Source organism: Chelmon rostratus, chromosome 17 (genome assembly GCF_017976325.1).
Source record: "Chelmon rostratus isolate fCheRos1 chromosome 17, fCheRos1.pri, whole genome shotgun sequence".
NCBI lineage: Eukaryota > Metazoa > Chordata > Actinopteri > Chaetodontiformes > Chaetodontidae > Chelmon > Chelmon rostratus.
In genome coordinates, this window is record NC_055674.1 from 15339934 (window position 1) to 15448738 (window position 108805).

The 108805-nt window shown below is 44.2% G+C and overlaps 1 protein-coding gene across 1 annotated transcript; it reads left to right on the forward strand.

The window, feature by feature from the left end:
• Positions 1-2370: 2370 nt before the first annotated feature.
• On the forward strand, positions 2371-106591 carry cacna1ha (calcium channel, voltage-dependent, T type, alpha 1H subunit a). Its single transcript, XM_041957359.1, has 37 exons — positions 2371-2819; positions 52464-52575; positions 53364-53497; positions 54196-54293; positions 60787-60946; positions 64162-64486; positions 67338-67430; positions 68740-68978; positions 69491-70017; positions 72924-73090; positions 73311-73505; positions 79589-79740; positions 80318-80503; positions 80591-80708; positions 82980-83135; positions 84091-84178; positions 84310-84593; positions 85725-86084; positions 87717-87820; positions 88128-88251; positions 88776-88844; positions 88954-89138; positions 89337-89463; positions 89970-90095; positions 90538-90627; positions 91929-92142; positions 94938-95089; positions 95360-95469; positions 95766-95899; positions 96599-96669; positions 98071-98149; positions 100126-100247; positions 102034-102192; positions 102465-102605; positions 102765-102933; positions 104898-105055; positions 105152-106591. The coding sequence occupies exons 1-37, from the start codon at positions 2371-2373 to the stop codon at positions 106589-106591; spliced, it is 7617 nt and encodes a 2538-aa protein (XP_041813293.1).
• Positions 106592-108805: the final 2214 nt, after the last annotated feature.

A 108805-nucleotide genomic window follows, 5' to 3' on the forward strand; every position in this document is an offset into this window, starting at 1 on the left:
TTATCACAGCAAACGCGATTCATTAAATACGGTGTATGTATTTCTGATCGATCGCCCAGGTAGCACGGGAGTTCAAATTGATCGTCCAATCAAATTGTCCATAAAGACGTTGAGGCTGCGCAGAAGCAGCGGTTGCCTGATTGAAGGTATCGAGCCATAGCAGATATGCTGAACAAAATAGGAATGATGACGTTGATGAGTGGATGCATCAACAAAAAAGCTCAAGCTTTAATTTACATGGGAACAGTAACATGAAGGAGAAAAAAATGTTTTTCCCTCTGAACAGTGGGTGTGAACATCTGTACTGTATATGTAGACGTTGTGTGTGTGTGTGACTGAAATCACAGGGGATATAAACACTTACTTTAGCTCCTTTATACTGTAGTGTTTTTATAGTCTTTGTTATAAGCTACACTTTAAGGAATATCACCCAAAAACAGTAATAATAATAATAATAATAATATAATGATGATGATGATGGTTGCTCGTGTGTCTGTCGGTTTCTTCCACGGAAGGTATATAGGCTAATGTATGATTCATACCATTTCCATTATCTGCTGCTGACACGCAGTAGTGATGCATGAAACATCGCGGGGCGTGCGCGCCCAGCTTGGCTCTCTTTCTCACGCGCATGTGTGTGTGCGCGTGTGTCTCCCACTGCGCGCTACGTCCCTATAGCCGGGCATCACGTCACGTGTCAGGGCTCCCGGGTCCTTGGCCAAGTTTTTTCCGTGTCAGATCATCCACGGAGCTCGAAGCCCGGCGACCCACACGGTCCGAGCCTCCTGCGCGCGTCTCCGCTCCACGCTGCGCAACCAACACCTCGGCGAGGATGGACGGATGGATGCAGGCGTGGATGTGTATAGACGAAGAGCGCTTCAAGTGATTCTTTGATTACTTTCTCCCGGATTACCTGTGATCTGTGAAAAACAGAAGAAGTGAGGAGGGTTTTTTTTTTTCTGCTGAGGAGAGAGAAGAGAAGAAAGAAAGAAAAGGAGCGGAAAGGCTGGGTGCGCTAGGAACACGGAAAGTCGCGGATCATGCTTATGGGAACTTCCGATTCCGTCTCGATAAGGTATTGTGAAAGAAAATAATGTGTTGTGTGTGCCTGTATTGTTTTAGTATCTGTCGAGTCCAGGCTTGAGTCCACTTTTTAATGACGCTAAAACAAAAAACAACGCAGGTGATGGGCGCTCCACCCCCCCGGGCGGCTTTTATTTGCTCTGACACCGTTTGAAATGTAAGTAGTTTCTCAACAGCTACTGTAATGAGAGCGTGTTTCACATTTTTGCGTCCTTTTTACACAATCCCCTCAGGAGAGCCTACAACTGCCTCAACCGTGAGATGCGCTTTTCCCATAAAACGCCAAACGACGGGCAACAAAGCCCATTACAAAAGCCCTTTACAGAGAAAAGTCTGTTAGCTGGATTATGATGACTAGTGTTTTGCTCTCGATGTTATTCCACTTATTATAATAATCAGGATTAGTGAGGCAGTTATTGTGTGTGCGTGCGTGTGTGTTTTTTTTTTTTTTTCTTTTTTGCGCATTCCCTGCCCACCATTGCGTGGTGTGGGCTAAAAATCTCGAGTAGACCAGAGACAGAGCAGTCCATCTGTTCAATCACATAGCAACAGGAAGAGCGAGGGCACACACAGTAAAAAAAAAAAAAAAAAAAAGAAAAGAAAAAAATACCCAGTATTCCCGTAATATCACAGATTAATGCAGTGGCACATGTGGAGTTTATTATATTATTGTAATGGTCCCATCCATTTTTGTGCTTCTAACTATAGGGAGTCACTGAAACAGCAAAGAATAGTCCCTCTGTGGTGCTCAATAATGACTTTACTGTATTCATTCATCTCTTATACCATATCATGCAGTATTTATTTGATGCTCCAACAGAGACGTCTTAGTTTTGTGTGATCATTTTTAAATTGATCAGAGGAGTAGTTTGTTTTTCAGAGGACAGAGAGACACACAGAATGAGGAAGTGTCTGAACTGACAAAGAGCCCTGTGAAATAAATGCTCATGGAAAGCCTCAAGCGCTGCCAGGCCAGTAAGCGACTATTGAAAATCTGTGTCTAGATTGATTGGAAGCAAGTACTTTTGCAGCGGAGGGGTCGGAGGAGGAAACGGAGTGTTTATTTGGCTCGTTGTGCGATTTGCCTCCAGTTGCTCTTTGCTGAGTTGATCTGTCTCTTTCCCCCTCTTCCTCCCCTACCACTTGTTCTTTCCTCTTCCTCTTCCACTCCGTCTCTGCCTCTCTCACCACGCCATCGTCCATCTTTACACCCCTCCCACGTTCCACCTCCCTCTAACCTCTCTCCCTCTGACCTCCCTTCAGAGTGGCTCTGCCTGATGCTCTATCATGACTGATGGCGAGGGGAGAGCGCGCTTTCAGTACGCAGAGTGCCCGGAGGGGCAGGAGCAGGAGGAGGTGCGGGAGGAGGTGAGGCTCGCTATACCGACGGCCTGCAGGAAGGACGCCCCGGGTCATGATGCTGACCCTGGAGGAAGCTGTGACGAGGAGGAGGAGGTGGAGGAGGAGGTGGAGAGGAAGAGGAGGGGCAGTAGTGGTCGGGGCGAAGGAGGAGGATGGAGTCCTGAGGTTCAAGAGCATGAAGACCAGGAACCGGAGCTGGAAGTGGAGGTCGGGCCAACACTGGGCGTTCGCATCACGGCTCCCATTCGTGATCCAGACTGCGTCTCTGAGGAGGAGGAGCAGCAGCCGTACCCGGCCCTGGCCCCCGTGGCCTTCTTCTGCTTAAAACAAACAACGAGGCCTCGCAACTGGTGTCTTCGCGTCGTCTGTAACCCATATCCTTTCATATGCTGGAAACCTAACTCATTGTGACGCCGCTGTAACCACGTGTCCTCGCTCTCGTACACGTGAGTATCGCCAAGCATACGCACATGGCTTGATCTAAAGGTACGTGATTCATATGCTTTTCAGTCCAAAACACACGTCAAACAGAGCCTGTTGCATCTTCCTAAAACCTCCATGCTAGCCATGTGAATATAGCAACATGTGTGTTCCTTTCAGACTAAGCAAGCCCCAGTAGATGAGTGGTGAAACTCGACAGGTCACATGCTCATCCACCGGGGTTAAACCTTCTCAGAGTGTCATCATTTGGGCTTCTGAGATGATGAATGAAGAGCGTGGCTGTGTATGTAAGATAAACTGGTTTGAGCTCTCTCCTGCACTGCCCTGACATGGTTCATGTTTTCATCTTGTGTAATAGTCTAGGCTTATCTGCACAGCTGAAAGATTCGTCACCAGATCTAATGAGCTGGTCATTCAAACCAGGTTGGTGTGTCTGGGTTAAAGAGGCAGTGTGGCCCAAACAGAGCTGTTAGGCCTTCAAAAGTGCAATCACATCCACATTAGTGCAAAATTTGCTTTATTTGTGCACATTTGGACTCTTCTGTGTTTTTTCAGTGTCAAAAAATGGGTGAGAGCTCTTTGCCCATAGCGATGTTTTCAGAGTCTGTGGGGAGGAGCAACATCGGCAGTCATGTTGCTATGTGTTCACATGTGGTAACACCCTTCCACTGATCCTGTATGCATGTCAGATAGCTTAAATTTAGCTTTGCACTGTTTCTGGCTTTACTTTCACTCTTGTTTTGGTGCACTTGTTGATTGTTCATTTGGTGACTGCAGTTGCTTTTGGATCAGCTCAGAGTCGCCTGCCCCTGTATGTATGAGGATACACATCACCAACCACTTGTAGGCGTGCAGGTTAAATACTATCTTACAGTATCCCTCTGCTAACATTTTCTGGCAGCCATTTTGTGCTAAAAAATCATTCATTTTAATTCAATGCAAGGATGCCAAGTCGTCCAAATGAAATCAGTTTTTAGCCGCTCGTGTCTGTTTTAGTATCTATTATTACCCCTCAGCTGAACATCCTGCCTGGATAATTTTCATCTGTGGGATGTTTTAACACACTGGAGCACAGGCAAAAAAAACAACAACAACATAATGTGCATCCAAATCCAGGCACTATGAAAAGAACTTGAAGATGAACCACTGCAATGTTTTTTCATCCCTGATGCGGGGAGGTGGGTGGTGTAAAAAAAATCAGGACCAGTCGTATTTATTTGCTAAGTACATTCCTGTGTACCTGGAATCTAATCTGCAGGGTGTTGAGAGGATGAAAGTACAAGCAAAATGATAAAACGCTAACTTATTCTCTCCCCTCGTACCTTCCGTTTGTTGCCTGGTGTCGAGGGAAAGCTATAGCTGCTGCAGAAGCTAGATGACTGCTGTAGACTCCACAGATGATTCTGTAACAGCGCCGCTTGATGTTTTGGCGTCTTGGTGTGTGCGTTTGTACGGGCCCGCGGTGGCGGCAGCCAGGAGGTGGAGGTGTGTCTTTTTGGGGATCAGTCTTGACAAGTAGTCTTAAAGTCTGAGAGGAGCTAGGCAGTGCTGACAGGTAGATAAACACTCAGATATGCAGAGCTGTTTCCTCAGTACGTCGCTGCAAAGCTTCATGTATAGCTGTTTGCTTCACCGTCCTCACCAAAGCTTGTCAGCTCGAGGAAGAGGAGTTGATGATTCATACCTCATTTAGACAGACACAGTGAGGAGGGTCAAACCCACGTCGATGGGCTGTCTGAACGGGTCAGTGCCCGCCAGCTCTCCTGACTGACCCTCCTGGCGACATGGATTGAATATGGATCTGCTACCTGGTGAACTGCTGTTTCTATCAGGGATGGATACTGACTTAATGATGATGCATGAAACGAGTGATGATGCAATCCCCGATGCTATGCTGCTGCTGAATTGACTCAACCCACTGTGCTTTGTAACGTTTTGCAGATGTCCACCTAACTGCACAAAAGTTATCTGTAATAAGCTGATAGCTGCTGATTTATCGGTTTAGCTCCACTACAAATGCAACTTAGCAGCATCTTTCATTAGACCCCTCCTCTCTGCTTTATGCCCTCCAGTTTATGATGCTGGTTTTCTCTCCAGTGTAACTCACGGTAACCCTGATGACGTGAACAGAAAAGCTTCCTCCAGAGCCACAGGAGACACTATATGTGTTTTCACAGGCTGAATAAAACTCTCCAGGATGAGTAAACTGATCTTTATCTTCAGAACAGGTTTGTGTATTTTAAGGTTTGAGAAGTGGGCTGTTGAGGTGACTGTCGCATTGGCGTCCTGAAGGAAAGGCCTATAGGTCCAGAGACTGTCTTAAAACTGGTGGACCTGGACGCATCCGCCTACTCCATCAAGTGTCCCAGAGCTTCGTCTCCTCTCTTCCAGCTCCAAGGTTTCTGCTTTCAAAAGAGAATTTCCCTTTGGGGATTAATATCACAGCGATGTATCTGTGCTGCTGAGTGTAGGCGCTGGAGAACACAGCCATGGAAATGAAAGGCTCTCACAGAACAGAGGTACCGGGTGAAATTAAAATATTGCACAATTCAGGGAGGCTGCCCCTGCAGTATGAGCAGTGGCATTCAAGTTAGTTAGAAAATAATTTAAAGGGGATTGAATTGGCAGACCTGTGCAGGCATTTTGGAAATCATACAAATGCACTTTCTTTGTTGGCGGTTTTTAAATGAATGTGCCATGAAGTGGCAGGGATTCTGGCCAAGTCTGTTTCTTTTTATGCCGCTTCCATGCGAGAACTGAGGGTGTGTTTAGATAATTCGAAGTTTGGACGCAGAATTCTTGAATTGCCTTTTTGAACCTGTTTCACACGTTTTGTTTTATTGGAGGTGGAGAAAGTGCTGATTACACCCCGTTTTAAACATTATATGTTCTCTACATGCATGCAAGTCCACCAAGAACAGCAATGTAAGGATTTTATTTTGAATAAGAGCAAACTTGAGCCTGCAGATGAGGACAGAGGTAAAGAGGAGGAAAGTCCAAAAATGAACATGGAGACTTAAACAGGTAGGACATATGGCTTGACAGCCTGCTGTTTGGCAGATGTTACCGTTGCATTACATTATGTCTGTTTTGTTCACAGCGCTGGAGCAGGGATAACACTGCAGTGGCTGCTGAGGTATACTAAGAAGCAGATGCTCCTATGGGCAGCGCATGTGCTTTTTCCTGCTTGTCCTGATCTGATTCCAGTTGAGCGCTGATGGTTTAAGATGTGTTAATGTTTGGCAGCGGCGAGGACTGTTTGTACCAAGAAAGCATGTCTAATGAATAAGGCACACTCTATCACATGCTTGGCATTGCATTGTAACAGCTTGTTTAAGACAGGGACCAGGTTATGTCACAAGAGCTGATCTCTCTGGACAGCTCCCCGTGTTTTATTCCTCAGTGTCTGAGAGCGTGTGGGTGTGTGCACAGGTCCCACTGTGTAAGCATTGCAGAGTTGGTGGTCCACGGTGGGCTATGTAAATATTATTTGCAGCATAAATGCTCTGCCACTCAACCACACAAAGGCATGCACACACTGGATAAAGTGTGAGCCTGGAGAGCAGCGACAAAGAGATAAAGAAGGTTAATAGTTGCCTACCTTTTTTCATCTCTGGAAACACTGATTTTTTTTTTATTTTTTTTTTTACAGCCACACCTTTTGTCCGTTTATGCGCCGCAGATTTGGCAAACTGGAGATCAAACACAATGAATGAACAAATGAAAACCTTTATACTCCCCTAGAGGAATTTGCTCTGCCATACATGACAGCCCACAATAAACCAGAAAAACAATGTTGAGAGGTATGAAATCCTGATTCTTCTCAGTCCAGTTCTACATGCTGCAAAAGATCTAATCCACATACTAAATCGCACTTGAAAATAAAAAAAACAGTGTTTCTCATCGCACCATCTCATCTCACCATAATAAACAATGAAAAGACAGGACTGGTATGGATTTTTCTAGTTGCTTTCATTTTAAAAGAGACGCAAAAAGACCAACGCCTACCTTAATATTTCACTAAGCAAGCTTTTCTGGGTCTTTGTATTTGTGGGCCCATAACGAGATACTTTGCTATTGATGCGTTCAAGCTCTGAGTTTGTCGGCTGCTGAATAACAACCCTTCTTTAGTGCTTCAGATGTCTTTGCTCCCTGTTTGTCTCATACATCGTAGCTTATGAGTGCTTTTTTTTGCATTTCGCTGTTAGCAAAGCACAAACAATGGAGAACAAGTGACAGAAACATAGCATAGACAAGAAAAAAATAGAGCTGACTCATTGTTTACTGTGAGTTGTTACCCATCTCAAGCAAGTTAGTATTCTTCTGAAGTGGAGGGCTGAAGCAATTAGTTGATTGACTAGCTAATTAAATGACAGATTCCAGCCCCTCAAGATTTTTAACTTTTGTTTGTCTGATGTGATGTGCATTCTATGTCTTCGGGTTTTTAACTGTTGCTTGGACAAAACAAGCACTTTGAAGACATCAACGAGATCTCTAGAGACAATTTATGGACATTTTTGACTATTTTTCAACATTTTATAGATAAAATTGATTAAAAATTGATCCATCAATAGATAACGTACTCTGCAGATTCACTGATTCTGAAGTATTGTCGGTTTACATCAGAGGTCTGCTGAAATGAAGCGAGAACCAATGGCTGCTTTTGTGGCACTAATGTAAAGCAGTTGATAGTCCACAGCCTAGAATGTGCAAAACCAGCAATGTGCAATCCTTAAAGAAAGTCATGAGAAGGACTCTGTCCTGTAGATAATGCGATGCAGTCCATTATACCTGAATCGACTTTTTCTGTTCTAATAAATCCTGTGACGCCGCCACAAGACTGAATGCTTAGGAGTCGCTGGTTAGATGGTGCGCTACAATAACAAGCTGATTCATGCTGATTAAATCAGATTTGGGGGCCAGACGAGGTTAATCCATTACAGATGAGTGGATTCATCACGCTATCTGTCTCCATTAGTCTTCCTATACTCCGAACATGCTGAGAGGGCCTCTTGTACCTCCATCATAAATGAATACAGATGAAGCTGCGAGACGACACCCGAACACACACTCGCCCACAATCACACGGAACAGCAGTCGGTGTTGGCTCATTTGAAGAATCAGAGGCATTTTCTGGATCGTATTTAACCTTTATTTATTGTCTGGCTGCTTGAGGTTTTGGCAGGTTGGGCTGTTGACCAGTTCTATGAAAGTGACATGGATTTAATGTCAATTTAAGGGAGAATGTCGTTAAAATGTAGCCTGGGAACAGCGTTGACTTCAGGGTGATAAGGGCCTCATTGTTTGCTGGGGGTAGGGGGGTAAAATTACCCATAATAAGCTCTCTCTTCAGGGCAAGAAGTTTGAATTGTCCTCTTCCTCTTACTCCCACAGTGATGCCATTTCAAAGGTCTCTCTCTCTTACTGTGTGTTAGTGTCTTAAAATGACTTCATCGCTGCAGTGTGAGGGATAAAGAGAGTTGGCCTTGATGTCAGCAGGTTGTCCTTCTCCTGCTGCCACTCAGACAGGCATCCTGAGGTGTGTGTGTGTGTGTGTGTGTGTGTGTGTGTGTGTGTGTGTGTGTGTGTGTGTGTTTGTACAAGCACACAGACAGGCTTCTGTGCAGCTCTCTCTGCCAGTCTCAGTGCTCATCTCGCTGTATTTATATTGAGCTGTGTTGTGTGTGTTTGGTGACTCATCTCATTTGGCCCGTGCTCATGATAGCAGCAGATTGGGGGTCATGAGGTGTGTATCGCTCTAGAGACAGAGGGATCCTGTCTCTCTGACGTATGAAGTCCTGGCACACCCTGCAGAGTGTGTGTGTGTGTTTGTGTTTGTGTGTGTGTTCGTGCATGCATGTGTGCAGTATATGTGCAGTGAGTCTAACTCGCTGTTGTGTTCTGTAATGGAGGACCAGACTTCCAACGATGATTGCGAGGCACCAGGCACACTAATGTTATCACTTCTGTAAAATATTGCGCCATGCATAGACCCACATACCTGCTATTGCAGAGGATCAAACATTCACTGGCTCTTACACAAATGCTCTCTCTGCTAGTGTAACACCATGAATAGTCAGAAAATGCTCCATGCAAGCCAACATGGTGTCAACAGTACATCCAGGGCTATACACCAGCCCTGCTGCACACGTGCATGCAGATTTCTGCATAATAATACATACAGCTTCAGCTATCTTTACACTTGTTTTAAGTGTGAGCTGGAAGTAAATAAAGTGTACATGTGTAGTAATCGAAATGAAAATACACTTCACCTTGTAAAGTAAAACAAGTTGGTAGCATACTTTCCATTTAAATTAAAGAGAACAAAATTTTGAACATTTATATGAATCTATAATGGCCTGTTCATCATTTTGTCTAACCGTAGCAGAGATGTCATTGGGTGTGTGCTGAGGTTTGCACTAGTACAGTAAAAAGTGATCCTCAGCGACTGGATCATTGTTGTTGTTGTTGTTCAGAAACGCATTATGCAGCATCATGTAATAAGCAAACAATATGCATTTCTGTGTAATACTGTTTGCTGGGCCTCCAGATGTTTTTCTTTTAATGTTCATGTCTATATGTGTGTGTTTGTGGCTGGGTAGGTGCATGTGTCCACAGGGTGTTAAGTTGTGTGTGTCTTGGGATTACTTCCAGTACAGCAGGATCTTTGTTCATCTCCAGGCTCTCTGTTTACAGGGCGCTTCGTAAAATGATCTGGAACTAATAGCGCTGACTTGTTGTTGTGTGTGTGTAAAACGCTGGGTGTGCGCGCACGTGCGGGAGCGCATATGGATATACTCCGTGGTGTGTGTGTTCGTGTGCAGTCACGCACACCATGTATTTAGGCAGTGACCCTCTCCTGCCTCTGGCTCTGAACGTCTGACTCCACAAAGCACTTCACAGTGTGTGTGTGTGTGTGTCAGTGTTCATGTGTTTGTGCTGCTGGCAAGAAGAGCGCTGCTCTCTGTGAAATGATGGATGGCATCAGGATTATGGGCAGAAACACTAAGACTAAGAGTTACGTTATATTAATGCTTTGATGCTTTTAATTTGTTAATTTGATGCTTTTGTCCATAGTTACATAGAATAAATTGTGTTTCATCAGAGCCGAGTGATGAGTCTGATGTGTCAGAGGTTAAAGGTCAAGCTGAGTGAAGCTGGTGGCTGCTGGCGTGCAGAGTCACGGGGTTAATCTGTTAAGGAGTAGATTATTGAGTTCTTGAACATCCCTCTGCTGTCTAAGCACAGTAAAATAGGTCATTTCTGTCCTGGCGTTTTATTAGTGTTTGAATTTGTTGTGGAAATGAATGTCCGGATCTCCATGCACTGCAGTCCTTGTCAGTGCCGACTGCACATTCGGCCTGGGGAGAGCTGCAGACAGACGTGTGCTTGTCAGAGGTGACACATGGTGCTGCCAGACGCTTCTTTCCACCTGCCAATGACGGGCTTCACCGCGAGGACAAGTGTCCTGATACCATCAGACAATCCAAGAAGAGCTGGTTAGCCATTTCACAGTGTGTTACTGCTTTTATAAAGCATTTCTAGCCTTTGACTCTAGTCTGTGATGTTAGAGAGAAGGACAGAAAAGCAGTGAAGACAGACAGGAGCTGAGTAGAAGAGAATGAATGAGCGTTATGGCTCCTATAGAGGAGAAGATATAAACGGTGTCTCAGATCTGTCACTCAACTTCCCTGTAGTAGCAGTGCCGCACTGATTGGCCCTCCTTTACTGTGGGAGGGCTTTTTGGCAGCTGTTGCCATGGCTACGCATCATGTTGATGATGGTCTAGAAGTGTATTCTGTGTTTCCACGGAACAACCCACCACCCAAAAACCTGCTCTGTCACTCTCACCCTTGAAATACAGACAGCAAATGTGACGCAGTCGTCAAGACTCCCAGTCGACTGCGAATGGTGACGACGAGCGAGCGAGCGTGCGCGCGTGAGTGAGTGCAGCAGGTGGTATGTAGGTGTCAGGCAAAGCTGACACAAGGCTGAAAAGAGAGGACAGATGAGACGGAGAGTTTAGGAGAGGAGAAAGAGAGACAAGGATGGATGGATGGCACGAAAGGAAAACAAAAAGTCAAGAAATGGAGGAAAGGAGGAAGCAAATGAAGTCCGGGATAGAAAGCAGACGGGGGAGGTCAAAGAGAGAGGACAGGAGGCAGGAGAGCAGGATGTCGGAAAAAGGTGGGAGTTAAAAGTCCAGACAGGAACACGGACGGAAGGAGAGGATGAAAGGGATAAAGACGAACAGGAACACGGCGAGGAGTGAAAGGGACAGAATTTGCCCATTTAAATCTGCTCGGCGTGCCGTGTGCACTCCACCACGGCGCTCGTGTCTGACAATTGGACACGGCGCTCAGCCAATCGCAAGTGCGCGTGACGTGCCTCTCTGCCCTCTCCACCTCTGTTGTGCTTTCTATTGTCTTTATCTGCTAGTTGATGGCTGCTGCAGTGAAGATGCAGTGGCTTTCTCGTCCTCAAGACACTCTCTCAACCAACCCCTCCTCCCCCACCCTCGTCCTGCCTCTCTCCAAAAAAGCTGCAGCTGAATAATGTGTGCTCTTTCTTTGTTTCTCCTTCTCTCTCCTCTCATTCCTTTGTCTTTTCTTGCTGCCGAAACGTGCAGGAGTCCTGACTGCAAATGCACCAAAGCACTTGTAGATTAAAAAAAAAAAACTCTCTCTCGATATATATAGAAATATATTGTATGTTGCTCGGTTGGAGGCAGGGATCAGTTATGCATGTGTTTTCCGGTGTACTGCAGTTTGAAATATGTATTTGCATGCACATGCACACATGCCATGTAAAAGGATGTTTTTTCATAATGAGCACACAGTGTCATCATCCCTCTCAGGTTCCTCTCATTTGACATGGAATGAGTGACTCCCTGGCTGTATTGATTTATAGGTGTGTGGACTGTGTGTGTGTGTGCGCATGTGTGTCGGTGCGTGATGTTGGCCGGGGGGGTTGAGCTGGGGGAGAATAGAGTTCAGTAAAAGAGGATTTATACCTGTTATAAAAAAAAATAGGAGTTGGAAAGATGGCGAATCAGCAGGTATAATTGAAAACTGAGCCACCACAGATTCAGAGGGACCGCTCTACCTCATAGTGTATCTCCAAACAACACACTGACACACACACTCACTCGTACACACCCGGTAGGATCCTCAAGACGTGCGAAATAACCCGAAAAGGCGATAATGTATTTCCTTTCCTGGAGGAGGAGGTCACCACGGGGCTCCCCAGAGGCTGTGCATCGTGCCGGGTTTGCCACCGTCAGTGGACCCTCGCAGTCGGCTGGAGCTCCTTCATCCGTTCTTCAACAGGGTGCTTAGTATTCAGTTATGTTTTTAGGTCATATTGCCTTGTTGCGCTTGCTGTTTAGTGGCTGCGCTGCTGTTCCTAATGAGCTTTTTTTTGTTGTTGTTGTTGGTGGTGGTGGTGTGAGCGTGTGTGTTTTTTGCGCTGCATGTGTGTTCCCGCTGCTCCGAGCCGTTTCCCAACAGTCAAGCTCCACATGAATAACACAGCAGCCCTCACGCTGCTGCTGATCGCATTACTGTCTGAAAGATGGCTGGAATGACAGGAACGCGCACGCACGCAGGCAGGGAGACCGAGATGGACGCACCATTTGTAATGGCCTACTTTGTGTGGACGGCTTTTCATTTCCCACAGCAACGTTTCGGAGGAAAGGAGACATCGCTCACACCGATCTGCTTAAACACAAGCACACATTCTCTCCTGCAGACGGACACAGTGATGCAAACTCTGATCAAACCAGCTTAGAAATGAGGGCTTATGTGTGTTAAGAAGTCTGGTGGATGTGTACGCACGGATGTACACATGTGTAAGGGTGCACATCTGTTGGTGTGTGTGTGTGTGTGTGTGGTAGTATGAAAGAGTAATGCAGAGATGGATGAATAAATAAAAGATCTGGGAAACCCATCAGCATCTAGCACTAGGTTGTCATGGCAATGCGGACAGCACAGCACAGCGCGCGCGCGTGTGTGTGTGAGAGAGAGAGAGAGAGACTGAAAGAGATGGCGATCATATCACTGCAATGTTTCAGCTTGTATGTAACTTTGTCTCAGCCCAGGCCTCCTGTAATACTAACAAAAAACAGCCATGTTTCTGTCTCTGCTGCTCACAGCGTCGGCTGAATGGGCTTCAAAGCAGAGAGGGGGAATATCAAATAACACTTCTGCACACATGAGAAAACAAACAGAGTGGGGTGATTTGCTTGGCGTTGCAGGGGTTAATAATTGCATACTTAAGGCTCTTTTTATACACTCATGTTATTCAGGAAGTATTGAATGGTTTATGTTTTTTTTAAACGACTTAAAAAAACCTTTCTTGTCTTTTTTTGAAAGACAAGAAAGGTTTGTTTTATGCTTCTAATGCCAAATGTGTGGCTGTTGGTGCCCATCTTTATGCGTGTGTGTGTGTGTCTGTAAGTATAAGAGATGCTTTTACAGCAGTAGTGTATAATGGATATAGCCTGATACTTAACTGCATCTCCATAGGGACCTGAAAACTGCAGCCTCTTCTCTCCGGTTCTCTTCCTCTTCTCTCGGCTCTGCAGCACGTGTCTCTGCTTTGTCTACGAAAATGAGCCTGTATGCATGGGAGTGTGTGTGAGAGAGAGGTAGTGTGCAAAGGTGTGTAGATAAGTATAGTGTGCAGAAAAAGAGTTCCAGCAACCTAGTTTTACGGCAGAGTGGTGATTGAAGGTTGATGGTGAAGAAAAGTGCCGGGTGAATTTAAAGTGCATGTGCAGAGTTTAATGAAAGCAACTTCAAAACGGCAGTTACAGTGTGTGTGTGTGTGTGTGTGTGTGTGTGTGTGTGTGTGTGTGTGTGTGTGTGTGTGTGTGTGAGAGAGAGAGAGAGAGAGAGAGAGAGACGGAGAAGTCTAGGACAGTGGGATTCACTCGGAGAACAGGCTCTTACTAGAAACTCTACCTGGTTACTAGGCAACAGAATAGCACTGCTGCACATTGGAGCATCGGGAAGGGGGGGGGGCGTCGATCTACAGCATGTGTGTGAGTGTCCATATTTGAGTGCTGAGTCAATAACTGTATGGCTTTTGATCATTTTCCAGAACGAGTGTGCGTGTGGGGTGAGACAGAACGAGGTGGGGTGGGAAAGAAAGGGTAAATTAAGTCTGCGGGTGTATTTTAGTGTGTGTGTGTGTGTGTGACTCTCAGATGTATCATAAAGACTCTACGTGCCGGTGGTTTTAACTTCTGTGTCGTACAGTGAAGGTAACATTCAAAGAGATATTGGAACAGCTTTGGCAGTAGCTAAGAAGGCAGCGAGGTATTTACTGCACGGCAGAGGAGCTGTTGAATCTGCAGAGCTTTCAAAGCGTCTGGCCGGCTGGTTTTGAGCGGCTCAGGCTGAACTCTGCCTCACTTTGAAATAGTTGCAGTTGGAGATAGTGGTGGAGCGAAGCGGCACCCACCCGGCGTCATAAAACAAAGACAAGGGAGAGAGGGAGTGAGGAAAAACCAAAGACAGGCTAAGCTGACCTAGCGTTCCTGCTCTGTGCTGAATTGCTGCTCATATCTGCTGTTTTTGGGTGACTTCATATCCGTTGGAGGATGCAACCCACACCAAGCTGAACCGACAGTGAACTCGCAAAGAGACGCGCAGAGTAAGAGGCGACGTCGCGTCTGCTTGCTTTGTCACTTGATTTAATTTAGGCATGCCTTTGCAAACATTTTACACTGCACATTAGTTACAAAAAAGAAGAAAAGAATCAGGACACTTGGCGGCTGCAGTGTGACTCACCCGAGGAGGGAGTTCATGAGGGTGTGATATTAAAATCTGTCACTCTATATGTCCTTCAGTCACAGCTTCAATGTCAAAGTTCTGCACACTGACACTAATATTAATCAGACTGACAAAATGTCAAAAAAAGTACTGTTTTCATCACATCTAAATGCTATTTAGCTTCAATTAAATAACTGTTAATGTAGATGAACACAGATATTCAGCAGGGGACATGTCTCAGTTATTCTGCCACAGTCGGAACTCGTCTTTATCCGAATGGTGGATTTCTCATTGAGTCGTTTTACAAGAACGGTGATCTGTCGTGCAACGACCTTCCTATTAACATGATGTCAACACAGCACGCAGCTAACCTGCAGCGAAGTGAAAGAGTCGGACAGTTTTTAAAAGTCAACCCAAAAGAGCACAAAAAGAAGAATTCCATGCACGTGGAAAATTTATATGAAGATATCTTTATTATGATTTTTATTATTTATGATTTATTATCTCCTCAAGGGAAGCGAAGCTCAAGATGCCCTTTTTACTTTCCTAAATCCAGCACTTTGGATGCACATTTTTCAAAAGCTCTGTTTTCTGTATTTTATTTTGAAATGCAGCCTTTATTTTACTTGAAATGAGAAAAGAACGATTATTTATTGTTAGAGAACTTATTATTTCCCTCTGGTTCAGTGTGGAAACAATAAATGTTGAAATATCACAGACATACAGACGTTGATACAACTACAAGGCATCTGCTATACACACACATATATATATAAGATTCATAATTCACAACAGTTACACTTTATGAAGTTCCAGAGGAAATTTTCTTTAACTGGATCTCTGGATTGAAGGTGAAAGCACACACCTGGTGGAGATGTGCACTCTGCCTGTCGCACTCTTCTAGTTTTAAACTGACATCATTCACATATTTAGCGTCTGATGTCTCTAAACGATGCAGGTGGAAGCTTTCTCCTCTCTCCCTCGTTCATTCATTCACTTCCCCCTACATATTCCACTCAATGGTTCCATCAGTGGTGAGCAGTAGATTGAGATTTCAGACGCTTGCTAATCATCGTCATTGACACCTCTGAAATGCGCCTGTGAAATGCGGACCGGATGTGTTTAAAAGTACACATCTGCCCTGAGGCTAATGGGTGCCGTCGGTGTGTCAGTGAAGCGCTGAGGGGAACGAGGCGGGGGCTCAGGGACGCGGTGGTGTGAAAGTGGCATCTGCTGTAAACCAGGAACAAGACTTCTCCACGTCAGCGTGATTAAACTAAAGCCCGATGAACCGCCCTGCCTCGAAATGATCTATCGTCCTCTGGATCGATCCTGGCATTGTTTGTCTCAACTCATAGAGGTTACACACACACTCACACACACACACACACACACACGCTCACAGGCAGCGGGTCAATGTGGATGGATTAATCTTTCACAAAAGCTTCAGACGATCATTAATTGTCTCTTGGAGGAATGGCAGCATTATCAAAAGCATTTCTTATTTGCTGTGTGTGTGTGTGTGTCTGTCCTTCGGTGTGTGAGTGGGAGACGTCTGTTTAATGTCCATTAGGCTGTAATGAAGGAACGTCGCTCTTCCTGGTCCCCTGTCTGCTTCCTAATGGACCTCTATTATCACAATTCAAACACACATGGAAAGTGCACCACACATACTGCGTTTTCCTTGGCATGCACAGACGCACACACACACACACACACACACACACACACACACACTCCCTTTGTGTGTGATGAAAGGGCGTCATGAAGCAGCTGACCCAGCTGAAGTGCAGGCGGCCTGGTGTGTGTTAAACAGCCTGATTTTAGCTGAAGTGGCTATATAATGGCGCTGTTATATACTTGTCTGAAGAGGAAAGAGCCACGCGTCACAGAGCAAAAGGCTGTTACACTGAATGTAGAGCCAACAATCAGCCAGTGCTGCTTACTTTCAGCACAGTCGTGAAGTGCTGGAGTTGAGAAACAACGGCGCAGAGCAGTTTGAGCAAAAAGTTTGCTTTAAAAATCCCAAACGTGTGTATTTAAGTTTAATGGTGTGCCGCGGTGGTAAATATAAGTGCGGTTAAACTAAGCACTTCTTCTGCAGACAGAAATGTGTAATTGTGGGCTTGCCGGGCTCTTCATCTCTGTGCAGGAATTTACATACCGATCCGTGTTTGCACAGTTTGACTGCAGAATACCTGTTAATATAACTGTTACACTTGCTGACGCTTTGATTGTGCCGAGACAAAAATGTAACAAAGGAACGGTGGCTCTTAAATCAAATTCGAGATATCAGAGGTAGACTTGAGAGTCTGGGAGGATTCTTGGCAACACATCACTGAGAGCATACTACTCAAAACCTGCTTAGAGTTAGTGGATGGGAATTTTGTCTGCATCTGCACTCTGTACCAATATATGGAGTGCACACACCTCTCGCAGTGTAATCACTTTTTTATGCGCCGCTGCCTCTCTGTTCTGAGATAAATGTGCAGGTCAGAGGTCGCTGACATAAGATTGGGGAACACTGTCAGCTATAAAAACACAGTAGGAAGCCTATCGTAAATGAACTGCCATGATCTGAGACTCTGTTCTCACACGTTCAGCTCTCTTCCTGCTGCTGTAATGACCTGTAATGAACCCTGCAGGGGTTCAATAAAGTTATGCACACTGTATCATTTTCTGAACTCAGTGAGGTTTAAAATCTCATGCAAATATCAAGATTTGACTGTGAGCTCTTCTTTTATGCTCGATGCTCTCTGATGCTGGAGAAGAAATCGCTCTGACATTGAAGCGAGTGCATCCAGAAAGTGACTCACTCATGTACTATTTATTAATGCTTTCCTCTGCTCATTCATTCCTTTACCCATTAAAAGCTGGTGGCTATTAGGAAAGGCTGCTTTAGGCGTTTTGATTAAAGATTGTCTTTATCTCAACGCTGTAGAGCAGCGCGAGCTACAGCCCTGTGATAATTTGCCAGAATGTGATCATTTGCTAATCTTTTTTGATATATACTCAATGTTTTACCTCATCAGCTTCATTGATTTATGTAAATAAACACTTATTCTGAATTTGGTACAGCATCACATTTCAACCAAGTTGGGACAGGAGCAACAAAAGACTGGGAAAGTTGTGGAACGCTCCAAAAACACCTGTTTGGATCATCCCACAGGTAAACAGGTTGATTGGTAACAGGTGACTTTTTTGGAATCAAGGTTGCAAGAGAGAGAGTGAATGGAAGGACACGGTGCGAGTTGCGTTCTGCATCCATGAGGTTCATTTCCTCAGTACAAACACTCTGAGTGTGAAGGAGAAGGCAGAGACACTCGACCTCCAGCGGTAAATGTGGAAAGCTTGCACACAGCTAATCGGGGAACAGCATCATCTGTTTCCCACCAGCCGTTCAGAAGCGGGCTGAAAATGCCAAACTTTCTGGAACAACATTGTTCAGTCAATTTAACCTGCAATTAACCCAGCAAGGAGAGCAATCAGTGTTTCACCTTAAAAACACCAAATACAGATGTAATTAAGAGGCATCGGTCGTTCCTCTGTGGTGTGTGTGTGTGTGTGTGTGTGTGTGTGTGGTTGATGTGTATGCTATGTGCACGTGTAGTGTTCATACTGCAGCAGGAGGACAGTTGTGTGGTAGTTAGCATTTGTGTCTCCATGTGTGTCACTGTATGTCTAATAGCAGTCAGCTAGGAGTTCCAATTGTGTGTGCGTGCGTGTGTGTGTGTGTTTGTACATGCCACAGCGCACTGCAGGCAGAGGAGTGCTAACATGAGTGTGTGTGACAGACCTCCCACGCACTGAGCTCTGATCTGGTTTGTTCCGGTTGGCGGCCTTGTGTCGGCTGGACAGGCCCTCCTTTGGCTAGCTGAGCGCCAGGCGCAGATACTTAACGAGCCGCTGTGCTAACGAACAGATCAGAGATCAGAGTGGACTGAGTGGTGATGTGTGTGTGTGTTTGTGAGAGAGAGAGGGAGGATGCGTGCTGGTTTGTGTGTGTGTGTGTGTGTGTGTGTGTGTGTGTGTGTGTGTGTGTGTGTGATAGGAGCGTCATCTGTCAGCCCGGCTCATGACGGTGAAACCGGAGTCCATATTGGTCTGTTCTCCTCCACTACATCAGCTGCTGATGCAGAGAAAAGAAAATATCTTTAAAAGCTCAGTCTCTAATTGAGGAGAAAACAAAACGTAGATCCAACAAAATATCTCATCCCCAGTGTCCTGAAAACACTCCCACCTCTGTCAGAAAAAAGTTGGTGACACGCCTGCTATTGATGTTAGGGGCAGTGAAATCAGTTAGAGAAAATCAGTATTTGCAGCCTTGGGGGTGATCAGAGGAACACCATGTCAGAAATATGAAAAGGCACAATTTTTCATGCCGTATTGATCGCTCAAAGAGAGTTTTGTCTTCTCGCGATCAGCTACAGCTCAGCAGCCTGGCAGCTGACGGAGATTCAGGTCTCAAGTTTTCCAGTGGTGAACTAGTGTTCCAGCCCGGCAGTGTTTTTTTCCTCGTGTGGAATGAGATCTCCAGCCTGTCCTGGACTTAATCGCAGCGCTGGCTCGATTTTGGACAATAAATTTATCGTGCGTTAAACGGTGTGTATAATCTGTGTCAACAGTTTAGAGGCGTCTGTGACACGTCTGTTAAGTATTCCAGCACCACCCTGCTCTGCCTGCTGTGGCTCAGCATCATGGTCAGTATCAGTACTGATCACTTCTAGTTATTCTCTCATACATTCATCATTTTTACTGAACTGTGCTGAACTGCTTAGTCCTCTTGGCATGCTGATGCAACTGCTACCCCCTTCCATTTTGGATCCGGCAGAATGTCCACATTCGTTAAATCCAGATGCGAACAAACCTTATCGAGCCTTTTATCTCTGCGACCTCTTTTTAATTGGCGAGGAGAAATGCACAGACACGTAGCGGGTCTTTCATTTCGCTCGTAGCGATGACGAGCACAGATTCAACCTCGATCTGCTGCAGCTCGTGAACATCCATTCTGTCCAAATGAAACTTTTTTGGCAGTTGTCTGGCTAACATGCTCTCTGCAAGCTGCCGTCGCTCAGCCCAAGATCGTTCGTGAGTGAAAACACACATCGCACTCCGACGCCGCAGTGCAACTGTGAGCGAAGTGTGTTTTTGTCATTCAGCAAGAGCAGCAGAGTGGCAGCTCACGACCAATGTGATCCCGTCATGTCAATACAGCGGAATCTCCCTGTTACACTTTAATGTGTATTTACAGTTACAGCTTTCTAGCTAAACCTAATTAGACTTGATAAGCAGTTTTGAAACCACCATGTCCTCCCTCATTAATTTTTGCTACCCCCAGTAATATAGTTGAATCTTGGAAACAGTCATGTCTGATCCTATCATATTCACACACTATATCAGGCATGTCAAACTGATTCCATAAAGGGCCGTGTGGCTGCAGGTTTTTGTTCCAACCCAGGACGAGCACACCAGACCAACCAATCAACATCAAGGGATCACTTAGTTATAAGCTGAAGACTGAAATCAGCTGATTAATTGATTCCAGCCTGGTGTGCTCCTCCTTGGTTGGAGCGAAAACCTGCAGCCACACGGCCCTTTATAGAATCAGTTTGACATGCCTGCACTATATATATATATATATATATATATATATATATATATAATGATATTGCTGTATCAGTAATAATGCTTTCCATCCTCCCTACACAGCACAGAGCCACAATCTATCATGAAACTGGGAATTCAGAATGGAGTTGACTAATACATATAACAACAACTAAATATGTCTGGTTCACTGAAACCACCTGTGTGTCTGTGTGTGTGTGTGTGTGTGTATGCGTTTTCCCAACCGAGCAGAACATGGTGTTTGTGGGACCTTGCATATTATTTCCTAATTTGGTAATTCACATGAACTACGCTGTGTGTGTGTGTGTGTGTGAGAGAGAGAGAGAGAGAGAGCTCACAAGCATCTAATGTTTTTCTGAATGATTACTATGGGGTGGAGTCGACGCCGTGAACGCGTGTGTGCTAACACATTTGAGAGTGTTGTTGTTTCGAGGCAGTCCTGCTTCCTGTGTTACAGCAGAGAGGGAGAGGTGAGGCAACAAGAAAGCACCAAGACATTTGAGAGTGGGAGAAAAAATCGGCCGTAAAGATATCAGCAGGGAGGAGGTGAAAAAAAGAGAAACGAGTCCCACAATATGAATTTTACTTTTAAAATCGAGCTGCGTGCAATGAGCGGTGATATAACTTTAGTGTGCTGGGATTTTGCGCTCGTAGAAAATGACCTCCACCTCAAAATGTGTCTGCCTTTGTTGAAGCTTTTGATACTAACCCATTGAGATGGATAAAACAATGTTGGCCGTGGGAGGAGGGATGTGGCATTAACAGCCCAGCGTGGATAGCTGCTAATTTTACACTCATCCTAGCCCACCTAGCTTCGTGCTGCTCTGTGCTCGTTTGAAGTGCACACTTATCTGAAGAGGAAGCTGTCATCCAGGGCTCGGACTGGAAGAAAGGACGGATGGACTCAGGGACACATCGTACTTTTACACAAAAAACATCCAGGAAATCAGGCTTAGTCTATGTGGACACATGCAGAGCATATAATGTCCGCTGATGATCTGCTCATATAGGGAACAGAAGTACCTTAATATGCTATGTTGCTTATAGTTTAGATCATCCTTCACACTGTTGAGGTGAAGTTCAACCTCCATCCCAGTCCAACGGCCACCACTTTTGTCCAGATTGAGATGTGTCAGCAACTATTCAGTTGTTGTGAACTGTTGTGCAGACATTCGTGGTCCCCAGAGGAAGAATCCTACTGACCTTTCTGACTCCTCATGTTGCGCCACCAAGAGGTTGTGGTTTTGACTGAAATTCCTCCTCCACGATTGGCTGGATTGCCGTCAGATCTGCCGTCCGAACCTATTCATGTGTTGCTCAGGATGAATTGTGATAACTCTGGTGATCCGTTTACTTTTCCTCTCATGCAAACATCAGGTCAAAATTTAATTTTGGCCGACCTTTGGTTTATGACATTCCCATCAACCTTAACGTACTTTGTCTGTAGCGCTAATTAGCAAATGTTAGCATGCTGACTCAAATTTAGATGATGAAGATGGTAAATGTTTGATATGCTTAAAACCAGCATGCTAGCATTGTCATTGTGAGCATGTTAGCATGCCGATGATTTTAGCATTTAGCTCAAAGCAGCCTCACGGAGCCGCTGGCATCTTCGACTCTCAGTCTCGTTCTGTCCATTAAATGGAGCCATCTTTGATTTCAACATTTTCAGCATCACATTGTTCAGTGTCAGACATCACATGGTCCTGGAGGATGGATGAAGAACAGGAACAAGAGACGCAAAAGATGAGCTCAAGTCCGTCCTCCTGGTGCTAAATGAGTGCCATGACACGTACATTTGGACAAACGTTTGGGAATGATGAACCTGTTCTTAGTGCTAAGCCCCACCAATTTAATGCTGTCCTTTCAACTAAAGCAACAATTTTGTCTAAGTATACCACTCAGCTGAAGTTGAGCCACCTGCAGTGCTCTGTGTGATTCAGACCTTCCTGGAAGCCACAGATTATCCCCTTGGGAGGACTTTTGAAAGGACCATCAGTGGGAAAATGAGGTTGTAAATGATGCAACAGTAAAGGAGAGTCACATGCCCTCCCAAAGAAAGCTCTCCGACTTCACTCAAGTGGCCGACCACGTGATAAAAGATGTTAAGGAACGATTGTCGTCGATCAGACGGATCTGCACAGTTCATGAAAATAACCCCAATGGGTATTTAATTCTGACTGGTTAAATGAGGCGTTCTTGCTCTGGCTGGGCTGTAATTCTGTTTGTTAACACAGCTAATAAGAGCGCAGCAGAGGATGATGCACAGCTCAGTGAGAAGAGGAAAGAACTTCAAACACTGCAGGACTGTAGAGTAAACAGCACATACACAGACTGAGAAGACGGAGAAATAAAACAGAGGAGCGACTAAGAGAAAATAGAAGGAGGAAAGCAACACAAAAGCTGTAGCAAAAGATGGGATGAGAGGAGAGGACATGCAGAAGATGGAGACAGGGACCCAATGAAAGTGAAGTGGATGAAAAGAGGGAATAGGAAGAACAAAATGCAAAGAGTAAAGAGGAAGAGGGCAGGGGGAGGAGGGTAGGCGAGAGTTGTTTCCTGCAGTGGAGCACAAAGCCGAGAGATGTTTCACTCTGTGGCTTTAACTGCATGCAGCTATGAGATATATTAGATTTTAAAAATAGCTGTTTCTCTCCGTGTGTGTCTCAGCCGCGATGCTCCAACATACATTGAAACTCATACTTTTTTGCAGAAGGTGAGCGCCAGAGGGATTTTGTTTTGTCTGTGCCTATGGCTTCTTGTGTGTGTGTGTGTGTGTGTGTGTGTGTGTGTGTGTGTGTGTGTGTGTGTGTGTGTGTGTGTGTGTGTGTCGCTGAGGTGATTTGCAAAGCCTCTAGAAGTGAACAGCTTCTCCCGCTTGGTTTGATCAGCTGCTAATTGAATCTGAGAGAATAATGAGGGGGTCAGAGAGATTGTTCATTGTTTTAAGGCCATCTGGAGCCTTGCCTTGGGGGGCGCACACACACACACGCACACACGCACACACACACGCACACACACACACACACACACACACACACACACACACACACACACACACACACACACACATTTCTTATGCAGTTATGTGCTACAGACATACAGAAGCGCCCAGGCATGCAGAAACATAAAAATGCCAACAGCTAATGCAACACAGACGCACAAAATACACATGCAGGCAAAAACGGGGAGATTAGGGGACGGATAGAGGGAAAACTGAAAGCAGAGGAGGACATGAGAAACGATAAAAGACGGATAACTCCAGATGGATGGCTAATAGCCCCACGAAGCTCTTGCAGATAAAGACTGAGATCGCAGAGCAGAGCGTGCAGTTCGTGGGTCACACAGGAGAAGACGATGTACCGTAAAAGTTAAAAATAAGCCCCTGATTTTATCCCATCGGGCCTCGACTCAGGCCTCGTGTTGCCAGAGCGCAGCACTGCAGGACTGAAGCCATTTGTTATAATGACAAACACCATCTGTATTTTTATGTTTGGATATGTTTGTGTTTAAGGCACAAAGATGCAACTTGTGTTGCAGCAGATGCTCGGCAGGTTAAGCTGTTAATGCCTGTGTTCGCATCCTTTTTTGTCGACTCATGTGAGAGCTTTGAGTTTAAAATGTTTCGCTGCGGGCGGTTTCCTAACGGAGGACTGTTTCTGATTTCATCAAGTGGCTCTCTTAGGGTTAGGAATCGGTTCAAAACTGCCATCTGTGGGTTACACACAAAGGTGGAGGAAGAGCGAGTCATGCATGTCACTCCAAACATGACATGTCATGTGGCTGCGTTGGATTCTGGTCTCTTAAGGCTACTGTCAGTTCTTATCTGCTCCTTTGGCTGCGGGTTTCTGCACGTTGAATCATCAAGTGTCTTCACAGCTGTGAGTCAAGGAAGAAACCCTTTGCTGGTTTTGGAGAGCGTTCACATCTTAGCCCCCAATGATCCGCAGGTGGATCAGTCGCTGCAGACTCACGCTGCGCAGCCGAACCGTGTCCAAACCCATGGAACGTTTTCCAAGTTTCCAAATATATCAAATATGTCACAGAGAATTTTGGGAAAATGCGTATAAAATGGTGCATTTAGTCAGAACATTTTCATGTGATGGAGTGGTGCAGCTCTAAAAAGAAAAAAAACATGAACTGAGTTTGAATACTTCACTTGGTATATGCATCATATACCGTAGCTTCAGTGTGGAGCTGGAACAAGATGATACAGAATATGTGATCGTGTCAAACTGTGGGATAAAATGATCCAACCTTAAAGCTGCCGAAGAGGAAAGGAATGTAGGAAGAATGTAAACTGCGCGTTAAAGAGTCAGGAGTGTCTTTTTGATTTTGTTGTGACTGTCTTTTTGTATCGTGATGTGTGTGTACGTGTGTTCGTGTGTGCACAGTGCGCCTCTTTGTATTTTGACATTATGTCGACGAGTCTGACATCATCCGTCACAGATGACTGCAGTGCAGATCATTATTTCTGCAAACGCAATCACATGTGCACATGCGTGTGAGCATGAGTCCTGTGCATTCTGTGTCTGTGTCTGTGTGTCTGTGCGTGCGCGTGCATGTGTGTGTGTGTGTGTGTGTGTGTGTGTTACACAGAGAGAGAATGATGCTGATGAGGTTAATGGAATGACAGGCCTCTTGCAGCTCCTCTCATTAGGAGTAATGGAGGGCCTCTGTAAGTGGCTCCTGACACACACACACACACACACACACACACACACACACACACACACAAGAAGAGAGAAGAAGTGGGCAGGGCAGAGAGTTGAATTTGATGACATTTAATTTCGGCGCGATGAGGACCATGTAAGGAAGGAGTATGAGCAGGGATCGACAGAAATAAGGGTTTAGAAATACTGCAGGAGAGAAAGATGTAAGAGACAGAGAGTATTAGGAGAAGCTGGAATAAGCCAGTATTTGTAGACTCATTTAAGAGTCTCCCAGCTGGCCTTTAAATCTGTCAGTTCCATCTGAAATACTATCAGTTTAGGTTGTAAATTTGGCTCTCTGTGCTGCTATCTCTGCACACCTACTGGCATATTATCTTGGCTGGTAATTGGCCTTATAATAAAAATTGAATTCTGCCCAGTCAGTGTCATCCACTGCTGATCAAATAGCTATGATATACTCTTCATGATTGCAAATTTACTGTAATACTGATCTATTTACACTGTGTGTTTATGGAGAGCCCCACATAAGAACTGATCATAATGCACTATTTTAATTGCCGTCAAATGAAATGCACTGGTGCTCGTCTTCACCCTCTTAGGTTGAGTCAAGAGTTTTAGTTTCTTTTTTCGAGACTTTTACAAGGGGAAATCATAAAAAAATCAGCATGAAAGATGGAATATATTGATAGCTGAAATCAGTGTTTACTCTTTAGACGTAGCATGTTATAGTCAGTGCCAAACACACGACAATGTAAAATTGATCTTTCTGTGTAGGTGTAAAGTACAGGTTAGCGTGCAATTCAACAACTGTGGAAAACAAAATTTCCAGTCATTACTGTACACTAGGTTGATCTCTGACATTTCATTTTAGCAGTTCTGAAAAGGAAATCACACCTGTTTATAAACTCTACACAACTATGCATGTGACCCTAGTTTAATTTCTTGTGTATTCTGGAAGAACAGTGTCTCTACTTTCCCTCTATTTAGTGCCAGACTACTTAACTTCAGTACTACTCTCCAGTATCGTGCAAGGAAATGTTTCAGAAATGATTAGAAGTGAGAAAATGAAGTGTTAGCAGTGAAAACACCTGTCTGTTTGGAAAATTTCTCGAAGGTATTATGCAGTATTATGGCCCGTTAATCGTTTTTCATTTGGGGATCATTATGCATTGGGATTTAACTACTTATACTGTAGATGTCAGGTTAGCAGATCAAACTGTAAATACAGCAAAAGAGAGCAAAAAGGAAAAAACAAAAAAGAGAGAAGGAAGTGCGGGAGATAAGAGTCTAGATGTTTAGGAGGAAAAGGAAGGTACAAAAAGAGGATAGAAGTGAAGGAAAAGAGACAGAAGAAGGGAGAAGCAGTGCAATCAGGGTAAATACAGCAGAGCGAAGTCAGGTTAATTACATTAAGAGTGAGCTGAGGTTGGATGAGGAGGAGGAGGAGGAGGGGGAGAGATGCTGAAAAGAGAGTTGGAGAGAGAGCAGAGAAGTAATGGGTTCTGAGGGTTGAATGAGCACCGTCAGGAGAGAGCATCAATCTGTGCCTCATCTCTTTCTGACCATAAAATACATGCCGAGGGCCAACAAGCGTGCACATACACACACTTACACACACACACACACAGCTGTTAATGTAGTGTGGGAGCAGCAGGGACGTATCTGGTTCTTCTAGTGCAGTAACTCAGAGAGGAGAACATGCTGCCTTCCATTATTCAATCAAAACCACATTAAAGCTCTCCATGCGCACATCTGCCTGTCTCTACATATATCTCCTCCTCATGCTAACCCCCAACCCCACCCTGCCTCCGTCTCTTTCACCCGATTTAATGTTTGTACGGTAGAGGCCGTATATCGCTGTGACGCTACTAGCTGAGCCGAGCCAACTGCAAATGTGTAGTGTTCAAATGATTCCCCCGCACCAGCTGCAACTCCCGTTCTTACTTTTAAAGTAATGGGCACAGTGATAATCTGTAGCGCCATAAAACGCAGCGCGTCTACTCACTCTGCACGGAGAGAGTGTCCAACACAGAGCGAGGACGGAGCAAGACAAGCAATGCAGTTCATTCAACATTAAGTGGCTGTGACAGAGAAGATAAATGTGACGTGTACTGCTGCAGCTTTAAACAAGCAGCTTTCACCAAATGTGCGCCTATATATGTATGTGTGTGTGTGTACCTTTAAGCATGTGAGCCAGGAGGGCCATGGCAAATGACTTCCTTTATCATGTTCAGTACATCGTTTCTTGTTTTTATGCAAGTCTACAGCGAATGCCACTCCTGTCAGGGGGTCTGTGCAAGTGTGTATGTGCGCGTTCCCGGTTTAGGCAAAAAGATGTACACACAGTGATGTGATGGGAGCTGATTTATCTCCCAGGCAGAGACAGGTCTGACCTTTAACTTAACTGGGAGGAGAGAAGGAGGGATGGAAAATCATGCGGGGGAGAAGAGGATGGAGGAGAGAAGGGTGGATGGAGGAGAGAAGGGTGGATGGAGGAGAGAAGGGTGTCTTTTTGCTGTTGATATTGTTGCTGTAAAACACATCACTTCCTGTGAAAGAGCTACACAGTGAGCACGTACATGAGCTTAGTATACACTATGTCACTGTGACGATAAAGTCATAATAGAAATTGTCATTATACATTTCTATGAAAATGTCCAATTGACTTGTTCAACTTAAACTTCATTATTATCCTGAAGGAAAACTGGTCTCCAAGTCACAGAAATACACTGACAACACTGATTAGCAACAATCCAGGCCATAAAACCAATGAAACTTGTGAATAACAAATACGTAATCGTGCAGGAGTGGACATTAGATGCACTAATATCACAAATGAAGTCACAGTATGCAAAGTGCAGTCAAGTGTAACCACAGTGGATGTGTTTTATGCTTGATCGCGCTTTGAGAATGCGCGTCACACAAATTGCAGATGGAACACATACCTGGCTCCTTCAAATGGCCGTTGAAGGATCGGCTGAAACCGAGGGCCTTAATACGTGCTGCGCGTGACAGAGCGTGGTTAAGAATCAGACATTCATGTCTTTAACCTGCAACCCTGGCATCACTGCTATGATGTGAGTGACATATGATTGTGTATCTATACACAGCAGGAAATCAATTCACATTTTTTTGGGAGGTATTTCATATTTCACTTGTACGAGAGAAAAAGGATGACAACTAACAGCATCTTGTGGAAAATTTGCAGGAGGAGTAATCATGAAGTGTTTTGTATCTTCAAAAAGTCTTTTTTGCAGTGACAGGTGTTGGAGGTCGTCTTATAATCGGGGTCGTCTCATATCCGAGCCAGTACAACTAAAGGCATCTTTGTAGATTTGGAGAGGTCTACTGTGCGTGGGCGTGCTTCCTCCAGTTAAGTTGCATGTCACCAAAATCCCGAACAGGTACAGGCAAAGAAAAACTGCACCAAAAACCCTGCTTCGCCTGCATGAAAGCAGAGCCAGAGAAATCACTGTTCAGTGATCCGACTGGCTCAGCACAGGTTAAAAAAAGGAGACTAATTATATGGACGATGAGTGTTTCCGCTACGTGTGTGAGCCGGAGTGAGCAAGTGAGTGTGTGTGAGGAACAAAGTGAGTGTCTGTGTGTGTAAAGGCTTTAGGCTAATCCTGTTGTATTCAACTGGATCAAAGTTGGTTTATAAGCTCTGTTTGTAAAAAGTGCGCTCCAGCTAATGGACTACTGACTCAATACACACACACACACACACACACACCTCGACCTAACAGTGTTTACACCTCAACACGCTGTATTTATGTGAGTGCACTTGTATATGTCTTTGTGTCTGTGTCTGTGTGTGTGTGTGTTTATTCCCACGTGACCAAACATGCCAACCAGGAATCATCCATCCTGGTGGTTGGAGAGGGATGGTTGTGTACTGACATGCTCCACTGTACACACCACCAATAATCTCTCTCCTCATACACAAATCGAACACACACCCGCGCACACCCACACACACACTTATGCGCGTATACACACATACAGCAGGAGGCTGTCAAGTAGGGCCGTAGTGTTCTGTTCAGTTTCCTCAAGCATGTGACAGCTCCTAGACAGGAGGAGAGCGATAAGGATGAATAGGAGAAGGGATGAAGTGGAAAGTTAGTGGATGGAGAGGAGGGCTGCCTGAGAGCAGAATGGAAGAGAAAAGAGGCAGAAAAAAGGGTAAAAAGGAGGTTAAAACACAGGAGAACATCGCGGCACTGCAGAGATACCTTTTGTGTTGTGTTGTCTCTTTACTCTAGCACAATTGATTGGGAACGAAACAATGACTATGAGTTTAAAGTGCTGACTCAGCTTTAAGGGTGGGAGCGTTCACATCCAAGTTGGGTGAACAGTGTAGGATTTGTTTCCTCTTTTATACGCAGCCACCCAACTGTAGGCCAATGCAGCAGGACAGTAATCCTAACAAACAGGAACCACCTTGAAGGAATTATTTAATAGAGCTAGTATATGACATATATGTTGGCCAAGATCATTTTAGATTAGTTTAGAAACCACCTTGATCACTGTCACATAGTTTTCCCACCAGAATACACTTATTAATCTTCTGTTAATGTCCCTCTCAGCACATATTGTGGTCTTGGTTGTATAAAAAACTAATTGAAGTGATACATCATAATGGGGTTTTTAATGTAATATGAATAGGAATATTGAGCAATATATTTTTATCAGATTTTTAAAACCCCAATATCAACATGATAATAGCAACACTAACTATTACTGATAATAATAATTATTATAATAAACTTATTTGTACAGCTCTTTTCAAAACGAGAAGAGTTACAAAGTGCTACAGATAAGACATGCAGATAATATAATAAAACAAATAAGACATGTTGGCAATAAAATGTGCTAGAATTAGTATTAGTATTGGTTAAAAGATGTTGTTGTTTCGAGAAGTGATTTTAAAGATGTCACTGCTTCTGCAGGCCTCAGATCCAGAGGAGGTTCTTGATTTTGTGTTTGTTTGTGTTGTGTCCCAGTGGTGGTATGTACATAGAGAATAAGAAGGGGCCAAGGATAGAGCCTTGAGCAACACCACAGGACAGAGGGGCCATTGAAGAGGAGGCATCTCCCATGCTTACTGACAAGGCTCTGTTTGATAAACAGCATTTAAACAATTGGATAGGATGATGCACAGTGTCAAATTCACAGCTCAAATGACGAAGAATTATTGAACAATCACCAGTTTCAGCTTTAAGTGAAAGGTTGTTCGGTACTTTGTTTGATTACGACACAGATTGGATTTGTCTTATTCACTGCTATGATGCGGGGGGGCACCTGATTAAAATTTGTCAAAAATATCAAAAGTATTCAAAAGCATAAGACATCAACTCTGAGTAAACAGTCTTCTCTAAGCCTTTGGATAAAAACGGTAATTTAGGAATGGGTTTAAAATTTGTAAAATGGGTAGAAACAAGGTTCGGTTTCTCAAGAAGGCAGGAGGGAAAGCAGCCAGAAGGCAGAGAGCTATTTACAATTTAAAAATAGTGGAGCCGACACTGTTAAATACCCCTGACAGGCATGATGAAGGAATTAATTTGGCCATTGTGTCCAAGTGCTCAGTGAAAAGGCCTGAATGTTATTGAGTACAGCAGGGGGGTTACAGTGTGGAGAAGGAGGGTCACCGGTAGCTTGACTAATCTGAAGCTGTACTTTAATTATTTGGGCAGCAACATGGGCAGCAGCATTAAAAGTCCGGTGTTGGTTTCATTAGTGTTTATGACCAGTGTTGCAGCCTGATGGGCTGCAGCGGAGGCCTGTCACAAATCTGATCAAATAAACAGAAGGTGTGTGCGCCCGTAAACATCAGGACAACAGAAGAGTGAATCAGTGTTTGGAAAGTCACGTCTGCCCACACACTCCCTGCTGAGCACATTGCAGCGCAAGTCCTCCGGTCAGCGCAACCTCAGTCAAGGGGAGCTTTTATGGTCAATTAGCTTCCCAGAGGGCTGAAATATCCTGCACCGAACTGGGCTGCATAAATCTCTATGTCGACGCTGATGTAATGGCTCTGCATTGAAGGATGGTTTGAATTTTGGCCAAGGTAACGGTGTCTGAAAGCATTCATCTCTTTACACCAACGGTGTGTTTTCTTTGGCCAAAACTGGAGTTTACTCTATTGCATTTTGGAGCTGGTTTATTTAGGTTCACTTTGCCAAACGGCAAGCAAACCGCATCTTTTAAACACAAGTCTTGCGGACTCACAAGTAGCTAGTTCTCTGGAAAGCCTGAACCTGAAGCTGAGGGAGGATGAAAGGTTCGAATGTAGTCCTTGCAAGTTATAGATAAGCATGATGACACCGATGGAGAATACATGAGGAAACAGATTACTTGGCAGTATTAGCATCACTGTGGCTTGCCCTCATTTTCTTGTTATGATTCTGAACTAGAGTTTTGGGGGTGGGGGTCTCAGCTTGCATTATATTATCAAGAGCCTGTCAGTTGAGTGCATTTATACATTGGTTTCATTTGTGCAGTACGTGAATCTGTTAATGTTTATACATCATTGATAACAGCTTGAAGAAGCATCTGACGCCAGTGGACATGAATAAGTTACTTATTTAGGCAATGCTTGATTGATTGCACTTTTTAAATTAATCTTTAATAATTGCCATTTGTGTTTGTCAAACCGTTTAATTAAGAAATTAGCTTATTATCATGTTGTATATCTACCGGCAGTATCTCTGCCCGTGACAGGAAATTGCATCAAGCGGCAGAGTGATGGTAATAGGAAGCCTTGCTAGCTGCTGACTTACAGCTAGAGTTCATTATTGAGACAAGCCACGATACACTGTTACTGAATCAGAGACAGGAGAATATAGTCTGAATTAAAGGATGTGCCAGGTGTTATTTGAACTTTTCTATTGCTTTCAATAACAACATCCCATAAGAAGACCAAAACCTGTAATAAGCTTATCCTTCGAACGGCTGATGGTACAGTCAGACTAAAACTCCTCAGTGAGTGGCTGTTGGATCACTCTACTTTAAATCAAGTGTTGTGTGATGGTCCAAATGTTGTTTCAGCACTGAGGGTGGACAGTGAGTGTCGGCTATCTGCAGCGTCAGTACAGGAGTGTGTTCGCCGTCTTTCCTTTGTGCTTGAACCAAACAGAGAAAACCATTTCGGAAGGAAGCTGTTTCTGTCCTCTGAGAGCAGCAATATGCAGACAGAGCTCTGTGCTACACTGCAAAAAGACTCCTGCAGTTGGTGCCTGTCCACCCACACCAGTTTGGAGTATTATGGTATGGCTCATTCACACAGATAAAGAGGCTACTGTACATACTTTATCTGTTTCTATGGAAACCGCAACTTGAGACGCCACGAAATCAGTGACATTTACCAACATCTTAGTCAATCTTTCTTTGTAGACGAAACAGCGTGTATCTGTGCGCGTGCGTGGATCTCAACACGGATGCAGCACGCGCAGTCATACATGCAGCAACACTCAAAAACAGCTGAGTGTATTTTTGGTGCAGCAGCTCAGCCTGATGTTGTCTCGTCTCAGAGGCAGAGCAGTCGGCAATATTTCAGCAACCCGCTTCACATTTCCGACATTAGTTTCTTTTTATTGGTAAAGATGCAAAAACATAACACATTGTTTTTTTTAGTGGAATAAAATAAGCGTGTGAAAACAAAAAAATCTATTTATTTCAGTTGGTCACCAGGTCATTTACTACTGACAGTGCAATTGAGGAGGAAAGCCATTTCTTCTGCTCGTGACTTAGGGGAAAATTGCTTTTGAAACCATTTGCATACGTTTTTTCATGCAAATAGCTTTGGCCCTCGGTACTTTAGTGGAACAAGAATCTGTGGTTGCATAACACAGGAGTGAAGAAAGAGTACTCACAATCAATGCGTAGCTGTCAAAGGAAAAACTCGTCTGGGAAATTAAAAGCCGTGGTATAAATTAGAGTCAGGTGTATACTGGGAAGATTAAGGTCCCGTCGGATTTTAGGTGAAAAAGTTGCAAATAAGTGAACATTTGTGCAGTATTAAGTATAAGTTCTCACATACTGAGAGTCCGCTGTAAACTGTATGCTAACATCCATTTCGCACATGAAGACGCTGTCAGTGCATCAGCATGTTGAAAAGTACAGGCTGATATCTCTGCACTCACAGTAACAAGTGCAGTTAAATAACATTTGGTGAAGTGCACCGATCTGTGAGTTTGACTGGCCATGTGTTGCAGTGTAGAAGGCTGTCTGTTTGTTTTTGTGTGTTTGGTAGAGAGATGCATGCATAGGCACTCATCATGTAGTTGAGGATTGGTCCAACGTGATTTGGAAATGTGGTAAAATGGTCCACGTGTCCCTGTTGCCCTTGATTAGAGAGCTTGTTCACAGTGTGCACCTTGCAGAGAGACGAGGGGTGGACTGTGTGTGTGTGTGTGTGTGTGCAGGAGCCGGAGTGAGAGGAAGGAAGAGTGTGGGCATAAGTAATGAATGTATTGTCACTTTCTATTTGCCACACTAAAGCATCGCTGCACTGCTCTCCCGCGGGAGGAAACACTACCCACCTCGTTTAGCTCTGATGTTGGAGTGGAAGAACGCAGGAGAGAGGGAGCGTGAGGCGGAGGTGATGGACAACTGGTATAAAGTACAGAATAAACAGAAGAGGAGAGGAATAGAGACGGGGAGGAAGTACAAAGGACAGAGAAATGGAAAGAAGAGGAACAAATATTTTCTGACATCTTTCACGTGTGTGTGTGTTTATTACCCTTTGATTTTTTGTGTGTGCAAACAATTCAAGTCTTAACAATCACCATCAATGTTCTTGACCTTTTTTAAACAATCAGTTGCTGTTATTATAGAATGTGTGTGTGTGTTTGCATGTGTGTGTGTGCCTTTGTATGTGTTTGTGTGTGTGTGTGTTTCTACCAGTTGGGCCAAAATTATCTGTTGTTTTACTGGGCTGTAGAAAATCATCATTACACTGTTAATCCTTCAGCTGTGGGGCTATTAAACACACACACACACACACACACACACACACACACATATTTTTGTGTTGTAAACACAAATGGCCACTCTGGTTTGCCAGCTGAATATTGTTGACATCTTATTGAACATCTTTCTTCTCAAATACAGCTATTCATTTCTTTTTATTATAACATAGGCTGAAGGATGAAAAGAACATGTTACACATGAAAGTACAGCCAGTGGCCACTTTATTAGGCACACCTGTACAACCTATTGCAGTTCAAGACAGCAGCACCCATAAATTCTACCTTTATGAAGTTTGCAGTGTCGAGGTTTTGTTGACATGGCAGAAGCATCATAAGGTATCTGATTTAATTAACACCACTATGACAGTGTCAACAAAACCTGAACATTATAGCATAGAAAAGGTAGACATGATGGCAGAGCACTTGGATTGGACTGGCATTAGGGTGCATTATACTGTACAGGTGTATGATCTTTCTAGCACCTGTATGATGTTGTACATTATGTATGTGTATGAGTGTGTGATATTTACTGCAGGCGGGACTGACTGCTTACCTGCTGAACGATAACAAGTTCTGCTCCAGTGAGAAAAGGGAAACGCAGATCTTTTTGACCAAATTAACTGACGCACGTTAGAACAAAAATGAGTAACAGCCCTTAATGAAGAACAGCCGATTCTATAAATATCAGGGCTTACATACGAGACATTTCCTTAGACAGCTGTATTGCGGCTTTATCTGAGATATACAGTTCCTCTCAGTCTTAAGTTGCTGGCTATAAACAGCGGTGCACATCCTGTTTCCTCAGGAAAGGATATGCATGTATCTTAATTTGGAAAAAGCAAAAGAGGGCAATTTTTAGGCTCTGGTGTTGAAATGTCTTTTCCTCCTTTCTCTTCATTCTTGCGGTCCGTGTAAGCTCTGTTTCCATGGTAATTTTCAGAAGGCTTATAGTCTGCTGGTTAATATACAATATGTTGGGATGTTTGTGATGTGGATGCAATAATCTGCTCTTTCTGAATGTGCACGCAAACAGTAACTCGGTGACTAACGCATGAACACGGCCTCTAAATGTCTTTGTATAATATTTACACTAGTTAATATTAACCCCAGCACTTCCTGTGGCCATGCGGAGCGGTTGCTATGGTAATCTGTGGTACCTGCCCCAGGTGCATCTCTTGTTGTCAGCTGTTGCCACGGTTACAGTAAATACCGTTTTACTATTGTTTACTGATCACAGCGGACCAGCAGGCCGTGAGCGATGGTGAGATATGGAATAATTTATTTTCTCTGACCCTGGAAAATGTTGAGTCACCGCTCAGAGTCAGATATCTCTAAAACTGAGATGGTCGGGGTCCAGTGTGATACATACATTTTTTTAGAGTAGCAGATCAGGAACACGGCTCCACCTTAAAGTGTTATCTGTAATATGGTGCAGCCCTGAAGCAGACGTGGCGTTGTGAGGGGAGTCTCTCGGTGCCTTTTGCCGTTGAGCGAAAAACATTATAATTTGTCCCAGAATAACAACAGCACCACTCATTTACTGCCCTTTTAATCCAGATTACGTTTGGACAAAGGCAATTACAGAGATCAAGAGTGATTATGTCAGATACTATGGTTTGTTAATAGGGGATTTACCCAAATTAAGCCTGCAACATCAGGATTAAATGGGAATATAGTCCATCAAAATGTTGCAGAGCCCTCGAGGTCCTTAAATTAAAGAGCAAAATGTAAACTTCAGGTCTGTTTGAGGGGCAGGGTTTGGCTCAGGATTGAATATAAAGGAAGGAATATGTGGTGCATGTAAAACCGAGAAGGGACACCTTGCATTATAATGCAATATTACACAATATCAGTTTGAGACTTCAACAAAAACTCAACATTTGAAGTTTTGCAAAGATGCATTAAAGTGAATGTGAAATGTAAGGCGCCCTGTTATCTCGCTCACCCTTTTTATATAACAGCATGTTTCAACTGAGCACGTTCGGTCTGGTGAAACAGAAGCGGTCACACGTTAATGTGAGAAAATACACGTCTCAGAGCAGCGGCAGATGAAGATATTCTCTCCCTCCTTTGTTTACGTTCACTGTTGTTTTCATGCTGTGAGGAGAGTTTGGATGTGCGTATCAGCCTCCCCTTACTTTGGATCAAGTCCCGCCAAAGCCAGCCTCCTGTGTCCCCCGCTGTCTCAGCTAATAATAAAACACAGTGAAATATCCTGCCCACTCTCCTGTGGCTGTGCTGTAAAAAGGTTGCGGACCTCTGGCCGGGCTTGCAGTCAGCCATGCATGGCTCTGCATCTCCCTCTCTGTTAAACACGGCCGAATGTTAGAGGTTAGCCCGAGAGGCTGGAGGAGAGGGCACAGGCAGGTTCACCCTCAGTGATGAATAAAATATATCACGATACTCCAACTAATGTCATCTGATTTCTTTTTTTCCATTTTGAACGACTTTGTCTCCAAAAAAATATATGAATGAATTAAATATGTACACCTCTAGAGTGCTAATTTGTGTTGTCATAAATGTTTTTTAAGAGGTTAGTTCAGTTTTTTCCTTAACTCTGAATATTCAGAAATATTTTTATACTCTCTTACCATGCTTCCTACTATGAAAAGGAGAAACCTCTACTGGTTAGCTCTGCATTTTGGGGAGAAAGGACAGATACCATCATATACTGTAACTGGCTGTACTTGATCTTTCATTCTTTCACTTTTACTGTTTTGTTTAAATATGATGTTCAGTGTTCTATCCTTGCATTTCCTCAACGCGATAACAAAGTACTGTTTGCAGTCAGAATTCTAGCTTGATATTGTCATGAACTTTTAATTAAGAGTCAAACTTTTCACAAAGTTTGGTCCATTTCTTCCAGTCTTGGTGGTATCTTAGAATTAATGCTGATGCTTGCTCTAACTCTGCTAGTGCTAGTGCCCAGACATTCTTTTAAAACATCTAGAAATATTCCGCCTGGAATAATTATTTGTTTCTGGTAACAGCTGCATTTCCTTCTTCCTCCTCAGCGTATGTGCACAAGAAGCTTCATTAACTGTATATTGAATCACAATTGGCGTTCAAACTGGTTATAATCAGCTCACAGGCGCACACCTTAAACTCAGATATAAGGTGAGCACATCCATTCGGCAGGTGTGAGCGTAAAAACAGCCCTCACGTCAAACTGTGCACATACATCATTCTGCACAGTGATGCTCAAACTTCAGACTAAAGTAATATAGTAATAATAGTTCCTGCTCAGCTGACAGCAACATTTGATTTGTACGGTGATTAAATGAAGTAATCATACGGCGCTGCATCTTGCTCTCCAGCCTGCAGACTAGTGCTCTCGGAGGGCAGGTCATTGTAGATCAAAATCAGCGAGTAGTGGAGCCCAGGGGGAAGCTGGAGCACACTCGTTCTTTAATTGCATTAATTGCACCTAATAAATAACAATTACAGGACGAACCGTGTGCTCCGGTTTCCTCCTCCACTCCCCGCGGACTGCGATCAACATTTTTCTGTAATCTAACACCCCCCTGGAAAACCTTGGACTCTGCAAAAAAAAAAAGAAGAAGAAAGTGTGTGTGCCCTCAGAAAGATGTGCTTCTGAGGAAATGTGGTTCCTATGGTAACGCGACCTGAAAATATGGAAACAAATTCAATTACTCTTTCTCTCGATTTTTGCCCTTCGCCGTCTCTGATCTCCATTTTGTGTCTCTGCGTCGCAGCCGGTCGCTCTTCCTCCCGCTCTCTGCCTGGCGCCCGGCGAAAGAGGTGATTCGGTGGAAGGAAGTCGTTGCGTTTAAGTGCTACCGATTCAGGCTTTAAATGAAAGAAGGCAGGAAAACAACACATTCACCAATCTGTCAGATGTCAGATTTTGGCGGTCTGTGTGTTTGTGTAGGTGTGTGTGTTTGTTTGTTTATGTTTGTGCATGGCTGGCTGTGCTGGGGATGAGCGCGGTGAAGAGGAGTTATTTTACAGCTCTGAGGAAATGAGCAGAAAATTTTGCGCGCCAAACTGTGGTCAGTGTGTGTGTGTGTGTGTGTGTGTAATTACAGTGCTAGCATGTTGGAAGCCTTGAAACACAGTCTCGAGTTGCGCAGCTTTTTCTTCCTTCCTTCTGTCCTCCACTCTCTCCTGTCTTGTATTAATCCACCTTTTATTCTCTCTCTTTTCCCCCTTTGGGTCCTCCAGCTCCTCCACAGGAGCAATCCTCTCTGTTCCCAAATGAAAAACGAGGTGCCCTGACAGAAAAGTTTTATGGAGGGAAGACAAATGTCATCTTTTAGTAGCCCCGAGTTTTTCTTCTGCTGGAATAATCCTTTCAGTGTGCCTGTGATAAAAGGGACTTCATTAAGCCCGAGGAGCTGTATCTTCCTCATGTTAAAGGAGAGGTGAAGGTGGAGCGATGTCTGCACACACAGATGTCACATATTGCTTCGCTGCCATAACACACAGTCGTGTCGAACTGAATGTGGGATATTTTCAATTATGACTCATCTGCAGTAAACAGGGAAAAATGCGAGAATGACTATCTGTACTAAATATACTGCTGGAGACTGGCATTGTGCTTTTAATGGCCGGAGCAGAGTCCCGCTAAGTGTTTATTGTCGTACTCAGCGTCTGTGTTGTAATGGCTATGAGGCGATTGCCAGGAGTCTATATCACACTCTGGCATTTTTTTAGTAGCTTCTAGTAATTTTGTATTTACTTTATTTTACTGAATTTTGAAGTTTTTACACCATCAGCTTATTGAGAGTCAATAGATTTGTTCATGCTTGTGGAGTCTTCAGTGGGGGGTGCTTAATTCAGTGATTTAACTGTTTTTAAATGCATGAGCCAGTGAGTTAAGCTGCAGCTGTTGCAGAAGTCCTTCCTTCTCTTCCTGTGGAGACGCATCAGGAGTAGAAATATCAATCCTCTCTGTTAAGTCATTAAGAACTAGTGGCTTTGGCATTGAAAAGCCATTGAACCCAGTGCTTGATCTGGAATAAAGAAAATGCCAGTGCTCAAAAGCAGCAGCCTGCATAGCATGCATATGTAGCATTTGGCAGCAGAAGCTGCAAGAATCCATATTTTGAGGTTACGAATTCATAATTCATAATGAAATATTGCCCAGATTATCAAATCCTTCACGATCCGCTACCTGTTTGTGTGTGAACAGGCTGTTTAGCACAAATGTCTCTTTTATTCAGCAGGATTTGAATGAAGTCAACCACTTGGAATTCTGGCCAGACTTTTGCAAGGTTGATTCCCTCACTGGTTGAAAAAAATAAAGCTGAACAGGCAAAGTTTTCCCTTCATTTTCCATCAGAATGTCCTCTTCAACACACTGTGGTTTCTCAGTATCTAATGTAAAGGACATCAAATCGACTTGGTCCTCCCTTCTCTCTTTTGCATAAAAGCTAAATGCCAAACATGTAGCTAATGCTAATGTGGTTTAGCTGTATAATGTTCAACATTATATTATCCTCAGCACTAATGCAGCACAGGAGCGAGATGCAAACATGAAGGGAGGCTTATATAATAGTTACTCATGAAGGTAATGTGCCCGGCCACTAGAGGCTGTAGCCTGCTAGTGAATCAGGTGAGCTCATAGAGAAAGCTGCCAAGATTCACCGCTCACACATGGCTACACACTCATACGCATGGCCACACACACACACACACACACACGCTCATAGACACACACAGGTTCATATAGAGGGCTCACATTGACATGCACAAGATGCACACACACACAGGTATACACACAGATCAACACTGTGATCTGTGAATACACTCACATTCCCACACAGACTGTCAGAACTAATTTGGACGTTGTGTAAAGGTGTGTGCGGTTCGGACACCCGGTATGTTTGTGTGAATTGACTAATGGGTCCATGTGTTGCGCATTTGTGCGTGTGAGAGGTGTGGGTATAGATGTTAAAATGTTTGCCTCTATAAACATGCTCATTTGCATATACATGTGTAAGCATATGTGTGTGTGTGGGTATGTGTGTGCGCGCAGCTCATGCCTTGGTTTGAGTCCAGATGTCCATATGCTGCCAGGCAGGGCAGGGCATATGGCCATCTGGTGGGAGATAGAAATACAACCAATATGCTTTGACCTTTTGATTTGGTTTCTGTACCCGGGCCTGTGTGTGTAATGCTCATCTGATACCAAGCTTCGCATCATTAGCAGTAGTTAGCAGGTGAAGCCATCGCAGAAGGCTTTTTTTTCCACCTTTTCTCTCTTTCCTGCGTCTTGAGGCATCTTGAGGAAAAAACCAAAGCAGTTCTTGTTTTTGTCAGTTGTGTGATGTTGCAAAGGATTACATGTTGTGTTTCCACCTCTAAAATAACTAAGACTGCATTTAAAAGTAGTAATCCAGGACAGATGCACGCGTGTAATCCAGTGATGTACGGTAATGTAAAGCGACAGAACACCAGGATGAAAGTCAGGAAGCAGTTCTGGCATTGCTCTCTCATATCAGAGTGCAGAACATCCTGCAGAAATGTTGAACGGCCTGCCTCGCTTGCATTGACCCGCGCAATTGTTGCCATTGATTGCTTCACCTACAGTAGGCATGTTTACGGGAGTTTCATTTGTCAGCTGTTCATTAAAACCCAGGGGAAATAAATCAGTTCTGCTTTACACATGTTTTTTTCACCATCTGATATTTCATCTCATCTTTGTTTCACATTATTCATTTCATTCAGACTCGTTCTTGACATTTTCCCTCAATCGTTCCATTTAACAAGTTCAAACTTCCCCAATAGTAATAGCTCCCTGAAGTAAGTGTGTGGTCATACAGAGCTGGTTTAAAACAAGTAACAGATATGAATATTTTTAAGACAGTAACTATACTTGTTCATTCTGTACTTACATCCACTGTGCTGCTACAGTATAGCTGTTTACACTTGAATGATTTTTGATCGGGCAGCATTAAGTTGGCTTCAGTTTTGGAAAGCTGCACCCCCTCGCTGTCACCGGGCTGCTGTCGAGCTCAGTATCTAACCCGGCTGACATGGAGCTCTTTGTCTGCTTCTCTCCTTCCCTCCCTGCCAGCGGTTCTGTCCTCGCCGCATAAAACAGTGAAGCAGTCAGCAGGACTGATCTATAAAACACACAAAAGCAGTAAAAACGATACTGTGGGGTCAGCACTACGGTCCTCTGAGGAGCCATGAGCCTCCCAAAGAAACACTTGACCAGAGCGCTGAAACACTGCTGCACAGCCACTGGACATGTGGAGGAGCTGGTTTTCAATGCGTTAAGAACTGACCAGCCTTTGTGCAATTCGTTATGGGAAATATTTCCGGAAGTTTACGATGACAGTCAATGCAGTATATGAGCAGATGGCTCACATGCTATGGATTATAGTTGGATTAAATGACGTGTAGTGTTGATATGTATTTAACATGCAGAGGTGGGGAGAGAAAAAGAGAGAGAAGAGAAGGGAAACGAGAGGGAGGTGATCCCACCCCCCACCCCCTCCCTTGACAATATGGAGCGTGAGACTTGCTTAGGGTGAGGAGGAGGAGGAGGAAGAGAGGGTTGAGTGGAGGAGAAAGGCTGTGACAAGAGGAGAAAATACAGAGGAAAAATTCAAGTAAAAATGAAAACACGGTGGCCAAAATGGAGAGAAAAGACACGAAACACTCCACCTTCCTGTCCTTAACTCTCCTCTCTCCTTCTCCCCGTGGACACTTCTCTGGAATCCTCGGACTGCGGCCGGTTACCAAGCAACCAGAATCCTGTCGAAACTGTGTCAGAGAGACCGAGAGGGAGAAGCATTCGTGTTGAAAGTGACCCTCCTCATCGTTATAATCAGTCAGCGTGTTTATGTCTGACGGTCCTGCGCGGTACGAGCGTTGTCAGCACACACCAACAGTGTCATTTACGCAGACCTACGGCAATCAATGTACACACGGTGGCCGTGCAACAGAGCGCGTGTGTTACAGGATGAGGCTGTCAGTATTTTCTTTGGTGTCAATAGTTCCCCCGAAACGACCCGAACCAACAATGCATCGCTCTGTATCTGTGTCCGTGTCTTGTTAGTGGCGCTGAGCCCGGAAGCTATTAGATCACACCAAGACGTACACCTTTAGCACTGGGTCACAAAAAAGGGTTAGAGGGGCGCCAGTTTTACACATGAAGATCAGGTGACTCGTCATCAGCGGGGCTACCCAGCCTGTGAGGACGGCTGTCTTCTGTGGATCGGGAGGAGCATTTGGGCGGGTGACATGCCCCTAACATCATGTGTTTCACGGTATTTCTGTGAACTCACAATAGCTGTTGAGCTCTTATTGTTGTATTTTTGGCTTCCTCGTGCTCAACTGGGTGTTTCTGGGTGGTGAAATAAGTTTGTTGTATTGGCCGTTTTTTTGTTGTTACAGTCGAACCACTTCCACGCCACTGTAGTCGCTCCCCTTTATGGAACTAACTCCTCCTCTGTGGAGCCATTAACAGTGTCACTTTCACTTTCAGCCGTGCTGATGCCATTACATCAACAGGCCACAAAATTACCAATATGACTTATAGGATATAGTATTTTTAGAGACTGAAAATAATAGAGACTCAGCCTCCGCTCCTTCAAGTTTGACCAGACAGTTTTTTTTTGTTTTATTAAATCCCCCAACATAACAGTTGTGAATTCCGGGAGTATCTTAAAACAGCTGAGTTCTTTGCAAACAATACTTAAATGGGAGTAAATAGACCATTTGGTAGGACCTACTTTCAGCTGTGTACTGATATGCATTGGTAAATGTATATGCCCTGCGGTCAACTGCATGACTCACTGATTTAAATCGTTTCTGAACAGAATCCAGCTCTATGGCACAGAGGAATCAGTCAGGCCTCGGCTACGCAGACATTACTTGCAGTTAAAGAATGAAGAATTAAAGAAACGTAATTGGAAAAATATAGAATGTGGCCTGCCTTTAAGCAAGAGGCGATATCAACTTGCCAACTTGTGTGTGAGTATCTGTGCGAATACACATAGAGGAGCCAATACCTCAAGGTCGAGCTGAACGGTTGAACCATTTCAGGCGTGCTAGGTAGCCCCCGGTGTGTGTGTGTGTGTGTGTGTGTGTGAGTGTGTGTGTGTGTGTGTGTGTGTGTGTGTGTGTGAGTGTGAGAGAGAATCAAGGTTTAAGGCCAGGCCCCACCAGATGCAGCTGCCCTATTTAGGGCTGTGTGTATCTCTCTCTTTCTCTATTCCCTTCTTCCTCTTTGACACACTGCTACACACACACACACACCTGCACACATACTGTACATGCACATGATAGGACAGATACCACAGGAAAGAGAGTCTCACCTTGGGATGCCTTTTGCTCAGGTGTGTTGTATGTCAGGAGTGTTTCAGTCCAGAACATCGTGTGCATGTTGCAGCGCTGCAGAGAACAAACGCCAAACTGCTTCTGTTATGTCACAGCGGACTGAAAAAGACGAGCCGATCTTTCTCATCGTGCACACAGATATTTGTCACTGTTTTAAAACAGACGCCAGAGAGAAATAGAGCTTAATATAAAAGATGATGACGGTTGATGTAAATTTGCTCAGAAAATGTTTCACATGGAAAAAAAGGACCATCAGCATAGGAGATTAAAAAGGCAGTGGAAGTAAGTGGGAGATGAAAGCGCATGCAGCAGAGAACCTATAACAGAAAGACAGAGGGAATCCTGGTGAAACTGCGTCACTGCTGCCTCCGTCTCCTCTCGGGGGTGTTGGAGGAGGAGGGATGGAGGGATGCAGGGATGGAGAGATGAAAGAGGGAACGAGAGGAGAGAGTTCAGGGACAGGCTGATTTATGAGTTTCTGTTTCTGAATCGTGACGTCTTTAGGGACTTCGCTAAGATGAGCCGATCTGGAGTTTGCACACACACGCACGCACGCACACACACACGCACACACACACACACACACACCAAGCTCACGCAGGAGACACACGAGACACATGCGACTCTGCAACTAGTCATTCTGTTGGCAAGATCCTTAAAGTTGTGATCACAGCAGGTGGGAGCAGGTTTTTTATGTCTGAGGTAATGGTAGAGAGTGTGTGTGTGTATGTGTGTGTGCGTGCGCATGTGAATGTGTGTGTAGGTGTGTGTGTTCGTGCGCGCGTCTCTTTTTTGTGGCAGATGGTGAAATAAATGAACAATCATCCCAATCAAACACGGCTTGGAATCTGGATTGGAAGCACTCTGCTGCCACATCGACAGAGTGAGGCGGATCACCAGGCGGAGAAGAAGAGGAGGAGAAACAGAGACAGAGGAGTGAGGGAGGCGATGAGAGAAAAAAGGAGGAAAAACACACACATGACGGAGGCGGACGAGCGGATTTCGGTCGGAGCCGAGATTTCCAAAAACAAAAGTTTCGAGATGAGCGACAGAGGGTAAAGAGGAAGAAGGACAGCAGAGGGGGAACAGAGCTCATTAACGGTGAATGGAGTGTTGAAGGAAGGAGGACAAACAGCCTCTCATGGGCGATGCCAGGAGTACTCCTCATAGCTGCTGCTTGGCTGAAACAGAAATGAGCTCCTCTGAGATCTGCTCACCAACAAATCAGAGAAAAGTGTTAAAACAGTGTCCACAGGTCATACATGGCAATGCAAACACATCTGAATCACGGCAAATGAGGATGTTTTATATGTATAATATATAATGATATATATAAATGTCTATAAAACAGGAGTGGGGAACCTTTTTCTACCAAGGGCCATTTCAATTTTTATAGTATCCTCTGAGGGCTGTACTAAATTACTGAACCACGTGCCACACCAACCTCTAATGTGATGATTGGAACTGCTTGTCTTTGATGGGGATAATTGCAGCTGGTTTTCCAGGTTTTAGTCAGGTTTGAGCAGAACCTTTTACGAGAGTCAGTTTTGAAAATGTGATGCATGATGCATGTCATTGATGACGCGTAACCGCTATGTGCCTGTTGCATTCAACCTGGTCCGTGTGCTTCTGAGATTCTGGATCAAACTGCCACACAGGCTACATACGACACACAAAGGAGCATGTTCTATGTCTCTGTTGTTCAGGCAGCTAACAGCAGTGGGTTAAGGTCATGGAAAGATGAATATTGAACAGGTCAAATGCTGATTTGTATGTTGATTTCTTTATATGTAATCTTTCCCTGACCACACCCAAGTGTTTAAATAGCCTAAACCCACCAAGCAGGACATGAGCATGGGTCTCTACTGTTTAAATCTTGTGCTTTATACACCCAACTGTTCACCACCTCCTCTCCATGGCTTTTGTTCTGTATTATGGACTTTGACAAAATGTAATACACAGTCACGTAAGGTTTAATAAAACCAGCTGGAACAAAGTAATAACGTACGCAGCAAATATGGAAAGGACAAAGGACATTGCAACTTAAATTGGTATGCTCATCATGACAGGCTACGCAACTATATGCACACATGCACTTGTTTTCTTGCTGACTACACACACACACACTCACTCACTCCGCTGTCCTGCTGATCGACCTGAGTAGAGAGTGTGATTAGGTTATTACATCTGATGGGATTGAGTTTGCTCTCCTCTAATGAAAGGGGGATGGACTGAAGCATGAAGAGCAAGGAGGGGGGAGGGTTGAGAGAAATGGATTGCAAAAGAGGACAGAAGAAAACATACATGGAGGAAGAGGCGAAGACAGAGGGAGGAAGGTGAAAGGCTAAGAGGGTGGATTATGTAGAGAAATGAAGGTGCCAGTGGGGGGAAAAGAGAGAGAGGAGGGGTGAAGGTGAGAGTCAAGGAACTGAGGAAGGTGGGAGGGAAGAGGAGGGAGATAACCTTGTTTTCAGAAGGATTGAGATTAATATCCCTGCTTTGTTTGAGATAAAAAAAAATTCTTCAAGACATAAACAGGCAAAAGACAGAGCCGTTTGAAGACGGGTGCAGCTGCATTGATGAATCATTGTTTAGCACGTGTGGGACTTACAGTATGAGAATGTGCGCAAAGTAAACCGTCTGTGTGGAGACCAAACAAGGCAAGAATTGGTGGCATATTTAAACTTTTGTGCCTAAGACTTTGGAATTTTGGGTATACAAGCACTTATACAGACTCACTGGAACATCCATTTGTATCCAATTATGATCCACATATCTGCTTTCTCACAGACCGTGAATGCAGTTTATAATTCACTCTCCATTTGTTGCTTCCTCTTCCTGTAAAATGTACCAACAGAGTTACTCTGAGAGCTCCATTAACCCCCAAACCACTATGAGAGCGTATTTCACTGTTGCAGACAAGTCGCTCCTTCTCAATCTCTTTGTATTTGTGTGCATGGATGCATAGATCTGCTTCCCCCAAGCCATCTGTCTTTATGGCAGAGTTAAGTGCTGTGTGACTGGTCACTGATCTGAACCTCTCGCACTAATTACCTCTCCTTTAAGCTTTAAATTCAGCAGCATGCGGCAAAAGAAGTAAGACGGACAGGTTGAAATTCATGCGCTCCGCTGAGACGTTTCACCTGACACAAGAGACGGCCCGCTGATAAGCTTCAGGCAGGAGCCGCGAGGCTGCGTGAATCGTGACCGCTAACTGTGACTGGTGACATCTGCACGGAGCATTTGCTTCAGATTCCCCGGAGAAGATGCTGGTTGTGCTGGCTGCCTGGCACACTGCAGTACAAAAGAACGACGTGAAGGAGCGCTACAAAAGTAATGCCATTAAATGTCCCTTTGAGCGCTCCCTGTGCCTGTTTCGGTTTGTGGACATGTGTTCAGACAGAAAACTTTTCCTCGTGCTGAAGCAGAAGGAAGTTTGAGAGCTGCTAACCAGACGGGACAGGATAAATTCGTAGTTTATCGCAGAACAAAGAGCGCTAAGCCGTGGAGCAGATAGGGATAAGTTCTGCTTGTGATCTGAGACTGTAGCTCCTCCACATATACATGGAGAACCCTGGGAGGGGGGAGGAGAGGAGGGGGGAGAAAGAGAGGAGGGAAGAGGTGGAAACCGGTGCAGAGACAAAGCAGCTGATGATGTTGTTTTAATTTAACAAGTTTTTCTCATTTTCTTGTACCAGTGGCTTGACTGTGGGTGAAGTGCAGTGATGGGAGACAACTGGACAGTTGTTTGTGGGGCTTCAGTGCTCCTTCATTGTTTGCTGCGCCCTGCCTCCTCCCTCTCTGATCTCTCTGCATGCGCCACGGCCGACCTGACACCTCAACTGGAGTGGGCTCGACACCGTGTGTGTGCTGAGAGACCTCTCCAGTGCATTCATGCTCGTGTGCACCCATGTATGCCTGAGACGTTGTGTTGGGGAATTGTTGATGTCTCGCATCAGCAGCCACTTGTGTTTAAATATGTGTGTGTGTGTGTGTGTGTGTGAGTGACCATGTAACGGTGCTACTGTGCTTTTCATGTCCAGTTGAGAGAAAAAGAAAAGCACAACCTGCACACCATGCTTCACCATGAGTGTACATGTGTATACAAGTACTATGCATTTGTGTCTGTGTGTGTGTGTGTGTGTGTGTTTGTGTTCACTTAATGAATGTGTGTAAGTGTTATCACAGTTGCTGTAGGTGCGAGACTTTGCTATGACAGAGTGTGGTACAAATTTAACAGGCTCTTACAAATGCTTAACATTGCATTGTGGCATTCGTGTCCTGTTTACCTTGGAAGGCTCGTACTGTCGCATATTTGCACAGCAGATGCTAAAGATACACACTGACTCATGCAGTACCCATCATACAGCCACACATTAATGTAATCGATGCTCCATATATCTGTCCTTCCTTGCAAGCTTCCCATCATCTCCTTTGCTGCTTTTCTCCTTTTTCTCGTACAGTTTTAATGACTGTGCTCGCAGGTGTGTTTCCAGCTCTGCAGTCTGACGTCGCTTTCGATGCTCTTATTAATGCATACAGTGTAAAGTCATTTATTCTTCCTCTCGAGGAGGACACCAAATTGCTCCTGTAGACACATTTTTGTGCCCACTGATGAACACTATGGTTAGTGGAGCTAAGATATTGATAGAACCATAAACTAAGCCGATAAGATTGTAGGTTTGGTCCGGCTGAAGGATGCTTTGTGTTTTTGCTAGATTCATTTTCCATCTCTCCAGACCAATTCTTATTTAACAAAGAGTTTGCAGCAGATCACTAAAATCTGTGGCAGTTTGAACTTCCCGCATCTGATTTGTATGACTTTTCAGTTTGCAGTGTCATGTAAGCATCATTTTTTTGCTATTAACAAAACATTTGTGACAGTTTTAAGATGAAACTCAATCACGTTGTGTCTAACGCTGGGTCACAGTAACTATATTTTCACACAGGGTAAAGGTAACACAGTGTCACAGCAGTACGGGGTCAGTTCTATTCCAGTGATTTCTGAGACGTTTCGCAAGGACAGGTGATAAATGGTAATATTATGGAACTGTCACCCCCTGTGCTAGACTTATGAAGACCCACAATCCCCCACATCCAGCGTGACACGACACAGACCTGTTTTTTTTCTCAAAGCGATGAGGCATAAATCGACCTTAACAAGCAAGACCAGGAGGGTGAGTGCCAGGGCTGCATTTGTCTCCGCCACAGGAGGAAAGCCAACCAATAATACACTATATTTGATGTAGCTCATAGCAACATAGGGAAAACAAAACTACACTTCTGAATTTGAGCTTGTGTGAGCGAAAGTGAAGCACAAGCCAAGCAAAATCTGAAAAGCACTGGTGTTTTCTGTCCGTGTGTGCGCTGCGCTCGCTCTGCGGTGACAGCCTGGTTTGACTTACACATTAATGCCTGCGTGTGTCTCCGTGCATGCATGCATCCGTGTGTGTGGGTGAGCTGAAGACAGAAGGGGGCTCAGGAGGTGTTGACTGTGGAGATTAAAGAGGAATTAGAGAGAGCAGAGCAGAGGGAGGCGCAGAGCAACATGAGCGCGAGAGAGAGAATCTCTGAATATTCAAATCTCTCATCTTAATTCTGCTGCAGATTACTGAATCTTTCATCTCCGAAGGCAGGATCGACCTTAGGTTGTTTGACTGTCTGTCTGTTTGATGAATGTATAGTGACAGACTGGCCCGAGGCATTTTCCATGTAATTGAAAATGTGTTTTTTTTTCTTCGTATTAATACGCACAACACCATATTGTTACTTAATTGACAATGCTTTGCCGCTGCTCCCCTGAGGCCACTACAGTACATGTTTTACACCAATTCAACAGCTAAATACACACATAACTCATTTGTCGACTGGGTACATACAACGCGAGCGACAGCCGTGACGCTTCGGAGCGGTTGTTGCTTCCGAATAAAACGCAACGCTCCCTGTGTGAACACAGTCTCTGAACCGGACTCCCCCCCCTCAACACACCACTCATCTCTCACACACACTGTACCCTCGAAAGCTCCTCGGATGCCCCCGGTTTGTTTCTCCTTCTCAGTCTTTTAAAATGTGTCTCCTGAGGATTAAGCGGCAGGGTTTGCATTCTTCCTGCCTCCCACAGTATTGCCGCCTGTGTTAACTTGAACATCCAGCTGCTGCATGTCATGGGAGCTTGGTGCATTGGCAGAGATTGTTTTTTTTTCCCCAGAAATACAGCAGACAGGCCTGTGTAGCCCAGTATCGCAATATCAGCTTGTCAGATATGAGAGATATATGTATAAGCATTGTGATTGTTTGAGATTATGAGAGTTTCCGGCCTCTGGATGCTACACATATAAAATAACTATATAAAATAAGCCTCAATTGATCTGGATATCTCACATTTCAGGAAATTCATATCTTTAACTTCCCTCACAGTGGACAGAGGGAAGCCTTTCTCAGCGGGAGGAATAGAGACATGAGGCGTTTTGGCAGAGCACACTGCAGACTTGTCAGGTTTGGTTAATTAAACGGCCTGACACAGGTGAGCAGTGGCAGCCAGGGCTCAGGAAATCCTCTGTCTGACGTGCACAGTTTGTTGTAAAATGTAAGACGCATATTCAGGAATTTGCCTGTGGATTGCTGCTGCGGACTTATTGAGGTATTACACCGAAAAGGACAGACACAATTGATCTTGGTCTCTGCTGTTGTCAATAGTTGATATGATAAACACCCTCAAACCTACTCCATGCATAACCTGATGATCATCTCTGATCTACTGTTGAACCGCCTTACAATTTAAAGTTTTTTAATTGATTTTTATTGTCAGCTACAGGCACCACTGTTATGTTGAATTCCATTTTCAGCGTGCAGTTGCATGACATTGTACAGTAGACTCTTTTTTTTTTATTACTGGTCACAAGGGAGGTCAATCCTCCTCAGAAGGGAAGTCTCATGATTTTCTCATGGGCTTCTGGCTATGGACATGTTTTGTTCAAAGAAGTTCAATGTTAACATCAGTATGTGCTGTGCATGATGCATCAGGGTGTCAGGCCTTGTGATGGTGTCACAGGAATGGAAAACCTGCAGTTGATCATACAGTTTAGGAGAAATTAAAGGTTGCAGCCATGTCTTTTCAGCCACTAGAGAAAAAAAAGTTCTAGATCATTGATACAAACTTTGAGTCCTGATTTCCCTTGTATGTGTGCGTGTGTGCGTGTGCGTGTGCGTGTGTGTGTGTTGTGCAACATAAGCCTGCATTTGTGTATGTTTTGTGAGTCTGCGTGTGGGGAAAGAAGAAAACAGTGGTTACCATTTGTTTTCTGCTTTAACTCCCTTTCTAATTAGAGCAGCACTTCACCCTGGGAATACTTCGATACCGCAAATCCCAGATCCCTGTGTGTGTGTGTGTGTGTGTGTGTGTGTGTGAGAGAGAGAAAACTAAAGCAGAAGAACAGCAGCATCAGTGCCTTTCTTCTAGTTGAGGAGACATGATTTAAAGATATTTCCAATTTTGTTCTTGTCATTTCTGTCTCTCACTCACGCTGTCTTTGTACTCTCTTTACTTGGTGTCTTGTATTTTTTCTCGTTATGATAAAGGGGCATCTTCTAACTTTATCGCAGCTCCACCATGATATGCTGTCCATATGTATTTCATTAACTAACTTTAACTGCTTTAATTTATGGTATCGCATCATGCTGCAGCCTGTTGTCGATGCAAGCACAATGGATTTATGAATAGAGGTGTCATTTTAGTTGTCATCCATGTTGCTGCACTCAAACTATGCCAAAGGCAATCCTAAACAAACCCAGACAGATAGAAACTCTCTCCATCAAATATCTGTCTATGCCGTGAGCCACTAATGGACCACGCTGTTAATATTCCATTCTTTATGGATGGATTACCTTTGGAGCTCTTCTACTGTGAAAAGAAGAGAAACTGACATCAAGGAAAGGAAGAAAAAAAAACCCACTGTTGGCTGTGCCCTCTGCACTGCTTTGTCCTAAATAGATAAGCTCACTGGTAGTCCAAAAAGGATAAAGAGGGGATAACACAAGCAAAAGGAAATCAACAAAAGATTATTCACAAGTGCTGTTGCATTTAGGTCAGAGGTGACATCTGACATTTGTGTACCCTTGAAACTGTGCTTCCTCCTTCTGACAACAAAGTAGAACTTTCACAAAACACACAGAAGATTTCCATGAAGGTCATACTTCGTCTCTTTTTTCAGGTATTGAGATCAGTTGCCGCAAACGTATAGGATTTAAAAAAAAATCCCCGCCCCTGCTGCGTGAACATCTTCTCTCCGGGGTTTATTTTCCTGCCGTGGACGTATGAGCAAATGATGCAACGGGATATCGAGTAGACGTGGACCCATTAAAATGTTTATTCGAGAAACCGTGAAAAGGCCTGTAATCAGATAAACAGCCCAACAGCCAGGTTCACTGGATCATTATTAGACCCATTATGTGCATTAGGCTCACACAAAACTTCTTACTGGCATCCGGTTCCAGTGTGTTGGCGGGTGTTTGTTTACTCGCAGGCTCTTATGCTGAATCATGGTTGATTTTTGTCTGGGATTTTAATGCTTCTTGTGTATGCTCATTTATCTTAGAATCTCATATATCATATTGCATCGTTGGATTTTATGGCCTGGAACTGGATTATTTCTGTTAGCGGAGGGACTGGGTCATGAAGAACAATGGCCTCGTCTAGTCTAGTGAATGACCTCCGTCTAGTTGGATTCAGAGGAGCTGTTTGGGGCTCGGGATGGATCCACATTTTAGGCGGCAGTTGGGAACGCAAAGATAAAACTCTATCTTTTTCCTGTCAGTCTAATAGGCGATGGGGATAAAAGTGGATGTGTGTAAAGGAAGCCTTCTGTTCCCTGTGCCAGCTCTCTGACCGACTCGGCCAGTTCCCCCTCTGCAAGCGTCATTGCTTGTCTCACCCTGCCGCAGGTCAGCAGGCCTGATTGGTCCGTGTCGCTCCAGCGTGTGGTTTGCACCTGATCACGCCTGCCCTGGATGCACCTGTGGTCAGCACGGTCACAGAAAAAGCTGTCCCCAGCTTCGATGATGCAACCTTAACATCATCTAAAAGAAGACTGAGAACATTTTGTCCGCATTTTCAGCAGCGTCTGATGAGATGAGATGTCCTCACTCACTTTTTCTTCCTACATGCTACATGCTTAAAATGAAATCCTGTGTGTTTTGGCCTTAACCTGTACCTGCACGTGGTTCGAGCACGTATCCATGCTGGTGATCCTGCTCAACTGCGTGACTCTGGGGATGTTCCAGCCCTGCGAAGACGTCACCTGCCAGTCAGAGTGGTGCCGCATCCTGCAGGTGAGTTAGCACCCTCACCCTCACAACTGGAGCCCATGACCACATCATCTTTTGGTCATTATTTACCTCAGTACTGTCTGTAGTCTCAGGTTTAAATGAGGCTAGATCACTGTGTGGGACCATGTATAATGTGGGCACTACATCTTTCCATATGGCAGTGATTTCACAGGCAGAGGTGTTTCTTACCTTGATGAAGCTGTCACTGTAAAGTCCTGTGCCATGTTTTGATTATTATTAAACCACCTAAGTCAGCGCTTTAGTGAATAATATGGAAAATTGGAAGGCATCGTCACTCATAGGACGTTAAAGACTAATGCTAACTAACTGTAAATAAAATGTGACTAGAAGAGCCGTAACGATAATCAATCCAGTTGTTGAACAAATAGCAAGGGCAGCGTCTGTCATTCCATCTCGTCTCGTTTGTCTCAACCTGCTCTCAGTGTAGAGTAATGTTGGTTCTCGGTGCTCAGAGATGTGCTCATTATCTTCAAATACAGACGTTCTTTTTGCTGCGGTGGATGTCTAATTAATTGAGACACAGCCATAACCATGGTAAGCCAGAGCTATTCCCTGCTGGGATGAAACTAACTAACGGAGACAAGACTTTCTTTCCAGACAACCTCCGCTGGCACTTTTGCAGCTTCCTTTTTAAAATGTGACTCCATATTGATGAGGAAGCTTAACAAGGACCTGACCTTTTTCTGCTGACAAGAAGTCGATGTCTTGTTACTGTTGCCGTGTTACACATGAATTCTATCTGCATGTTTGTTTGTTTTGTGTTCCTTCAGGTATTGGACGACTGTATCTTTGCTTTCTTTGCCGTGGAAATGATCATCAAGATGGTGGCCCTGGGAATTTTTGGCACCAACTGTTACCTCGGTGACAAGTGGAACCAGCTTGACTTCGTCATCGTCATGGCAGGGTCGGTATCCCACAATGCTTTTTGCTACACGCCCACAAAGTGCTCAGCTTTCTCTGTTGTCTGCAGCTCGACGATAGCAGCCCGCTTAGAATAAAACAACATTTCACTGAACACGAAGTAAACAATCAGACAAGCACGGATGCGATCTCACACCAACAAGCACAAACACAGTTTTCTGCCTTAGGAGTGAATACGGTTCACATGATACAGGTGCGTGTGTTTGAGATATACGGCACAATATTCACCGAGTGGATGCTGCTCTCGCTGTCAGCTGCACACCCAGACTAAAGGCTGTTGCCACTGTATCCTGCAGGTTGAGGCGAGGGCAGGACCCAATCAGCAGTAGACATTCCTTTAGATACTCCCACGCTGCAAGGGCTGAGCCAGTACAACCACACACACTTTCTTCACGCTGCCAGCACAATCACAGAGCATAACTGTCTCTCTCGGCCTACTTGTCACATTTATGATGTTCGGGTGCTGCTGTGTAGACTGTACGGAGGAAAAAGAGCTTCTGACTCTATGTAATTAAATGTCACATGTACAGTAATTATGTGGGTAGCTGCCATTATAAGCATTATTGTATTTTTGGTGTTCTTAGTTTTTGTTGTTTCTTTGTGTAGATAAATCTGTTTGTGTGTGTACGCACAAATGTGTTTTTATGTATTGAACATGCCTTTCTCTGGTTGTGTCTTCAGGGTGATGGAGTATTCTCTGGATGGCCATAATGCCAGTCTGTCAGCCATCCGTACCGTCCGAGTGCTCAGGCCACTGCGGGCCATCAACAGAGTGCCAAGTGAGTCCATGTTTGAACCTGCGCAGGGGGGCTTATTACGTACACGCCCTGATGGTTTACCTTCCTCGATAGGTTGTTTGCAGTCATGTGATGTTAAATTCAGATGGAGGGCAGGAAGTGAGATCCACAATGGATGCTATTGCTATTGCAGTGCTACTTTAGATGAGATTTCGAGAGCAAGGTATAAAAAAAATAAAATAAAACAATTTTTCACCTGCCTGCTGTTGAGGCAGCAGATATAACCAACCACCTGGTGATTCAGACATCTTTCTGCTCTAGAAATCAAATGAAAGCGTACAATAGTATGGAGGCATACAACTTTTTTGTTCGCGGTTGGGTCCACGACCTCGGTGCCAAGATGCTCTGGGGTGACTGTCGTTTGTTTTTTGCTGGGGAGAGTAGCTTTTATTGTCCTGTCGATGAACCGAGCAACAAACGTTCTGTTGTCTATATAAATTAAAGTAGAATACATGATTTGATGTATTTTTATCATTTGTGTGCACATCTATCATTTCCCAATACTGCCGATATCTTATTGTAATTTACCCACAGCACAGTTCAGCCATAGAATATTACATCATTACTGTACATGTACTATTATTATATGATATTATGTTGTATTTTTTCACTATCTGAGACAAAAGCTGATGAATTATATGCATCTCAGCTAAGATTACTGTGATACTGTGCTGTGTAATGTTAGCCACCTGTTATCATTCAACAGGTTTACATTGAGTGGTATGAGAGCTAAAAGAGTTTGGCGTCTATATTCCTGCACTGAGTACAGTGCTGAGTGAGAACTTGCACATAGTTTGTTATTCTCATAAAAGCTCTGTGACAGAGGTGACCATGAATCTACAGCTATGGATGATCACTAGACAATGGTGTCATAACAGGGCACAAGATTATTAACCAGCATGCATTAGGCAAGCTGCCAAGCTGATTTTCAGGTTCAGGCTGTCGGTGTCATTTTGATCAATACACCTCTCTTAAAAAGGTTTATAGGCTGTGATTTCTATCTTTTCTTTTCTTTCTTGTTACACAAGAAAGAAAGAAAGAATAATAAAAAATAGGAATAAAAATATCTACAACATTGGAGAACCCATGGGAGTATTAGTGGTAGAGTACATGGTTCGTATTTGTAAAAGACTGTGTGTGTGTGTGTGTGTGTGTGTGTGTGTGTGTGTGTGTGTGTGTGTGTGTGTGCGGCGCGCGCATGTGTATTTGAGTGGTGACCCAACATTCCCAGAATAAATCACTTGTTAGCATGTGGCACAGGTTGACGTAAGAGTCTCCTATGTAAATGATGACGCAATGTGTTTGCACAAGTATGTGTGTGTGTGTGTGTGTGTGTGTGTGTGTGTGTGTGTGTGTGTGTGTTTCAGTTTGCGTGTGTATGGATGCTTTGGGCACTGCAGATAACCCAAACACAATCATAAAGCATGGCAGGTTGTCTGTTCCTCTCAAGCTATCATCACAGACTGTTTCACACATGCACACGCACACACACACACACACACACACACACACACACACACACACACACACACACTTACTGTTTTGTTCTACCTCGGTGAATACTGAAAACGCAGCATTAACCTCATTGTTAAGCCAACAGTAGCCCTGAGAAACAATCTTTACAGCCACGAACGAGGTGAAGTAAAACTTCTATTACTGTAACAAGTTTTCAGCTGCTCCCTGAAGGGTCCGACACAGATGGAGAGAAGACGAAGGGAAAGAAATGCAATGAGGGTGACAATGAGAGGTGTAGCTTGGGGCTGGAAACTCAAGGTCAGCATAGATTCAGACAGACACAAACATACCCCAAAGCCCTCAGACTCATGCACTCACAGGTACACACAATCAGAGACACCCTGCGGATGTATAACTCTGGCTTACTTCACTTTTCCTCCCTGCTTTGCTCTTGACGCTCCATCTCATCTTTTCTTTTTCATCTGATTTGTAATCAGTGTTTGTGGGCGCGAGCCAGCCAGGCTAATAGCCAGGTTAAACTTTTTCTGTTTGTCTCCAACCATTCCGCTAACGCTCCGTCTGTGTGTTTTTCTTCCTGCCGAAGTGGATGGGAAGCATCCATTGCTGGACAGATGTTTAATGTGTTTTTGTGCTGTAGCCTAGATACAGTGAGCAACACTCTGTGGGCCCTGCTCCCTGCAACGACCAGCACACAGCAAATGCACTGAAATCAGAAATAATGATTGAAACATTTAATTATTTAATTAAACACTCTCCAACTAGTAGATGCATTTAAATTGGCTTTTCTTGGCAACTAAAATTAATGTTTAATGTACTTAAAGCAGAAACGTTGGTAAATCATTCTGCTTTTCTGATGAATATGAGTCATTCTTACAGCGTCTGCTGTGCACAGCTGCTTTACACCACTCTCCCTCAGTCCATGAAGTCCCCGCTGACATCTGAATGCAGCAGGACAGATGTGCTGATGAATCTGCAGCGTGCGATTTGAGAAGTGCCGCGCCAGAGCACTGTGCCGTGACGTCCACCGCGTTTACCTTCGTTACATCACGCGCACGAGGCCAGGCTGCTGCGGACTACCCACACACACGCGCACACACCTGTGCACACATCGGATGGGTCGGTTTTCTGTCCAGTATGCAGGAGACGTCGGATTCCCAGGGCTCATTAATCCTCTGTGTCGTTAGCTCCGTCTTAACTTTCGTTTTAGCAAAAGTGTCGTATTCTTGAGAGGCTGTCTTACATCAAAGTTAAAGCACTTGCTCTGTGACCACAAGAAAAAAACTACAGCTCCCATGAAAAATTGTTGTATCGTAACTTGGGATTGTGCATATCCATAAAACTCAGGAGAGCTCTCTGCTTTTTTCAGCTCTCTAGTTGCTTTCTCTGATGTCTTAGATCTTCTCCAGTGTGCTCCTCTATCCTGCCGTTATAGCAGACGTGTCTGGGGGAGCCGCGACCCCTCGACACTGACATCTAGCCTGCGGACGTCGAGGGCTTGTGGGAATTGGTATTGTGGAATTAAAGGCCGCTAAAAGACATGGCTATTGAATGAACAACAATATTAGATCGTTTTTTCTTTAAATTACCATCATTAAGCCACAAAACGTTCTGTTGAGAAAGGCTCTGCTCCAAGGCTGTACTTTTAATTATTGGTGTAGTTACAAATGTCAATGGGATTTTTAATGAGATATTCTTACTTCTGGAACAGAGCTCAGAAGTTCTGGTATCACTTCAGCTCTCTAGAAGCACACTAATGAGAGCACAACCTGGCAACTTTTGCAAATCATCAGAGATATTTACAATAATTTGTGTCTGCTTTCTCAAACGCAGACTCTATAAAACCCCCTGATTGCAGCAGCATGGATTCTTCCACATGACCCCCAGCAGATGGTAGATACCAGCCTGTTAAACCACAGACTTGGTGTTTATGGGCATGTGTATGCGTGCGTGAACATGTAAATGAGCATTTGTCGTTGTTTAACGTGCCAAAATGTGGGAATCACTGCTGAGGAAGCTAATAGCTAGCAGCAGTTTTAAGCTAAGACAGGAGGCCGCGAGACGTTGTGTTTGATCATGCTCTCATAGCTAACTAGTTGATTCTTTTAAGCACTGGATCAACATGTGTTTCAAATATTGAAAAACTGTTGGTCATATTTAAGTCATTACTTTTTCAAGATGTTAGCTGCATTTACATTATATATGTTTTGGAGGGACCACACCCTGACTTTTCAAATATTTCTCTATTTCATCATCATTATAATGATTTTTCTGCATATTCCTGCCATCACACATGTTCCTTGCACATGCTCCACATGCACATGTTCACTGCTGTTACTCGGTTAAATTCCTGGTCAGTGTGGTTGGAAAAGACTGAGGAAAGCCATTTGTTCATCGTGGGCTGTTGCCTGCCTACCAATGACATTTCACATTAACATATTTCATTACTCCCAGATCGAATCTATGAAGCAATATCATGACTTTATTACAAGATATTATTATAGATTAAGTCCTCAGTCCATAACTTCCTCTTAGGAATAGAAAAAAGAAAAACATTTAGTCTTATTTCCGTTTTCAGAATGTTTTTTCTTTGTCCTTTCTCAACAGCATCACTCCCATCACTTCTTACTGGCTAAAATAAAATGTATTGCCTGGAAAATTAAAGTATGTCAGTTTTTTCCATAAATTCAGGCCTTAGGAATCTTAACTTATCCCAGAGGCGTTGGCTCTCTGGATAGATGGCCCTTCTCTGTTTCTAATACTCTCATGGAGTCTGACACTCGTGCACCATTCGATTGCATTAGTTTAATTAAAATGTAATAGAGTGCATTGCAACTCTGGGTATGAACGCAGCGTCAGTCTAGTTTTGAATCTCTTCGTGTTTTCTACCGCCTTCTGTATTGTTCTCAGCAATAAAATTCGGTGTATTCCTGATTCGCATCTCCAGACCCAAAATGGAGAAACCATTAGTATTCTGCTTGGGGGATGTTAATACTGGGAAATGTTTGTGTTTGCTGAGCATATTTCACAGCACACAGATGCCTCTATAGTAAGGCATCTGTGTGCTGTTTACTCAGTGTGTCCATGTGTACATTTCCATGTACTGTATGCACACAAGTAGACTGCAGTGTGTCTCCAGAGGATTGCTACCTCAAGCATGTGCGCAGATATGCTCTTTTCTTTTCAGTTTTGTGGGAGACATGCATCATTAAAGTGGGTGCAAGATTTTCATATCTCCCCTCGTATAACCTCTATTCTGTGAGAAACACGGAATTGAGAGCAGCCAGTGAAAGCCTCAGTCTGAGAACAAGATAAAATGAGACAGATTGGTGATCAGACAACGATTTAAGGTGGAAATTTTACTGATTTAATAAACGTGGTGTAACTCCTCTTAGTGTGTTTTGCTGCACAGAATTTTCTGGTTTCTGTTCCACCCCGAAGCCTTGAACTCATCTCAGTAGAGCTCCGTTTAATGGATTGACCCTCACCTGTCTGGCTGTAATATTTCTTGCAGAAAAACACTTTAAGTAATGCAGCTTTAGACCTGCAGCTGAATTGTGATCAGTTGACGGATTAGATTGATGAATGATAGATGGATTTGTTATACTAATCTCAATTTTGCCACCCAAAAAACAAAAAAAAAAAGACCAAAAAAAAAAACCCCTTGACGGAATTTAGGGGATTTAATCCTGTGCCACTATTTAGAGAATATGTTTTGAACAGCAACTTTGTGGTTCATGAGTGTACACTGAAGCACACACGGATAAACACAAATAAGATGATATACACTAAACGCTGATGAGTCATTCTCTCTGAGTGGGGACAGTTTGTGCTTCACAGAGTAGCACCGTCACAAATCCACTGTCAGGACTCTTTCTACACTTGTAAACAAGGCTGGGATGTTCAGGTCTTATTAATTTTGTTGCCAGTATTTACATTCTTGTCCGCACAGTTATTTGTTATTCCAAATATACTGTAAAACGGTCTGTCACACCATTTAAAAATGGAATTTAATGAAAGCATTAGCCAAAATGGCTGATACAAAATGGAGACAGTGTTGTAACAGGTTATTATCTTGTTTTGTTAATGCGTCAAGAGGATTATTAATTTTACCCTAAAAGATTTCGACTGTCTAAAAAGAAGCAAAACAATAATATCCACATTTTGCTCATCAGTGCTTCCAAACTTGCATAAATAATACATTTTCTGGAGAAGAGCATGACTTTAATTTCACTCTGTCTTATTATAAATGGACTTTGATAATATTTAGCTTCTGGCACACAATTTAATTAGAATATATAATGAACTGGTGAGATTAGTTCATTTTAGGCCCATCCTGATCTCTGTAAAACTCACAAACAAGTCAGAGCATTTGTTTTTGTTTTCCGCCGATCACCAAGCGATAATGGATTCAGGAGGACCTTTCTCCTGCAGTGGCACAGTGCAAACTTAATTTTTGGAGACTCAAAGAGGAATAAGTTGAAGTAGCATTGCCACCGTCAAAAGTAGCACTGACACAATGTAATTGCCGTACTGTACAGTCAATGTGACAAGGCTGCGATATAAGTGAAAGGGGACAGAGCACATTGCCAGGACCCGAGGGACTAGATCCCCGACTCCGCTGATGCTAAACACAGCTGACAACTGGAGATGGATGCTGAATGCATGTGGTTAGATAATGCTAGCCACAGGGAAGCTGTGAGTTCAGATCCCAGAGGACAAAATAACGTCAAACTGTCACTTTCAGTATTGTCATCACTTGCAATTTTATTGGCTGTGGGGAGGAAGTTATGGGTTCTAAGCGTACAAGATCAATAGAGGTTGTCAGGGTGCGCGGTGACCGGAGGGCTAGTAAAAGGTTAGCTGCTGCCCCGCGTGCAGGACTCAAGTGTCAGTCATATATGTGAACTTGAAACGTGTGTGTGTGTGTGTGTGTGTATACTTGTGAAATGTGAAAATCATTCCTGAGTGTCATCTTTACGTCTTGTGTCCCACTGTGTAGGCATGAGGATCTTGGTGACGCTGCTGTTGGACACCCTTCCCATGCTGGGGAATGTTCTTCTTCTCTGCTTCTTTGTCTTTTTCATCTTCGGCATTGTGGGAGTCCAGCTGTGGGCGGGGCTTCTGCGCAACCGCTGCTTCCTGGGAGAGGACATCAGAACGTAAGGAACTTGTACTCGTGACGAAGTATTTGCATTGCCTGCTTTCCTTCTGGGCTTGACGTAGCACAAATAGCCTCGGGGAAATGTGAGGGGAAGAAGCGCTTTGGTGAGAATAAGATCTGAGTTAAATTCTTTTTCCTTGAGCATAGACCAAACAGAGATGAGTGAAAGGCAATCAATTTTTAATTTTCCCCCCAAACAGAAAACATCTACCATCCACCCTGATTTGCAAGTGCTGTTCTCCACGTCCATATGGTGACGAGCACTGCCTCCAGCATGCACGCATGACATCTTCAAACATGCTTCACTCACCTAACTCAAAACATGATCTTTCTTTCAGCCCTTTTCCTCATCTCCTGCTCTTTGCTCCCTCTTCTCTCCCTGCTTCTCTCTTTTGCTCTCTCTTGGAGAAGCAAGGACAGAAAGAGAAAGACAGACAGACAGACATGTGTGAGATAAGGCTGTAATCTCATCATGTTATTTAATAGCTGTCACATTGAACCTGCCTTCAATTAGAAATGTCCAATGCACCGGTTTTAAAACTCCCACACGAAGAAGTAAAACTCCTCCTCCTTGCAGATGATGTGATTCTCGTCTCTTACGATGATTCAAAGTAAAGCCTCAACATATGACAAGGATTTTGCAATGCAATTATTTTTTTTCCAGAAAAGGCTCATAGATGTCCCAGGATAAAAGAAAATAATAATAAATTTTGCGGACGGGATAATTGAACAGGCCGCACTAAACAGAAATATTTCAAACTCTTGGGTGTGTAGTGAAAAAAATCCTCAAAAGATTTTAAACTTATCCAGGATTTAAGAGATTAACAAAAAGCCATTTTTGCAGCTACATTGCAAGTGACCCAAACCGGAGGAAAAACTCTGACGAGGTGCAGACTCTGTAAACACGACGCAGGCTGACACACACAGACAGACAAAACTGCATTTCCTTCTACACATGATGGCAATATTAAATAAACCTGTTCTCCCAGATTTATCCTATCACGAGATAAATAAGATAAGATGCATCTCACGAGGCAAGAGCAACAGACAAACAACCGCTATGTCCCAAAGAAGACCAACACACAAACAGGCACACATGCACATCCAGACAGAGAGGAGATCAGAGACACGGCTTCAGCCGTGGGCATTGAAATTATACAGAAGAGAAAGAAGTACTGCTTCACTGTCCACGACTGCAAGAAGCCAAAAATGTCCCTTTGACTTCCTTCAACTAATTCTGTTTTTGACGTAATGGTACAAATTGTACCGGAGTAAATGTTGCTGAATCCTTCCTGTGTGTAAGAGAGAAAGAGAAAAGAGAGCAGCCTTAATATTTCATAGCCAAGTATGCCTGTGTCTGCTGCTGCGTCTCCTCTCTCTGAACAAATGGCTGTCTGACCTCCAGTGCAATATGAATCCCGACTATACTGCGCAGTACAAGGCGTGCACACACTCAACCTCCTGCATTAGCTCTGTCTCCAGTTAGTTTTTAGAAATCTCAAGGATGCTAGCAGGGTACAGGAGGAGAAAGGACAGGAATGACTAGGACATAATGGGAGTCAACCACTAGACACTTCCCCAAACTGGTCTATTCCCATTAGTAGCTGAAGAGTGAACGTCGCTCCGCATGAAGGCGCACTCATTGTTGTGGAGGACTCTTCACTTTAAAGTGGAGGGTATAAATAAGCAGGCAAACTGTGGGATGCACGCACCACTTTCCTCCATGATGAGGAAACAGCTGTCACCATGGATACTGACAGATGCCTCGCTCACTCGGCTTGTGAGTTGTAATGTGCCGTTTCACTTTAAATGCAAAATAGCCTCCAAATTAAAAAGCGTGTGCTAATAAATGGATGATATTTTCTCTTTTTAACTGGATGCGCAAACTGACTGTACAACTCCAACAAATTAAGGGACAAAGTGGTTTCCCTTTTTTTTTTCATTCTACTTCCTGGTCTTTGTCTGAACCCACCATGTAAAGCCAGTGGGGGAGAATGTAGCCTGAACAAAACAACAAAACAACAAAATTTGACTCTGTAGCAGGAGAGATTTTCTATTCCTCTGTTTTGGGCTCGTGCAATAAGCGCCGGTGCAGACCCGTTGTGGAGGGTTTGATAGTCTGCTCCTCTCTTCGGGATGGCTCTTGACTTCATAAAGCCTACATGTGAATGCACAGACCGGGGAGGAGAGTACGAGGGGGTTGTGGCCAAAATGTGAACTCCCCTCTATAAAGTAAAACTGTAGAGACAGTTTTGACCAAAACAAAACAAAACAAATCAAAGAAATAGAGCGATTAGATGTTAGAGGTTTGTTTCCAGAGATTACAGGCTGCAAACGCTAGTTTCCAAGCTGCAGTTTGGGCTACAATGAGGACAAAAGGAAATCAGCCATTTAATTAAGTAGTAACTTCATGACAGCTAAGATGGAGGTGAGCAGTTACACTGTCCACAGCTTCCAGGAAAGATGTTTAATGTACTCTAATGCTCTGCTGGCTGCAGCTTTGGGTTTTTGCGCTACAGAGTAATTATAAAACAGAAGGTTCATCTGCCCCATTAGTCTGTTGTTCAGAGGGTTTATGATTGGAGTGGAAATCACTCATTGAGATGCTGTGGAAGAGGAGAGCACAAAGATAACATTTGTGATCAGATGCGTGCCTCTTCAATATGATCGATGATGTATCCGCTCTCTTTGAGTGCGCTGACTAACATCTAATCCAGCTTTCTGTGTGCGAGCTCACCTGAAGTAGATAATCTGTTCCTGCTTACTGGCAAAATAAAAGCGATAAAAAAGAGATCTGTTAGTGCAAGCAGTGTTTTTTAATTTCTAAAAAGCAAAAGGAATTTTATCTGTCACTGTCAAGGTCCTGGGGAGGATTTGTGTGTTTCTCTTATCTGTACAAGCACTTTTAAACCTTTAGACAATGGCAAACCCATTCCTGAGCGATTACAAATTAGTATGATTTAGAATAAACCACTGCCCTGCTTATAATCACAAATTACTTTCATGTCTGTTTTGCAGTAATGGGAAACTGGTTCATTCCTCACATCAGTCAGTTCTCAGTGTATTTACAATATATTGCTCATATGACCTGCTGTAGATATTGCAGCAAACAAGGAATCAGACAAAAAAAAGGCTCATTAGATATTTAAAAGCCATAATTAATGCATTGTAACAATGGAGCTGCTTGTTTTTGTTATATTTTTTCCCATCCAGAATGTACAACATGTCCATAAGTCCTTACTACATGACCGAGGAAGGGGAGGACAGCCCGTTCATCTGCTCGGCTGCCCGCGAGAACGGGATGCTGCGCTGCCACGACGTGCCGCCCTACGCCGAGGGCGGGGCAGAGTGCTCATTGGCCGCTTCCCTCCAAAGTTCCGCTCTGACTGGGTCAGCCCCTGCTGTGGGCGGTGCCAGCGTTAATGGCTGTGTTAACTGGAACCAGTACTATAATGTGTGTCGCCCCGGGGACCTCAACCCTCACAAGGGAGCTGTCAACTTTGACAACATTGGCTACGCCTGGATAGCCATATTCCAGGTAAGAGGGGAGAAATGTGCGGCTTTGGATGTGGAAGTAAAAAACATGGAGAGCAGGGTGTCGAAAATTTATTGCAAGATTTGAGATTAAAGAACTTAGTTGAAGTGGATGTGGTAAAAAATGTGCTCTTCTGCACCTGTAACCTCCATCCTTTTAGAAATTCCTCCTCTCAGAGGGCTTGTATTATGACTTGAAAGCCATTTCTTCTCCACTCGCTGGTTGTGAAAATGTGTTTTTCCTTTTCCCTTTTCCTGATTTCAGTTCTCCCAAGAGCCGTGACAGGCTTTTCCCTCTTACGGCCTTTGTGCTAACTGTCTGTGCTGTTGTGATATGAATTCCAGCCCCGTCAATGTATGCTGTATGTGCTGGACCCACTGATACATCTGACTCTGTGTTTAATAGACTTTGACTTGCACAACATGAATATTACCATCAAATTACCCCAAACAGCACAAATGCACACACCTACACACAGACATACTAATCCCTGTCAGGTACGGACAGCGTGTGTGGTCTCAGCTCCCAGTCAGAGGCTTTAAAGATTAGATTTTGCTGATTTAGCTTTATTTTCTGATGGTTTAGCAGGCATCACTTTGAGATGAGATTTTTAGCCAGGTGGATGATGCGTGTGTATATTTTAGGATCCGCTGCAAGTGCCAGTGTTAAGGTGCTCGACGCGAATGATTATTTGAAACGCTGTGTGCGTCAGTCATGGGTTTGGCTTCCGGGTGCTGCTCTGCCTCTGCAGGCAGGAAGTGCCGGCGCACTCAGGTGTAGCGCTATGACAAGAAAGCAGAAGTTTGACTCAGACTTTTGTATCATCTGTGTGTTTTAAATATGTGAACATAATAGAGAAAAGTTTCAGTGTGCATAGGTGAGGAAAGAGCCTGGTTTGTTTGTATTCAGATGTGTTGCATGTCAGTTATAATGCGTGCAACATTAAGTAGGAAGTTCTGCAGAACTATTTGTATTAGATCATTTGCCAAGAAAAAGTCTGCACTGATGGAAACATTTAAATTCATAATGACACAGGCATTGAGTGATCATCTTCCTAAAACCTCAAAACAAAACAATTTATGCCTTTTGCAGCCTTTTGTTGACAGGTTGGAAACAGGAACATAAACAGTGAGTTAAAGAGAGCCAAAGCGAGGCTGAAAAAGACAAGTGGTTGAGATGCAGATACAGCAGGAGAAATGTAGAAAGCTACGTTGAGAAAAGGTGAAGGCTGTATTGAATGTTCAATGAGTTGCTTAGCTTGTTATCCCAGTCTGCGGCTTTATTCCCGCAGTACCTGTAAATACAAAGAACATGAATTATAGATCTCTGCGCAGGGTTTTGAAAACATTTCAGCCCAAGGTTGCAAATTGAGTTAATTCAGAGTTACCCTGGGACTCCTGCAGAGCACAATAAGCTGTTAACATGTCGCATTGAGTGATCACCACGACCAAGCTTGTGACTTGACTGGCTTCCACAGAGGGTTTCACCGCACACCAAATATAGCAAGACGGCTTCCCGTGTCGATTTATTTGTTTATTCTACAAGTATCTTCAATGTAGGTCACTGGAAGTGTAGCCATCTGTAAAATTAGGTTTGTTTAAGGTCATTTCATACTAGTTTATTTGTTTTTGACTGCAGGGCTCTTACTATGATTCAATAGTATGTGAGAATAGTTGATCTGAAGGGAGGATGTCACTCAAGCTCAGTCCTGATGTCTGTCTGTTTGAGAACCAGATAGTGGACTGACCTCTGTCAACACTGCAGGAAGAGTAGAGCAGAGCTGAGGGTGAAGGAATGATGAAAACAGCAAACATGGATTTATAGCCACATCTGCTGCTCAAGAATCAGTGTTTCTTTACGAATTGTCATTTCTTCCATTTTGGTAAAAAAAATATGTCCTTTTATTGCTCAATTCCAATTCTTGATGAATTGTCTAAATGAGGGACAGTCTGTTCCAGTCTGTTTTGTGAGGCCTGTCTGCAAATTGCTTTGCAGAGAGTCCAGGCTAGACTTGCTAGATGGTCGTTTGGTTGTCTTGCTTCGCTGTTGTTTTGTTAATTACCAGATTAGTTTGGCTGACTAAATGTATATCTGGCTCTGTGGCTGTTCCTGTGGAATACAAAGATGCACACTTATTACATTTTACAAGTGTGTTTGAGCTCAGAATTGAAAATCCTCGGCTCTTTTGTTAATCTGGTGCAAGGAGAGCATTCCCGTAGAGAGCGGATTACTCGCCTCTGTGTCTGTGTGCGCGTGCATAGTATGCCTTCGTGGTGTGTGTTTATGAGAGGCTTGTGTATGATTCTCTATGAATACACAAGTATGCGTGCGTGCACGTGCCTGCTGCCGTGTGTGTTGGGACTCCTGCTTGGCGTGCGTTCGCTCGTGCCGCTGTTGCGTGTGCGCTGGCAGCTGTGATGTGTTATGCCAGCTGAGGTGTAAATGTTGAGGTGTGAGAGCATTATCGGCTTGGCTGAGCCGAGCCACCGCTTTCAGGTCTCAGCATCTCTCTTGCTCATTAGCATAGTGGCCCCATGAAAGAGCTGCGTCAGTCCCCTGGCGCACACGCACACACACACACATCCACACGCACACGAATAAGAAGTTGGAGAGACACCACAGGCCTTCTTCTGAGGGGTAGCCATTAAAAACAGAATTGGAAATGTACTGCATCTGACTGCTGTGTGCTTTGGGTGTTTGTTTGCGTCTGCGTGCACAGTTTTGTGCGTGCATGCGTGGGTGTGTTTGTCATATGTTTTTTGAAGAAGCGGCAATGGGCAGAGCTACGGAGGGATGTTTTTCTTCTATAATCCAGTGTCTCCCTGTCTGTCTCTTTTTTTGTCTTCACCACCAGGTCATCACACTGGAGGGATGGGTAGATATCATGTACTATGTCATGGACGCTCACTCCTTCTACAATTTTATATATTTTATACTGCTCATTATCGTAAGTACCCGGTTGCATTTCTTTTCTTTTCAGTTAGCGACCTTTTCCTGATATTTGAATGTGTTGCTGACTCAAAAACAAGCTCCAAAATAGCAACAGAATTCATTAAAAACATTAAAACTACACTTTTGATTGAGTCCAAAATATCTGGCACAGATCTGCACGGACCAACATGGGTCTTGTTTGAACCCAACCCAGGCAGAAATCACTCCAGCGTTTAATGAGCACAAACCCAATAAAGCTCAATATTTCACTCTAATCCTGACTCTGTAGCTTTCTGCAAGAACTTGGCTCTTTTGGTGGAGTAACAGCCGTCTGCGGAGTCTAGTTTTGTGCATGAGCTATAAGTGAGAGGTGGTTCAGAATGTGAAGTTATGTATGGCAGCAGTTTCATGAATATTACTCACTGAACACACTGTTTTACATGCTCTGATTTAGACATTAAAAGACAAATAAATTGAATTTAGTGACAGAGGCACTCTGAAGTCAGAACTAGCTGAACTCCACATTTCCTTAATCCTGCTCCTCTTCATACAGCTCTACACACTCTGCACTATTGTGCTTTGAATGCTCAACAAATATGCACACGCACGTCGCTTCTGAAAGATATTTTTGTGTACTTGTACTTGTGTGCATTTCAGTCCTGCTGTGGAGAACCCAGAATAACCTTACTAAAGTAAACCGCTAAACTCTGCTTGCAGCACAACTCCCATCCGTTGAACCTCGCAGACGTCTTATCGTGTGCAATTTCACTCTTATCGTGCTGTTGTGGGGGTTTTCAAAGATCCCAGCCTAGGCTGTATTTTACAATGAGCTCCCTGCCTGCCTGTCGTTTGCTGTAAAAGTGCTTATTATGCATTCAGCGGGAGAGAGAGAGGGAGAGAAAAACTGGGCGAAAGAGAAGAAGGGTGAGAGAGAGAGAGAGAACTGGAGGAAGGGCTGAAAGAACGAAGTGATTCATATAGAAAGTGAGTGAGGCAGAAATTAAGATGACTGAGAATGTCAGAGAAAAGAACAGAAATGAAGAATAAAAGTAAAGATGGAGACAGTGCTCTCCTAATCATCAGGATCTGGCAAAACAGGCGGCATCTTAATAATATATGAGACCTAATACAGCCTCTTGTTGACTCAGTGTTTTATTACACTTTAACACCTTGAGGAAGGATGAAGTCGACTGTGAGTTGCTACACTCAGATGAAATATTGATGAAGTTAGCCACAGTTGATATTGTGTTTTAACAGGAGGATTTCGCTCACGTAGCAACGCTTTCACAGAGCCGTTTTTTTCATCACTTCCCCTCCCCGACCAGGTGGGCTCTTTCTTCATGATCAACTTGTGCCTCGTGGTCATCGCCACCCAGTTCTCCGAGACGAAGCAAAGGGAGAACGCCCTGATGAGGGAGCAGCGCGCTCGCTACATGTCCAACGACTCCACGCTCGCCAGCTACAGCGAGCCAGGCTCATGCTACGAGGAGATGCTGCGCTACATCAGCCACCTCTATCGCAAGCTAACACGCAGGCTGCAGAGGATATACTCTGGGTGGCACAGGTCAGATATGGGCTGTGTGTTTATTCTAAGGTTACAGATGACCTGAAATTAAGTCAATATTTTATGTAGAGTCTCTCTACACACTTTACATTTTGCACCACTGTTCACTAATGATCCAATGGGGAGGAATGTGTCACATAAGGAACAGTAATAAAAACAACCAACCCCATTAGCCCTTGAGACATTTCACACATGCCTGAAGATTATCTGATATTATAAGGATGACTGTCTAAAACATCTGGAAAAAAAGTGTTCTGTAGAAATTATAATCACACTTTTCCCCCAGCTTGAATTAATCATGGCTTTCCCCAGCAGTTCATCGTCTTTGCTGGTCCTCCTGTGTCTATTTGCAACAGTGTATGAGTCATCTGGGGCAGCTAAAATGTTGTTACAAGCATTTAATAATTGTGTCAGTGTGCTTTGGTAATTCTGGATCTCACAGCTACAAACACATAAATATTCTAACTTTATATAAAGCTGGTAATAATATCTTCTCTATCATTTCAAACCAGTAAAAGGCGTAAAAAGGTGAATCCTAATGGCAGTGGCGGAGGCAGTAACGGCGGGGGTAATGGACACGGCCACGGTTCCAGCAGGGGCTGTGGAGGCTTAGGCCCAGGTAGCGCTTTGTGGCTGAGACCGATCCACAACCTCCTGCAGCACCATCAGCACCAGCACTGTCGCCTCAGCAACGGGGGGCAGCACACCATCAGCGTGGCAACCGCCCAGCACACAGACGGAGAGGGAGGGGAGGAGCTGGAGATGAAGACGCTTCCTGTCCGGAGAGGAAGCACAAACGGAAACGGCGGCGGCAGCCCCTCGGTCGTCACCCAGGGGATGGGGGCGTTGCTCGGGCGACTGAATGGGGGCATGAACTATCCGACTATTCTGCCGTCGTTCGTGTGCAGCTACAGCAGTAAGACGCCGCCCCCCCACTCCCAGCAGTGCGGGCCCAGTCCGGAGCAGCACCCGCCAAACCACCCAGCATCAGAGCACACAGAGACGCTGAACAAGCTCTACCAGCTGATGGGACAGCACAGTAAGAGGACACACACACACACACACACACACACACACACACACACACACACACTGCTACATCTCCTGTACTCTCCTCTTTTTTAGTCTGGAATTCGGGTTTTACTGGTTAACATCATCTTTTTCCAGCCAGAAAATCTCAGTTTAGGTTACCTGGTGGAGCCTGAGTCAGCAAAAGGTAGTAGCAACCACCTAAACTGAGTGTGACAACCTGACTCATATAGCAACCAAACAAATAAGCCATCAAACATATCCATTTTTAAGAGTTGATAATCCTGATAATCTTCTTAGTGGAAAGGTAATGTTTTTGTTTTTTAACAGCTTTTTGCTTTGTTTGTTGTACTTCTGTTTCTAATAGGTTTCACTGTCCTTTAATTCCCCTTGATGCTCTGCGTTTCCCCAGGGCTCCATTATGTCTTTGTCATCACACTCACTTTCATTTCCTGTTTTCCTCTTCGTTTCTGGCTCTCTCTTTTAGCAGATACCTCTGTCCTCCTCCCGAGTTTGACCTGAGGTAGCCTCTAGCTACTTCTGCATGTGTGTGTGTGTGTCTCAAGCTGCACTTAGAGAGTCCTGACATGAAATCCATGTGTCAAGTGTTAACAGTCATCAGTGCAGAGGGGTGGATAAAGGGGCGGATTGAGGGAATCAACGCAGTGTGTGGGGAGTGGCAGCGGGAAGTCAGGGAAACAAAAACACAGGTGCACAATGTCATTTTGAAAAACGGGGAAGATGAGAGATGAAACAGATGGAGTTAAGGAGAGGGGTATAAAGTATGAAAGATTCAGATCCAGAGGGGGAAAGGCAGGGAGAGGGAGACATAGAGAGAAAAATAAATGACTCCTTTAGACGAGAGAGGAGGAAGAACAAAAGGAGGGATAGCAGGAGCACGAGGCGGAGAGAGAAAAGGACATGAGCTCAGAGAGGACACAACATCAAAGTTTTAAAGATGTTATTTACGAAGGAAAACGAGAAAGTAGCGGCGGCGAGATAAAATCCTAATGGAGCCTGCCAACAAGCAAATCCACACTGTACCCACACACACATTTACACACTTAATGGCTGCCGGCACACCAAATCTAATTAAGGGCGCATGAACCGGCTCCTTGCTGGAGTGTTAAGTCCAGAACAAATGGCGATGAGGAAGAGGAGGGCTCAAAAACACCACCCGTGTGTCCGGCGTGTCGAGCAGTCAATACGCCTCTTATCCGCGCCCAGTCGATACGAGTGCAGCCCCTCACCTCTGCGACTAATGTGTGTGGAAGAGCACACATCTGAACTGACTTTAATGGGCGGGGATTTAATGGTGTGCAGTTGACTGAAAGCTACGATCTTAATGAATAAATGTCTCCAGTGGCTGTCGGACGTTTCTGGATCTGCACTTTCTAAATGTTTGCTTTCAGCTTTGTCAGATGACAATCTCAGCTAATTGTAACAGGATTAGATTTTGAATGCTGCTTTTGGTTGAAAAGCCCCTTTTATGCTGTAAGAGCACCAAATGTTCTTGGCTATATTTTTCAAGTCCAGAGCTCTCAAATCTAATCCATCATATGCGTAATCTAATCGAACCTAATGTAATACAAGGTAATGATGTGAAGCTTGTTGCCAGACAAATGTTTTGTCCCCTTGAAGGAATTTCCTTCAACTATTGTACGAAAATCCAAACAATCTGTCAAACATAGATAAATAGACACGGGAATGTATTTGTGGCAACAATATTGGAGAGATTAGAAAAGACGATGAAATACGATGACAACTCTCACAACCCTTTTTCGTAGCTCGAGGTATCAAACGGAGTTGTAAACAACATGCCGTCGAAGCTGCTTTTAAAGAGCTGATTTTTCCAGAAGTCGTGTTTTTGCCTCTGTTAGTTTTCAGCCGCGCTGCTTCTGAGCGGAGTCAGCCGGGATCTGGTACAGCGCTGTGAGCGAGCTCGCTCTCCAGCACTCGCTGCAGAGACCAGCTTGCTCTGCCTCACTGCTGAGAGGACATCCCTGCAGCACTGCATGCTAAATTTCACTTACTTTATATTCTTCCAGCTTCATCTCTACTTAAGACATCGTACGCCATGTCTTTGCCTCTCTCTTGTCCTATTGTGCTTATTGTAGCCTGTTCAATGACAATGCAAAGTTGATGTAAAGCAACATTGTGGGAGCAATTTGCTGATGGATTAAAATCTAACTACATAATACACTGAGGATAACGGGGACACGTCCTCCTTACTTTTCAAAGTCCTGTCCCCCCCCCCCCCCCCACTTTGTTGTTTTGGTCTGTTTTGTTTGCTGAATGTTGGGTTCCAACTGTCCAGCCGGCACAATCAAAACGAGAGGGCAGAGAAGTTTCTAAAAAAGTTGATGCGCTCATCTGAGTCACCTTCAATTATCTGGCGCTCACAGCGATGAGCTCAACGAGCAGCGAGTGCTCTGCAGCCAATGATTTGTGGACTCTTTTTGTCCTGCGTTTCGCCTCTCAGGCCACTTACTTACTGCACCGTCTTGGTGGAGGTTGTTGGAGAGGATTTCAGGCACAGCTCAGGGCTGAAAAAAGGTCTTTCACCTCCTCTGCATGTTTTGTCAAATGATATTTTATGTATATTATTTTCCTATAAAGACGAATTGAACATCAGTCAAAGAAAATGCAGTAAAGGACAATTCTTTTGGAGTAAAGATGCAAAGCTAATAATTGATGTGATATTATTTGTGCGCAATTGGCTTGGATCAATCATGAATTGATTTTCAAAGCAATATTTGCATTCAGTTCCTTGCAGTGGCAATGGTGACTGGCTGATGAAAACTAAACTTCAGACATGTTTGTCCTGCTCAGCAAAGCTAACAGCAGCCCATGAGGACAGTTAGGAACAGCCCCCTTCGCAATGTCTGACCATCTCCACCCGTTTCCGCCCCGCAGGACGCCAGAGGCTGCTGTACCAGCTGGCAGGCGTGGTGCCCAGCCCTCTGCTGTTGGAGCTGCTCAGCTGCCCTATGTGCGCCCGCAGCCTGGAGACCTTGGAGCTGGAACTGGGAGACCTGGAGGGAGGCAGGGGAGAGGCTGATGGACTGCACGACTTCCCCCAGGTCAGAATGCACGGGGCTGCACTGACGATGATGGTAAACAGGGAGGACGAAGGTTGTTGGCACTAATGATGGTGGCCAAATAAAAACACAAAGCTGGTCCTGAGCCACAGCTGTCACCAAGTCTTGGCATTTACTTATTTAGAGTTGTTTTTACAGTTTATATATATATAATATATGTCTACATTAATTACTAAATAAAACTCCCCCTTCTTTTGTCTAGGCTGGGGATCTGAGAGGCGGGCGAGGCCGCAGCAGGCGGCGGGGGGTCTTTGAGTACAGAAACGGAGTGGTTCGGGCCTGGGTAGGCTTCAGGGAAAAACTGAAGAGGATTGTGGAAAGTAAATACTTCAACCGAGGGATCATGATCGCTATCCTCGTCAATACTCTCAGCATGGGGATAGAGTACCACGAGCAGGTAAGAATAATGAGACGTGAGGCGAATGAAAGCCCCCGACAGCTTCAGACCGACGGTTCAAAACTAAAAAGGGCTGTGAATGACCTTCAAGGAGAAACAAGTAGTTTGATGAGAACTGTTGGCTGTCCCACATTGTGCGTGAAAATGGCATTTGTCTGAGAGCCTAAATGAGAGGAAGTGAAGAAGTATGGCAATGAGAGGAGGCGGGGTGGACAAGGGTGAGGGAATGACGGAAAAGAGGGGCGGAGTGGAGGAGCACGCTTTCCCTCTTTCTCACACACAAATACACACAAAGGCACTCTCTCTCTCTCTCTCTCTCTCACACACACACACACACATACTCCAGGATTATGTTTCGAGTTTACCCTGTGTGGCCGACATCTGGGAAGTATCCGCCTAATAGTACGGCTCCCCGTTCCCGAGCCCCCGCTGTCACACACTCCGAGTGTGTGTGGTTGCACGGACACGATCATTGACTGAGTGCGCATATTATATATGCACACACACGCACACAACCTTTTCATTTCCCACCGGTGCAGCGAATGGATGAAAAACCCAAGGAGTAGATTCTTGTGCATGCCGAGAGGCCGCTCCCTCCTCTCCCTTCTCCGTCTCTAATTCCCTCTCCAGGGGATGTGTGTGTGTGTGTTTCTATCTTTGTGGTATAAACACAAGGAGCGACTGGGAGAGCTATGGCCTTATTGGGCCAATCACACACTCACACACACACACACACACACACACACACACAGACTGAAGTGTTATGTAAGAGTTCCTCCCCTCAGTACTCATCATCCCCCTTATGTGACACCTAGCCAAACTTTATGAGACTATGAGTGTATATGTGCCTGTGAAGAGGTGTATGAATGTAGGAGGGATAGTGTAGACAGTGTGTGTGTGTGTGTGTGTGTGTGTGTGTGTGTGTGTGTGTGTGTGTGTGTGTGTGTAGAGAGAGAGAGAGAGAGCAGTTAGATAAAGAGGGAGATGAATGATGCATGTTTAGGCTATGCTGAGGCTAATTCCAGATTGGAAATTGATTTGCTGTTTAATTGAATTTGTATGGAAGTGAAAGACCACTGACTGACATGTAAAAATGAATTTCAGACACAGATGTTTTGATGAGTGCCACAAATCCAACTTAATCACCCACAAATAACAGCATGGACGGCGAATCCTGTAGGTTTGTGTGTTAAAAGCACAAACACAGATGCAAAGGAATGGACAATATAGACAAGCTGTAAATTAATTGTGTGATGCACAACTGGAAGATCTGGGAGTTAACACTCCCTTTTCCGCTCACTTCATCCGCAAAAACACTCTTAAATGTGTGTAAAACCGAAGAGATAGGAAAAAGCAGGTTTCGAGTGTCTTTGTTTGACGTTTAAGCTTGAACGTCACACAGTTAATACCATCAGTTTGACTTTGTGTTTGAGTCTCAAGGCTCATTTTGTTGAAAGTGTATGCATCATGTCCCTAATTCTGAATAGATGAAAAGAGGGTATCTCTTAAGGCCAAGGTCATATGCAGAGCTGCATTCAAATACCCAAACACTCACTCCAAATGTCTTCTTGCGGGTCCTGACACTGAATTTAATTCTGATTGATCACACTGTCTGTCAAACAAATGAAATGGAAATGGAAAGCAGCGTCTCAAGCAATAGTTCAGAAAGCTCATTTGAGATGGTAGCGGATTACATAAAATATATTGACATATGCTGAACAGCTTCTAATTATTTTGAAACCACTTAGTTGCTAATGATCATGGAAATCTAGAACTGCTACTATAAAATAATGTTCGTCATTGGATAAAGCTATCAGCTCAAGGGCACCTGGATGGGATTTATTAATAGAGTGTGTCTTTTAATTTTCCCCGCCCACATTTTTTATCGCTGGACTTGAATAGAGCCTGCTTTTCTAACATTTACCCCTGAACTTTTGCTTCCTTCCACCTTGTCAACCAGACTGATCCAGAATGCTGAGTTAATTTCATTTCTCAGCTTTTAGACTTTCGTGCTCTGGCCCTGAGAGCTCGGCGCGCTGCAGCTTAAGGAAGCACATGCAGATAGACAGAACGCAAGCAAATAAAGATGCATCTTCACCAACCTGACGACACATTTGCAGCATTGAGAAAAAAACACCAAAGAGAAAACACAGCCTAATGCAGAAACCCCCCAACCCAACCCTCCTAGAAACAGCTTCTGCTTTTGTCTGTGCTACTTTCAGCGTTTATGAATTTGGGTCTGTTCTCTCCATTGGTGCCATTTTTTTTCCTAAACACTGCTCATGTATGTCAAATTGTAGAAGATGCTGTCTTAATTTGCATGAATTTTGTCCAATTGCATGTGTTGTTGAGCTGTCAGGGCCACAGTGTATTCAGCTATTACTGTATTTATTAATACTGTACTGTTTTAACCTACTATATGAGCCATACTGTACTCTCACCACTCACGACACTGTAAACAGTAAGTCAAGATAGATTTGTAGTCCAGGCATGAAGACACACTCGCTCAGCATTGTGTGAAAGTTATTGCCCTGCAAGCCTGCGGTGTGCCTGTTCATTTCTCTGGCGTGAAGAGAGTGGCCACACGGTAATGAAAATGGCACCAGTCCACCGTTAAATAATAATGCATGTGAGTCGACGGTATTGTGACTGCTTAAGATAGAGTAGCTGGCTGAGAGCTCTTTTAAAGCTTTGTTGAAGCGCTTTAAAGTTTTTATGTGCTGGCTCAACAGGGAAAGACAAACGGCCAGGACAGCTAGCAGCTATAGCCTCTCTGTTGTCTGTCCAGCTCTTTAAAAAAATTAAATAAAATATGCCACTGTTTTCCTCACCGTGCAGCACACCAAACGCTGCACCCGAGTCCCCCGATGTTACATTTTATTTTTGCACAGGCGTTTGGTTTTTCAAGCGTCACGACTGTCCCAATTAACTCAGCTCATCGGCGGAAAACAGTGAAGACAGAAAACGGGAGATGTTGTGTGCCTTTAGCTCGCGCTGCGCTGTGTTCCACATGCAAACCCAGTTCATACTGACAGTGAGGTCATGATTATACCAGTTGTAGCAGTCAATCTTTCAACTACTGTCAAACTAGTGCTGTAATGCAAGTAATGGATCAGTGGGTTGGTCTGGGCCGGACATGCACACATTTTCCTGCAGTTGATAAGGTCAGTAAAGAAATGGATTAGACAGGCTCTGTGTCAGAATGTCCAATCGGCTGTTTGTGTTTTGTCTTTAGAAATCACGGCAGCTGCTCAGACAGTGATGGATTTTGCGAGCGACAAATGCGGACAGATCCTTGAAAGTGAAAAAGATACTAAAAGCCGCGTGTTTAATCAGTTTCTCATGCGGTGAGATCCTGGATGTGACGCCACCCTCGACATGTATCGACTCCAGTGGTGGCAGAAATATTCAGATCACAGTTACTCAAGTAAAGTAGCAACACCACAGTAGAAAAATACTCCATTACCTGTCTCATGACAGTCCTGCAAGCCAAAATTTAGCTATTTTTAACTACTTCCTAAACTGGCAGGTAGGCTATACATTATATAAACTATATATTTTGTCTGACAAATCCTCCTTTTTAAAGTATCTTGCAAATATAGGTGTCAGACAAATAAAGTGGAGTAAAAAGGCCATTATTTTAATGTGAAATGTGATGCAGTTGAAGTAAAGTTGCTTAAAATGGAAATACTTGAGTAAAGAAGCTCAAATGTACTTAAGTACTGCACTTGAGTAAATATACTCTGAACCACTCAGCCCTTCTAGTCTTGAAATGTGGCTGTAAAAAGTGTGTTAGTCTTCCGTGGGTGCTCTGTGTTTCAGTGTGTTTGGGGTGGAGTGAGGTGAGGGGGAGTGCTGTGTAGTATGGCGCCCTCTATCTGTGATCCAGAGCACCACTCCAGCAGAGGCTTGAACTGGCTGTAAAAGTTGGGATTTGTCATCATCATGCGTGTCATTGGAAATCCTAATCATGTATGCATTTAGAATAATTCAGTGATTGATTAGAGTTTACTGGTACGTCTGTGAAACAGAAATCCTCATTTACTGCGTCTCCTCGACAGAAAGTATAACATGCTCAGTGATTTCCAACAACACAAAACCAACACTGGGTGTTTGTGCAGGGTGCTGATGGTGCAGAGTAAGCCAAGCTGAATGTTAACCCCTGTCTCTGGTAGTCGCAGGATGTCTGGGATTTTCTATATTAATCTCGCCTTTGTGTTTATGAGTCCGCAGTATGGTCTGCCTGCTTTTATACGCCACGGGCCAGGAAATAAAACAGGCTTTGGACCTATTGCTTGTTGATCTCCGCATGAAAAGAATCACAATTAGTTTTAATGAGACTGCCAAGCGTGACGTGAGAATAAAACTCTCAGAGCTTTAAAAACTGCAAGGCTCACTGTGGAGCATAAGAATCTGAGAATGATTCAGTTGTCTGCGGATAATAATGATCCCTTATTTGTGAATGTGCAAAGCCGGGCAGCACTGAATCATGATCCAAGCTCAGGCTGAGCAATTAATCAAAATATAATTGAAATCACAATATGGCCGAGTGCAATATCAAAATAGCAGGAGCTGCAGTTTTTTTTGATAAAGGTAAAATCTGTCACATACCTGTCACAACATACCATTAGAAATTAAGTATTGATGCCCTGCCCTACAAATCATATTCTTCAGACGTGAGGGAACATGCTTGTTTACAGACCCCAGCAAATATCACATTATCATCATTTTATGGTTTTATTCAGGGAAAAAATAGTTGAAATAATTGCAATGATCAGCTCTGATACGAGCTCAGAGAAGTAAAAGAGGGAACTATTGGAGAGCATTATGTTTATTACAAGAGATCATCACAATAATAAGTTATTGTGGATGTAATTGCGTTGTATTGACCTTATCAACTTGTATTTGACAAGCATCAAACTGAATTTGTTGCCATTTAATGGACCATTTAATGTTTTTATTGACCTGGCCAGGTGAGAAACACACCATATACCCTCAAGTGTGAGTCAGTAAGACTCCCGAAATAGCAAGTCTCAGCATAGCAAACTGTAGGTTAGAACCCAAGTCAGGACTTTTGATCCGAATCAGCACCTTCACATCACTGATGCAGCTCTAACGAACTGTTTCTATAAAGAAAAGGTGAAGACGTGGCCTAATAATGTGTTCACCAGAGCACAAAAGTGCAGTGTTTTCCATAAAAGACTTTATGACGGGGCCTCAGTTACACGTTGCTGCATCAGTGACTGTACTGTGAGGTAAGTGGTGTAGATCAGCAGTGATGGATTGCTGCTGTTGGTCCCGTTTGATTGATTGGGCCTGACTCCAGCTCTGAACTTGATTGATAATGTCTCGGCTAAGGGCACTCAGACCAGAAGGTTTTACAACTCTGGGATAATATAGTGGAGATATTAACTAACTCGTTCTTTCTTTCTTTCTTTCTTTCTTTCTTTCTTTCTTTCTTTCTTTCTTCCTTTCTTCCTTTCTTTCTTTCTTCTTCTTCTTTTTTCTTTATTCTTTCTCTCTTTCTTTTTCTCTTCCTTTTTCTTTTTTCTTTCTCTTCCTTTTTCTTTTTTCTTTCTTTCTGTCTTTCTTTCTTTCTTTCTTTCTGTCTTTCTTCCTTTTTCTTTCTTTTTTCATTTCCTTTTTATTCATTCTTTCTTTCTCTCTCTCTCTCTTCCTTTCTTTTTTCTTTCCTTTTTCTTCATTCTTTCTTTCTTTTTCTCTCTCTCTCTCCTTCCTTCCTTTCTTTCTTTCCTTTTTCTTAATTCTTTCTTTCTTTTTCTCTCTCTCCTTTCTTTCTTTCTTTCTTTCTTTCTTTCTTTCTTTCTTTCCTTTTTCTTCATTCTTTCTTTCTTTTTCTCTCTCTCCTTTCTTTCTTTCTTTCTTTCTTTCCTTTTTCTTCATTCTTTCTTTCTTTTTCTCTCTCTCCTTTCTTTCTTTCTTTCTTTCTTTCTTTCTTTCTTTCTTTCCTTTTTCTTCATTCTTTCTTTCTCTCTCTCTTCCTTTCTTTCTTTCTTTCTTTCTTTCTTTCTTTCTTTCTTTCTTTCTTTCTTTCTTTCTCTCCCTCTTCTCCTTCCCCCCAGCCTGAGGAGCTGACTGACGTGTTAGAAATCAGTAACATCGTTTTCACCAGTATGTTTGTCCTGGAGATGGGCTTCATGCTGCTGGCCTTTGGCTTGTTTGGATACATCAGGAACCCATACAACATATTCGACAGCATCATCGTTATCATCAGGTAATATTATTGTTATTAATCCATGCAGCTTGATCTTTATTATTTAGAATTCAGTGTGATAAAACCGTGGCTCCAACCAGTGTAGATTTCCCAAACTAGACAGCCGCTGACCTCAGATTTAGAGCCACCCCCTGTTCTTATTTCTTCTCCAGCTTGTCAGTCATTGAGTTTCGTGTGTCAGGTTCACTGCGACAGCATCCATCTTTACAATAGCTAAGACTGGCACGCTCATGATGGATCACACAGAAGCAGCTTTACTTGCTGCCGCAGCAGATTCTTGTTCCTGTCAGGAGGTCTGCTGTGTGGCTGTCATTTAGGTTGATAGAGCTCATATTGGATCAGGGAGGGGACACTTTGATATATGTGCTCGTTACTCGCACTACTGAAGGGAATTACTTTCATAATTACACCAGACTTACTCAAGCTGAATCCCTTCAAAACAAAATGTGTCTAACATAGTGAGATTTCTTTTTAAATTTATGCTCACATATAGTTTTAGATTAGACAGAAGTACTACCTCCAACTTTTATATTGTCCAGTATTGTTTTAATAGAAATGTGTCTGTTGTGTTTCTCAGTGTGTGGGAGATCATTGGTCAAGCAGACGGTGGGCTGTCAGTCCTGCGAACATTTCGCCTGCTGCGGGTTCTGAAGCTGGTTCGCTTCCTGCCTGCCCTGAGGAGACAGCTGGTGGTGCTGATGAAGACCATGGACAACGTGGCCACATTCTGCATGCTGCTGATGCTTTTCATCTTCACTTTCAGGTAGTGCACACATGCAACACACACTCACAAATCCATCAAAAAGCACACATTGAAATTAAAGTGGCTGCATTTTCTTATCTTCCACAGTATACTGGGTATGCACCTGTTTGGCTGTAAGTTCAGTCTTCAGACGGAGAACGGAGACACCATCCCTGACCGCAAGAACTTTGACACTCTGCTCTGGGCCATCGTCACTGTATTCCAGGTTAGTTTTCACTTTACAGTATACCCTTGTTTTTCGCGGGGGTTACGTTCCAAAAAGAACCCGTGATAGGCAAAATCCGTGAAGTAGAAACCTTTATTTTTTTTTTACAATTAAATACTCTATTATACATTGAAAAGAAAGAACAAAACATTTTACAGGCTCAAGCATTTGTTTCACAAATAAAAGTACTTTAGAAACGTTTTTTTTTTTTTAGCAAATAACTTCTGTACTGTACTGTCAAATAATAATTTTAATCATCGATGTGAACAGAAGGCTTCAAATTGCGGAGATTAGCACCGCCCACCGCGACCCGAGTAATTGGATTAAACGGGAGAAAATTAAAAATTATTATGAAAAAATACAAAGTACAGTCGGACAAATAGTGACTCAGGTGTATTTCACTGCTCTTCAGACTGAGCCGCTGCATCCTGACTCCGCTCTGCAGTGTTTTCTTGTTTTGAAGCCCGCGGTGCAGGTGTGTTTGTTCGGGAGAAGAACATAGTGATAGGCAAAACTCGAAATTACAAGAGAATTTGCACGTACGTAATGTAAATTTGGCAAGCTGTTTTACGTACGTGTACATATTAAACTGCAACGTTATTGATGCACAGGTAGAGAAGAAGCGGAGTGACTTTTTAGCCAATCAGAATGCAGAACACAATGCACGATGCAAATCCGTGAAGTAGCGAAACCGTGAAAAGTAAACCGCGTTATAGCGAGGGATCACTGTATACTGTGTTTTCGGGTTTTGTTCTGAAATGAAAAACTGCACAGATGCTGACTTAATGTAGTATTTTATTCAGTTGTTCTCACCTGTTATCAATCATTGCTCTTTTTTTCATATGTTTCTGGTCTGTCTGTGGTTCAGCTGTGGTCTGTATTCTTATTGATCATGATGAGCAAATGATTCAAGTGTGAATTCTCCTCTTGTTAGTTGCCAAGTTTGTGATTTATTAATGAAACATGAATTTTTAACACAAATATAAAGTCTTGCAGCTGACAGGTGGTCTCGCAAGTGGGCTCCTGACGTATTTGAACTTGCAGCACGTAAACCTGTGCACTAAAATAGTAGGCTGCCAGTCACGCGTGCATCATCTGAAAAGCCTCTCTGCAGCGTAACAGATATGTGACTGGCCGGCCTTCAAAAGAAGAGCTCAGACGTGCTCCTTCAGGGCTCTTATTGCAACAGACTGAACGTTAGTGGGATTGTATGACAGTAGGAAAAAAAAGCTGTCGCATCACATCCTTCGCACAGTTGTAAGAGATCAACTGGGCAGTGTGTTCGCGTGTGTTCATTTTTATCCCAACATATCCCAAATCAATATGTCAAACTCGGCCAAGAGTGTGCTTATGTTTATGTGTGTAGCTGTGTGTAACTGCCAAGTTCTGCTCATTAGTCAAATGCTGTGAAATGAGAAATTCTGCTTATGCGCGCCCTCTTTCACTATTGCCTCTATTTTTTGCTCTCCTTATGTGAGAGATATTGTTCAATCGCTCCAGATAGGTCGTCCTCTTTTCTGTACTGGATGCGTCAGCACAAAGGTAGAACACAGAAGGCAGTGGACTGTCTCACTTCGGTGTGTGTGTGTAGGAGTAAGATGCTGAAAAAGCGTTTTACCCAGGACTGACTGTCATGTGAAGGCGGTACGCACACTATATACTCAGTATAGTTTTCTGGGGAGTAGCTACAGTACACACAGATCTGTGCACACATGCGTACGTGCGCACACACAGTCAGCGCGGTGAATTGCTTCCTGCCACAGCGTTTTATGAGTGGGCAGAGACGGAGGGAGCTTTCATGCTGCATCATGAATGCCGTCCTACTTTTAAACGCTTTCATCACTCACATTGATTTAGGCACACGCACACACACACACACACACACACACACACACACGCCCACACACACTTTGCATGTCAACTTATAGTAATCCCATGTGTATGAAGTTGAAGTATTGTGGCAGGATGGCAATAAAAGTAGCTCACTACTGGGTTTTATAAAGCATATACAGCCCACAAGAGCTGTATCGGCTAATGCTGCTCCATTTGTGTCTTTCTTTCTCTGTCTGTGCCTTCTCTTTAACCTCTGGGCATTTTCCTTCCTTTCCCTCTTCATGGGCGCTTACTCTTCTTCTTGTTTTTTTATTTATGCATGTCTAAACCAGACATATCGTCTGACCTTATACATTTTATTGCCTCCATACAGCTCTTCCCCTTCTTTTTTTGCTCATTTGTGCCTAAACCTCTGTCTGTGTTTCCTTCAATCTACAGATCCTTACCCAGGAGGACTGGAACGTGGTGTTGTATAACGGCATGGCATCCACCTCTCCATGGGCGGCTCTCTACTTTGTTGCTCTCATGACATTTGGCAACTATGTGCTCTTTAATTTACTTGTGGCCATCTTGGTTGAAGGCTTCCAGGCTGAGGTGAGAACAATAATTAATTCACTGTCTTTTAAATGAGCAATATCACATTTTTCAATATGCGGCTTGTGAGTTGCTGAATATACAGAATATGAACAAAGGAAGACTTCTTTAATTCTCCTGCTTTCCCTTTTTCTTGGAATGAAGTGCACTTTAAGATGTAAGGCTCTAAGTTTTGTCGTTGTACTGCAAAAAACATTATCCCACCTTTTTGGTGTTTTAGTGTTTTGGGGAGGCCCAATAGATAAACTGTTAATGGTGAACAAGTGGCGCAGTGCAATGCTGTTGTCAAGATTCTCAGCATTTTGCACTGCCTGCACAGCACTGCACACGGTGCACTCATTTTCTGTGTTTTTGGCATCAAGGTTGGTGAAGGCACACCCTCGGATATTTCCCAAATAACAATAAAAGCTCCAAAAGCCATCTTTTGTACATCTATTTCACTTTCTCAACCACTCGACACATGTAATAGCACAGAAAAGTTGGTTTATTAAAATGATGGCACCAGTGCCAGGGGAACCGAGTAAGGACCAATGTCTAATTCTTAACAGCATCTCTCATCCACAACTGTGTGAATGCTGCATGAGGGTCTTCTGCTGCTTTTAATTAACTCCCAGTGGAGCAATCTGAGGGCTGCAGGTCCGGATTCTCAATTACCAAGCTGTCACATCATGTAAGGCACCACTGCTTTTAAAGGGGATGAGAGAATGGAGATGATTACCAGTCCAAAACACGCCCTCTGACTGTTGCAGATCATCAATAGTTCCTCACCCAACCCTGTTATCATGTGGTGCCCAGGGGCCTTCAGCCATGAGAATATCCTCTGAGCACTGAAGCGCACTTCCACGCGCTTACACTCTGTTCCTTGATTGAAAAAAAGAAACTGCATCGGTAATATTCTTCATAATGGGAAAGAAATACAGAAAACAGTACTTATTTGTGTGTGTGTGTGTTATAGGGTGATGCTAATCGGTCGGAGTCAGATGATGAGAAGAAATCAGACAACTTTGAGGAGGACGAGAAAGTAGAACAGCTCAGGGACACTGGTAGGTGATGTGACAGAGGAGTTTTTCTTCCTGCTCTGATTGTTTCATGACTGACTCATTGAAGCCGTATGACAGTATAACAATAAATCAATGATGATCATGAGAGTGACTTCATATCTCCTCCTCCGCAGAGCTAAAAATGTACTCGCTGATGATGACCGCCAACGGTCACATTGACCCTCGTGGCTCGATGGCTCCTCCTATAATCATGCGCACGGCAGCCACACCCATGCCCACTCCGAAGAGCTCCCTTGGACCTGAGTCTATCCTTGGAGAGGACCTCATATACAGAGAGGCGGGGCCTCAATTTGGCGAGGTGGGCCTGGGTTTTTCTGAGGCGGGAATCAGTCACGCAGACTCTCGCCGTGGAAGCTCCACCTCCATGGACCCTTTAGCCTACGATCAGCGTTCTCTGGTGAGTCTATCAAACACTTTAAGGAAAAAATGGACCCAAAACTGTTTATCGGCCTAATCACAAACCAGCATCTAGTTATTAATAAATGTAGGTGCCATAACAGTATTCATACATGAGGAATCAGCAGTTTTCGGCGTATCTTTCCCTGATGGAGAACAACACATATGCTGTGGCATATATTCACATCCCGCAAAGCCCCCACCAAACTGAAAAACATGCTAAAATTGCTGCAAGAAGGAGCATGGATATAATCCACTTACTGAGCAGAAACCAAGGCAAGGAGCAGACATATGAGACAAGCTTCAAACAAACAGACCCAATGGTCCCAAATGGAGGACCACAAAGGACTGGAAGAACCAATGACTCAAGTCCCATGAGTTAACACTGGAGTTAATCACAGGCTTTAAATATTTCAATCTAAGGGGTGACCCATATATAAGTCAGCTCCGCTACCATGAAAGACGTCTTAGCTCTCTAAATGCTGCTCAGAGGACTGAGGAGGAGCTAATCTCATATTGTCCTATTTTCATATGAGGAGTGTATTACTTTTCATTATATTTTCTGATCATTAAACCTCGCTGCAACCTGCAGAGAGGAGAGGAGGGGGAGTGCCGCGACGGCATCACGTTAAACCAAAGATCGGAGCTTTTAGCTTCAGTTTAGCCAGGTAGATAGTAATTTATTCCATGAGGAAATCATGGATGCCTGAAAGAAAATCTGGAAATGTTGCGAGCCAGTAATTACTCGCTCAGGGGGAAGGAAAAATCCTTTGAACCTAACATATCCAATAAAGTCGAGCATATGGGCGTAAAATTTGATCCAGTAGCCAACTAACATGTGAACAGTTGGAGACAAAATTCTGGAAAATGCAGCAATCGATCACAAACGTTCTTGCTTATACTTTGTCCACATTTAATTTCTCACTCATCCCCTGTGGAAAATATCCTAAACTAGAAAGAAAGTACAGACTGACCCCAAAACTTTTACAGCAGAATAGGCCAGGAGTCCTCAGGCTTGCCATCAAACTCAATTGAGGGTTGAATCTTTACATGTCATCAGTAACTTTTGATAATGACTTTTTGGCTTTCGTAGCCTCACACTGTGCGTTCCACTTATTTCCGGTCTCTCCAGAGCCTCTCAAGTCCCGGCCGGCGCTCCCCTCTTCCTCCCCGCTCGTGGGGAAGCCGCCGCTCCAGCTGGAACAGCCTGGGAAGAGCGCCGAGCCTCAAAAGGCGGGACACCAGCGGAGAGAGGGAGAGCCTGTTGTCTGGGGAGGGAGGAGAGGAGGAGGATGGCGGGGAGGACAAGGGCGAGGCAGGGGGGAACAGCATGCTGCGGCCGGAGCCCCTGGAGCTGCTGCAGGCGTCTACACTCTGCCCTTCCATAATAGCAGAGTATGGTGACTGTAACGGGAGGACCCTGACCTACGACCCGGACGTGAACTCCGACCCCAAGGATGACTCCTCGCCTGAGGACGACATGGATGATGACGTAAGTTATCATGAGTCATAACTCTCAAAATAACAATGAGAAAAGCGAGGTCCTGTAGCAGTTTTGAAAGGTCCCCAGCATGATGTCATCCTGGCACGTACCGTCGACTTTTTATTTACTTGGTGTTGTGCTTGTTTCACAGTTATGTAAACACGCCTGAGCAAGAAATGTGCTGGGGTTTTCTAGGCCTGGTGTCAAGTTTGAGCCACAGTGGTTTTACTCTCTTTGTTTTTCTCTACTTACCCAATTCTCCTTCGTCTTCTTTGCCCTTTTGTCTCTCTCTTTCTTTGAGATGTTGTAGCGTCTGTGTTGTGTCCACACTGCAGGGCCGAGAGAGACATTAATTGCCATGCTGTAATTGATTGGCTTGGGCAGTAATTGTTTTCCAGTGGGTCCAAAACAGCTTGTGTATGTACAGTCAGTGTGGCTGTGCATTTGTGTGTCTGTGAAGTGGAGACGGGTGTACCCCGTGGTGGTTTTGGATGACCTCTGTAGCGACAGTCTTGATGGTTTTATTGGCTCCAAATTGAGTTTACAAAGCCATGAAATCCGCTAAAACACAAGGCCTCTAAGCCTATGGGAGGCTTAAGACTCTACCAGTGTATGCATGTGAGTGTCTGTGTGAGAGTGTGTGTCTATGTGTGTGTATGTGCAGCATCATGCATTGGTGTGTGTGACGTGCCAGCTGAGACGTGTAAATGCACGTGGGTCTCTGTGTTTGTTTATTTCAAAGGTTATGAATTTTATCTTCAAGGATATCTGAGCAGCAGGTTCTTTTCATCCAGCTTCCACACACACACACACACACACGCACACACACACACACACACACACACAGAGGTGACACGCCCAGATGCACAGACGCACTCACACCAGCAGCAATCTGCCAAATAAGCAGCGTCTGAGAGGCTTGACTTTGGGCTGTTTTTAATTAGAAACCCGAAGTACAGAAGCTGCGCACCTAAGCTTTCTAATGTTTGTTTTATTAGAAACTTTAATGAGTTTCACAACACTTTCTACCAGCTAAGTTGGGAGTCTGCCTGTTATAGTCCAGTTACCTCCATGTCTACTTGTGCAAAGAAAAAAACAACACTTGTTTATCGTGCCTCCGTAGATTTCAGAGTAGAAGAGATTCAACTGAGTATTGCTTTTTAATGGTGTGGTTGTAAGTAACTCTGTTCTTCTTATATGTAATATGGAGGCAGTTCGCAAACAGGCTATGTTTATCATATGGGCCTACTGCTGTGGCTGCAGGTGTGTGAAAAAAAGAAAAATGAAATAAATTAGATTACAACTTCTAGTTCAGCTAAGGCAACCATCCATCTTCGGAGAGGATTAAAGGTGCTTTTCCCCGTTAGCAACACAACTATTTATCCCGTAGACAACCTCATCATTCTACATAAACGATATCTATGGGAATTTAGTACAATTGCCTGAAATCTGATTAAATAATTTGTGATATTTTGCAGGTTCAGAATCAGAATTACTGCATTTACCCTTGACTCACCCAGTGAAAGCATAAATATGATGCTACTGATTGTGGCTTTGCCATTGAAGTGTAATAATTACAATAAAAATGAGGGTTATTTCATGCAATGATGAATTCTGAAGTTGACATGTTGACCTCTGCAGAGTTCTTTGTGCTACTGGATCAAGAAAGAGCTCCGCAACATGAAGCCCCGCTGGTGCAAAGAGCATGAAGACTGGACACTGTATTTGTTTTCTCCAGAGAGCCTGTGAGTCTCACACACACAGAGAGAGACACACACACACACCAACAACTCAAAACACCAATATCAATCTGAATGGGTCTTGTTTCAGTTGGCTTTCTTACTCCCTTTTTCCCCTTTCCTCTTCTTTATTAAATTATCATGGTTCCCCTCTCTCATTTTTCTTCTCTTTACTGCTTTCTCACTGCTAATTGTTTGGTCGATAGCTTTAACCGACCATAGACATTTTATAGATGACTCTGTGTGTGTGTGTGTGTGTGTGTGTGTGTGCGTGTGTGTGTGTGTGTGCGCGCACCTGTGTGTGTGTGTTTAGATGCCGCGTGTGGTGCCAAAGTGTGATCTCTCACAAACTGTTCGACCATATCGTTCTGGTTTTCATCTTCCTCAACTGCATCACCATCGCTCTGGAAAGACCCGATATACAGCCTCACAGCACGGTAAGACACACACACACACACACACACACGCACACACTCTGACTTCTTGTCCTCATGAGTTTCAGTCATCTGTCTTTTGTCTGAGTTTCAGTCATCTGTCTTTCAACGTTCTACTTTGTTTTAATTGTTTTGAATGGAATTATTCAGGTAAATATGATATCATTGCCTGCAGAACTTTTCATTCTGTTGTAATCTGGTGGAGTCAGCTGTTTGAGAAACTTTTCACTGATTTCCGATGGCTGCATAGTGCTAACACGTGTAACATGAGCCACTAGAAAAAAACGTGTGTGCATTAAACTGACTGGAGGCTTTTCGGGGCTGATTTACTGCAGCGGACAAACCTTCGACGCACAGATAGAAACTCACTAGCCGACCAGCATTAAGGCTAAAAGCAAGCCACAATGCATTACTCTCTTAAAGTGACAGGCTAATTGTGTAAAGCAGCTCCTACTTGCTCCGTTCAAAGAGAACATATGCCGCTGTAAATGCAAATGTCTTTATATGATTCTCACTGTTTTCTGCAGGAGCGAGTGTTTCTGAGTGTGTCCAACTACGTTTTCACTGTGATCTTCCTGGCAGAGATGGCCATCAAGGTGACACCACAGCTCTCTTTCCATTGTTGAAAAGTTTATGGCATTTGCTAAGCTTGCAAGCTGCTCTTGTTAACATCTGAGCTTTTGATAATAAGCATGTCTCCACCAGGTTGTAGCTCTCGGTTTCTGCTTTGGGAAGCAGACGTACCTCCAGTCCAGCTGGAACGTTCTGGATGGTCTGTTGGTGTTTGTGTCTCTCGTCGACATTCTGGTCTCTCTGGCCTACACTGGAGGAAACAGGATCCTGGGCATCCTCAGAGTCCTACGCCTGCTACGAACACTACGCCCACTGAGGTACATGGTGTATTTGTACGTGTGTGTATGGAGGTGTTGGTAATTGGCTGGATGCATGTTTCCTGTATGTCTGTATTTAAGCACCGCACCATCCCACCTTATTTCATATTTCTGTCACTGGTATCTGTGTGTGTTCTGGACTAGACTGTGTGTGCTGGTGCTAAAACACATCTCTGTGTCTTTACTGTTGTTTTCCAGGGTGATCAGCCGAGCCCCAGGATTGAAACTGGTCGTGGAGACGCTCATCACCTCTCTTAGACCCATCGGCAACATCGTTCTTATCTGCTGCGCCTTCTTCATCGTCTTTGGCATCTTGGGGGTGCAGGTAGTTTGGATGCACACACAGTAACTCACACAAACTGGTGATTGCCTTAAGCAAGTCACATTTTCACAACACAGACATGTGAGCTTGGTAGAGATCCAGTGCTCACACTGTGGTGATGATTCTGCTGTGTCATTTGCTTTTCCTAAGCTCGAGGACGAAACATTTTACCCTTTTCAGCTTAAATGTCAGTCTTGTTGAGCAGCCGCCTGTGTGATTGTGGCTCGGGGGGGATTGGAAGTGTCTTGAATATCCAATGGACAATAAGCTTTTGTTCCTTAAAGAGCCTGAGTTCTGAATGAATCACAATTAGGTCTGCGTGAAAAGGGACAACATGACCCCCGGGTCAGCTTTTAGCCGAGAACTCAGGAAAACCTCTGATAAGAATGTGCTCCGTGAAACGTCCTTTTATTCCAAGCATTAGTAGTTGGTTGTTTAAAAAAAAAAATGCAAGCTCCGGTGCAATTGAGCTAATATGTCAATCTCTCTCTTTATCTCCCTCTCTCTAGCTGTTCAAAGGGAAGTTCTTCCACTGTGAAGGTCTGGACACGAAAAACATCACCAACAAGTCCGACTGCCTGCAGGCCAACTACCGCTGGATACGAAGGAAGTACAACTTTGACAACCTGATCCAGGTGCGGATTAATGGACTGATGGCGAGAAAGGGGAGCAGGGGGTTGCAGGGAGGAGGATTATGGTTTAGACCGACACAATCTCCAAAATGAACTAGATAAATGCTACCAATAGAAACTCTCTTGTTTTGCCTCATTAAAGTGATCCACGATTTGAGTGTAACCTGAATTTATACGTCTATATATACATCATTTATCTTCAAAAAGTAATTCTCAAAAAAAAGGGTTTAAAAAGGCAGATCATCTAAGAAAGGAACCAATATCAAATCATCTATCATGACTATATCTTCTACTGGCAGCCATTGATCTTCGTTGGACTGCAGCATCACATGCTGACGTTGCACAAGATGCGACGTTCATTCTGTAACGATCCTCTGGGTCTAATAGGACCAGAGACCAGGACCATCTCCGTGCTTTGACTTCTCTCTGTGTGTTTCCTCTCCAGGCTCTGATGTCTTTGTTTGTGCTGTCCTGTAAGGACGGCTGGGTCAACATCATGTACGACGGGCTGGATGCGGTGGGAGTGGACCAACAGGTAACGATGCGAGGACTGTGCCGAGACGTCCCGCAGGACTGCTGCCGATCATTTATCGGTGGCTCATGAAGCCCGGTCTGTTTATTGTAGAGCCCTTTTACTCCTAATCCACGAGGAAACGCACCAGCAGTCCTCTTGCTAAGTGCTCACTGTGCATTTGTGTATGTATGTAGATGTATATCTATACATCATCAGCAATAAAGCCGTACTGTAAATGGCCTTGATATATTTGAACTGTAATTAGGGCTGAGTGATTAATCGAATTTTATTGTCTATTACGATTTTGGCCTCCAGCGATTATGAGAACAAAATGATCGAGATGAAACGATTATTGTGCCGCAGTCTGTCTCACAATGCTGCTCTCGTTTTCTCTGGTGTTATAAATCCACTGGCCTCCTTTCCTTTATATCGCTGCGCAATCACTCACAGCCAGGCTGTGGCACGTTTGGCTCAGCTCGAGCCGAGATGACAGAGAAAGAGAGCCTTTGGGCAATACGAAAGGTAAAACCAATTCAGCTGTTAGACAGGAAGATATCACACGGTGCACAGCTCATACACAGTGAACTGATAGAGCTGACAGCGTGTCGCTGGTCGCCAAGCGCAGTTATCACTGAATGAGTAAGTATTGCATTTATTTTTTATTTGTTTTTGACTCCGGCACTGTGATGTCCACTGAAAGTTCGGACATGAACATGTGCAAATAAAAACAGCCTAACAGCAGGACTTAGTGGTAGAACTTAAGCGGGAGTGAGCCTTTAAGTTCACACTTCTTAAAAAGAATAAGCAAAGCTAAATGGCAGCAGTGTGTTCATCGGAAATTCTAAGCAAAAGCAAAGCTTGAAAGGTGAGCTCATAGCAGGAACTTCAAAGCTTCGATTGATGAGGCTCTGCCCAGATCCAGGACTGCCTGTGGTGTAATAAGCTGAAATATTACAATGTCAGTCAGTCATATCTAGTCCCTCATAATAAATTCACTGACTAGAAACCAAAACTGCTACACTGACGGTGACATTTTCCTTTTGAATTCTGGAAAGTTTACTCGAGGTTGCCCAAGGATTCACACTGTTATTGTACTGTGCACGTGGGGACAGTATGTGATAACAGACTGTGAGGCTTTACAACACAACGCTGAGGCATTTGGATTTATGTCGCTCGCCGGCTCAAACCAGGTCAAAAGCACAGAGAGCAAAACATAGTTGATGTGCTTTTTTTTGTGTCTTTACTAAATGACACGCACATGAACAAAAGCTATTCAAAGTTAATCTTCTTTAATCTGCTTTACTCTGCTCCTCTCCTCTCAGCCCGTGAGGAACCACAACCCCTGGATGCTGCTCTACTTCATCTCCTTCCTGCTCATCGTCAGCTTCTTCGTCCTCAACATGTTCGTCGGCGTTGTCGTGGAGAACTTCCACAAGTGCCGGCAGGACCAGGAGGAGGAGGAGGCCCGCTTACGGGAAGAGAAGAGGCTCAAAATGATAGAGAAAAAGCGCAGGAGTAAGGAGAATGGAGGGGCTGGTCGGTAGTCTATTTTTCTGAGCACTGCCTGCTTTCAGAGCCTGAAAAAAAGAGAAAGAGAATGACAGAGAGAGGGAACAGGGAAATATATTCTGACTTTAACATCAAAAAAGAGGGAGAGTTTGAAAGACTGGCTAGCTCACGCGAACAGTGATGGATCACTGACAGAAGGCGTCGGCTATGCCAGTCTGATGCATGTAACTGCATGACTGCAGCCCTCCCCCTGACCTCCCCTAACACTGCATGGAAAACTGTTGAAACCGGGCCAACCTAACCTCCACATTAGTGTGAACCTAACCAAAAATTTGTATGCTCACTCTTTAAATAGAACTGCCTCCACTGTAATGTAAAGAAAATGGCAATAGTAGTGCTAAAGTATGAAGTAGTCATTAATTCATTCTTAAATCTTATCCTCTGACACCAAACCCTGTTTTGATACCATCTCTAACGCGTAACCATAGCAACAATAAGTTGAATCTTTCTGTAGATTTCAGCACTGTTGAAGAAAACCTTTGCAGCACCTTTCTGCACGTGAAGCGATCCAGGCTGACGCTTTCCTCCGTGTGTCTCGGGAAATTTAGCTGGCAAAATTTTGATGGGTGAAATGCCAACGCCCCCCCCTCCCCTTCCTTTCCTCCGAGTGCATGCACGGCCCCGAGGCGTCTCTTGACACGGGTAGGAGAAGGACATTTCCTCTAATCGCGCTTTGACTGGCAGACTCAGAAACATAGCAGACGTTTTGGCTGCTATACCTGCAAATACCTTGGAGCTGTTAGACGATGTTGAGTTAGTTAAATACAGCTTGTGGAAGATGCAAACACCTGCTGGCAGAGACGTCAGAAACACACCACCTATTGCAAGAACGAGTCCAGCTGCTCGCAGTGCAAACCAGTGGTTTGTGAGGACTTGCTCTTTTATTGTGGTAAACATGTTTTGTAGAAGCACATGATTTTTTTATTGGCAAACACCGAACAGCACCATGATTTGGCCATGAAACAAAATTAAATCCAACCAGCTAACATATAAACCACAGGACGACACTAGAAGGCAGTATATGGTGTGAGCAGAGCGCCGCTCTTTTCATCTTGTCTTATTAACAAGTCTCACTGGTCTAAAACTGCTAAAGGTCCAGATCTAATCTAATCAGCTGTCTCAGAGGAAAACCTCCATGGCGTGCAATCAGTCTACTCATCAATGAAAAACAGAGGAGAAAAGAAAAGTTTTAGACTATTGAGATTCTTCTGATGGGTTAAAAATAACTGTAGCGATGTCATTGAGGAGTGGCTGCAGCGTGCGTTCAACATCACGGTCGCGTTCTGCAACGTTTAAAATGAATGCGGACAGTGAAGCAATTTGGATGGATGGATTTTAAAGGGTTGAAAACAATAAATAGCGATGGCTTCAAAGAGTGTTACACGGCAATGTCAGAGACTCTGTTTGTGAAGAAGCGTGTTGTTGAACGTATCCTGCGCAGCCCTTCTCAGCCACAGACATTACCCTTTACATCAAAGGCATGTAAGCATGATGTACTTGGGAGGTTGACATAAACATGCACGCACACACACACACACACACACACAAATGCAACCATCAGTCATCAGATATGGACATGTGAGTGCACAGTCTGTCATGATATAGTTACATGTTTAAATGTTTACATGCTGGGTGGCTTTTAACCAAGGTCAGATATGACTCGGTCACGATTATCATCATTCATTCTTATTCATGAGAACAGCTAAAGCGCTCAAATTGTGCTTGTTATTCAGAGACCTCTCACGGTTCCCTTCTAAGAAGGAGTAACACACCTGTCAGGAAGTATAGACTGTAGTCTGGGTCATAATGGAGACTTTAATCTCTTATTTATACACAGCAGAGACCCCTCTACCCAGGCAAGAATCAAATTATTAGAAAGGTAATGAATCTGGTAAAATGCTCCCATCAAAGTTTTTTCTCTGAAAGATATTTTACAGAGATACTCTTGTTTGCCACTTCTTTTAGTCCAATGCGGGATCCGTTTCCCAAACACAGGCAGGAGGGAGAATCACTGAAACTAACTCCCAGACTAGTTAGTTACGCCTGGTTTCTTCTTGTGTTGCCACAGCAGAGATTTAAAACACATAATGAGACGCTGTAGTTTCATGTGAGCACTGCTCAGGCGCAGTGCCTGCACGTGGCATCTAAAATACGTCCCGTCCTCAAGCTGGGGTTTTCATAACTTACCATAAAACCAGGTGGCTTGGAGTAACTATCCAAGAGGGAGTCATTTGAGCTAGCGCAGTGCAGTCTGTCTTAACATTTGATCCATTCAGATCCTCTTTGCAAAATTCTGAGCGGAATAGTATGATGTAGCCTGCCTGTGACTCTCATGTCCTCTCTTATTTGAACACACCTCACAGGCGGTGTTGTGCACAGAGTGTCTGCGGGGCAGGAGCGATAATGAGAAAAAGGGGGACGCCGCCACAGGGTTATAGCTGGAGCTCATTCGCAGTCGAGTGGTACAGGGCAGCTAGGCTATTCAAAGGCGCCTTTGATGTGATGTAAGGGCAAAATATAGCGGAATCCCATGTAGATAAGAGCAGATCTTGGTTGTATAAAGTTGTAAAAAGAAGCTTGAGCAAAAAAGAGCAGCGGCGGTTCCCCTCCCTTTGCCCCTGCACCTCCCTGTGCACACCACTGGACACATGCCATGCTTCAGTTTTTCAGGGCGGAGTCACTCACGCCGGCGCGCTGTCTGTTTGTCTCCTCTCACGTCGTCTCTGCTCGTGTTTGTTTGCGTGTGTGTCTTTGTGCTCCAGAGGCCAAGCAGAGGCCTTACTACGCCGACTACTCTCCCCTGCGCCTGTCCATCCACACGCTGTGCACCAGCCACTACCTGGACCTCTTCATCACCTTCATCATCTGCATCAACGTCTTCACCATGAGCATTGAGCACTACAATCAGCCACAGGTAATGTCTCTGCACATGCACACACATAGGTTGTAGCTACCTGGAGGTAGAGGTATGAAAAAGCTTAAACTGGTAACTGGTTGACTCTTCTTTAGTCTAATTTGAGTTAATTTTAATAAACTTGAACTTGAATTCTGCAAAAACTTCCACACATTTCTTTGTTTTATTTCCACCAACATGAACATGTTCTGTGTTTTATTTACAAAACTAAAGCAGATGTTGTGAGTTAACTCTCTCTCTGTCTGTGTGTGTGTGTGTGTGTGTGTTCAGTATTTAGAGGAAGTTCTGAAGTACTGCAACTATGTGTTTACCTTCATCTTCGTCATCGAGGCCCTGCTCAAGCTTGTGGCATTCGGCATACACAGGTTCTTCAAAGACAGGTAACACAGTGGCATGTGATCATGCACGACACCCAATGCTAGAAATGGTATGTCAGCAGTGTGGTGTGAAATAATAACTCCTGCTTCATGAGCACACGTGCAGCCCTCTTTATGCTCAGGTGACCCCTCGTTCTCAGTACGCTACACTGGCTGGTGAGTGTATTCATCAGTGTCAGGGTGTCCTGGCAGAGCTCTGAATTACCCAGCAAAGTCTGTTAGAGGCTGCGAATGTGCTCTGTAATACTCAGCTGGTGTGACACCAGGTAATCACTGCGTGTGTTTGTTTGTGTGTTTAGGTGGAATCAGCTGGACATAGCTATAGTGGCGCTGTCCATCATGGGCATCACCCTGGAGGAGCTGAAAATGAGCGCAGCACTGCCCATAAATCCTACCATCATCAGAATAATGAGAGTACTGAGAATAGCACGAGGTAGAAATACACACACACACACACACACACACACACACACACACACACACACACAGATTCACACAGAATACTTGTTCTCATATCTTTGTGAGGACCCTCGTTGATATAATACATTCCAGATACTGCAAAACAAACCAACCAACAAACAAAAAAACACTCTCGAACACAGGACAAAATCAGTAAAATGGGGGAAATATTACTTAAAATAAGCAAAATTATCAGCTCTATAAGACTGGCAGCTATAATAGGTTATTATGATAATTAATAAAAACAAGTAAAATGCTGTAACATAAAAACTGCCTGGTAAGAAGATGTATCTTGTGAGACAACAAATGAGCAGATTTTGCTTTTTGCAGTGTTGCCCCTTAACCTAACCTCAACCATCACAACTAAATGCCAAACCCTAACCCCTAACCCTAATCTAAATGTGGCTCAAACCTCACCCTTAAAGCCAGGTCTGAACTGTCAGAGAGGCCTTTGAAATTGTGAGGACAAAATGTTTTCACTGTGATGGGTAAAAGCCTCACTTATCACCAAATTTTCTATTGTATATTCTTGCGAATTCAGCATTTAATTCAATATGTCGCAGAGGTAGATTCTTGAAATAAATACAGTACAAGTGCCTCCCTGCCGTGCCTTCGTAACGTCTGCAGCACATGGGGCCAGCTGTTTGAGACTTCCCCCCCTGTTTCCCCGCAGTGCTGAAACTTCTGAAGATGGCTACAGGGATGAGAGCTCTGCTGGATACCGTCATGCAAGCGCTGCCACAGGTAAGCGCGAGCTCTGCGGGGTCTCGAACACGAAGGAGTGACTTTGTGATCTGTTTTATTGATGCTTTTCTTTTTTGTGTGTGAGTGTGGAGTTAATATGAAGGTTTTCTAATAGACAGCTCTCTGAAAGATTCATGCTCGTTGATGAATATTTAACTCAAGTCATATCCGTCCACATTGGAAAATTTGCATTCTGACCCTGAAATGTCTCATTTTGTGCGTTTCCTCTCCCGCCTCCTCTACAGCTGATCCTGTTATTAAATGTATGATAGTAAATGCCAAACACACTCAAAACCATCATTGATCGGTGTCTTAACATTTGGAGATATTAAAAATAATCAGACGGTTCAACAGCCGAGCAGTAATGATGCGTTTTGTTGCGAATGTGCTCAAATATGCGAAGGCACTAGAAAAGTAGAGGGTGCAGCTGAGGACACGGAGGCTTCAAAGAAATCAGTTAAATTAAAGATTCAAAGAGCGGATCACGTCATACAGCGTCTTCGCATTGACTGATGGATGGATGCACCTTCATTGGTGAGCTGTCTTCTTAAAAACACGTTGTCGAGTCAGCCTGTGCGGCCAGCTTCCTCCCTGATGTCACTCAGTGGTGCTTTTTCTCTCCAGTCAACACACGCTCCCTTCAGAGTGCGTCCACGGATGTTGTGGGAGCATCTCAGGCCTCTCTCTCTCTCTCCGCTGCTGTCTGGCACAGTTCTTAGAGGCAAAGGGCAGCTGCACCAAAGACTGTGATGCACGTGCAGCGACAGACTCCATTGTTATGCTAGTTTCTAAATGTCAAGTGTACACATACGGTGCTGTGTAACCGTCAGGACACAGAGTGCACAAGAGCACAGCTTAAAGAACAGCATGAAAGACAACATTCTTTGAACTCTCTGACGGTAGGATGCTGATGGAGTCGCAGGAAGTGCCTTCATGGTGAGGCTTTTCATAGCACTCCAGCTTCACCAGCAGATGTGCCGGGCAGAAAGCTGCTGTCAGTAACTCAGATTATGACAGAAAATGCCACAGCTTTCAGTGATCAGCGGCAGAAACACGGAAAACACAATAAAGATATAAAAAAGCAAACCCTCAGTGTGCACAATCCCAGTTTAAATAGGAGCAACGTCAATGAAGATGTCTATAAATCACAGGGTCTGGCTTGTGTTAGGCCTGTTTTTAATGTGTGTCGGATTGGTATTAAGAGCGTGCATCAAACAGCAAAAACTTTGGTATATCTATCTGCTCTTTTCATTTAAATAATGCATGGATGGGTTGGTGTGAAATTCAATAAATACAGTGAAATGAATCAGAATGTTTTCTTTTTCTCTGCAGCTTTAAGCATATTCACACTGTTTGGGTGTTTATGTGCAAAGAGAGATCTAACATGCGTATCGCTTCCAGGTGGGAAATCTTGGTCTCCTCTTCATGCTGCTCTTCTTCATCTATGCTGCGCTGGGAGTGGAGCTCTTTGGCAAACTGGGTCAGTCACACTACTGGCAGTAAACACACACACACACACACACCGCGGTCTACAAGCTTCAGCATAAAGGTTTTTGAATCCACTCATTACCACCACAGTCACGACTTACAGCAAATTTCCCTGCCTGAGCTGTCTGTGCTGAATCCTCACTCTCCAGCCCCATCTGTCTCTCTCTCTGTGTCTCGCCGCCCGCTCTCGCATCAGAGGCCTGCTCCTAACGAGAAAAGATCCCATTTGCATGATCACATTTATTTACGTATCGCTCCCTCAATAGGCCGGCCCCATCCTGCTCATTTTCAGAGCGCAACAATGTATGAGAGAAGAGGATTAGCAAGGAAGAAAAATAAAAGGCAACCGGGGGGACAAAATGAAAACAACTTGGTGATGAGGAGGTTGCTTACTGTGAAATGTTATTATGCTTCTGCTCGACACATCGGGCAAACAAATGGGTGTCTGGTTTCCAGTTTTATGAAGTGAAAGCCCCTCTATGTTTTCGCTGCTGGCAAAAGCTTTCAGATGTGCCGAACACCTTGTTCTCCCCGCCGGTGTCTCACTTTAAACTCTGAGACCTACAAAGCTGGAGGACTGACTTACGCTTCGGTCCGGGCTTGAAGAGGTGTTTGGTGCAGAATATTGCGGCACGGCTCAGCAAGGATCAAGAAACATTATTACTTTATGCCCGCACTCATGAACAATTTTCACGGGAGGTTACAGAATGTGGCCATTTTTAACGCTACAAGGGGTTTCTGGGAGTTCGCGCTGATTGAATTTTACATTAAACAACATTCAAAACACGTCTCTTTCCCTTGAAAGGTTTTCCATGAATGAGGTTGCCCTGATGTCTGTGATTATGTGTAAGCAGACAGAGAATACAAAGCAGTCGTGTGAGCTTTTCGGGGGTTAGTGTGGGCGCACGCTGAAATAAACTGGCCACCAATAACTGGCTTAATTGGCTCATGGAGCCTCTCTTCCCTCAGAGAGACTTAGTACGATCTGAAGTTCCTTTGGGAGGCCTAAGACACGGACGATACCGTAGGTCGGCGCTCTGGGGGTCTGGACTCTAAGAGAAGGTGATGAAATATGAAAGGGGATGAAAAGGAGGGTGTGAATGTTAATACTCACGCCGTTGGTTTCCAGCTGCTGGGCCCACAGCAGGTGCTGTGAGCACAGCTGATCTCCAATGTATTCCAGCTCGAATCTAAATCGAATCACTGATCTCTTGAAACACATGAGTCCCCGTTCCCACCCCCGTCCTCTTGCCACCGGGCTGTGACTCAGACTCGGGGAGAAGAAGTTATTTCTGCCTACTGAAGGAACTCTTGATAACACACATCCAAATATTTAGTCATGCTGGTTTTATTTTGAATCTTTTTTCTTTGTGCCCTTTCTAGACTTTATAAAATCTATGATATCATTATTATTTTGTCTGTAAATGATGTGGCTACTGATTGTGTGCTTCAGTGAAGAGCTTTATGTGTAAAGTTTGATTCCGTGCATCACTCTGTTGAGTGACTTTATTCAGTTCCTCTGAGCGACGCACTCATTTTGAGAAGCTCTCATTTTTCTCCCGGTGCTCGATCCTTAGAATAAGAAACAGGGCACATAATACTCAAAGGACTGTCTCCTTCCTCTCTAGCTTCCTGCTAATGTGACCTGGGCTTTTGAACAAAGCAAGATATCTTCTGGTGGCTGTTATGATTCTGTTAACAGGCTCCTGAGGGCTTTCTGTCAAATTGACCCTGAGACTGATAGAGACCCTCCTCGTCCTCCACAGGACGGCTATCTCCTCTCTGTCAGGTCCACAGAGACACGCCGCTTAGCAGCTCTTTGTGTGCCTTCACTGCATTAGGATTTGTGACCGGGACGCTCGCATGATCATTCATCCTCACTTTCACCCCCCATGGTTTCGCTTGTTTTAGCCACCATGTGGACAGCGCAGTGGACTTCATGTGTGTGTCTGTCTGTGTGTTGATTAGAGTGCAACGACAACAACCCATGTGAGGGTCTGAGTCGCCACGCGACCTTTGAGAATTTTGGGATGGCCTTCCTCACGCTGTTTCGAGTGTCCACCGGAGACAACTGGAATGGGATTATGAAAGTATGACTACACACACACACACACACACACACACACACACACTCAGAAATGATGACTAGATTATCTCACAAACACAGAGAGAGCAATGACCTCCAAAACCAATTATGAAATAATAATGTGGCTTACAGATGAGCAATGTCAACACGCTCTATTAAAAAATGTGATGTATGATATAATCATCTTAAGCTAAACTAAGCTAAGCTTATATATATATATATATGTATATATATATATATATATATATATACTGTGTATGAGTCAGCTAAGCGTATAAACAGCCATGATGATATGAATCATACGCATTCTGTAGTTCATTTCTGAGAGATTTTTCATGAAGTTGCTAGAATCCGATCACAGTCACTCCTCTTCAGTTCCAGTAGAGGGCAGTCACAACACAGCAGTCAGTGCTGCACACTTTATAGATTTAACCTACAGCTGAAAAAGGGATGTTATTCATTCAGCCACTTTTTTTTTTGTATTTCTTCTCTTTATTTATGCTTTCATTTTTTACTTCACTCTTCTTCCATATTTATTTCTTCCACCCCATCCTTGGAGGGTGGGGATAAGGCTGCACCCTCGGCTCAGCCACTACCGGCGGAGCTCGTACTGAAGGACAAAGGACTAGGTCACTCTGATTAAAACAGGATTTTGAAAAACATACATCTACCACAGCACAAGCTCAGGGAGCTGGGAGCTATTCTGAAAAGGTCTGGACCTCCAACACGTCCACACCCTCCCAGAGGAGTGCAGGTGACCCGAGGCAGACGAAATAATCTTGTAACATCATGGAACTGTGCAGCCTGACCTCTGTCCACTAGCACCACAGTCCCCCGTCAGCAGCGGTCGCTGTCTGGAGTTTTGCTCCCTTCTCCTTTCTTTGTTCCTTTTCTCCAAAAGATTTTATAATTTTTACTCCTCTCATCTTTTCACCTATGTCTCTTTCTTTATTTCATACACAGACACTTTTACAAATATAAACAGAGAAACAGAGAAAAATGCACATTTGTATATTTAACTGTTTATGTCAAAGAAGCACACATATTTGCCAGTTTGGCTACATTTTGGTTTCATTCCTGAAGAAAACAGTCAAACAGTGGATTCACAGTAACGTTGCCCTAATGTCACACCTGTGAGGTGATTCATACCTGTTGATACTGGATGTTGAGGCGAGACAAAGCTCAGAGAGGACTCACTGTTAAGAGTAAAATGATGGGATTTCATACAGAACAACATTAAAGAGAAGTTTAATTTGATAGGAGGCGTCATTCCCTAAAGTGTGGTTTTATTTATCTAAACTTCTGCAGCATCATTAAAGGCACACTGAATTTTAAAGCCCCTCGTTTCCCCATTACGTAAATGTTCTCTACTAATTTGTAAGTTGAATTTCCACGTTTCATTTTTAAAAGCGAGCACCTCATAACACCCGTTTGTCGTCACTTACGTTTAGCAAGCGGCAGATTCCCCACAAGGGACAGCCGCTCAGTTATTGTTAGATCAGTCCTGCACATGCTAACCTGCACTGCATAAATTAAAGCGCCTCATCGGCTGCACGTTCGACACACAGTCTGCTGCCCTACATCGCTCCCACTGTCCCTGTTTCACCTCAGATTCTTCCCACTTTCTAATATTCAGAAGCTCTTAATAAGGCTCTGTATCATATAACCATGGTTTCTAGAGAGTTAACATTTCAAGGATTTTGTAATAAAGCCTCTGGTGTATTGGACAGACAGCGTATCCACCTGTGATAACTTCTGATGTATGTGTGTGTCTTTCTGTGTCTTTTAAGGACACGTTAAGGGAATGCCATCCCGAGGACCGCCACTGTCTCACCTACCTGCCCTTGGTCTCTCCGATCTACTTTGTCACTTTTGTGCTCATGGCCCAGTTTGTGCTGGTCAATGTCGTGGTGGCTGTTTTGATGAAACATTTAGAGGAAAGCAACAAGGTACTGTAGCTAGAGAGTGCATGAATGCAGACATACTGTACATAGACTCATCTGCGAAATGTGTGCAATGGGAACAAAGACTATATGTGCAGTAAATCGCCAAAAGTCAAGGGACACATATCTATGATGCCCTTCCACATGATATTCATGTACTGGTTATTGTCTCATCGCAGTTTTGTCCTGGTTTTGGTTTTAAATGGACACTTTTTTCGTTGATATCAACATTTACTGTTAAATGTAGTCATCAAGGTAAAATACGTGTGCCGCTGCAGGAGGCTAAAGAGGATGCAGAGATGGATGCAGAGATCGCCCTGGAAATGGCTTTGGAGCGGCAGCGCAGAGTAAGCACAACCTCCAACAACAGTTCAGCAGGAGGGACCTATGTTGGGCCGTGTCCACATTCACCTGGACAGGTAGGAGCACCGCTACCTTACTCATGAGTCAAACAGCAAAATGTGGCTGCATGTGTTTCTCAATATGTCCTGTCATTTAAGCCGTTGCTTGTGATACAGTTTAGCTTTGTACAGACACAGTCAGTGCTTAGGCTGTGTGGTCTCTGTCTCCCCCTGCAGGAGGAGGAGGTGCAGTACGGGGACCAGGACCTGCTGTCACCAAGGAAGATGTCTGTATCCAGGATGCACTCTCTGCCTAACGACAGCTACATGTTCCGACCCGTACGGCCCGCCAGCGCCCCCTACCCTTTGGAGGAGGTAGAGCTCAGTCCCCAGCACCAGCATTCAGGTATCTGCTCCGGACTGAACCATTAGACATGAGATCGGCCTGGAGTTTTGGTGCTCTAACTTTTGTTAATGTTGGATAACAGGCAAACTAAAATAAATGCTTACAGCCACATCTGACTAATGCTAGAATTTAATTTTAATGAAGGACTTAAGTGTGTGGTTTGTATGTGGTCTTGGGTCCTCCAGTAGTTCTTAAGTCTACATTTGAAACAAATATGTGTGAATATACTAGATGTTTCCAGTGCTTTTAAAGCCCCAAACCGGAATTTTTGCATCATTTTGGACTATATGATAGAAGTTTATATTGTTCAAAAATTCTAAATCTTTTTTTTTCCCAGTGTATATGGATAACAGCTGTTAGTTACACATGATAATCAAGACATAATGCACAAATATGAAAATGGCATTGTAAGTTGGCAGTCCACAGTGGTAGACACCTGCTAATCAGTACCATGCAAATCCTCTAATTCCTCTGTAGGATGCTGACTATGCTAAACAAGGGTTAAAAGCAGTGCACCATGCACAGTCTGCAAATAATTTGTTTGCCAGCATTCAACTACAACATAACGCACAGCCATTTACACAGGGTGAAGCACTCCAAACACAATCATTTCTAAATACAACTGGTTGCAACACTGATGATTTAAATGTGCTGTAAAAGGATTAAATATTTATACAATCAGTCATTTTATGTTTTATGCTTGTATTTAGCAAAACCAGGTACACAAAACCTGTAGGACATTCATGGTGCTTTTCTTTCCGGTTCCGGCTTGGGTCTTTAAACACAAAGCAAAACAAGACACAAGACAACCTAGCAGCAGAATGATCACGCTGAGGACACGAGTGTGAGCACTGACGAGCGCTGTTTTATCTGCAGTCAGATTCTAATGGCATGTTGTGGCCAGGCTGTGGACAGGCCCAGCTCTGTCCCAAGGTACTGACTGCAGTGGATGAGCTGATTCATGTGAATCCCTGCACCCTTCACTCAGGCTCATCTGCTCAGCTGTGGAATGGCTGAATACTCAACGAGAATGACGGACAACTTAATGGCCAAGCTGCAAAGTCAGACAAAAAAACAACAAAAAAACCCCCATAAAAATAATAATCATCACAGCTGTGGTGCTTTGTCTGTTTGCTTTTTATGATTAAAAACAGGAGATTTATAATCAATCAAGTGGCTTCACAGCTTGGCCTGAAAGTACTAACTGAAGATGAACTTGTTGAAGATCTAACTCTGACTTTGCTGCGATGTCCTCTACCTGTTTCACTGCGTGTGCATCTGAACTCACAGGTGTGTCGACCTGTGTGTGTTGACTGCCTAAGACCCTGGTTACACACAGTCTCACAGCAGTTACCCAGCACAGATTGAACTCGTGATGGAGCTGCCTCCTCCTCCTCTCTTTGCAATCACGCTTGTATTTACAGTTTTTGACTTTGGGCTTAATTGCCATGACTCATGAGAGTGCTGTATGTAATCAAGACCTCAACTAATCTACATGCAGTCACATGGAAGTGTTGATGTAACCAGGGTCTAATGCAGAATATTAAATCCAGCAAACTGACCTTATATGACTCTATCCTGACAGTCAGCTCAGTGCTGCTACTTTACCCAGTTGTGATGAGCAACCAACTGTATGTGCAAATGAAAGAAAACACTTTATTTTGATGGCGAATTTGACATAAATTAATTAAAACTTTTAATTTAAGGAATTTAACTGAACTTCTTGCTCAAATCCAAATTTTCTATCAAAATAAAGTGTTGGTGATATTATACGTCCACATTGCTCCAATGTAAGAATTTTCAGTTATCCTAAATTAATTGGAAGTAGTCAGTATGTGTGTATGTGTTTTTGTACATGCCCAGATATGCATGTGTCTTCTGCAAAAGTGCATGTGTTTGCATTGCGAGTGTGCACGTGCTCGTACCATGTGCGCGATTCAAACGCTTCACTTTTGCGCCCACAGGCTCGGTGACGTCGGTCCACTCTCAGCCATGTGACAGTCGCGCACTGCTGCAGGTGCCGGACGTTTCCCCCGTTCACCCCCGGTCACCGCCCACCCTCACCCTGCCCCGCATCGCCCCGCCCACGCCCAGCCCCTCCCCCCGGTCCCTGCGCAGACAGGTGAGAGACCCCATTTCAGCTGCTCCACGTCATCTGCCACGGTGTTGATGCTCAGATTTAACGATGGAAAGTGTGACGTGTGTTTGCATGTTGCAGGTGGCAGTTAAAGTGGATTCTGTGGAGTCCCAGGGTTGTGAGCAACAGGAGAGGCCCAATCCTATCCACCTGCCTCCCCCCTCTCCTTCTCCCCTCTCTCCTCATGCCTCCTCCCCGTCTCCCCTGCCACCTCCTCCTCCCTCCTCTCCCTCAGCCCTCTCTCTCCCACCCTGCTCCCCTTCTGCCTTCCCGCTCCCTCCACCCTCTCCTCTGCCACCTCTGGTGTTCTCCCCCTTTCCCCTTCCTCCTCCGCCATCCTCCCCCTCGCTTCTTCTCCCTCCCCCTCCCTCCCCCCGTCTCCCCCTGCGCCCTCCCAGCCTTCGGCGACCCAGACCGCCCTCCGCTGCCTCCTTCTGCGACCCTGCGGATGAGGAGGTGTATCACATCACCAGTTCGGCCCGCCACAGGTGGAGAGACGAGGAGGGGGGAGGGCAGGATATCAGAGGGAAGGCCGGCCGCAGCCACTCCCTCTCCCCGTACACCACCCCGCACTCTTCTGCCTCCCACTCCACCGCCTCACCTCCTCCTCCCCCGCTGCCACCCTCCACCTCCAGGAGTGCGCTCAGTCTACTCGGGGTGGGACTGAAGGACCGTGACTTTAGGAAAGGCCTCAGCGAGGACAAACAGGGCTTCCCGGACAGGCTGTCGTCATTGTCTGCTGGTTACCCTGACGACCAGCGGCGCCACTCCATCGAGGTCTGCCTCCCACAGGCTGTCATAACCAGTGACGACCAACACTTCACGCGTGACGCCCACCGGTCGGAAAAGGGTGGCCAGGCATTTCCTGTGAGGGTGCAGTCAGTCGGCGGGGGCCACAGAAAGAAGAAGATGAGTCCTCCTTGTATTTCCATCCACCCGCCCTCAGAGAGGGAGCACCCCCAAGTTGCCTCACCCCCAAAACTGGCTGACTGCAGCATGATGCTGAGACGCAGGACACCGTCCTACGACTTGACCCCACACACACAGTCAAACACGCAAGACATCTCGCCGGAGTTGCAGGTGCGCGGGCAGATGCACGCCGCGCTCACACCCATCCACCTCCCGCTGCAAGCACACTCACCGACACACACGCTGACGCCCTCCCGGGCGTCCACGCCGACACACACTCCGACATACACTCCCCCGCATGCATCCACGCCTACGCACCCACACATCCCGATCAGCCCGAACATCTTTATCCAGCCCCACGCACCCCTTCTCCCCAACACAATGCCTTTCTCGCAGACACACTCCCTCTCCCCATCGGCAAGGCGCTCCCCTCTCACAGGGGACTACATCCCCCTCCCCCAGTTCACCTTCGACCAACCGCAATCCAGATACATGAGCGGCCTGTCAGCTGGCCTATCAGACGCTGACTCAGCCACCTGCTCTTCCCCTTTCGACAGCAGACTGGGAAGCGGTGCGGGATTCAGTGCAAAGAATCGGAGGACCGCCCAATGAACATCGAGCGTTGCCTTCAGGAAGTGAATTCATTGGTCCAAAATCTCTAAGTTGGAGTAGAGGGGCCTCGGCTGACCTCAGCAGAGAGCTGGGAGAAAAAAGTTTACTGGGAGAGGGATTTTGTTTTTCTTTTTGTTAAAATGAATACTGAAAAGACGATAATTATTCTTTCCAGAGAGATGCTGGTACAGTCCCGTCCTAGAATAACGGACAATGGATCCTTTTTCCTAAACCCAGCTTGAAGGACAGCAGATCCACTGAGGCTGTACCAGTCTAACAGAACCCACTGTACATGGTGTGTTTAGGACTTATACCGATAACGCACCAGGACTAAAGCCACCTAACTCCGTAGCCAAAGTTTTTTTTGACACACTGTCCCCACCCACGCGAGCCAATCAGGAAGCAGCGTCTGGCTGATAACCTCTGACCTTTACAGGAAGTGGTTTGTGAAATGCGAGCGTGGGGGGAATTGTGGGATATGCAACTTCAGGTTTTCTACAGAAGTTCTGCTTGCCCCTCCTCTGCTCCTCGATCACATTGATCGGAGCAGAAGTGTGCGTGTGAGTGCGCGTGTCTGCGTTTTTCCTGTGTGCGAGTACTGTCACATCTGTCGTCATGGAAGTCGACCATGTTATTCTTACGCCTGCAGCGACAGAGAGAGGGGGAGCAGGGCAGAGCTGTAGTGTATGTTTATCTGTGTATCTGTGCAGTGTAAATAAAGGAAAATGCTGTATTTGGTGAGATTAAAAATAGCTCTATCCATATGCACATATTTTTATAGAGATCTAAAATGTTTTTTGCACACAAGTTTGAATTTCAAGTTGCTTGTTTTTCCTCTGTTGTCCTCTTGTGAATGTATGTTTCTTTTCAAAACGGAGAGAGAGAGAGCGCAGCGAAGGAGATCCACCCTCCTCTGACGGGCTAGCTGAGGGCGAGGAGTGGGATTTTATTTTTCTATTTTGAAAAAGAGAAAGACGAGAACAGGGGTGTGATGTGTTTCTGTAGCGTTGTCTCAGATTTCTGTGTATTTGATGTCTATATAACAGTCTTAAGAAGTGGGCTCAGTGATGCGAGCCAAATTCATTTTAAGGTGTTTTGAAGCACTTTTCACACTGACGTCCCCACAGAGAGTGCAGTTCATGATTGTGTGGACGCCCGCTGAGACTACTGGCTGAACCCGTCTCTGTCTCTCCACAAACTCAAATCTAAATGCAGGTTTTGCCCTTGCGGGGAGTTAAAATGTACCAAATTATATGCAACAGAGACAAAAACTACTGTACCTCAATTTATTTATTCGTCCAGATAAATTATAAATTAGCAACAGGCAAGCAGCTAACTGTCTCCGTGGGCTGCTCGCTGTGGGAGAACATACAGGATGAACGTAATCGACTAAAAGCTCTGATCTGCCATCACTGAGCCCCTCTTCTGCAGCTGTTTTCAAGCTGGATCAGCTCTGACACCACTTAGTGTTCTGTACATCTAAAGACAACCAAACTAACTAACTTACTAAATATGTGTAGCCAGAGTGCAATAATAATATATACTTGTGAAAAATATAGTAACATCTACACTACATAAAACAACCACATTCTTGTGTTCGTACATACTGTAGAATTACTATACTATATGATGTAAGCCCATTTTTTATACGATGATTGAGAGTATTTCTATCTCTAGTGTTCATGCTCCTTTAGGTACTTGCCCCCTGCGTGTGGTGGCACTGGTGTGGTTGAGACGTAGTGTAGATTTCTCTTAAGAGCTCGTGCGCACCCGCTGATGGTGTTACTGTGAGCAGAAGAGTGACGTGCATCTCTGCCGAGGACTCAATAACCCATTTACCGCCCCTCGAGTTTTTTATTTCATCGACACGCGCAGTGTCGGTTACGTTAAATCACCGTATCCACAGATGGAATCATGCAAACCCCTCACCCCCCACCCCGAGGTGTGAATGACAAGCATTTTCCTTCCAGTGGCTGAATGTTTTCTTACCAAGCCATACCTTTATTCCAACACAGCACAATATGTGTTTTACTCTATTTTGTGCGCTTTCTGGCTTGGCACAGGTACACAAGAAGCATGCTTGTAAGCTACTTCTGATTCTCCTTTTAAAGGCAGCTGGCTGGGACGGCGTCTTTTTTTTTTTTTTTCTGATCAGCATGTAAAATGCACAACTCCTCAGTAACATGAGTGAAAACCAAAGTGCTTTGATGCTGT

Excerpts from the sequence above, each read along its gene's own strand:
- cacna1ha (XM_041957359.1), top strand. The coding sequence starts at position 2,371 with ATGACTGATGGCGAGGGGAGAGCGCGCTTTCAGTACGCAGAGTGCCCG. Across the intron at positions 60,947-64,161 it reads CTGGGAGAGGACATCAGAAC|AATGTACAACATGTCCATAA; the intron begins GTAAGGAACTTG and ends TTTCCCATCCAG. Across the intron at positions 86,085-87,716 it reads AGGACGACATGGATGATGAC|AGTTCTTTGTGCTACTGGAT; the intron begins GTAAGTTATCAT and ends TGACCTCTGCAG.